Source organism: Vanellus vanellus (assembly GCF_965231255.1).
Source record: "Vanellus vanellus genome assembly, chromosome: 6".
Lineage (NCBI taxonomy): Eukaryota > Metazoa > Chordata > Aves > Charadriiformes > Charadriidae > Vanellus > Vanellus vanellus.
This window is the reverse complement of record NC_138911.1, coordinates 32531439-32661885: the sequence shown is the minus strand read 5'-3', so window position 1 is coordinate 32661885 and position 130447 is coordinate 32531439. Positions and strand designations below refer to the sequence as shown.

The window sequence follows — 130447 nt, the reverse complement described above, 5'->3', positions numbered from 1 at the left end:
TGACCCGCTTTCCTGATGGCAGCAGTAGTGACTGCGTGGCTGTAGAGTCATTTCAGCTCATTTATCTAACTGAAAGCTAAGCCACCAAGTAAAAGCAGCTAGTTTTCAATCTGCTTTTCTGGTTGATCTGACGTGGGTTAGGACTGTATGCACAGTCATTAAAGCTAGCACAACATAAGGAGGCAGGACAGGACAGGTGAAAGGGACAGCAGACTTGGCTCTTTCAGCAACAGCCCACAGTTAGGTTACCTTGTCCTAATCAGGAAGCTGAGGGGTAACAAACAGATGTACCCATGATTTTTGGAGTTCAAATAATAGATGGCTGAGATGGAAACTGAAGGATTGATGTCAATGTCCCTAGTTAAAACAGCCTCAGTTGCATGCAATACTTTTCTGTCCAATTTTATTTAGGAAAAATATTCTTTAATTCTCACAGTGGGGAGTTATCATGCTTTATGTGAATATTGTGCTTTAAAAGTTGTAATATAAAAATTTGAGTGAGACATAAGAAAACAGATGTCTCCCGCCTTTCAGCTGTTTGAAACTAATTTTGACCGCTGCTATAGAGAGCACTGATGGCTTTAAAGTAGAAAGTTATATTACCGATGGTGAAAACTGTGATAGGAGAAAAATGACTTCTGTAGAGGCTCGGGTTGCCTGCTGTAGTGACCTGCCAAGACAGAACCCTGCCATCTTGTGGAATGCCTCGTTATTGAAGTACACAGTCAGCTTTGCTTCTCAATGTCATCTTGCTTTTTTTTCCTTTCACCTTTTTTTTTTCACCGATGATGTGTTTGTTTCTACAGAGACGGCACGACTGGCTCAGGAAGCCCTGAGCAGCCAGTGCCTGAAGCTGGGAGAGTGTCCAGGGAAATGCTCTGAAAAGCCATGATAGGATTTTCCCATTCTCACAGACTTCTCTTGGCATCTTTTACCAGCCGTATCAGAGACCGGTTTCTGAATGAAAAGATTTGGCTAGATTGGGAAGGCTGTTCTTAGGATCAAGGTATGCATTACATCAATCCTTATGCATTTCATAAGACTGTGTACATTTCCATTATCATTCAGCAGATCTGAATAATAGATTCTAGACATAACAGATCCAGTTCTCAAAGTCTGTACTTGAATACTCACTCAGTGTTTCCCAAAGTTTGGATACAGATTTTGTTATAATATGTTTAAAAAGGAGAGTCTAATCTGCAAAATGCAGATGATATTCTGAATGTAGTTCAAACTTTGGACCAAGGATTTTAATTCAGGCTCATTTTTGCATCCATCTACATTAAAAAAACCCAAACCCAACAATTATAGAAGATAAAAAGGCCAGTGTCTCCCCAGCTCTTGTTTTAAGAAGCCATGGAAAGTACTCTGCTTATTCAATTCTATTATTTATATAAATTTAGGATGATCATCTCAGCTTTGGCCCCGTCTTTTCTAGATGTTTGTGCAGGCTACTAAACTAGTATAGTAATCTCTGTCAGTGGATGCCTTCCCTCTCTCTTCACTGGACTTAGCAGCTCTATAATGTTACCACTGTGACAGTCCATACTTATAAATCTACACTGGATATCAAAATGTTGGCACTCGATGCTCATAGTCTCTGTGTTCTGTGAGGGGAAAAAAAACAGAATGCTGAAAAAAAAAAAAAAAGGGGGGGAAGAGGAATGTCCATAAAGAAGAAAACATACCAGCACAGTGCTATTACACCGCAGTACTAGAAAACCCCTATACTTCCAACTATAGCTACGGTGAAAGTACATCTCTACCAGCACAGTAAGAAAGTATAAAAGATTAAGGAGATGCTCTTTGGCACATCTGCTTAGTGCATCTCACTCCTTTTACATCCCATAGTAGTTTATATTGCATCTTAAATGAATCCAATGCTAATGCTCTGATTTGGCTTTTACACATTTCAGAGGAGATCTCTCAGCTTTGTTGCATGGTTATATCTGTAGATATAACCATATACACCACTCTGGAGAAGTATCTCATGCCAGTAGACAGATTTGTTTGATCAATTGCTGATAATCTTTCCTCAGACAATGTAAACTTTACCGACAAATGGATTCTTCTGTCTTCATAAATTGCCTCTCTGCATGGCTGTAAAGCCTAACTGTGTTTTTTTCTCCACTTTAGAACAGACTGCTTTGCCAGCATCGCATTAGTGGAGGTTTGTTCTTCATGCAGGGGAGAGAGGTAAGCCACTGGCAACGGAAGCTTTATGAACTGTGCTGTGCTAGCTAGGAGGCAGGCTGCGAATCTGGGTCTTTAGCATCCGAGTCAGTAAAAGAGAGAGCTCTACTCCGCTTCATAAAATATATATGCTAATCTCCCAGATGGCTATATCTTCTTTCTCCATAGAACAGATGACCTGGAAAATAAAAGAAGACTAAAAACACTGGAAAGTGGAAATTCCGAGCCAAAATCTCAGTGCCTCCAGTAGATTTTACAGACAGATTTGGTTTTTAAATTCATTTTTAATTTGTTTTGATAATAAAAGATAGCAGTGATTACATGATTATTATTACAGATCACAGTATAGTTTCACATGTAACATGAAGCATTCATACATTTATCAGCATCCCTATAAGAAAAATAAAACAAGATTTCAAATGAGATTTCTGCCTACACTAAGAAATATACAGCTAACAGAAATAATGTTTAACTTTGGCTTTTACTAACTATCATTTGCATACTGTGCATTATCTCAATCCAAGCCACATTTATAGCTCTTGTTTAATTTGTCATCGGTTGAATTGCTGCTCCGGAATTGCTCTGGAATACCAGAACCACACTGCCATACTGGCAACATTGTGCCACAGTTTTGCAAGCCTGTGGAACAAAAATTTAATTTATTTGAATAGAGGAACTGAGATTAGTTCAATGCAAATGCTCCCACTGGAGTTTAGCAAAGACACTGCAGCAAACCTTTTGGGTTTCTGAAATCTTTGTAGGTGCTTGTGGCCTCGATCTTCCCTTTTATGTTTTGTGTGAAAAATGAAGCAGCAGCAGCACAGTACCCTTCAGTGCCACAGCCATCAATCATATGGTGCAGCACTCGCTCGGAGTGTTCTGTGCTGCCTGCGGCACCTCGGCTTCCCTTCAAGGCCTTCTGCCCAAGGAATGACCAAGTCTCCCTTGTTTGTGAGGGCAATGAAGTTTTGTTTGGAAATAACAAAAGCAAGATGGAAAGTGAGATATTAGCTAGTCCATGGTTTTGTTTAGGTGTTAAGTTTGTCAAACAAAGCCTTTGGGCCAGTTTTCAGGTCAATAAAGCCACCCTTGAATAGCTGCAGAAACACAACACAAAAATGAAGAATCCTGCATCTGAACTCAAACCATCAGGACGGATGCAAACTTTATTCCTACAACATACAGAGACATACAACATCCATTAGATGCCAGCATTCATATCCAAATCATAACTTTATACCCAAATCATAACTCTGCTAAATCTGTCATTATGAAATTATGGACATAAAATAGATAGCTTTTTCATTTGGAGTAAAATAATCCTTTTGTTGATTGAGGCTGATGTCTTTTTTCTCTAATTTGTATTTAGTAAGTTAACTTACTGTGCAGAATAATAAACCTCAATCTAAAATAATACCAACTAGGTCAGTGCAGTAGCAATTGTTTTTTTCCATGTTGTCTTGAGGGAATAGGCAACATTTGCCTGTTGTCTCCTTTTATTTGCAATCACAGCTTAAATCCTTAGCAGAATTCGTTAGAGGAGCCTCTTTCAAAAAATGCATGAGTCTCTACTGGAAAATTTTCTGTGTTGATGTTCCCATATAGTGTCTACTCTCTGCCTGGTGAATAAGCTCAAATATGACACCGTATTAATTTGATATTTCATAAGGCAACTGGAAGGGGATTTCCTTGTACTTATGTGGAAATGGGCCTAACTCTGTGTTGATCTTTTAGTTAAGTGTGGGCAGAGAGACACACGTTGTCATCGCGAAGCCACCACTCAGTACTGGCAGCACCCGATCCACAGCCAGCCAGACATCAACCCATTGAGGAGGGATTTCATGTTACCCTGTTGCAACCATCTCAAGGAGTCTGCCTTTACATTCCAGAATTAATTTGCATTATCTATTTACTTTATTTTTACCTCTAATTGGCAGTCTTATTTGTTGGGCTCTGGTCCTGCACACCATCAAGGCACTGTGCAGTTCACTGTGCAGCTGAAGCTTTTGTAGAGTGAGGGAAGGATGATTCATGGAGTGAGCCTACACAGATCAGTCCCAGACTGCAGACTGTCGAGTGTCTTTGACTCTAATTGGTACCTGAGTAGTTTTCAAAAGATAACATTAAATGTAATTAACTTCCGAAGGATACGTGCCTCCTTCTTTCTCATGGTGTGGTATTTTTCCTCCAAATTACGCTGCTGAAAGGACCTCTAAGAGGAAGATTTGTTAGTGTGTGAATAGCACGCTTTCTGCACATATGTATTGCTTAAGCGTAAAGTCTTCCTGCTCCACTGCTGGTACAATCTGAAATTCTGTATCACTGGGAAGTGGAGACTCTCAGCTTCGATCCCAAAAAGTTTCAGACAAGAGTCTACCTACAATGTTTATGGACAGACAAGTAATAACTAGGTCTTTCTTGAAGTCAGCTTTGATCCTTCTATTCAAAACAAGTAAGACACTTGGTTTTACAGGAAGAGGGGATGTGAAAAAAAGTCTCAATGAAAGCTTTTGCAGTTCTCACATATTTTTTATATCTATTTTTCTGTTTCTTGTGTTAAGCTAACAGGGAACGGGGTAGCGATGAACCAGCACTCAACAGAATGAGCTGCATAATTCCCTCACAGCTTTAATGCTCATTAAGCGTTCACCTCAAATTCAGGCCAGCAGAGCCTTTCCATTACTCCACAACAGCATCTGCTGTCCTTAGACCCCAGGGTGCTCCTATGGGAGTGTAAAAGGACAGCAGCCTGCAACACAAGCAAGCACCTCCCTGGGACCGCAGGCGGCTGGGACCTAGTGGGACCGAAACACGGAACGCAACGCAACCCACCATTTGCTGATAAGCTACAGGAAAACCTGGCATGGCTACCTGCCTGTATTATTTTGAATGCATATGTAAGATATGTGACAGTAAGACTATTCTGATAGCTACAAGAAGTTGGTGTCCCCATTTTCACTCAGTTGTCTCATCCTTTCTAGTATAGCATAGCCGCTTCCCGACCAGCAAAGGAATATGCTTCCCTTCTATCCAATTTTAGCATACAAATTGTTTTGCCTATTTAACCCTAGTAGAAGGTAGCCATCCTCAAATTGTCGACACTGTGCCAGAATGTCTTTAGGCGAGTAATGAGAAGGGAAGGTTAGCAAACCCCAGAGCCGCCTGGGGAGGAGGGTCTCTAACGAGGCGCGCCTCGTTACGGCGGTGCCGCAGAACGTCCCCCACGCTGGGGGGTGTCAGCCCTGCGCCGTCCTTCTCCCCCTCCGACCCGCTCCGGAGGCACAACCCACGACATGACGTTTACAGGAACCGCCCAGCACTGACTTTTTGCTCATTCTTACCGGTGCTGGGAGAATCCAGACCCCCTCACCAGCGGGAGCCGTAACTAATTGCCACCGATATTCTTTCTCACCGGCGCCAGTGCAGCCCCGGTGCGTGTGGGGGGAGCCCGCCGAGCCGCCAGGGGGCGCCGCAGTGCCGCCGGAGGCGGGGGGGGGGCTGGGGGAGAGGCGGCGGGCAGCGCGCGCCCCTGCCCGCCCGGCGGCGCCGCCGGTCCCCCGCCTGCTGCCGCTCCCCGGCGCTGCGGGACGCTCCTCTGTTCCCCCTCCCCCCGGTCCCGCCCCGCCAGCGCCGCCTCGTAAAAGCGGTTTTATTTTTCCATCCTGCGGTTGACAATGAAGAAATTCTCGCCCGGGCTATTTCTGGGTCCCGCCGGAGCCGCGCGCTGTTTCCTGCGGGCTCGAAAAGCTCATTGTTTGTATTCACTGACACGAAACAATTGCGGTCTGCGCAGGGCAATATTTGTTTCCCAGTTCCTCAAACCATTATTACCTTTTCCTGTTCCCCTTGAGAAAAGGGGCCTTTGATACCCTGCCAGGCCGCAGTATCGAATCCCCTGCCCGTTTCAGGGTGAAACCGTGACAAAGGCAGGCGCTTTTATTGAAGGGGAGAAAATAAATAAATAAATAAATAGAATCACAGAAAGAATGTGGAAGAAAACCTTACTCTGGAAAAAAAAAAAAGCAAGTTGCGTAATAGCGAAGGAATGAGGTAGTGTGAGTCATCTCGCCCATGAGCGGCTTCATCTGGTGGAGTTCTCACCCATCCAGGAGGGAGCTTGCCAGCCCCTGTTTACATCCCACGGCCCGTAAGCCCAGCCAGGGCTATAGTACGGAAAACAGAACTGTATATAGTCACACAATCGTCATAGCATAGTTCCGTCTCCCAGCATACACAAGAAAGGCCCTCACGCTTGCCCTCAGTAGAAGCATAAACCCCTCTTCACCTGTATTTTATTACAAATGACACCACTGCACCCAGCCTCATCTAGGTCCGCAAGGAGATCTGGAAGACTGGGGTCCACAGGCTCCCATAAACATCCAGTTCCTCCTTGGAAGACCCCTTCTCAAGGTCCGTGCTTCATACTACTCTTACCACGTTTCTCCTCCAGCTTCCTCCTCAGAACAACTCCTTTTATCGTCTGAAAGAGGGGTTGATTTCAGTTCTTTCCTGCTTGCCCTCCAGTTTACCCTTTAAAATCTTCTATGGGACTTCCATGTGCCATTACAAATCTTGAGGGTGCTGTAAGAGTGAGAATAAAAACCCCACATGCTCTTAGGATGTAATCTTGTTCCCTTTTCTTAAAAACTATGCAGTAGGGTAAGGCAGGTTAATTAATTTTCACTTAAAGTTTGAATTAGTCTTAATTCAAATGCACATCTAGGAGCACAGGCTTTTCCTCAGCTCTGCTACCGGCTGATTCAGAGAACGTGATGGTTTCCAGGTTTGTACCCACAGAGACCAACTAACTCTCAGCACACTTCTACCCTTATTCCGGATAGAGTGTTCAGAAGACAGACAGATCACAAAGACAATGGCCGTTGCTATCTTATTTGTGGGAAGAAGACGAGCTGTTAGTATAAAGGATAAACTTTTGGGAATGAAATCTCTCTTTTTCCTGTAGACTACACAAGGCCACATGTGTTGCCTGTGCAGCCACCTCCTACTGAATTTGCTTGAAGGTCACTCCAGCCAACTGAACTTGATGGATTTTCTGGAGACATCAGTCCCACTCCTACTAAGCACTTTTAGCCCGGAGCTGATGTTCTTCCGTCACTCCATTAAACTCAGCCCTTCATAATTTCTCTGTTGTATTTATGAGCAAATCTGACAATTTAAACACTGTTCTTAAACTTTATGAGATGATGAGGTTTGTAGAATTAGTAGATGCAATTAGCTAGTGAGAACAGCATCCGACAGAAGCTCCTACCAGGCTTCCCAATCACATAGAAGTCTTTTTGAGAAAGCATGTGTTGTTTAGATGTGTTGTAAGAAGTCAGGCAGAAGGGAGGCTAGTGAAAAGTTGGGTTATTATAAGCTCTGAACTGTTTACTTCAGACCCCTACCCAACAGACTTTCTGCCTTAAAAAAAAATCAAGTTGTGTGCAGTTTTCCTGATGTCAGTGGAAGCAGTAGTTCCGAATAAAGATGCTTTTCAATACATAGCTTGCAAAATTATGCCTAAAGCTTTGACTTATACTTCTTTTTAAAAAAACTAAAATGCTTTGCTTGCTTTCCATCATATGCCATTTGAAGATTTACAAGAAAGCATTTAGTTGCATTGCTACCAACATAACTGCGAAGCAGCAATGTGTACCAGAAATTCAAAATACAGTCCAAGAGTCGAAATACTTTGGCCACCTGTGCTTAATTCTGCTGTTACCACAGCGAGACTGTTTTTCATATGATTTGTGTAACACTCAGTATTGAATTAAATCTTGGAAGTACATTTTCTACTGCAAAATAGCTTTTTGTGGTTAAAATACTGTTTGCTACAAAACCTCTTTTCATGTCCTGTCACATGCTGAAACAATGGCAAAAAGATAAATTACTCCAAATCTAATTTTAACTCCTGCAAATTTTGTAGTAGGTTCACTAATTTCTATAGCGTTTAGAACACTGTATGTGAGAGCTATAGGCTCTTATGGCTTACAGATTTCTGATGCAATCTTCACTGGCATTTCTGGGTTCTATAAGCAGCATGAAGCAGAGTATAAATCTCTCCAAAAGAGTTGCTTACTCCACCCTTCCTTTGTTTCGAAGTAATTTCTGATTTTTTGCCTTTAGGGTTATTTTTAATGTTAGATCATTTCCATTGTTTATCTCCAAAAAAGTGTTTCCAGGCCATTTTGCAGTCATTGCTGTTCTGGGAAGGCCTATGAAAAGATGAAGGTTATATGTTTCTCCAGCAGATGTGGTCAGAAACACGACTGCCATCAGCATCATAAACCTATATCTAATTCCTTCACTCTCTAACAGTTTTCTCCCTATTCATTTTCATTGCTTAACACATCAAAGATTTCCCAAGGGGCTGAATATATTGTTCCATGCTGCAGACTGATAAAGAACGCACCAACAAAATAAATAGACTAATGCTATTAATGTGGACAGTGCTCTGGAGCCAAACCTGGAACCAAGAACCCAGCAGATGTACAAGGTATCCATGCAAGTGGCCTTGGGAAACACAGATGCCTCCGGATGCCTGAAGATCCCTAAGAATCTGCCATGAGGGATTTACAGGCTGCTCCATGATGGGCATAATCCCTCATTCCTGAGCAAAAGATCAGGAAGAAAGTCTGCAAAGGGTTGTTCATGGACCCACCCTCTCAGAGCATCCTCTGTGGGATTTTTCCACAGAAGAGGTGGACCAACAAGCAGCGTTTATAGAAAAACCTTTCGGCTGGCTGAGAGTTGGAACGGTTCTGCATGCAGTTCTTTGATCTGTGAACTCCACCGCTATTGTGCCATTCAGTATCTGCTCTTGATATAGAGTAGGGAACAATCTCATGTGGTAAATAAATGTAGAGGAATTAATAGCCTAAGTTTCATCCCACTGCCTTGTCTCTGAACGAAGAAAATGCTCAGCTGTCTAGTACTGACCCTGCAGAAGCTGTGACAGTTTGTACAGATGCTCTTCTTGTTAAACATCACTCTGGTTAATGGATCAGGACCTGGGCAATCTGGGTGCTGTCTTTGTCAATGCTTTATGACGTGAACCAGTGTAAACCACTTGATTTACATCAGTTTTAACACCTGTACAAAGGAATTAAGGATACCTCCTTTGCGAGTTGCTTTCATCCACAGATAAAAAAAAAACTATATCCAACACATGCATTAGTACAGCGCCATTTAACAGATAACATGGGGTTGCAAAAAGTGAATTGAATCTATTTTTAAGTCCACTTCTCTTGGCTGCACACAGCTCCCTACTCAGTATGGTGCCACCATGCCCCTGCTGTTGATGAGGATCATCAGGCCTTACCCATACAACGAGGGCAAGCAATTCTGACAACAGACCTCATGGACACAAGGATAAATGTAAAAAGTGAAACACAGTCTGATGCGAAAACAGGCTGAAGAATATCAGCTAATGCAGCTGAAAGAATATTCGCACAAAACATTATGCTGTTTCAGAACCTGTGGTGTATCTATATATGTGCATGAACACATGGGTCTATGTACATGCATGTGTGTGCTCTATGTTCCCAGGGACTGTCTCACTGGGTTATAGCAAAGACCTAGCTGAAAGTCGGGGCTGCAAGGAGAGGCCGAGTTGAATGTGTGTCTGTGTTTCTGTACAGCTATGGGTTGCCTTTACAGTAAAAGCTTCCTCCTAAATCAGCTTAACATGAAATGCTGTTTATGGAGGGTAGGTTAAAATCAGTTGCCCGTTGAATGGCTGCAACAAATCTATTCAGCCAGCAGGGGAGGAAGAAGATCTTTTTAGCCGCTGCTGTTTTCCTGACGAATAATTATGCCACCTCCAGCTGGCTGCAAAAGACCCTTTCTTTAAAAGCCATATGTCCTCTCTAATAAAGCTCTCATCACACCTCCCTCAGGCTTCCCCCATTTTGCTGTACTTATGCCTGATTTCATTTGGTTCATGCAGTGGTACGGCTGTAGGACGATGGCTTCCTTAAGCTAGTGCTTGGAGAAAACATGGCCTAGAGAAAAAGGAAAGATTGTCTGGGACAGCCTGGGCCTGTGCCTCTGTGATTCCTGGAATGTTACTCACACTGGGTAACTCATATGGGTTTTCTTTTTAAATAGCTCTTTAAAGGGTTGCTGGAATCCAAGTTACTTTAGATCTGCCATAAAGTGGCAGTGTTTCAGGGCACTCCCCCCAGATTAATCATTTTCACATTCTGAAATCTGTCAACTGTACCTTCAGGCACTGCCAATTCAAGCAAATACAAAAATAGTAGTCACAACACCTCAGGGCATGATTTCATCAGATTTTCTACACTAAGCAGGTCTGACCTGCTCAATATTTATCCGGGAGACCTCCAGAGAACAGAAAGAAGAATACAGGAAGGGGCAGATCTTGTGAGGCAGCTGAGATTTCTTGCCAGTATAAATCATACAACATCTCTGGGAATTTAAACCTTGGTTGTTTAAAAAATAGCACTGCTTCTGCTGCGACCGACTTAGATTGGTGCTGAAGCGGCATGACTAGAGATGCTACCTTCCAAAAGGGATTTAAAACTGAGATTCTGCAGTTCTTTTCTCAAATTCAGGTTGTTAACTATGGCCACATTCCATCTCAAGGCAATGAATTACATACTGTTTCCAATAGTCTTGAATGTCAAAATTATTCTTCACACCTCCTACTAAAGCACACAGTCACTGCCATATTCCACTTCAGACAAGGCTGTATTCAGCGAGGAGTCTTACATACACAGTTAGCAAAGGAGTTGAAATCAGACAGAAATACAAAGTTAGCCTTCTGTTTATTCAGGATGAAGCTGAAATCCAAGAATTATCTAGGGAAACTGCCAAGGCAGCAGGGTCTCTGTACTAATCTGCCCAAGCGGACTCTTGTATGAACTCCTGTTGCACGAAATTGTGACTTACATCCCCTACAACATCGTTGCCTTGCAGTGCCGCTCGTTATTCCACAGATTTCAGCAGTCCCTGCATACGTACATCACGCTCAGCTTCTTCCCAGGCCCTCACTGCAACGTCATAGCTTCCTCCATGGTTCCCCACAATAATTTCCCTAACCCATGTTCCCTGTCTACACATTTTTGGCCTGCTAACTGTGCAAGACGTGGTACATGCTGTAGATAATATGAAGTGACATGCCTGTTGATAAGCCAGCCAGTTTAAGACTATTCTCCAGATTCTGCCTACATTTCCCCTTTGGGGGTCCTAATGTTGGCCTCTTTTCATTACCAGGAAATTGGTAGGCATTGAATATTTGTTAAAATTCTGCCTCTGACAACGTACTTGAAACTGAAACTCTCTCCTAGACAAGGAGTGACCAATTCAAAAGGCTTAACTTGCTTAGAAAAATGGCTAAAAAGAGCCATAAGAGAAAGGAAATCCTGCAAAATGGCAAAGAGGGTCTTGGGTCATTTGCAAGCTACAGGAGCTCTCTACTTCAGAATTTTAACTGTGAACAAAGATCTTCAATAGGCGTTTATCCCATTGACATCATGAATCATTGTCTGGCAGAAGTTTCTTACAGTGAGGCACCACTGTGCTGTACTTTAAAGAATGTGGTATAAATGCTGCTAAAATACTGTCAGCTCGGTGTTTGGATATTCTAATTTTAGCCTTGTTTATTATGTTTCATCTCCATGGTGGTTTTAGGCAATTCTTGCACCAGCAATGCTAGCAAATTCCTCCTTTTCACAGAGACCTTGTGGCCACTGGGACACCGATGATGCTTCTCTGTGTGATTTCTGTACGGAGACGTTCACACAATTAGGTCCTGTAATGTGAATGTGGATGACGCCGTTGCAATTTTCTTGCAAGAAACACTAACAGAACCACCTTTAGGAGGAAAGTTCATCTTAAAACTGCCCTCTGCCTCTAGTAATGGGACCATTACGCCATCCCAATTGACTTTTCAGCCATGCTGGAGCAGCCGCAAGAGGTTAGGATAGTGAGACTGGGGCCCACATAGCTGCTAAGAATGTAGAGCAGAAAGCTCTATAGAGACAACTTCTAAACAACAAAGAAAATGAGGGGAGTTGAAGATGCTGTTGCTCTAGTGGCAAGTTACAGAAGGTTGCTATCAACAAGTTGGTAAGAATTCTTTTTTCATAGTTGTCATGGGACTTCTCTGTCTGCATGGATCTATTTTAAACGGTTTTCCCCTTTCAGCACTCTCTGATAATAAGAAACTTAAGTAAGTGCTCTTCTTCGGGGAGAGTCTCACTTTGGTCTGCTTATTTTGTCTCGAGAAAACCACAGGGCTCTGAGAGCATAAGAAAAGAGCTTACACACTCAAATGTGCAGCAGGCAGCTGAGACAAACTGCAAGGGCAGGATTAATGGGGCTGTGAGCTTCATGGTTCAGCTGTTTGCAGATCAGTAATTAGCATTCTCCACCCAGTGAATTGATCTCTCCCTAAGCAGTACCGTGAAGTACTATGGAGAGCTTTATTAGTCATAAAGATAGTTGAAAAAAAAAAAAACCCAAACTCAAACCTTTCTTCCCCTTTCTTGGTGCGTGAGGTCAAGAACTATGTTCTCCCATGCTGAGAGAGAGAGAGAGAGAGAGAGAGAGAGAGGGAGAGGGAATGGTTTGGCCTGCCTCACACGCAGGGTGTATCCCAAAAGGGCAGGTGGATCTGGGAGTGCGTTTGGTGCCGTGGCAGTGATAAAGGCAGTGATAAAGGTGGGTGTAGGTTGTATCCTGGTACACAGCTGGGGCTGCATCATGTGCTGTGAGCAGTGAACCTGCCAGCACAGCAGGGAGAGGAGGTCTCCTGCCATGTAACCTTCCTGCTGGTAAATCTGTGCCTGGTCTGTGCTGAAGCACTAGAGAATAGGCTTGTTTTTCTCATTGTCTCTAAAGGCTGCGTTCCAGTTGGGAGTAGGGGTAATAGGCGGGGCTGAATTTTATAGAGTAATTTCATAGCAATCTCTTAGTGTGCAAGGCTGAATCTGGTGTGACTTCTCTGCTAGAAAGGGAGTGTGGTCTGTGAAAGGATCTGGCTCTTGTTTAGAAGTTTGTTTAAAAAAATGTGCTAATAGCAGATAGGCTGCTGTCAGATGCTAAAGTGATGGCAACATGTTCAGTAGACTTCTGCAGTTGTCAAAAACCACTCTACTGTAATTAAAAGCAAATTCAGAACAACCACCTGACAGGTTTTATAAGAAAATCAGCTATCTTACAGTGAAACCAGGCTAACAAATGTTATTGTAGAATGGCTTTCTGCTTTCTATCACCCTTGTATATAAGCCTACTTCTTAATTCCCATGTGAGAGAATAAAACATGTTTATCACCATTTATGACGATGTTCTGTATTCAGATAAACCCTTTTTTAACTAAGTTGTAATTACAGGGAAATGGAAAAAAAAACTCAAGACTTAAAATTAGCAAAGACTCTTAATGCCCAAGTAGTGAGTATATATATTTCAACTATTGCTTCTTCAGGAAAACAAAAGGAGGGTGCACTTCCCTCCTAGGCTGATCAATTATACAGAAAATTGACTTTTTGTCTTTTTTTTTTTTTTTTTTTGGAGCCAAAGTTTTGCTGCTTGGGATACTGCGTCCAATCCACAGTAAGTGGTATGTGTCAGCAGGATCCAAAAATCAGGGCTGAAATGCTGCTGTCTAACTATAGATCCTGAGACAACGAATCAATAGGAAGAAGTAAATAAAAGCTGATAGTGAGCCACCAAGGCCTAGTTTGTCAATCTTCATCTGAAAACAAACGCTGTATCCAGTGTGGAGAAAAATTCTAACCGTCATAACCGTACAGTGAGTAAATAGGTGTTTTTCTTATTTTCTGCTGATTGTTTTATTAGCTACTTACAGCTTGGTATCATACTGTGATGATTACTGTAATGAAAAAACACAAGGAAGTCCCAGTCATAAGCTTCTTTCTGGACATAATATTTTGCTTAAATTGGGTGAAATTTATTCTTTTTAACTTTGTTTCACGTCTTGTCCTAATTATCTAAGTTATGTTCTCATAAAACTTAGGAATTCTCTTGAGAACTAATTTAAAAATGGTAATTTTGGGTATCCCACAAAAGATGCCTGGAGGGGAAGTGTGGAACTTCATACCCTTGAATGAGAAGATAAGAGAGACTAAAGTACTACTAATGGTGCAAAGCATGCTGCAGTATTATTCTTAGAAATGGCAACACATTGAAGCATTTCTGTGGCAGGTTTCAGTGTTTTGATACGGTTTTGATTAAATTCCTGTTCTTGTGATACCACGCATTAGAGAAAGTGTGCTCAAAAGGATGGCCAAGAAATTGTGATGAGTTTACCCATCTGAGATTTTTGGTATAACCTACGTTCTACTGTGTACCACATACAGTGTTGCCCTGATTCTGCAAATGCCCTTTTTTTACCCACTGAAGCATGGCATGAAGTAAAGAAAAATGTTGCTGCACATGACTACCAGATCATTCTTCCTTGGCCAAGTCCAAGTCAAACCAGCCATATCTTTAATATGATGGAATACGTAAGGGAGCTCATAATACTAATTTCCCACAGGAATTTCCTCAATAGCCTGCAGTTGTAAGGAGGGCACTTGACTGTGTACACGTATAAAGAACGTGAAGAAAAATGGAATTGAAGTACTGTTTGGCCAAAATAGCAGTTACAGTTTCGAGTTGGTTTCCTCCTGTGTAATGCTGGCTTATGTGGTAAATGACTTCTTTGCCTTAGTCTTGCATACTAAATTACAAGAGAAATGCTGGAGAAAAATAGGCTGATCTCCAGTTACTTGATTGAGTGCCCCCTCTCTTAAATATCTAATCAATTGTTCACTCTTCACTGATGTCATTCTGTTTTTCCTATAGTACACTCTTTTCCTGTACAGAGAGTAATGGCCATCCTTAAGAAGTACAGTAAGGCTGAAGTAGAGTGCAGAAGATAAGCTAGTTATTTGTTGGACTGCAGAGGTTCGATGCATAGATTGAGCCTACTGCTGTTACTTTCTATCCGGATGCGGATTGTTTGTTTGTTTCCCATAAAAGCTCATCGTTATTTTTTTTTTTTTTTTGTACTTTGTTAATGATGCCATGACACTGGGCTTGTTATCAGTTTTACCTTCAGGCATGGACCGATTCCAATAATATTATTTCCCCCATCTTGTGTCCTAGTATTTTCAGCCTGTCTGCATCTAAATAGCTAAACAAAGAAATTTAATTGTCCTTTCAAGCACGTGCTATTCTCTTGCTTATTTTACTGGATGCAGACTAGATCATCCCACGATGAAGTGCTCTTGAACAGGGCTATCTGTGCTAAACTAGGTTATGCTGTTTTGCATCAGGGTTGAGCCTGTGATAGTCATGCTTTGTTTCCTCTGATTTTTTGTTTGTGTTTTTTTTTTTTTTTGTGGTGTGTGTGGTTTTTTGTTGTTTTGTTTTTTTTTTTTTTTTTTTTTTTTTTTTTCTTTAAGCCCCCCCCCCCCCTCCAGCCTGTATTACTCCATGGCTGGTCCACTGACTTCTAGGAGCAGGGCTGGGGAAGCAGCCCTAACCTTCCACAGCATCCAACCTCTCACACAGGGGCACTGTTTAACGTGAGTCATTACTATGTGGCTGAGGCTAATCTGTCCAGATTTAATCAATGGCTTCTAAACAGAAGCATAAAGGTTTTTAAAGCATTTACTGCAGCCTCCAGACACGTTATTATTGAGTGTTATCCCTCTTGCCTCCTTCTTGCGGAGAAGGTGAACAGCATTTATATAACATTCATAAAGCAGCTGCTGGAAGAACTAACGCTTCATAATCCTGATCATTACAGTATCATAGTATATTTATGGATAACATCCTGAAAACTTCATCTTTTAACAGCTGTATTTTGTAATTTTAGTTTTTCATGGTATTTTGGCAAATTATGTAGTTGAAACAGGCTTCATAGTTTTATTTTTTTCTGAGCCTACTGTAACTGTTGAGGCTTGTCATTCTTGCCTTTATCCCAGAAGGATAAAGGGAATTCCCCCTCCCCATCCGTGATAATCCTCTGTAGGTTTTCTCTGTTGGGTTATTTTTTCCCCTTCTGCTCCCTCCCCCCCGCCCTAAATCCTTTTTTCCTTTCATATCTCAATCCTGTTTGACAGAGCGAAAAAACACTCCGTTGCAAAATATTGCTAACAGTCTTATATTAAAAACTGTGCTATTTGAAACAATAAAGTTAAAAATGATTTATTTGGTTATACTGGGGAGAGACAGCCATTATGTCTGGGGTTTTGTGTCCATCCCTTCTCCCTACTTTGCCACTGGGGAAACAAAAAATAGCTCATCTACATCTGCTTTGAGTCAGTCACTTCTGTCTCCTGGTTTTCCAAGAATAGCCAAATGCTGCCATTGGTTCGCTAACTGTCAGGAAGAAAAACACTGTGGAGACTGTGGCATTAACGCAGCCTCTTGAAAACACCAGCCCAAATGCGTGCTCATCGTGAGTCATGACTGAGCGCTGGGGTTATTTCATTCCTGCAATTCCTCTGCAGCAGAGACCCAGAAGGTGCTGTTCCCCTGTCTCATCCTGCTGGACTGGGATGTAACTTGGGTCTCAGGACAGAACCTGTGTGGGATCCTTCTACCACCGCAGCAACAGTATTGTAGCATGCCCTCAAAGCTACTTCTGCCCAGATATGATCAGGGAGCCAGGTAATTTAATGAGGGATCCTCAGCATTACTTGTTCGTATGGTTTGAAGGAAGAGACCTCCCCCTTTCCCCTGCTTGATAGCACTCTCCAAACTCCTTCCTTAATCTGTGCCTGTCTATCTCATGTGGGCCTTTTGGGATGTACTTTTGTCTAAGGGGAAAGCATGAAAAGCTGGGACTTGCCGAGAACTAGTGGCCTTCTGTGAAAATGGCTGAACGTGGCAGCTGAGACTGACACCTGTGAGACGCTCGTGGTGTACCTGCGGCCTGCTGTGTTGTGTTGTGCCTGGCAGCAGGTCTGAGCAATTCTGGCTTTCTATGTGTTGAAAGCAACAACAAAACAAGCCCAGTGGTGGGACAGGCCTGCAAGGGTTTTGGTAAAAATCCGACATTGACAGTAAACGTGAAGACCTCAAAACCGGTGAGGCTGTTATCTTGCTTTAATTTTAAAGTATTAAAGCATACGATGGGATGATGACCCCCTTGCCCTGCCACAAGAAGAGGTCAGCTTGCCTCGCCAGGAGCAAGGACCTGAGAGAGGGGAAGGAAAAGCCCCTTCTGGTGGTTGTGTCTCCCTCCATTTTCTAGGAGTATCCTGAGGAGTATCACGACCCCTGAGATTCACCCGGACCAGGCCGCAGGCGTGAACCCGCCCCGGTGAGCGGCGCACACGTTCCCCCGCCTTCCCCCCCCGGTGCTCCCGGGATAACCCCGGCATGCCGCCGCCCCGCAGGTGGGGCCTGGGCCCCCAGATGGCGATTAGGGCGAGCAGCGACAGCTTCCCCCGCTCCGCCTCGCCCCGCCCTCCTCCGGACCGCTAGGGGGCGCTAGCGGCGGCGCGGCCCGCCTCGGCGCCCGCGGAGGCCGCGCGCATGCGCATTGGCGGGAGTCCCCGCCCCCGCTGCCTTGTCCCCTCCCCGGCGACAGAGCGCGGGGCGGGCGTCCCCTGCCGCAAGGGCTGCCGGTCTGTCGGCGGCGCGGGGGCGGGCGGCCGGCCCGGGGCCCGGACATAAGATGGCGGCGGCGTTGCTGGGGAGGCGGCGGCGGCGGTTGCGGCCGTGTGGGCTGTCGCGGAGCGCGGGCGGTGCGCGGCTCTGCCCGGGCTCGCAGGGCGGATAGAGCGGGGCCGGCTCGGCGGGAGCGGGGCCGCCATGGGCTCCCAGGTGCTGCAGATCCTGCGCCAGGGCGTGTGGGCGGCGCTGAGCGGCGGCTGGTACCAGGACCCGCACCAGGGCGCTGGGGTCAACGCGCTGCACCTCTACCTGTGGCTCTTCTTGCTCGGCTTCCCCTTCACCCTCTACATGGTGAGTGAGCGCAGCCCGCCGCTGCGCCTTGGGGGGAATGGTGCCGGCCTGGGCCTCGGGGCTGGCGGGCCTTGCTGGGGGGGGGGGGGCACCCGCCTCAGCGGCGGAGGGGAGGCCCCGGGGCGGGCGGGCAGGAGCCGGGGGGCGGGAAGGGCCGTGGGGCCGGGGCCGTCGCACGCGCGCCCCCTGCCCGCGGCGCCGCCCGCGCGCTGCCGCTGCTGTGCCGCCCCGGGGCCTCCCCGCCGCCGCTTTCCTCTGCCGGCGGACCCGCGGCGGGCCCGGTAGCCGCGGTGGAGGTGGGCCCGCGAGGCCGCGGCGTTTGGGAATGCACGGACCTGTTACCGGGGAGATTTGGGTGGGCGCAGCGTGGCTTCAGTCGCTGGCGCTCTGCCTTCGTTTTGCTGCTTGTTTTCCTTCAAAACTGGGCATAACTCTACTGGCTTCCACTGCAGGTCTACCGGTAAAAAGCACAGTTTCTGTAGAAGCTCTCAGATCTAGTCAGTATTTCTGGCTGGCGGCCCTGTCGCTTTCTCTCCTGACTCTTGAGCCTGGGGGAGGAATGTGCTTCAGGGTCCATAACCTAGAAGTTTATGTTGCCATAGCGTAGTGTACTGTGTGCTGGCTGGCAGCGTATCTGGATTGTATGTTGTTGACAAGAAGTTACTTTTGCGTGTTTGCTTGTGTCCAGGTTTTAGTATGCTTGGTTTGGGAGAATTGCTGTTGAATATATCTTTGTATCTGACACTTCAGTCGAACTGTTAAAATACTAACCTTTAAACCTAGAAATTTCCTTGACATTTGGACTTGGAAATAAATATAGGAGAGGTGTGATCGGTTATGAGAAGAGGGGACAGTTTCCTGTTGGCCAGTGCTTTTCTTTCTGTGCAAGTTTTGTGTGGTTGCTGAAATACTAATATTTCACTTCAGATTTCTCAGTAGGAAAGTGTGAGCACACTACACGTGTCGTGACCAGTTTTGAGCAGACAAGGTAGAATGTAATTTGCAAGTCTGCCAGGTCCAGGTGCTGTGACAACTTAAAGTAGAAACTGCTTTGTGAAAAAATGTGTTAGTGAATGAAATCTTGAAGGAAAAACCCTGTCTGAGTGCAGTTGCAGAGATTGAGAGCTCTGGGGTCAGGCATTTGCTTTGTTAAAAAGCAATTTGTAAGACTACAGTCTGAAACACTTCATACGAAGAGATAGCTAATGTGCAAGAGGAGGCTACAGGCCTGTACGGTTAGTTTGTAATTCATATTACTGTGTCTTGGAAAAAGTAGCTTCAAGGCTTTTTGTTTGAAAACTTCAGACTGCTGGCAAGGAGACTGTAGACTGAGACAAACTGCTTTTAAAACCAAAGTTAATGTGACAACAGCTAGATAAAACTTTCAACTAAATGGATCCTTACTAAAAAAACTGTGAATCTTTGTCTATTCAGAATTCTGCTGAGTATGGGAAAAGGAGAGTCCTTTTGGTCTCAAATTTAGCTTTTTTTTTTTTTTTTAAGTGCTGGCCCTCTCCTTTGACATAATAATCTATTTAATTAGTACTGCCTTGCTGAGAAAGCTGTTCATAAAGGTGTGGTGAGCTATATTCTGCAGGAGGCTTTTGACAGTGTACTGATCTATATTGTACATAGGTCTTTTGACAACTGATAAATCTGGACCAGGATTTGAGTCTCCTGCTGCTCTGAAAGCAGCAGTTAAGCTTCTGTTGCCCATACTATGGGGTAAACTTCAGTGTTGCTTAAATTTTTTCTTTTCCTGTGCAAAGGGAAAAGATGGGCAAAAGCAAGCTGCTTCAGGTTTTGTTGAGGTCAGAGAAAATCTCTTGCTTCATAGCTCTGGACAAGTTAAAGATGCAACAACAAGTGCCAACTTCCCTGAGAATAAGTAGGGAGATTAGTCACAAGTTAAAGCAGATTGAATCATATTTGGCTGTTTTCCCTCTTTCCACCCTTTGCAGTTTAAGTGTTGTCTAGACACAAACTAAACAGGCAGAACTGTGATGGTCATCTTAGCTCTTTAGCATCTCTTAAGCTCTTTTTCAGAATAAAAAGCAGAAAATGTTGCATTGCTGTAGGACATACATAAGGAAGCAGAACTTGCTTAAAAAAATCTTAGGTAATCGTAATCTGAATTCTGAGCATGGCTCACTGGTGTGTAGGAGGGAGTTTCTAAGCTAGCTTCGAATGACTTGTTGCTGGCAGACAATCCCATGTATTTAAAAAACAAGGTATATAGAAAGACTTAGAATGCTTGTAGCTTTTATATTGCTTATAAAATTTCCTCACATAAGGAATTCCAAGATCATAGTGTTGCTTTGATGCATTGGGACAGCAATAACTGTAGTTATTCCTAAGTTGTTTTGTAGCAACAAAGGCAAAAGAATCACTTAAGAATTTCACTTGTAGCTGGCTCTCAAGGCTGAATTCATTTTACAGTAAGATAATCACTTTTTTCAAATGTTATTTAAATCCCAACAGGAATGGAACACTTAATGTCTTTTGGATATGATAATTGAGATGCACTTATTGCTTAAAGACTTGGTTTATTGCACCCAACGTTTCAAATCTTTCGTCTGTGCATTCCTTCTATTGATCCCGTATTTTCAGAATGGAATCTGGTAATTGTTGTGGCCAGCAAGTAATACCATAAATCTGTGTGTTTCTTTGCACGTGGATGCCAGTGCTGTTAGGGTTGATGGGTTTAACGCATAGTGCAAATCAACTGAAGAAATTAGCAGTAGAATTCAGCCAGCCTTTCTTCCTTGGTCCCTCATCTGCCTTCTGAGCTTAAGCATGTGAAACTGAGGTCTGTACCCTGTGTGAAGGAGAAAAGACAGATGTATAGACAAATGTATCTATATATGTATGGATATTACAGATCCAGATACTTTTCTTTTTCTCGTGTATTTAGCTTAAGGACTTAACCTGTCCTCAGGAAATGTGTCAAAAAGAAGAGTGTAGATAATGAAGGAATTGGGGTGTAGAGGAAGAGAAATGTCAGCTTGAGTGAAGCTGCTTGAGTCTGTACTCTTGGATCTGTGGCTTGGCAGGATGCATACAAAAATACTGCTTTCTAGACTAGTTAAATCTATCCTGTTTGGATATTTGTATTCAGTAACAGACTCAACTGTGCTTGTTGATCTGCATATCTGTCGTAAGAGCTGATCCCTGTTTTTACTCTAGTCCAAAACTCAAGTTGGGAGAAGAAAATATGGGGAAACTGTACAACTAGGTTGTAAAATATAGTGGTTGAATTGGAAAAAATACCGTAAATGCAGAGGCCAATGTTATGCATCAGTGTTGCAAGGGGGAGGGGAAGAGAGGAGGCTGCTAAAGCACTTCCCCTAGTCGGAATGCTGTTTCAGCCCCACCACGCGCGCAGGAGGGGGTGAAGTCTTGGCTCCAGCACTCAGGGAACTTTGCCAGTGACTGAAGAGAAGCCAGGACTGTACCTTGCTTGGGGTGATGGGCTCATATGTACCTACAGAACTTGTCTGTCAAAGTCAAGCTCGTTTAGACAACAGTTCACTTAATAGGCACTTGATTTCCTGACTTGTGTACATAGTTGTAGAAGTAGGTCATATAAATATGTCTTCATGTGAAAGTCTCTTTTCCAGTGAAGTTTCTGAAATAGGTGCTGTTTCTCAAACTAAGAGTTAAGTACCTGAAGTTGGGTGCATAATGAGAATCCCTGGTGTCCTGCATTGCTCTAAGCCACATCTAGTTTCTTGGCTACTCAAGTTTCATTTGTACACCTTGAGGTTTCAGTCCAAAACTAGATAACTTGTAACTGAACATGCTTCCTGGTAACAGCAGTTCTTAAGGGCTCTGGCTGTTCATAAACAAAAAATGGTGACAAAACTACATCTGCTGTTTCTTTGCTCTTCTCCAGAATGAATGTTTCTGTAAAATACTGGCCTCAAATGCTTGAACTTGAGAGCATTTTACAAGGCAACTGTTGCTGCTTAATAAATGTTTGATTGATATCACTTTTACGTAAGCACTTGCAATCTGATTTAGGTTGGGAGACTTTCCTATGGATGTTCTCCAACAGGTAACACCTACACATCTGTTTTTGAAAATAATCTGGAAACTTCGTTACATCTGTAGTATCTAGCTAAAGCTAAATGTGGTTAGGTAAGATCCATAAAGTCTTTGTTTCTTCATAAGTATGCAGCACAGCCTGTGATCAATGAAATTCCCTCTGATTCCTGGCATTTCAGTATTTGAAATGTTGACTCAAGATACAGTGACCTTTGTAGTTCAAATTGGAATATTTCAGTCCTGTAACTAGTGGTCTGAGGTTTCTTTTCTGTTCTAGGCTGACCACTGGATTCTAGGAGTGCTTAAAGCTTTTTCTACCTATTCTTTCACAAAAGGTGTGCTGTGACACAGCTAAGCTGACCTACCAGCCAGCAGCAGCTCCCAGAAAGGACAGTCCCACTCCTCAACTGTGCATTCCTGCATCTTACCTTTGTCCACATGTATAGTATGGATTTCATAAGTTGTCTTGAAAGGTTTAATTTTGGAAAGTAACTTCTGAGGGAAAGGTGGTAGAAAATCAGTGTCCTTCCCTTCACCCTCCATCTTTGAGAGTACTACTTAACTTCCCTTTAAGATTTAGGGAAATACTTTCAGCTATGAGTTTATCTAATGGTTGGGTTTGTTCAGCCGTTAGATGACTGAAGTTTTCAACAGAATGTAATTAAAGCACGAAGTTTTTGTGTGGTCATGCCTAGCTTTTTCTTCTCTCCTACAAGAGCTTCAGTTGTGACTACTACTGTTGAGTGTATGTTTTCTTTTGGTGCTAATGGAAATGACTAGAGATGTGCAGTAAAATGGGATGTTCTCTGAAATTCTGTTGCAGCTACAGACTTGTAGCCAGCTGGTGTCTGCTAACAAGCTCTGACCTGAGGTTTTTGTCTGTTGTGCCCAATAAAAATGCCTTTGTTCTTGTGAAAAGAACTGAAATGAGGTCTAGCTGCAAATCTGTAGGACTTGGATTTGTATGTCAATCTTGAAGATGATACTGTGTAGGATGCTCAGTTATGCTGGTGAGAGACTTGTCTCTCAATTGTGGTAAAATGTCAAGCACAGTTTAAAATACTAATCTCACTTTTACTTGCACTGGCTTGTGGATAGATGACCCCAAATGGAAGTTGAACGCTTTTAAGTTTGGCAAAGAAAAAAGAGAAAGCACCAGTAGTTTAAGTTGGGTTGCAGTAACTCTTTCTTTTGAGGCTGGAATGCAGGTGAGTTACTGGCACCAGGGGTAGCACTGCTGTACCACAGCATGAGACTTAATGTAAAGTATAATTGGACAGCAGAATATGCCAGACCTGCTAAAATTTCTCCTATTCCCAGACTATATGCCCCATCCAGAGAGGGGTAACTACTAATAATATGAAGAGTGAGAAGTAGTGCATTAATTTATCTTATTTTTAGCTTTCTGCAATCCAGTGGAAACAGGATGTGAGGAAAAAGTACCCTTTAATTTTTTGTTGGATTTGCTGCAAGTTGCATGAGGTGTTTTACTTTTTTCCCCCACTTGTTCTCAAAGCTTTCCTTTGCAGAACACGATGCATAGAATTTGAATTCCACAAGATAAACTGGATAAACTGCGTGATCTCGATGCTGATGGAGAGGAGGGGAGAAATTGAAGAGCTCGGGAGGTAGAAAAGTATAGGCTTGTCTTTTATAGGCTAATTCTAGCTTTTGTCATCTAGTGTTAAACTGGCTCTTCTGCTAATGGTTCTTGTAAAAGACAGCGAGTTGAAGTTGTGTTTGTGATTGAGTCGCAGACTGCTTAGCAGGTACAGGAAGCTCATACCTTTTTGCCAAAGTTAACGGGCTTGCCCTTGCCTGCAGGGAGCTAGCTGCCTCTGAACTTCCTGGAAGCAGAAGTACTGCATTTCTTGAGGAAACCCTAATAGCATTGCTTCGGGGGGGGGGGGGGGTTGTATGGATGTTATTAGCATCATTGTGTCCCCTGATTGCTTACTGATGCTGTTTTTAAATAGCTTTGTTTCCACTTTGTCCTCCTGAGGTGGTGCTTGGTAAGTGAATCTCCCTATCCATTTAGGGTCTTGTCCAGCTCAGCATGCAAAGTATAAGTTAGCATACCTCAGCTTAGTTTGCCTGTCCTACTTCAAATGTTATATTAGGTGTGGACTTAACTTCTTTGGGAGGAAAAGGTAGGTTAAACTTGATCTACTTAAGAAAAGAATCCTAATAAGTAACCTGCCTCCTGATTGATTCCAGACTCAATTATTTATACTCATTTGGCTTTAGAAATGTTATATTGATTATTTGTTTTTGCTTACTGCCAGAAGGTTAGCAGTCAGATCAAGGATTGCTTTTGTTCTGAAGTCAACAGTCAATACGATATTTACAAATGTTTGTTCTTTTATCCCCTTTACTAGTACAATATTTTGTATTTGGAGATCTCTTCAAACAGTGTTTTTGCTAAAGTCATAGAGTCATAGAATCACAGAATGGTTTAGGTTGGAAAGGACCTTGAAGATCATTGAGTTCCAACCCCCCTGCCATAGACAGGAACACCTCCCACTAGACCAGGTTGCCCAAGGCCACGTCCAGCCTGGCCTTGAACACCTCCAGGGATGGGGCCTCAAAAACCTCTCTGGGCAACCTCTTCCAGTGCCTTACCACCCTCAAAGTGAAAAACTTCTTCCTAATGTTCAATCTGAACCTGCCCTCTTCCAGTTTAAAGCCATTCCCCCTTGTCCTATCGCTACATGCCCTAGTAAAAAGTCCTTCCCCAGCTCTCCTGTAGGCCCCCTTTAGGTACTGGAAGGCCGCAATAAGATCTCCCTGGAGCCTTCTCTTCTCCAGGCTGAACAGTCCCAACTCTTTCAGCCTCTCCTCACAGGAGAGGAGCTCCAGCCCTCAGGTCATCCTCGTGGCTCTCCTCTGGACGTGCTCCAGCAGGTCCATGTCCTTCTTATGTTGGGGACTCCAGAGCTGGATGCAGTACTCCAGGTGGGGTCTCATGAGAGTGGAGTAGAGGGGCCAAATCACCTCCTTTGACCTGCTGGCCGCACTTCTTTTGATGCAGCCCAGGATACGGTTGGCCTTCTGGGCTGCGATTGTACACTGCTGGCTCACGTTGAGCTTCTCGTCAATCAGGACCCCCAGGTCCTTCTCCTCAGGGCTGCTCTCCAGCCATTCCCCACCGAGCCTGTATTTGTGCTTGGGATTGCCCTGACTCAGGTGCAGCACCTTGCACTTGGCCTTGTTGAACTGCATGAGGTTGGCTTGGGGCCCACCTCTCCAGCCTGTCCAGGTCTCTCTGGATGGCATCCTCTTCCTCCAGGGTGTTTATCTCACCAAAGAGCTTGGTATCATTGGCAAACTTGCTGAGGGTGCACTCGACCCCACTGTCCATGTCACCGACAAAGATGTTAAACAGTACAGGCCCCAGTACCAACCCCTGAGGAACACCACTCATCGCTGCTCTCCACTTGGACATTGAGCCGTTGACTACAACTCTTTGAGTGTGACCGTCCAGCCAGTTCTTTATCCACTGAGTGGTCCATTTGTCGAATCCATGTCTGTTCAATTTAGAGACCAGGATATCGTGTAGGACAGTGTCAAATGCTTTGCACAAGTCCAAGTAGATGACATCAGTTGCTCTTCCTTTGTCCACTGCTGCTGTAACCCCTTCGTAGAAGGCTTAAATTGTGTGACGAGCACTGTCAGTTCTCCTAGGACTAATAAGTTCTTGAACATGTAGAAATATTAATGTTGTAATCGTATTTCTTTTAAATGACTAAAACTAGCTTTATGTGCAGAATAGAAAGGGCTCTCTGTCTTATTCTGCAGTCGTGTTCCCATTCTGATTCTGCAAGATGTGTATGGGGTTTTGATCACCATAAAGATTCCTGTCTTGCAGTGGTCTGTATAGGGAGGGAGACTAGGTGTACAAGACAAGCTGGAATTCTCCTTAGGCTAGGAGGTCTAAAAAGACAGTTCACTTGTTCCTCTCATCTACTAAATTAATGTTTGTGCTGGGTAACAAATGCTTTTTAATACAGATTGTCCTAGATCTGTGTGTGTATATTTATGCCTGTTAGAATTTTATATCAACCTACATCATCACAGGGTTAAAGGAGAGGGATGCATTAAAATACTTGAGAATACAGTCTCTTCTTGCTTTTGTAAGAGGAGTGGTCTGTTTGTGCATGAAGACTAAGAGTCTATCTCATTTTGTTTAGTGACTGCCTTGGGGAAATGGCAAAATTACAAATATGAGTTAAAGGTGAATTAGAAGGGTGAAAGCCTTGAAGTGGTATCTGAAGTTTAACTAGTACTCTGAATGCTTCTTTTAAATAGCTGTTAGGCCACACTTAATATTTGTTGCTGAAGTAATTGATCTGTAAAAGCCTTATGGGCCTCAGCAAAAGTTGCATGAGAAGTCTTAACTCTGAGTGGAATTTCAAAAGTTGAGTTCAGGACTGAGGTTTTTCATGTGGCTTCTGACCACCTTTGAGACAGCTGAGAAATTTTCTTCAGAACATCTGTGTTGATTGCCTTTCCATGGGCATGTAGTGGTCTAGCACCAAGTTACTTAAGATCTTCCTTTTTTTTTTTTTATTCATAACAACTAATAAAAAATTATAGGGTGTCATACACAAAACCACGCTAGCTCTCAGTTTCCCCGTCTAGGTCGTACCTTCCAGTAGCCTGGAAAAAAAGAACAAGAGTTGCATTTGGTTTTCAAGCTCCAGTGATAGCTCTACTTAGCGTGCTGCTGTGGTGCTTTGGTATCTTGTAGTCTAACTGTTCCTTTTCTCTATGTTACTAAGCTTGTAGTAGTCTCCATATAAAATTTGGCTGTAGAGGGTGTGTGCTGAAACCTTCATTGTCAGTATGATTGATATTTTTTGGATGAAAGAGACTGTTAAACTCTAGATAGCTTTATGTATTCTTATGGACACTTGACCTTGTGTTCATTAACTCTTTCTTACTCTTTTTTGAAAGGCCCTTCCTTCTTCCATGATGATAGTAGCTGTCTACTGCCCGGTGATAGCAGCTCTCTTTATCGTTTTGAAGATGGTGAATTACCGTTTGCACAGGGCACTGGATGAGGGTGAAATTGTGGAGAGGAATGCCAGTGAGCATATGGACAGAGGTGCAAAAACAGAACAAAGCAATGTTTCAGCCAAGAGGAAAGACAGCAATGGGCCCAGGTAAGGTGTCTGCTGATGTTTGTATACTGCTTCAAATGATAAACAGTCCTGTCTTCATCAGATGTGTAACTAGCATGGTGTTTGAAATAAACACTGAGGGATATAGGTGCAGACCTCTATAGTTCTGAAAGACTGTTTAAGTCTGGTCTTTAAAAGCAGACTTATTTATGTATTAGTTTTGAAATGATGGATTCATGTTAATTTCCTGGTTCCTTCCCCAAAGGAGTTCCAGAACAATATTGAAAATGCTGGAAGCACTGAAACAATAGCATGGAAAATGTGTGCTGATTAGGTCACTAAATACTTAATGAACACAACCAGTACAAGTCATCTTATTTCAGCAATAGACTAAGTTTTAAAAATCTGTCTGTCAAAGACCACGTACTACATGCTGAGTCCTTTATGACTAAAAGGAATGTCTGATCAGGCTTCAATTTCCTTAGTTTTACAAGAGCAGGAGTCAGATACAGTGCTTGACTCCAGTCGTAGCCTTAATTCAGGAGAACACTGTCCTGTGAATTTGGAAATTCTGGAATTGCTCAGCTCAGTAGTGAAGATGATGACTTTGAAGTACTGTCAATAGGAGGTGATTCCTTTCCACAGATCTCTGCTGCCACCAGCATAAAAAAAAACAACCCAGAGGTTTTCTTCTTCTGACCAGACTTCTTGGAGAAAGAAGAGCAAAAAATGACTCATCAACAAGGCCAACCTAACCAGTCTGATCAGACTATGGATGTGTTATGAGCTCTATTATCAAAGCCTCTGCCTGGCTCCAGATAATTGAGGCCATCTTAAGAGTTAGACTGCATGAAATAAATCCACCTTGAATTGTTAGCTTTTAAAGAAGACCTTTCTCTTGTCTGAGTTTCTGGTACTAGAGCCATGAATAATTTTCAAAGTGAGGCAACTAGTATGCTGTCCTGACTCTTAAAAGGTTGTGTATGTTTTATTTAAAAAAAGACAAAAACAAACCCAACAACAAACCTGGAAAACAAAACCCTGAAACTTTTACATGGAGACATGTGCTATCAGGAAATGTAGTTGAGAGAAGCCTCTTAAGTCTCTCTATCAAGATGCTTAAAGAAGGGAAGTGTTAAAGTGATGCTCTTCAAAATGCTTAGCGTGGAAGTAAAAGGACTTCACTGTGCATATAGGGTAGCTTCTCATGAGATGTCTTAAGTTCTTCTGTATCTGCTCTCAGCTCAGGTATTGTTAGTAAAAACAGTGTCTTAGATTCCTTTAAAGTTGATATGCAGTAACTTCTATCAATCTTTTATAACCTGACCCTTTTTCCATGTTGTTTTTGGTAATCGAACCTGCTGATTTTAATTGTGACTCCATTTAGATCGCCATATACCATACTAAAACTGTATTGAGCTATTTTGGCAGAAAGCTTGCCTAAATGTATATTAATGCTTATTCTGCTTAATAAAACTCATGAAAATAAACTAGTGGTCTGGTCTGTTTTAATGCAACTTTGCTAACGCATGTTTCAGCTGTGATCTCTTTTTTTTTTTTTTTTTTTTAAAGCCATGTAGCTTTTGCTTCTGAGACAGTAGCCAACACTTGCCAAGGGACTTCTTTCTACTAGTATTGTGAATTACTTCTGAATGTTTCAGAAGTTCTGTTTTGTCTAAGGAGGTGTTGACATGGGACAAATTATTACATTATAAGCATTTGTGAGCTCAGAAGTAGAGGTTAGTTTGATGCTGTGTGTCCTGCTTGCCAACTAAAGTTTCATTAACTTTTATATGATCCTTGTTCCCACTTTCAGGTCTCTTAACTAGAACTGGGAACAAGGTCAATGCAGAAATTACGGAGTTACTTTTTGGTAAGTGGGATGTACAGTATATACTAATCTTTGCCTGGAAGCTTACGAGAACTCTGGGATAACATTCAAACCAGTAGAGTGAATGTTTAATATTCAGCTGTCACCTTCTTAGCAAGTTAAATTGGAACACTAATAAAAAAAAAGTGCCTTGGAAGAAAGTATGTATGTAGGTGTTTTGTTTGGTTGTTTGTGTTTTTTTTTTTTTTTTTTTTAAATTCTGCTCCCCTAGCATAAGGTAGATGTAGGGGAGGTCTAAGCAGGCATACTACCTTAAATATTTGCGTAATCAGGATATTAGTTTTGATAGGTTAGGCTACAGCATGTGATACTGTGTGTGTATATATATAGTATAGTATGCAAATCTGTCCTAGCGTTTTCACCCCCCCACACACCCTCCCTGGGACCACTTTGGATATGAATATTAGTATTTTTGAAGGATTAAACAATAGTCTGGCTTCTGTTCAAAAGTTATGTTCGGGATTCTGTTTAGCTTCTAAGAACTGCTGTTCCTTCTTTCTGAAGATGTTTATCTGCAAAGTGGTGTTTTCAGGTATTTGTCAAATTGTGCTGTCACGTATAGGTTTAGGTGAACTGCTCATTTATTATTGATTCGCATTTGTTTGTGAATAGGATCAAACTCTGAGGGTTTTTAATCTTTTCATAAACTTTGGTATGCTTAAGCGAAGAACAGCTTACTGTTCGGTAAGAAATGCCTTGTTTGTTTTTTCCTCATCCTCTTTATAAAGCTGAAATTCTCTAATTAATATTTTGAGAGAAGCGAGTCTTAATTTAGAAATAGGAATGTGAGTTGTTGTCTTCTGTAACTTGTAGGGCAGTTGCTGCTTTCATACTTAAGGGGTGGTATTCATAATTCCTCTGTGAGGTTTCATGAAAACAAGCGATGGGGATACAGGCTTCTAATCTCACATAAAAGATAGAAGGAACAGTGCAAGTGTAATCTTTGGGTATTGGTGGACCCACATGGATACCTTAAAACAGTTAAGTCAGTCTTGGTTTTGAAGACATGAATATGGCTTCTTTCTTGTGTCAGTGACCATATGGTGGAAAGTATCATAAAGCATTAACCTGGTGACACTGCTTTCCCTGATCTCCATTAGCATGGGGGAGCTGTAATCATGATGCTACATGAATTTCACAGGCACTTCTACAAAATAAAACTGACAGCTGGAGAATGTTGCATCTTTGAATTACATATAGTCTACATAAACAAGTATGAGCAAGAGAAGTTAAAAAAAAAAAAAAGGTAATTTCTACAACTCTTGCCCTACCTTTGCTATTTCTTCTTGCAGTCTCCTGTGGCTAGCAGGCCTGTTCTTAAGCTTGGAGCTGTTTCTCATTTTTGACACTATAATTAGTGATTCAAGCTTTAAAGAAAACTTCTCTTAATACTTGAAACTGTTGAGGTCTAGCATTTGCGGTACATGCTGTGGCTCTTTTGTATTTTGAGAACTGCCTTCTGACTAGTTAACTTCCTATTTTAGTTGGAAATTAAGGGTAGAAGAAGGTGTTCAAAAGAAAAGAATAAAATTCTTCCTCTGCTTCTCCCTGAAATCAGAATTGCTCATTCCAAATTCTCTCTGGAAGTTCTAGTTCGAATATCAGATTTTAGTCAATCAGCCAAAGTCAGGTTTTAAACTTCTGAATTCATGTAGACTTACCACCTATTCAGACTTCCAGTTAGTCTCTGACACACTAAAGTAATATAGCTGCAGAGAGTGATTTTTAGGTAGGAGTTACTAATAATTAGAAATACTAATTTTAATTTGTTCTGTGCAGTCTCTAAATGCCTCTTCCACAGCAATCTCTGTTGCAGGTAGCTGGACATAATTTATTCAGTCTTCTCAATTTGTATAGTAGCTTAACTTCAGTTTGTTTGCTTGCAAACTGAAAAGCATAGCACGTGCTCTAAGGTATGAAGCCAACAAACTGTAAGAAACCGATAGCACAACTTAATAGCAGAAAGCAATGGCCACAACACTAGCAGAAAATAGCTCCTAAAGGATTCTACGTGCTGTTGTAGTTTACATCCTTATGCATACAATGATTAATCCTAGAAATCTGTACTTCCTGCTTGTTCCTGCAGTCTTTATTTGCTGTTCATTACTAGCTTTTGTTAATCCGTTAGTTTGCATGTGCTGTCACAGAATATAACATCTGTGAGTATAGTGGTCATGTTGGGTTGTGTTTCTGCTTATGCTGATACCTGTTGTTTCACTTTTAAACAAAATCATATCCTTCTCCCACCCTGGCTGACTATCCAGTTCTATGCATGACAGCTTATTCAAATTGACTTATTTTTCTACTTCATAGGACATACTTTAATCATATGCAGTGTTTCTGAATGAATTATTCAAACAGGAAAAAAGTAATCTTTTCTGAAAAGCGTTCTTTGTTTTATCTTCAGTTGTCATCATAATATATGCTGGACTTAAACATTAAGTGAGAATTTTTCAGTTTAGTCTTTAACTTCATGTTACATCCTTATGTGTTCTTAAAATGCTTACCTAAGGAATACTTTGTTTGGCTAAAGCTGGTGGAAATTATTGAAGCTGAACTCTGTGTATTTTTCTTTTTTTGTGTGGTTCTTACCTGGTTCTGCCTTACCAAATTGATAGTAACAGGTCAGAGAGGGCTCTGCAAACAGCCATCAATAAGAGCATGCTTATGTCTCACTGCTGAGCTGTACCAAAATGTTGGCTTTTCACTTTTTTTTTCCATGTGCTGGATTTGAACCATAATTGTTCTGCTAACTCATGGCTGGTTGTCTCTTAAGTTAACTTATTTTTACTGAAGTAATATATTCCTAACTTCAAATTGTCTTTTTTTTTTTTTGTCTGCTCTTTTGTTCAGGGGCCTCTTGTATGATCTAGAATGGTTCCCAAGGTTGTACCTTTACACCTCTCTGAGATGACAATAACTTGAAATGTCATGCTGCAGAATGAATGATATTTCAGGACCTTTAGCCTCCATACAGTTTGTTTGTTATATCCTAGATTGATGTCTATGTATTACAAAAATTATTAGGTGTTGGTCTTATTGCATGAGACTTCTGTGAGACTAGCTGTCTATTAAAGTAAGCCCTGTGGTGCTTCTGCCCGTTTCTGTCTCTTTCTCCAGAAGGGCTTCATCTTTAGTTTCTTTAGTCCAGATGGAGAAGGGTTGTGCAAAATGTTGGAGTGAACTTGCTGAATCACTGATTATTGGGAGGCAGTTATTTGTCTTTGGGAAGGAGCAGAGAGTGTCAGTGTCAAAATAAGCTGCAGTTACTTCTGTTCAGAAGTCTCCTGGATCAAGATGGTTAAAGAGAACTATATTGGGAGAGGAAAAAGGGTACCTCAACTTGTCCCTCTTTGCAATTAACAAACAGTCTTAGGTTGGATCCCAGAGTTGTAGTACCCAGCTCATTTCACACCCCATTGTCCTAATGGACAGGCCCAACTTGCTTTTGTTTCATAAATATCTGCCTTTGACAAGCTGAATTATGTTTTATTACAATTTGGTGATGTTGATCTAGAAAATACTTCCAAACCAATACTTATTAATCCTGAAAGGGTGAAATCACTAGGTATATATTGTACCTCAAAATATTTCTTGTTAGGGCCTGTAAATTATCAGAAGGGAAACTATTTTCTGGTAGCAAGAAGTGGTTTGCATCCCTGGGAGAGATACAATGTCCCTGTGTGTCTCTGCCGTTCCAGTAACTGATAATGTTTGGCTTTCTTGGTTAACCCATACTTACTTTTGCTCCTAGATCCAGTTGAAGAAAAAGATCTGGAGTCCTTTCCCTGATCTTTTTAAAGAGTTCTATTTAGTATTTTTTCTGTTGATTGATTTCTGGGTATTCTAGTTGGACAGATGATCGGAAAGTTACATGTATGTATAGACAGAGAGAATTTCATATGTCAGCATTTCAAAATGCCTTGTAGCTCCCAAGTCTTCACAATTTGTGTTGGCTGATGACAGTGGACTTTACAAGACAGGCGTTTCTGTGATAGTACATAGGGTGCTCCAGCTCTGACTGAGCTTCCTGTGTCAAACGGGCAGTATTCATCTGAGGGATATACTGGGATATATTTGAGCCTCTAATATTTTAAAAAAGAAAAAAATGTTTTGAATCTGTGCTCAGCGTAGCCAGACAAACTTCTGTTTAACTAGTAGGTTAATGTTTGTGGTTTTTTTCTTTGTTTCTCTTCTATGTTTCTCTCAGTGACCCTGGTGGAGGGATTGAGATGTCAGAGTTCATACGGGAAGCAACTCCCCCTGTTGGCTGTAGTTCACGCAATTCTTATGCTGGGATAGATCCGAACAACCAGGTAAGAATTAAAGCTACTGCAGTTGTTGCTTTAGTACTGCTGGCTTTGCATTCTGTAATCTTTGCTGTTTTTTTTCTTGTTATATTATATGACCTCTTTATTAGGGCGGCATAGCACTTTCCCAGCTGCATAGCTCTTGCTCATCCCATCTTATGTTCATTTTAGGAGCGGCAAGATTTTGTATGGCAGTTTACTGTCCCATCAGAAAGAATTCCCTTTTTCTCAATTAGCTTGCTTCTGATTTAGTAAATCAAAATGGCTCAGAGCATGGTCAGATAAGTACTAAGATCTGCTGTGGTGGGCTTCCTTCTTCCTTTTTGGTATCAGTGAGCCATTATATAGCTCAAGCTGTAATTTCATCCCTGTCTTTTAACTTTGTTTTCCTCCATTACTTTTGTTTAGTCTGTCTTAATCGGTAAACTTCAGTTGTGCTGAATTTGAGGAGGCTTCTGTTAAGTCGTCTTAGAATGTATCCACTGCTGATTGTCTCTTCCAATGCTAATTGGCTTTCTGAAAGTTATTAGTCCTGACAGTTCAGACTCTGCAGTCAAAAATGTTAATTTGCTAAAGTACAAAGCAAGATAAATTGGTAGAAATGGAAAGACTAAAACTGTTTAATTTTGGATGACCTCTGCAAGATCTTCGCTATTTTGATGCTTCAACAGGGGTGGGAAGAAAGCAATAAATAGGCGCTGCTGCACACCAGATGGAAGTGCTGAAGAACTTGGCTTTATTAGATTTTAATGCAACTTCATTATGCTCCAGTTGGCTTGGAACAACTTCCCCAGTGAAATTACATTTCCTTCTGTCTGCTAGATTTATGCATTCAGCTTCCATAGTGCTGCATGTGTTGTTCCTTCTATTTGGCTTGTGATGTTTAGCCAGTCATGGCTTCTTTCTTTAACCAACTCTTCATGAAGACGAGTAGATTGACTGGCCAGACTGTAAGGTTATGTTGACAATGAGCAATGCAGCATCATATTAAAGATACAGAAGCTATTTTTGAACGAGGTGGAAAACTTCGGTGTGGTATTATGGTATTGAATCCTTCTAATTCACTCTCTGAGCAAGCAGTATATAATGTAGTGCAGTGTTATGCTAATGTTGGTGTTTTATCTGAATAATGCTCTGTTATGCAGCATAGATACTCTATGAAATTTTCCCCTTTGAAGGGAGCAGCTATTTGGTAGTGTTCAAAGGAATAGAAAGTGATGGTCTACATAGGAAGACAGAACGAGGCTGGGGATCGTGTTTCTTTGACTGGCCTTGGAAATAAAAATATTCCAAACATACTAGTAACAGTAACAGCTTGTGAAGAAGCTCTGTGGTCTTTCCTGTGTACTTTAATGCTGACACTATGAAACAGTTAAAGCGACTGTGAACGGGCGTATAGTGTTTAAAATGTGTTTATGCTGATAAAATTGGTGCTCAGTAGTCCCCTGAGATTGAATTTGCAGCATCAAAAGGGTATGTGAACAGTAAGCATCTGAGTTCTGTTCATTTTTTTTGTATGAAATAGCTTTCCCATGCTGATGTATTCACATTCAGCTACAGCATTCTGCAAGGCATGTTACTGAAGGGAAAAAGAAAAAAAGTTGAAACATGGCAAAATGATCTACTATAAGCATGCATGACAGTGTAGTAAAGAAAATGCATTAAACAAGCTCCAGCTGCTTTTCTGACTTACATGTAGTAAAGCCGTTGTTCTTCTGTAGCATGGCTGAATAAAATCTGCTCACATCTTCAGATTACCTTCAATTTGCTGTGCTTATAGAGAAGAATTAGTGGAATTATTCCCTTTTTCCTGAGTCATTCAAACTAGGGATTTTTGAAAAACAGCATCCCAGTAAGTATACAGTAAAGTAATTTTTGCCATCGTTGTTATGTATTTTGGATTCAGATTTTTGCCTTTTGAGTGCCTTTCTCCTATCTTATCTCTGAGGGGTTTAATTATTTGACACATGCATTTTTGTGTATTATTTAGAGTTCTTAGAGAGAGGTGGTACTGGAAATATTATTGAAAGAAAGACTAAGTTCTCTTTAGCACCTCTGCAAAATAAACTGCTACAGATTACAGGACGTATGTAAAAAGACAGACTGCAGACCTAAACAGCTAGCTCATTTTTGTATGAGGAGGTACATGACTGCTGGTTAGCCATTGAACATAGCTGAAAAGCAGATTCTATAAATTTGAAATGTGATTGTAACTAATGTCCGAGAATAGTCAAGGAATACTGCACCGTCTTACAGTAACCAGTTTACTTGCTTTGAGGTAACTAATCTGTGTACTCAGAAACTCTTCAAATGAAAAATCACATTTGCAGGAATGAGAGGGAGGAATAAGATACAGTAAAATGATTAGGTTAAATTAATTTAAGTTTATTGAGTTGCCAGCAGGGATCACCCTGCCATATCCCCTGTTCATGCTGCTGCCACTGTCCATGTACCAGTGCTTAGGTTCTCGTGGTTATCTGGTCATTGGATCAACTCTGACAGACCTGGAAACTAACCCTGTTAAATATTTTTATCTTTTCCAATGGGACCAGTTTCTGGATTTAGCTTGGTGTTTAATATGTTGAACAGATAAGGGGTTTTTCATTAACATGGTGTTTTATTTAAGCATTTTAGGCAACCACGATCACATCCAGCTTTACAAGGGCAGTTATTAGTGTATCACCACACTAGTAGTTTGTTTCCACATTAAGTATTTTCAAGGAAAATGCCTGGATTAGAAAGGGTCTTTAAAATCAGCATAGTAACATCTCCAAGTATATTGGCTGTAAAACAGAATAATGCAGTGATATAGATGGATACATAATTAGATGCCTTGTCATCTCTCTTTGCAGTGGAAACATTCTGAGTCAGAAAGGATTTTATAGCACTGTGCTGTTGGATGCTATTGTGTCTCTGAAAATCTGTCCTAGCTGTATAGGCAAATGCATGCATTGCAGCAATAGGAAACAACAGTTGGGTAGTTGGTTTACAGCTTTTTACGTAATTCCCTGTTTCTAGGTTGCATCTGGGTTATCTCGTCTGGGAACAGCAGCAACCATCAAAGGTGAGATTTTTGGTTACTTCTTAAAATTACTTTACAGTAGCACTACAGATCACTGTTGTTTGCTATGTTGTTTCCAAATATTTTCTACCTTGTTCATCTTCAAAACTTTCTTGTGAGCTACGTACAACATTCACTAATTGGAAGAAATCTTACTTGGAATTGCAAATTGTGTGCCTAAAACACTGGAAGAGAATATCCTGGAATCCGTGCTCTGTTTTCCATGTAACAATTGTTTCTTCTCTTGCATGTAAATGTAGAGCCAAGGGGTTGGTTTGAATGGACTTTTCTCTACTATTCTGAGTCCTGTGCAACCAGCCACCCTTCTGGTATTGTATTTCAATGACTTGATTATTTCTAGTTGCTTGGCATCTAGCCAGAACATTGTCCAGGACAGCCCTTGTGAACTCCTCTGAGATGAAAAGATAAATTATTTGTAATATGCAGAGTTGCTATAGTGTAAATTTATTAGTCCAATAATAAGACAAAAGAAAATGAGATGTGAATTTTTGTCACCTTCCTTATTCTGCCTTGTCTTTATCTTTACAAGTATTTTGTTACAATCTACACCTCATTTTTATTGGCAACCATGCAAAAAGGAATAATCAAATAGATATATCTGTAAGACAAAAACAGTCTTTATTTCCATTGGGTTCTGTGTAAGGTACTTTTCCAGTTCTTCATAGAAGATCTGTGTGGTTGAATGAAAACTTTCTTATATACAAAATAAAAGAAATAGAGTAGACAATACTTACCTCTAAACGATAATAGAAATCTTGTGTTACTTGTAATTATTGTGGGTTTTTTTTGTATTGTAATTGTAATATTGTAATTATTTACCTTCAAATGAAGAAGTAAAAGCAATAGTCTTGCATGATAGGTGAGAAATCTGTGGTGTAGGTAGATGTATGTGTTAATACTTTGAGCACTAGTACTCTTTTTTTCTTCAAATTCACAGGAGATACTGACACTGCCAAGACCTCTGATGATATCAGTTTAAGTCTTGGCCAGAGTTCTAGCCTATGTAAAGAAGGGAGTGAAGAACAAGGTAAAATTTCCTCTTCTGCATATTAAACATGGTATTTTGTTACCAAAGACCCTTTACTTAATATGCTAAATAAATTCATGCAATTTGTTGATAGACTTTAAGAAAGGTTATCTTGAAGCTTTCTGTTTCCTTTCTTAATTACTGTAAGTTCCTGGGATGCATAGCTTGAATATTTTTAACTTTATTCTTTGGCTCTGTGTTTCTTGTTCTGGTATCTTCCAGCAGGTAATAAATATTTACTGTCCCCTTAATGCTGAAAGATAGCTAGCTTATGTGTCTCTAGATTGTCTCTCTCATACTGAAAGTGGCCTGCTGTTCATGGACTTCATTGTAGACTTAATTTGTTTTGCTTTCCAGCACAGCCAAATGATTATTTTTTTTTTTTTTAACTCAAGTGTGCATGTCTGTAAAGTAAATAATCCTGTGAGGTGTTCTTTGTTTCTGGAGCTATAGACTGCTTCTAATATGCAAGCTATCAGAGTTTTGTAATTGGTTTTTCCTACTATGTAAGGAAACTGCTAGCTTGTATTCTTCCATTGTCCAATTTTGTTTCAGATCTCATTTTTCATTTAGCTTCATTGCAAGGAAAAAATCTTCTCAGACTAAAACAGAGCATAAAATTGCAGGGAAATCTTGTTTGCTGATTTTAAAGTACCTGGTAATTAGCAAGACGTTCACTCTGGGGATACCATAGTTCATTTTGACCAATTTCATTGGACTGATTCAGTCGTTACGGTGTGATTCAGTGCAGAAAGTATGTTTGAAACAGAGGATTACAGTTGACTGTGCTGTTGTAATAGACAGCAGTGTTCTACTACTTTCAGCTGACTAACCGAAGTCTCTTAAGTTACACATGTGCAAATGCACTCTACAAACATTTAGCAATTTTAGTAACTTAACTTGGCCTCTAGATCTTCTATTCTTAGTGACAGTACCAAAAATGAAAGTAGCCTGACTTTCAATGCTACCTGCAGGTGGACACTTTTCCAAGAGATCGCTTGTGATGGATAACAGAAACAGTTGTTCTGACCAAGAGCTAACAGCAAATCCTCATGATTTGCTTTAACAGCACCAGTTTCAGAGGTAGTAAAACTCAGTAACTTTGTAGGGAGTTTCATTATAGTACCAATAGACTTGTGCTGCTGCCTGTATCCTTGCTAAGTATGAGGTTACTTGGTATCTGGTATGAAAGATGATTTTTGTTGAGTTTTTTTGACTTCAAAGTTGGTGGGGTTTACTGTGTTTTCCTGAATAATTTTTAAGTTTATGTGGAAAAAGTCCACTGCATGTAGGAAATCAAACAAAAGGCAGGGTACCCTTTTATAATAAAGAAACTTTGGGGTACATAAAAACATTAAGTCTGAGACATAGGAGCAATAGAGGAGGTTGGGGACTTGTCAGAATTATGTTCGCTCTTGTTAGCTGCTAAGATTAAGTTGGTGTTGATGGTTTCTTTTTTATTTAAAAAAAAAAAGTTTGTCAAGTTTGCCCAGATGGTAGGAAATCTTTTAAATGACAATGCGATTCATAGTACTTGCAAATGGATTTGTCAGTTTATTTGCTTTATCTCATATAAACAAGCAGTTGTAAAATGGACTGTATAACTTACATGAACATTTTACATGAATATTTTTAAATATGTGCTTAAACAGATTTGGCAACTGATCGGAAGCTTTTTCGTCTGGTGTCGAATGACTCGTTTGTCTCCATCCAACCTTCATTATCCTCTGGACAGGATTTGCCAAGGGACAACAGTGACAAAGTGTGCCTCTCGAACAACCAGCTTGTGGACCAGTCTAAAACCAGTGCATGTGACACAGAAGTAGCTTCGCTCGTAACTCTGCATTCTCACTCCTATAGGAAGGATCATAGACCACGAGGTGTACCAAGGACTTCAAGCTCTGCTGTTGCTTTTCCAGATGCCTCACTAAATGACTTCCCTCTCTATCAACAAAGACGAGGACTAGATCCTGTGAGTGAGTTAGAAGCTTCCAAGCCCCCTTCTGGATCCAGAGAGTCCTTGGCTGAGAACTCTTGCATTTCAGGAGTTTTTCAATTAGATGACATTCTGAAAAGTAGCAGCCCTCAACCATTGGCTAAGAGTGGGAAGAGCAAATCCTTGAAAGCAGACAAAAGTGTGGACAGTCTGAGAAGCCTGAGTACTAGAAGCAGTGGTTCAACAGAAAGCTACTGCAGTGGGACTGATCGTGACACTAACAGTACCATCAGTAGCTATAAAAGTGAACATACTAGCTCAACACATATAGAAAGCGTGTTGTCAGAGCATGAGGAGGAGTCTCCTAGAGAAGAGAGAAAGGATGGTAAGAAAAAGGATTGTGGTGTTGACTCAGAGGATGACAGTAGTTCTACTACTGACAAAAGGACTAGTAGCGAAAGGACTGCTGTGGAAGTGAGCGCTAACAGTGGTGTTCAAGAGGTAAAGGGTTCTAGTGCATCTGATGAGATGCACAGTCAGAAAGGTCTTGGTGCCTCTGCTTCAGAAGAGGCCAATAAGAACCCACATGCCAATGAATTGACTACGCAAGCTGACAGGCCACCTGGGAAGGCTGCTGAACAAAGAGATGAGCAGAGTGAGAAACTAGCTGTGTTAGTAGATTCAAGAGCTTCTAAAGAAACAAGTGGAAAGCAAAAAGAAGGAGATGTCCGACCAAAATCTTCTAGTTTAATACATCGAACAGCCTCTACCCACAAGTCCAGCCGGAGGAGGACAGGAAAAAAGCGGGCTAGTAGTTTTGATTCAAGTCGGCACAGGGAATATGTTTCCTTCCGAGGTGTATCTGGTACTAAACCTCATAGTGCTGTGTTTTGTCATGATGAGGACTCCAGTGATCAAAGTGACTTGAGCAGGACGTCAAGTATGCAGTCAGCTCACCAGTTCAGCAGTGATAGCTCTTCCAGCACCACCTCCCATTCATGCCAGTCTCCTGAGGGAAAGTACAGTGCTCTAAAGACCAAATATGTTTCTAAAGAACGTGGGGGCACGGACCCTGAAAATGCTCACAAAACCCATGTAAGCTCTGAAGGAATTAGCAAAAAGCGATCTACACGTCGGACTTCTAGCACAAACAGTGCCAAGAATCGTGCCAGAGTATTAAGCCTGGACAGTGGTACTGTAGCTTGTTTAAATGACCCAAATAGTTTAATGGCACCAGGTAATATAAAACAGTTAACCACTTCAAAATCTGATTTGGAAGCCAAAGAAGGAGAGGTGCTAGATGAGCTATCTCTGTTGGGAAGGGCTTCACACTTAGAGTCAGTCACTCGTTCTAGGAATAGCTTACCAAGCCAGGCTACGTTTCCTGAAGGGGAAGAGCAAGAATCAGCAAGTGGAGGTAAGTAAATGACCTACCAGAAGTACCTTGCTGTCTTTTGTTAACGAGTCTGGTATCTATGACTGAGGTTACAGCTATACTTAGGCATCTTCCTTTTTCTCTGTTCTTGCCTAGTAAAACTGACAAAGCATTTCCTTCGTAGTCTCTTGGAAGAGCTACAGAAATGGGAGTTGAATTCGAACAAATGTTATGAAATCTGTAGGTAGATTTGTTATGGGTTTGTAACTGACAGTCTTTGCTAAGCAGAGTTATATCTTTAAATTATGTGTGATCAAATCAGACCTGCTCCATTGTATTACTCAAACTTCATATTATGTGTACTGTTTTAAAAGTTAACAATAAAAGAGAGACTATTTTGTTTGAAAGATTGTGCAATTTAGAAAATTGGGAACATGGAAGTGATTGTTTGAAGTTACTGCTGCTTCTTAGATGAACTCTCTGGAATGGCTTGAGGAAGTATCAAAAAAAAATCCCCAAACCCTTACCATGCTGCCTTGAATTGTTCACTCTTACGATGGTCTAGTTACTAAGCTGAATTCTCCTAGGGATTTGATTTTGCTTAGCCTTGCCATTGTTGGCTAGACAGTGTTGTTTACTTTGGGTTGGTGTGGTTTTTTTTTTCCTCGTTATGAGAACACAATAACCTTCCTGTGCTGGAGAGGAATGTAGCTTCCTCTTACTTTCTATAACTGTTGCTTTGCTTGGTGTAATGTTAGTACTAAGCTTACCTGTAGAAGCTGATATTAATATAGATTAATAGGGGCATTTAAAAAAAATGTTGGAGCTCTTAGTAGTTTTTTGTTTATCACTCTTTTATGATGTTTCAGTGTCTTTTCTTGGTTAGCCATATTGATTGCCTTAACTGGAAGTCTTTTTGTGTCATGAAAGACAAGTGGGTTTAAAATATCTTTGCAGAGCATTATGGGATTGCTAATTACCTCAGTCTGACATTTGGGATTGTTTGAGGGGAATACCTACCAGATAATCTGGTTAGCTAAGCACACAAATGCTTCATAAAATTGTGGTTTAGATCAGGACATAGATATTTTTAAGAAATTGAAGCAAACTTACTGGCCTTGTTATTTAGACTGCTTAAGCAAAGTATAGTGACTCTTCCATCTTAAAAGGAGAGACTTCCAACTCAGTGACATATGATGGGTAGTTCTTCTCTTTATTCACTCTTTTTTGTTTGTGTCGGGTTCCCCCCCCCCCCCCACTGACATAAGAGCAAACTCTAAAAATTAGTACAATTTCTTTGGGGGGGGTGGGGTGTGCGGAGAAGTGTGCTACACTGAATTTCAGCTGTGTATTGATTACTGATCAAATTTGACTGGTTTACAGTTAGCTCAGGCCTATTTAGATGCTTTCACTTAAAAAGAAAAAAAAAATCATCTGCATGTATTGGTACTTTCTGTCTTTCCGTTATTCCCAGTAACAGAGTTCTGCAGTAGCTTTAGTGAAAGAGTCCAGGTTGCTCTTTAGTACTAACTCTGCAAGTGAAACACTTAAAACATATTTTATTATGCCTTGTTAAAGTGACAGCTCTTTTTTGTCTACTGAGAGTAATTTGCCTAATAAAAGGTCTGCTTTATTTATTTACTGTTTTGATTCTATGCTGTCCTTCGCACAAGATTTAATTTCATTTTGGTTTATGTTATTACAGCTTAAAACTGTTAAGGTTTTCTCCTTCTATGCAAAGGAGGATTAATATACCTTACCTTACAGAACCTGTCAGACTTTATATGCGCTCGCTAGTTGTCAGTAGTCTGAAAGAATAAGTGCATGACTGACTGCTGTATATTGCCAAATATTTTCATTGCTGTTTTAAAGAGTGAAATGTAGGGAAGACAAACCCTACCACATTTAAAAGCAATCTTAAAGATACAAATCTGTAGCAGCTTAAAGCAGGGAAGTCTTGCTGTCTTTCTTGCTGAATTCTTTTCAGTTTCCCCTTTAAACTTTGTGTAAATAATGGACATTTTGAAGTTTTTAGTATTTTTGATAAACAGTGAGCACCCAGGTATTACTTGCCCATGGGTTTCACGCTGACTTTTAAGAAGCAGTCTAGATTCAGGTTCCCCAGATTTGTCGACATCATATGAGTAATAACAGTTGCTGTATCTTATGTTTTTTATTACCAATAGATTAGGAAATACTTCCTTTATAATTGTAAGAAATTAATGTCATTCTCCTGTTTTTGAAAGCAGAACAAAAGTCTCACTTACTTTTCTTTAGCATTACTTAAATATTTATGCAGTGATGTCTAGCATCAAGTGAGTAATTACTTTGAACTTATCTGTTCATGATCAATCTGAATAATTTCTTTGTGTTGTCCTTCATTTCTACTGTTTTTTCTTTTGTGTGTCTTGGGTTTTGGTTGTGCTCTCCCCGCCCTCCCCCCCCCCCAATTTATAGCTTATATTACAAGTTTTGCAACAGATGTATCTTTAATTGTGGCTTTCTTCTTTGGGCTTACCTGTGACTAATAGTAATCGGAGAAAATGTTTTAATTTTTTTAGAATCTCTAAATTGCTTTATATTCAGTATTTCCCACTATTGAGTTGTCTCCACCTTTTGGGAGTGTTTTTAAGACATGTGTAATATAAATAAACATCATATGTGTGTATGTATATAGAAATTATTTGAGAAAATTAAGAAGTTCTATTATTTACATGTAGCGGATGATTTGCAGCGTAAACTTGGTTCAGATTTTCATAAGATCAGAGAATATTGGTTGGGTGGGACTTTTACAAGTTGTCTGGCCCAACCTCCTGCTGAAGGGATTATTTTGTATAATGATTTTTTAATTTCAGTGACTGCTTATGATAACTTTCTGAAACAAGTAATTAACAGATGCACTCTGGATAACCAAAAGACTGATATTAATACCGCCTCCTCTTATTTAGTCACCAGCTTTATGTTCCTAGACTTCAAATATGACTTAAATCAGTAATTATAACTTCATTTTATCTTTAAGTCTTTAGGGAGTAAATTAAAAAAGTACATTCTTACTTCTTTGTGTAACTGTTAAAGTGTGTTTCATAATGGATATGGCCTTTAGTAATCTTGTACTGAGCAGGATGCTATACAAATTTGTACATCTTATACTTCAGCAGATACAGCTTAGCAGTTTCGTTTCTGTTTTATTATGCCAGGAAGTGGTGAATGACTCAGTTTTTACAAGGTAACCTGTGCATTTGAATAGAAATTGCAGTTCATTAAAATGCAGACAAACAGCATTTGAAAATTGTGTAATTAAATACCTGTGGTGGATGTATAACAAAAAAAGGAAGATGTCTTACAATAGTTGTTACCCTCATTTAACTATTCAGCCTCTAAAATTAGCTAGTGAATTGATGGGTTATGGGTTAGATGAAGTTGTTTAGATGTCTAAAAGTTTGCCTAGATGTCTAGTGGTATTTCTACAATACCACCTTGATACTCTCCTATGCGTGGTTCCTGTCAGACGTATGCTATTTCTGGATTGCTGTCTGTAAAGATTTAAAGAACCAACATAATGCCATATATGACACAGTGATGTTTTGTGAAACTTGAGCTGACCTGAAAAGTCAAGTGTTCTCCCCCAGTTCTATATTAATTGTAAAAGATGCACCCTTTAAGTTCCTACTTTCTTTTATAGCTTTCTGTAATTTAAGATTTATTTAGTTACTTTAAGTTCTTGAGTTACTCTTTTGTAAATAAAACTGCAAGTAATGTAATGTGTTTTTCCTTCTGTGCAATGCATTGTGATATTGAAGTAACAGCTCATACTGTTCTGTGTTTTGTGGTCTGCAATACATCTCTACAGGCAGGCAAAATAGAGGTTTGTGAGCTTGGATTAGAGTCTTGTATTTCATATGGCATATGGAAACCTGTTCATCTCTTCAGTGCGTATGTATTTGTACATATATGCTCAGCGTATCTGTAATCATTAGACAGTATTCTCTCCAAAGTTAAAAGTACAATTCAGTTCTCTGCTGTGCAGCCAATGGTCATGTCAGCTGCTACCAGTATATTGCTTTTGCCTACTATGCTTATGTTGCATGTGGTCTACGGTCATTACTTATTTTGGATGTATTGTAGAGCTGTTCCATGATTCTGATGGCCTTAGTTTGAGATGTTTTCTGCAGGTGGAATTAATACAGTTATAGAAGATGGGGCTTCTGGTCTGGTTTCTGTAAGTCTCTCAGTTCACATTCAAACTGCTAAACCCAACAGTTTTGCGTGAGAAATCAAACTTTGAAAGAGTTTAGAAATGGTAGAAACTGAAAAATGTGTAAAGCTCTTGTAATCTGGTTGTGTGTATGTTAGCTAACTCTGTTCATGTGTTCGGCAGGACCCCTCCTGTAACTGGATCAGATAAAGCAGATTGGCCAGTAGAAGGGCTCTCTTGTATGTGATGTTCTTTATTGGAACCAAAAGACTGTATTCCATTATTAGATTTTTAGATGTTAACTAGCAGCGTCATAACGTACACAGCATTTGGTTCAAGAACTACATAGAAATGTTGTTAGCCCTTCCCAATATCTGACTTTGAAAGCATAATGTTGTTCTGTCACAGCTTTTGTATGTAAAGGTTGAGTTTTACAGAATTACCTCTGATTTTGAATATTCTGTCATCTCAGTAGAGCTGAGGTGATGCCATTAAACACTTAAAGATGTAAACAGCATTAAGAGTGATGTGTGAGACTGAAATGGAACTCTGCAGTTTTGAAACTTAGCAATGAAATAACACTTGGCATGAATCTTGCATCTACTAATTGTTAATCGCTACCTACTAAAGCAAAATGCAGTTTTAGTATGTTGTGTGGGGACTCTGTCCTGCCTGTTTTGTCCCCTTTGTGGTATTTATAGATAATATAGGGCCTTTCATTAGATGGCTAATCACCAAAATAACTAACATCTTCCTGATACTTTGTGATTCCATAAAGGTGGTGATGGGGAACAAACAAACAAAACCCTGAGGTTTTGTCCCACTCACAGCAGTGGCTGTTGAGAGCCAGTGTGTAATTTCTTGGCAAAAGCCCTGAGTACTGCTGGTAAGAGACTTCTGTCACTTGGTAGAAACATGCTCCTTTAGTATGGCATCTACAGAGGTAGCAGATATTCTACCTAAAGTTCTGCAGGGCTGCATAAGGGAAATTCAGGATACTTAATGAAAAAGGCATGGAACAGCACTATAGCACATACCAAAAGTTAAAAATGAAGCAAAATACACTTTTTTCCCTGGAAGTGTTATTTATAAAACTTTACCCTGATTAAATTCGCTCAAGCCTCCCAAAGAATGCAGAAGTAGTAGTTCTTTTCAAATACTTTGTGTTGGTGTGAGAGTGAGTTGTTTAAATGTTTTAGATTGGTAGTATTTATGCAGCTACAAGAATGCAATAATCTCTACTTGATTTGGAAAGAATGATTCAATTTTGTTGACAAGTAGCGTGTGTTGTTCATAAATTTGCCAAGTATTCATCCCAAACAGGGGTTGAATAAGAATTTTTGATACTTGATGTAAACGAAGCTGCATCTACTAAGTTAAGTATATAAGCCACTTTTTTTGTGCTCGTTTGTGGATGTACCTGGATTTATTGTTACGTGTACAGCTGAGAACATTTCTGAGAGCTCTCTGAGCTTTAATGGAAGTGCTCATATTGCTGCCAAATGTAGCTATGAGATGTAATTCCAGGATATATTGAAGTTGGCTACTAATTACCATTTGGTATTAAGTTAATAGAAGCCCACTCAAAGCAAACGTGACTTTCTTAGTATATCACACAAATATAGAACACCGCTTAGCTGGAAAGGCTGTGTGTTCTAAAGATTTAAAGCATCCTTTCCTTAAGGTGAAGAAATCCAAATACAAAATCAGAATTAAGTTTCATAAGGATTGATGTAGGTTATGAACATTTGTCTGCTGTGTGAACATGCTACTAGCTATTGATAACCAAATCCCTGGATATAGGGACTATATTGGGCAGGGAATAAGATTAGGTCATAGCTTTAGCTCTTTGACCCTAAGGCCATCAACATTATAGTCAAGGAGTCTGTGTTACTAACAGTGTTTTTAAAAATGAAATAATTCAAGTGGAAAATACAGTGAAGTAGAATAACTGAGACTCCTAGTTTTGGTATTAACATAGAAATTTGTTTATCAAGCTGGTCTGTAAAAATGTTTGGTTGGGAATTCAAAACAGATGGTTTCATTGTCCTGGTGTTCCCTGCTTGACAGTATTTTGCTTTTCAGATTGTTGTAGTGACTGGTTTGACGTAATTGTAAATATTCCTCCAGCCTTGTCTCAAACTTTTTTTTTTTTTTCATACATTCAACCACAATACTGAAGTCTTGGGCTTTACTTCCCTTGTTTCTCTTTCAATTTTCTTTTTTAAGACAAGCTTTCCTTGTGTTGTTATCCTCTGCCCTATTTTCTAGCAAAAGTTTGTATCTCAGAGAGGTCCCTCTGTTCTTCATTGTTTCTCCTTTGCTGCCCACATCTCCATTCTTCAGAAAATGGCATTAGTGATATTTTTCATTAAATGTCCACAGTAAGTTGTAATGCTATAAGCCAATATCTTGATTTTTTCATCAGAGAAGTATAAGAAATCCATGCAATCATAGGTCTTATAATGGTGCATAATCCATGGTGATTAATAACTGTATACTGAATATACAGACTGAACAGACTCCTTTATACTTGGCTGTTTTACAAGTATGGATTTTAAAATAGTGTTAGGGCACATGAGATTAAACTGCAAATGGTGTTAACCAATAAACAGATGTGACAAGTGTGGTTTTCAACACAAATGTGATATACTTGATACAGAAGAGCAAAATTTCAGCTATTTGGTGGTGTGTTCAGTATTAGAAGACAAGATTTCATTGCTTATGTGAATGCATGAGCCATAAATTATTAATTTCAGCTCTCGCTGAGAATTTGTAGGGGTGGTCATTACAAGCAGTTGAAAATAGATCACAATTTCCATTTGATAGGAAGAGAAATGGCATGTCCAAGCATCACTCAGTTCCATGCACACATTTAACCATGCTTAACCTGACTAATGTTCAAAACCATCTAGACTTCAAGTGATGTATTTCTTTCTTTCCTGAGAAGACATTGTGTTTCCATTGTATGTGGGTGTGTTGTTTTCTTTCCAGTCAGACTGAAGTTTTCAGTTCTTACCCTGAGAACTCTGTGGTATACCACATGGAAACTTTACCTCTGTCTTACCTCAATACCATATCTTTCCAGGAATCTTCTTACTTGGGAATTGTATTTCAGAATTTATCTGAGGCACTGGGTTCAGCATCTTTGCCTAGCAAAAATGAAATGGGACTCTTCGCAATAAAACGTTGGAAATGCTGCTTCAGTTTCCATCTTCTAAGTTTGGGTTAAAAGCAGTGATACATACATGCAGGGTGATGTTCTAAATGTTTTGGTTTGTGTATGTAAATGTTCCTGTTCGGGGGGAGGGGGAGGATTGCATTTTATGTTTCTTAAAGGTAGTTGCATCGTACAGTAATTGTATAGTTGTAGTGTAAAACTTTGAGGCACTTCAGAAGTTTACATCAAAAACACTTGTGTATTATAGAAAGAGAAATTTTGGAAGGGTATAACCTGCAGGCAGGATAGTTCAACCTACGGTCAGATACTCCTAGTTGTTTTGCAAAGGCGTGTGAATTTTTTGTTGTTCCAGAATTTTCTCTACAAAAAAATTTAGTCCTTTTATTGGGAAAGTATCATTCCAAATGTGAGATGATGAAATTTATATCCTCATTACTTGCTAAGTGTGTAACTGCTAATTTGGCTTTTTTTCCCCATCAGAAGTGTAATGAAAAAAAGGATGAAGTTTAAGTATGTATTCGTATGCACATTTGTATTAACTGTTACAAAAGTCAAATTATTTCCTCTTTGAAGTTAGGTGTAGTATAGTTGGGAATAGGTGTGGGATGGTTAAGTTTGCTACAAAGTTGTCATTAGGTCTCCACCTCTTATTTTATTGATCTCTGGGATGTAGGTTCGTATTATTAACTTGTATGCTTTGAACTTCAAAACCTGATTTTTCTGTTCTTGAGAACAGATAATATTGGGGGCTCAAATTCATATGACAGCATGCAGAAGAAATTCATACTTAAGTTTACACTGAAGTATAGTGTTTTAACATGAAAGTTTAGAGTAAAGCAGAAAAGTGGAACAGACTTCAACAACAAACACTCTGTAAGTTGAAAGGTTTGTCTTCCTTTACTGATTTGTTTAAAGTAAGGAGGAACTGTAAAGGTTTAACCTATGTTATCTCTCCCTGTTACATCTAGATTTTGTACATGAGTGTAGATGTTGGATATTACCTTTCTGGAGTCTAGAGTAAGTGGTTGTAAGTAGCAGCATGGGGGAAGTATGAGTGAGCTAAAGACATGGTTTTGGTTTTGTTGGGTTGCTTGGTTTTGGGTTTGTATTTTTTTTTTTTTTTTTTAAAAAAAAAGCTGTCCTACAAGGATACTTCTGTTTGTTTCGTTTTGTTTTTAAACATCAAAACACTTACTTTGTAAATATTAAAGGAAGCTTATTTATGTTAAAACAAAATTATGATTAAACTGCTCTCAGAGCATGATAGATGATAATTTACATCCTCCTGGTGAACTCATGAGTAGCTGTACGGCTTCCCATTACAGACAAGTAGAAACATAAATAATATGTATTAATGTAAATAGCTTTACATACTGGTATATATATATTTTTTAATCCTTTGTGTTCTTTAAAATAAGGTGTTTTTAAAAACAAACAAACAAAAAAAAAAACCAGCAAAACAGCCAAAACGGAACTTTGCTCAGTTTGGCTTTCTATATTTCAAACAGTAATCCTTTCTGCTGAACTAGATTTTTTTACTTTCTTAGTCATGGTTTCACCATGCAGCTTCTTGAGTTGTTGCATAATGTTAGTAGACTGGGGGCTTGTTGAGCTGTAAAGCTCTGCAGTCTTTTTAAAGAATTTACAGACTTGCTTAGTGATCCTGAATGTCACCACCCACATTCAGGAAGAGCGTATATAGAAGACGTGTGTTGAACAAAAGTTTCAAGATAAATCAAAAATCCCTTGGCAGATTAGGAAGAAAGCTGCACCAAGATCTACTTTGATTTCTAAAGGTTAAAGTGAAATACTGAAAAGTTAGCAAATGCCAGAACTATTTGGCTGTGCAGCTTTGAATTTAATACCCAAGTACATACGAATTCTTGGTTTTTGTTGTGTGTGTGTGTTTTTTTTTTTTTTTTAAAAACTTCAAACATGTTTATCTCTTTTCCTCACAGGACACTGCCTCAGTCAGTGCTTGATGTAGACTTGTTTTAGCGATAAATTGGAGCTCTGTAGGAAGGACCTTTAGTGTTTCCATAATCTGAGCTCCAGTGCTTGCAGAAGGTGAAGTTTACTGATAAAAAGAATATGAAAAGAAAAACAGATGTTGGGAGTGTTAAGTCAGTGCTAACTATGCTGCCTTGAAGAATTGTACTTGAATGCTGCTTTTGCTGAGTGGTTGCAAATGGTAATTAAGATGTAATGCTGATGTTTACCATCTTAATGGTAATTAAGATGTTTACATTTCAGTTAAGACTAGTCACATAGTTCTTAACTATGACCTGATAAGCAGAAATGTGTAGAATTGCTTTGCACCTGAAGCCAGTGGAAGCTGTGTTGTGAATGAGTTTTTATATGCTGATGTATACACTGGAAAAATTGAGCTTTACGAATTGACAATCAAAACTAGTGGGCAGTTTTGGCCTCTTTTGTGTTAACTTAATCTACCAGAAAAAAGTCAGGATTCATGCTGTCTTGTTTAGTGTGTTTCGCTTTTCCAGTATTTCAAAGAGCTGTAAAGAAATCCTTGAAGAAATTGGGCTGTGTATTAAAACAGAACATAAAGCTGTATATTAAGCCGCAAGAGAAATGTATTGAATTCTTGCTGAAATACACTGAAAAGGAACTATTTTCTATTTATGCTTAGAATAAAAGAAGTGGCTGTGGAGGAGAAAGTGAGCAATCCTACAGTTTTCCTGTCAATATAGGAAAGGCCTGAATTAAGGATGTCCTTAATTTTTGATGTTTTGGTAATGAAATGCTTGCAACTTCAGTGTTGATCTTAAAGTAATCTCTTCATGTAGCTTCTTGGCTCTTAAAGCAAATTATACGAAACTTCAGTCTGTACAGTATTCACTTGATAACCTGTGGTTCATGGGTGGGATTAGACTGTTGTTCCATGTGGTCTTTATTGCTTGAGCTATGGCAGTAATACGCAGCAGCAGTAGGTTACTATCGGTTGCTATTCCCTGTAGACCAGTGTTAGATTCTTTGCTGCTAATTTTTGAAAGCTTAATGACAGAAATGCTGTAACTTGAAATGTACACAAGTAAAGATGGAACTACTCTGCCTGTGATCTTTCTGTCATAAAAAAGCATTGCTCCATTAGTGTTTTTTCTTTTGGCTTGATACAATCCTTGGTTTTCTCGCTCTTGTAACAGGCTTCTTGGCTACCAAGTTGTGACTTCCCCTTCAAAATTGTGATTTTCTTTTGCACTGACTTCATGTCAAATTTTGCTGTGTTTTTTTTTTTTCTCCTCCTTCCCTTCCCTGCCAAAACCTATTTTCTCTATGACCCATTAATTTGAGCTCTCTAGTGCTCTGCATTCAAATCGGTTAGTAGCTTCCTTGGTTCAGGAGGAAGACTGACATTGTAGACACACCATGAAGCAGTCCAAATCCAAAGTTGTTCAGACTGTGAAGCTTAGGGAGCACAGGTGGGATTTTGGGGGGTAATTGTGGAAAAATCTTAAGGCTGCCTTGAGTACACACAAACTGTTTTTTACAGTGTTGCTTTATAAGTGGACTAAACATGGGGTTTTTTGTGTGTTTGTTTTTTTTGGGGGGGGAGTTGAAATAACAAACCCACTGATACTTACAAATAAGTTGTTCTCTCACTTAATCTCAACCCCCTGCTCCTCCAAATCATAGCATAACTAGTCTAAAATGAGCCACATGTATCCCTTGGTGCTTATGAGGGGGAAAAATAAGCAACTCTGTTTTGTTCCCTGAGGAGGTGCGATAAGGTTAACCTCAACCCTACTAGTTTGGCAGAAGTTACAAAACTGAGAAGAGACTATTATGGTGAGGAGTGGCAGATAACCTTTCTAGGTTGTCCTTTAGGCTTCTCTTTTAACTATCTATTAAATGAGATAAAGGGTGAGATCAGTTTTGTCTCTTCCTGCCCTGTACAAAATGGAAGAGATTTGGGATATCCAACTTTTTTTTCAATCTGGCTATGTGGATCTGGGGGTAAGAAAAAAAAAGTAAGCTCTGTGTTTGAGGACAGTCACACCCCATTCCCCAAACACCCAAATTTTTACTAATAATTGTGTGTTGTAATCCTGTCTTGAGGCAGGTTGTTTGAATGGTCACTGCATAAGCTACTTTTGTTGTTGCAAGTCAAGTTCATTAACTTGGGGAGGGTCACGGGGAAGAAAGGAGTCTTAAGTTACTGTGTACGTAACTAGGATGGGTTCTTATTTGACCTAAAGTCTGTCTTGATGCAGCAGCACAAGCCAGCGAGGAGACTGTCACATTTCGTCGTGAACGCAGCACATTTAGGCGTCAGGCAGTACGACGCCGGCACAATGCAGGGAGTAACCCTACCCCTCCTACATTGCTCATCGGATCACCCCTCAGGTAGGGTATCTAAATGTTCCACCATATTTAGCATGCATGTAGCAGACCACTTCTCCCTACACCCACCAGTGTTGCCAGAAAAGCACTTTTTACTTCCTTCCCCACCATAACCTCCTTGAGCTGTCACTGCATGTCACTGTGGGCTTGTTGAATTGTGCATGTATATGTGGCACTATTTTCAAAATGGTCAGGATAGCCCGTCTCTAACATGTTGTAGCTGATTTCAGATTGATAACAAAATGAACTAACGCTAACAAACTTAGACTCAGTGTTTTTTATCGAAAACTTTAGAAACTTCTAATTTCAAGGAATGAAAAGAACCCACGAAAATATTATTTATCACTCCTTATTTTGGTTTTCTTTCTTTTAAGAAAGTAAACATTTGGTACTAGTACTGTAGACAGTGTCTGTATCTCTCACTCTCTTATCTCTCACTGTCTACAGACAGTTTTCACGTCTGTAGACAGTGAGAGATAAGCATAACAACAAAGTGGAAGAACTTTATAAAAAGCCTAATCATATGCGCAAAGATTCCAAATCTAAAATACAGGTAAACCATTGTATGAACATCCTGTAGCTTTTTCCAGCAGAAGAGAAATAATGAAGTAATAGCAATGCACAGTATTGCTCAGTATTAAATGCAATTGTGTGGCACTTCGCATGCCTTGGCAATGTTTAAAATAAACTACGTACATGTATCCCAGGAGTCCCCAGCCTTCTCTGGCCCATTTGTTAACAATCCTGAGCCTATTGATGCGTTACATACAGCAACTCTGTTGGCTCTGTCAGCTTAAACAGCAAAACCAGCAACCACAATAACTTTTTAAACTTGCTTTTTAAATCTTTCCATCACCGTGGTTGCCTGTGGTGTTGGAGAATCTGGTGAGCAGAACATTGCCTGTAGAGGAAGGAACACTCACCCATACATATCGAAGTAATTCTTCCTCCAGTTATATGGTAAATATGCAGGAATAATCGTATATGTTGTGTATTCTTAATCATATTCCTTCCTATGTGAAGCTATCTTTTAATAATAGGAGCAATCTGCTTTTGTGTTTCAGGAATATTTGTGTAATTTTTTTTTTAATTGGAAAAAGCTATAGAAACTGAGCAAATAAAAAGAAAATACTTTACAGTAGAGGATGGGGGAAGAATTGTGCCAGCTGTGTAGCACCACTGAAATAATCAAGGACTAAGTTTCTAAATTTTCCTCAAGCAGGGGGATTGCAAAAATGGTACCTAAAATCTAAGAAATAAGGGACTGACTTCTGCCATGTCAGGGATTGAACCTAGTTAGATGTGTTTTTACTGGCTAGTGCAATATGTAGCAGTAATCGCAGTTCAGGTAATTTTATATTAAGCTTCTGGTTTTGCTGAATGTAGCTTGTTCAACTATAAGTGATTTACTTCATAGTGAGGGATGCTAAAACTTTGCGTTCTCGTGGATCACTTTTGCTCTACTTTTCATTGCATTCACTTGCTTCTGATAAGGTTTTCATGTGTTTTTTTCTCTTTAAGAGGAAGGGTAGTATAGTTTTGTGTTGGTTCATAAGAGGTTGTGCAGACTAATCAGAGCTCCTTAATTGTGCATAAGCCAGAAAACAGTGAGTTTTCTTTCTATTAAACAGATAAAAAGTGGGGCAAATAAAGGACTCTGTCTTAAACTGAGGCTGACAGCTGCCTCATTTTCACATGCTAGTGCAGTCATTGAGGTTCCCATGGCATAAACTGAACTTCAGTGAGATCATGAGAAAACTGAAGTTGGTGGAAGTAACTTTTTAATCAGACAATATGTTCAAGGGTGAAAAAGTGGAACAAATATTCTAGCCTTGCATTTCCTCTCTGCACCTTCCAGTTATCTAAATTTATTCTGTGCTAAATAAAACTGAAAAGTCGCAACTCTACTCTTTCTGACATAATGATACACATTACCAAAAATACTTGTATTGTAAACGTATGTTCAGAATTGAATGCTTACTGAGGTTACTTTGCTCAAAGCATTGTTTGTGATGCTAAATGACTATCCCTTGGATTGGAGTTAAATTGCCTTACTCCAACCAAATGCCGAAGTGCTTTCAGATTCCTTTGACATAAATTCCATTTGAACTACCAACTGTGGAATGTATCTGCAAAATTGTCTTTATTACTCTTATGATTTCTGTGGTCTGAAAAATGCTCCTGTATGAGTAGTGTAATTGTAGTGTAAATTCTATGTTGCTGGAAGGAGAAACCCCCAAGAAAGATTTAAAAAAAAAAAATTGTGCATAATGAAGAAATGTGAAGAAATACAGATATTTTTAGCCAGTTACCACCAAGATCCTTTCAAAAGATCACTGTAAGTGTACTGGCATTAATTGTGTATGTTAGTGGTGAGCTGCCTCGATCTAGTTCCTGATATTGCTAATCTGTATGACTTCAGGTGTTAAACTTCTAAGAGTATTAGATTTACTAATCTTTAGTTGCCCTTATGTTTCTTCTTTCTTATTGTTCCCAGCAAAACTTTAATCTCCTAATCTTCTAACTCTTGCATAAAATTGGATGTTGTGGGGATGTTCCCTTAGAACTTGTTGTGTTCCACCTGATCTTATTTTTTTGAATTTCCTGTCCATTATTGCAATTATGTTGCACTTCCTCTGTGGAATATCTAGCAAAAGAGACAATGGCATTATATATGTATGCGTTTGGCAATGATAGGTACTTAAGTAAAACCTGATCTAGTAAACTGCTGGTTTGATGCTAAATTAGATACAAGAGTAGTTTGCCTGGTAACTTAAACAAAACAAACAAACATAAAAAAACAAGCCCCACAACAAAACAACCAACCAACCCTGCTTTTGTCCTGCCTAAATGTCAACAGTGTTTTGGGCACTTTAAACATAAGTATGCGTTGGCATCCTATGTAGTCAATGGTGTATGCATGTGTGTCTGATACAAAAACATAAGTATCTGAAGCAGAATTTAATTTTTTATAATTATTAATTAGGTAGAGAATAAGTGTACGTCTTGCATATCTGTGCAATCTGTTAATGTCCATGTTTCGGGGTTTTTTTTGTGACAGATGGATAACCACTGAAAGGTCAACTTTGTATATACCTTTTGATACATAGCTACTGTTTAAGGGAAAGCGGTATTGTTTAGCGTTGTTTTGGTGTTGCTGATAATACTTGAGGGAGACAATGAAGGCTGGCATATCTGTGAGCTTTCTTAAGGCTTTTGTTGCCATGTAGCTTACTGAAAGTCATGTCTATAGCAGCAAAACCACTGAATTTGAAGTTCAGATTCAAATATGTTAGAGTACAATAATGATGAGTTGCAATTTTTTGTCTCATGAGCTGTATGCATGAGCTTTATTTTGCATGAGCTTTTCTTAACACCTGTTCTTATACTTATATCCGTATGTTGTTTTCCAGCAGTGCTCTAAAAAAAGGACTGAAAAGTAGATGTTCTAGAAAATATTGTTATAAGCAAGTACATCAGATATAACCCCTCGATTCTTAGTAAGATCTTGCTTTTTCAGTTGCCTAACTTGCCAGCTGTAGCATCACACTGTGAACTGTGAAACATTAAAAGCAACAGTTGATAATGTTTTTCAAGTGTTTAAGACATTTTCCATAGTCTATAAAATATAAATTTTTATCTAAAAAAACTTCTTAATTTGATCACGTCCCACAGCTAACGACTGTGAGATGTAACTTCTTTAAATGCACAAAATGAAGGATAATAAAACCACGAATTCAACAAAGTAGATGTGATATGGAAGTGTAACCGCCATATATTTTGGCACTTCACTTTGTTTAATATTAAACAATATTAAAAAAAATCTAACAATGTTAACTAGCTTTATAAAATAGTTTTGTGAAGAGAAGGTTGTGAGGAGGAAAACTTAACATTTTCAAGCGTTGTCTACTCATAGGGCTGTAAACTTACAAATTTCTCTGAAGCCCAAGATGACTTTTATGACCTGTTTTTTTTTGGTGCAGGTATGTGTCTGGGTATAGAAGATGTTTTTTTTTTTTGTGGTAGTAGTACTGAGTAATAGTTTTTGCTCTACTGTCAAAGTAAGTTCAAAATAGACTTAAAGTTTTGGCAGTTAATAAGTTATAAACATTCTTGATATGTTCAAAAAATTCTGAATCCAAAGGGTTAACTACAGTTGTCTACAAGGTCTGTGGTAGCATGTGACGTAAAGACCAACGCTTAAAAGACATTTTGTAGTTAGAGCACAGATTAATAGCAAGAAAGGTGATTTTATTGTGACAAAAAAAATACCCCAAACGGCCAACTAAAAAGTTGATCAAGTCATAGTTCGATGAACAAAAAGGACCCAAACTGTCATGAGAAGACTGGAATAGTCTCTGCTCTATGTAAGTGATACCTCAGGTTAGTCTACAATTAGACTAAGTACCAGTAATTTGCTTTTGCAGCCACAAATTAAGACTTAAAAGAATATACTTGAGGGTGGCTTGGGGAGGTGTTAGAAAGCAATACTGCTTTAAAGGAGTAGGACAGGAACTGTATCTCTAGGGTACTGATGTAAGTAGTGTCCAAATATTCTGTTATATGGAACTCATGGGTTATCTTAACCCTAATAAGTAGCTTCTTAATGCTATGCTCTTTTAAGTTTTCCTCTTTCAACTAAAACGTCTTGTTTTGCTTCACTTCTAGCTCTTTTTCTCTTCTTCCTGGTAACGTGTCCCCAATCCGTGTTTTCTCGTAGCCTTCAAGATGGTCAGCAAGGCCAGCAGCCCTCCTCCCAGGTCAGAGTGCAGTCCCGCCCCCCTTCCCAGGCCGCTGTGCTGGGCGCTAGCGCCTCCTTGCTGGTGAGAAATGGGAGTGTCCACTTAGAAGCATCACATGCCACTGCATCTGCTGTAGGCGGTAGCAGTTTGCACGATGAACTTGGTATGCAGGCCTTATGTAACCTTGGTGACATGGAAGTTTTAATACGGCAGATATATCGGTAATAATGCAGTGAAAATCAGCTAACCTTAGCTTTGTTTCTGAACCTTGTAGGTGCATTTCTTGGAAGGCCGTAAATTCCTAATTCATAAATTCCTTGCTTTTCACAGTCGACTTTCCAGGCACTTTCTCTGACAAATGCACGATGGGAAATGCTCTAAGGATGCATAGATACAAGTAGCGATGGTGTGAGAGCTTTCATGACTTAAATGTAACACGTATAATGCATAAGTTTTCTTGCATTGTCACAGGCAGCTGAGCAGAGATTGAGACCAACTTTGGGGATCTTCTGGTTCCTGAAAAAAAAATACTTGTTGCGGTCCCTAGGAATTCTTGATCTTACTTTTTTAGATGAGTTTTGCTTAGGTGCTGTTTAAAAAATAAATCCTTGTGTAAATGAGAGTGCTTTACTTTTCATGTACACCTTAATTTAGGAGCTTGAGATTGGAAGAAAATCTGGACTCTTTCTTATATGAAATGTCATCATTTCACGGAGCCTTATAGTGTCTCTTAATTCTTCATGGTCCATTTTATGTAGTGTTCTTAACTATTTATTAACTTCTATGCAGCTAATAAAATTGCTAGGGAGTAGGAAGTTATGATGATCATAACAAGTGACTGATCTCCTGTGACGCAGTAATGCAGGGGCAGATTGTGGAAAAATTCCTGGCAGGGATCTCTGCAGCTATCTACACATGGCCTGAATTAATTACAACTTCAGCGTTAATATGGAATACTTCCTCGAATTATTAAAGTGGGCATCTGTAGAACTGAGAATTATTAGTGACAATATATTGAGCAGCTGTCACTGTAATACCTTAAAAGTACAGGTTAGCTCAGAACACTGACAAGATACTTGTTTCAGACCTAACTGCAACCCAGCACTAAAAGATAAATGAATTGTCATCTTACTCCACTAGTGGAGAAGACTTCAAGAGTTGCCAGGCTGTTTAAATATGAGTTTGGCTAACACGTTGCTGTTCTTCTGCACCATCTAGCTGCAGTATAAGGAAAAAAAGAATAGAAGCAAAACTGAAAACAACCCTGACATGCTCTGAGGTGTTTTATAAAATTTAACTACAGTTGCGCTAAACGCGCACAATCTACTTATGAGAACTTTCATGTTAGAGTCTGTGGCTTTACTAGTTTCTAGATAGCAAAATTGAGAGTTATATCTCAATGCTTGTATGTATCTCTGACTTATCACATGAAACTATGGATTTCTTTATTTAATTTGGACTCTTATTTCTTGTTTGAAAAAATACTGGAATATAACCCTGAAATTCAGGTATACTGGTTATATCTATCCAAGGTTAATGTTGAGATTTATTCTTAAAACTACCATTATTGTATTTGAAGGACTTTGTTCATCAATCAAGTTTTAAAGAATTCAAGGTTTTAATACACAATCTAGTTAAGGCTGACTTATTTAAGACCTTAAATTGCTATGTTGTAGTAGAAATCAAAGTGGATCATTTAAGAAACTCAATGTTGCATTCAGGCTCCCTAAAAAGCATATTTATTGTGCTTGGCATGTATTGGAGTCTTCAGAAATTCATATAGCTAAATTCTTCTGAAATTTTGTGTGTACTGTGCTTACAGTTATATGGGGCAGCACATTGCCTTTAGGAGGCACAAAACTTCCAGGATCTGCTCAGTTAAAAATCTGAGGTATAATAGTGTTTTATTCCTGATTTGAAGCTCTGAGCATCTGTTCAGAAACCTTCCATGCGTGAAAGCGGCTATTACAGGCAAGGTCTGTTTTAATTATTTTAGGAAAATCAAATTTTCTAGTTTGTGTAGCAAGCTTTGTCTGACAGGTACTATCTTTTGTTAGAGTAAAATAGGTGGCAAAATGGTGCATGCTTTCACATGTGTGATTCGTTTATCAGGCCTGTCAAGAAGGGAGAGTATCTTTCCTTATAACTGGTATATGGTTTATTTTGGGATTGGTTTTGTGTGTGTATGTTGGTGTGTGTGTTTTTTTTTTTTTTTTTTTTTAAATCCTCAGTCAGGTATGAAGTAACATTACTGCTCTGTTTTCCCTTAAGTCGAAGGCTGTTGGTTTTGCTCTGTTGTCCCAAGATACCTTACAGTGAAAGATGATCCTGTTACTTTACTTTAGATTGTATAAGGTTTGGGGGTGGGAGAGGGTAGTAGTTTGCTTTTTCTTTAACTCTTATTCTGATGCTGATCAAAGCAATGCAGGTGATATGACCAATTCTCTGTCATTGTGGAAATTGCTGTGACTGCCCAGGGCAGAAAAAAATATTGAAAATAGAGGCTGGGGAAAAGATAAGGAAACAAAACATGATTTACAGTGACTGGAAATATAAGTGGCAAATGTAGTAGATGGGGTTATATATCTCTCTACAATGCACATAAGAATTTAATTTCTTATTGAAATTGTATGAGCATACTCCAGGTCTTTTGGAAGATCAACAGGGCATGTGTTAATTTGTTAAAAGCCCCCATGTTTAGGACTCTTGCGCACCAGTGTAGTATCTGCTTCTACGTTCTTCCCATCTATGTGTTGATGTCAAGCTGCAGATCTTAACAAGACACAATTTTTATTTTTTTCCTTTGCTTTAAATATTCGTGTCTGTTAACTTGATTCTGGTGGCTTATTTTGCAAAGGATGAATGTTATTGTGTTATACCTCGCCTACATCCAGTCTGGTGACTATACAGCTGTCTATACCTGGCATTGGCCTGAGAGTAAGGCAAGAGAAGCTCTGAGGTATTATCTTCAATCTTCCAAGCTCATAGAAAGATTTTTATCAACAGTGTTGTTTTGGGAGGAGGAAGGAACTTGAAAAGACTGAAAAGGAGCTTAATGTGGAGCAGTAAACATGAAGTAACTCATAGGAGGAATGCAGGACAGAAAGGAAAGGTGGCAGACCAAATACTATTATTTATAGGTAGGATTAATATAATATGAATCCAGAAAGCACCAAAACACATACCGTGTCTTAAGTGAATGACAGTTTTCAGAGCACATTGTGGCAGTGCTGTTGCCTTTTATTCTCACTGATATCTGATTCTTGAGACATGTAGGTGATGGGTGAGATTTTTTCAGTCCTTGCAGCGAAGGCTGTAGGTGTTAAAATTCGTGAAGTAGTTTGTAACTCAGTACTTGGTTACCTAAAACAGATGCCCAGTTTCTGAAACTGCAGTGAAATAACAGCCTCTTGTCCTTAGCTGGATGATGTGTGGGCTTCTGGCTCTTTTTTGAGGAATATTACTTTTGTGATTAAAGAGAACTGGTCATCTGGATCTTTACAATAGTTACATTGCTATGTTGGACTTCTGGTTGCATCGTTTATATGCAAGTGATAATATTTCAGATTTATTGAAGTATCTCAATTTATGAAGGCAGTTGGATGGTCTTCAAGGTCAAAACTTTAAATATATACACAGTTCACTTACTTGATTAAAAACAATTTAGAATCAGTTCCTCAATACCTTTTTATAATTAAATAGACTTAATTTATTTGGGATGAATGGGGAAGTATTTTCAAAGGTGCAAGTAAAAAATAAATACTCACTTCCCATTGTTCCTATTGAAAATATCCCTGTTGTAGTCTGGAATTCAGTATAATAGGTGAGTTACTCTTTTGACAAACTACATATAGAAATTAAAAAATGAACCACTTTGAAGTGTTCGAAATGAAAACTTCTAAGTCTTTATACTGCAGCTGAAGGTAAAATTTTGACCTTTGAAAACAATAGCTCCTTGCACGCTAGAGTATTCAAATTCTGATGGCATTGTTGGTTTTGCTGACTGGGATGTAAAAGATATTGTCGAAGTAGTAGGTGAATATATCTTAATGGTCTAATGATGACATAGGCTTCAACATGCCAAAAAGTGTTAGCAATTTTCAGAACTAGTTTATGAGAGGTTTAAAACAAAGTAGTATTGGGTGGATAACTGGGAAATGTGCGGAAGATAACTTGGCTGAGGAAACCATCAGACTGTCATTTTAGTCAGATCCTCGACCATTTAAGTCTTCCAGGCTTCATCTGTGTAAGCTCATCAGCCTGTTGCTTTCGTTGATTCCCGTAACTGTGGGAACACCAGTTCGTACAGTGTGAACTGTTACGTGGTTGTCTCTGGACTTGATGATGAGATATTTTTGTCTTTTGAAACAAGGAAACTTGTTTCAAAGGAAGTGCATTCATCTTTTCCTCTCTTCGTGTCAGAACAAAGCTGTATTTTGTATTTGTGTGCCTGAGTATCAATGACTTGGTTTTGTTATTTTTGTAACTGGGTCCTAATAGAATATTGTTTGGGTGACTTTAATTTGGTAAGAACTTGCAGCTCTCCCTCTGGGGGAGGGGGGAAGTTTACAGGAGGGAAGTTTACTGTTTAGTGGACAAACAAGCAATTGACTGTATTTATTGATCTGAAAAATAAATTTTTGAGTCTGCCATTTGTGATAAAACTACAGTCCTTAGAGAAAGAAAAAAAACTTTCTTAAGCTTTTTCAGTGTGATGCTGTTAAAAATATTTCGGAGAATGCTGTGGGAGAGCTAGGAATGGGAGGGAGAGAAAATTGCTAGGGTAACTAAAAATGGTAGGTATATCCACATGTATTGAATCTTGTGAGCATTGGGATCCTTCATTAGAGTTTGAGAGTGCTGTGAGGAAGCTGCTGTTACCTCACACACTTTAAAAAGTATGTAACTGATGGGAATTTGGAGCTCAGCTGTAGAATCTCCAGTCACATCTTAGGGTTTGCGTCCTCAACAGTGCTGAATAGTCCTGGCATCTTTTCTACTTTGGATGAGTTGAGGCTTTTCTGGAGAGCCTTTTGATCTTAAATAAAAAAAAAGGGGGGGGAGGGGTAGGGTGGCAGGCATTTTTATTTTTTTAATTGAGAACCCATGCTTTTATTGAGAGTGTTAACTTTTCAATAGGAAGCCTATATAAGTAGGGGAGGTGAATTGCAAGTATGGCAGAACCTGAGTCTGTTTTGTAGTTTGTGTGTAAACAATTGGAATTAAGTGTTTTGTCTGTTTGCTACCTCTCTGTTAACCAGGTTTGTTTTATTCCACGCAGCCATGCAGTAGTTATAGCAACACAAATGCAGTAAATTTTGACAGATTCAAAGATGAGTTGGATGTGGGGGAACTGTAGATATTTTCTAATGTGAGGTGTGTTATGCTAAGTTTTTTTTTCATAATCTGAGGCCCTTTTCAGACTTTTGACATGAGTGTAACATTTCAGTAAACTTTGTTGGAAGCTAATATATCTGATACATTATTTCAGCCCAAGAGAACAGGAAGTTATATCTTGCAAGTAGTATATTCTAATTTCTATAACTAGAATTTCATTAATTTAAAAATCGGAAAGTTTAATTTCCAGACCCTCAATTCAGTAGTGCAAAACCAGGAAGAATTTAAGCCAAACTCACTTGTCTCTTTTAAGGACTGGTTGCATGGAAGATTTTTTTTCTGTAATAGGTTATGCATAATTTTGTCCTCCCTAGGACCTCATGTGTTATCAAATACCTTCGTGTTTGCTGTTGAATTTTATTTTTACAGATGTAGTTGAGAAGTAGTTCTGTGTAACTGAGGTTATTTATTAGTTGCATGGAGGAAGATTCCTAATGTCCTGTACCAGTTTAAATTTTAAATTTCAGTAACAACTGTGTACTACCCTATGCATTAAAAATCAAAGGATTCGCTGAAGTGCTTCATTAAAATCTTAACTACTGAGGGGAAAAAAAACCCTGATAAGTGAACTCTCTACTTGTATTTCCTTACAAATGCCTATAGCAGATGTAGTTAAATATTGAGAGAGAGCTGTTGCGTTACTGAGCTCTGACGCACGCTGTACGTGACTTCTGAACTATGTAGTTGACTGTCTTGTCAGAATGGTTGGTCTTAGCACGGCTGCAGTATGTGTCGTCTTGGTATGAAGTGCCCCCTCTGAGAGTAGAAAGCTTTATGAAGATATTTTCAATATACCAGTGTTTTTCCTTAGTTTCACTGGGTTTAATCATCCAGTTCAAGGTTTTTAGCCTTTTTGCTTTCAAACACTTCTATATCAAACTTAATTGCCTGTGGGCCTGAAGAGAAGTTGGAGTAGGATCATAGTGTGTTTTTGTTTAAAAAAAAAAAAAAAAAAAAAAAATCAAAACCCACTGTATCAAAGTAGGTTATGTTCTCGCAGAAAGGGGAAAGATTGGAAGCTCTGATCTTATTAGATATTTCTCCTGGGACTGCTTGTTATCCTGTTATCAACAGAAGAAGAGAGAGCTGCAAGACATGCAGCTGAGAGGAGTATACAGTTTTTGCTTCAGATGCTCCAAAGTGGGATTTTTTTGTCATGATTTTGTATAAGCAGATCTTAAAATATTGCATGCTTTACATCATGGATTAAGAGGGGTTTTGAGCTAGAAGAGATGGAGAAGTTGGCAGGACACTTCATATGAGATCACAATTTCAAAATCGGCTTCCTGCATTCAGAGCTGAAATATATTGAACCTGGCCTTCAGGGGAAATTACAATGCTTATCTCTCTGATCAGACTATTGTGGGAGAAGGGCACTGTAAAAACATCATATTGTGAGTAAGGTAATTTATCATTTGGGTTATAATCTCTGGCTACTTTTTTGTTAATTATATATTTAGGAGTAGCTTGATATTGTTTATTCAAAAAGTTTTCAATAACAACTTCAGGAAATTATGGTTAATTGAGTTCCAGTAACTCCAAATGGTTTACCTGAGAAGTTAGTTTGCAGTTTTCTGTTCGTACACTGAGGTGTTTGCTTCTGGCTTGTAGAATAAATCTCTGCCTGCCATTCACTTTATAGTTTTTCTAGAGGTAAAACTTAAGAAGCATCTCTGGCCACTTCTTTTAGCTCTTTGTTTCTATTCCGTTAGACATGTGCCTCTCAAAAGAATTTTATTCAGGGCAGTTGAGGAATCTCTGCCTTAGCTAAATACCATGGTTCTTAAATGCTGATAGTGAATGACTTACTGATTGTTCTACTGGGGGTGGGGAAGAACTGAAGCAGCTTGTCATTGCAGGTTTTTCACCTGGTTATTCTCTAAGGGGGGGGGGGGAAGCCTTACATTGTGCTTCTATTGTGTTAATGGTGACATCTTGTAAATACAAACTCTTAAAATTTAATTCAGTACAGTAGTTTACTGTATATATGTCATGTAAAATGGTATGCAAGAGGACTGAGTACTTAATGTTTTTTCTGCACTGGTGATGTGTTAATGTGTAATCACATTTTATATTCTGACACTGATATAAATTTAGATGAGAGCACCTGTTGTTTGTTTAGTGGCCAGCCCAGCCTAAACCATGACAGATTCCTAAATTGATCTCTGTAGTAAGTTAATAAATAGAAACTAGTGCCGGTGGGATGAAACATTATGAAACTTTGACCTGCTTTTGACCTTTTCTTTAATAGGTAAGTTCAGTTCTACGCTCTACGAGACAGGGGGCTGCGACATGTCACTTGTGAACTTTGAGCCAGCTGCAAGAAGAGCATCCAACATCTGGTGTGTGTGAAGGCCAGTCAAGAGTGATGATTCTTGTCTTACTGCAAAAAAAATCTTTGATTTTATTTTTAAAAGGTTATTTAGTATGGACTAAAAAAATCAATATAAAATATTATCCATATACTTATACTTTTGAAACCTAAACGATTTTTTTACTAGAAGATGACCATAACATACATAATCTTCTCCACTTAAATAAATCTCAGAAAATGAAGATTACTATTAGCTTAAACAATAAATGTCCAAACAGAGAATTTGACAAATGGATTTTTGATTGGCTTATAGCAGGTCTTTCTTAAAGGATTTAACCCAGGTTTTGGGAAAGTAGGTGGCTGTTGACCTTAATGGCTATTAACTTATTTATAAATGAACTTCCAATTGTGAAGCAAATGTAAACTGATAAATTTGTTTTCAAGGTCATAGATGGCATGAAACAATACATGGAAGTGTTAACATGCCTGAGGTTAAAATTTGACTTACAGTTGAAATAGCCAGCTATGTACTGGAAAGTTCTTCTGCTGTTGGAAAGATGCCCTGTCCCTTCAGAGAAAGAAAGGAGGCAGAAGAAAGAAAAACAACCCAAAACCTCCCATGCCACAACCCCCCCCACACACTCCACTTCACTACATAGAACTGCTCTGCAGCTATTGCGTCGTGCTGAATGCTACAAATTCCCACCATGTGCAGGTGGAGTAGCTGTTGGAATTATGGAATAATGAATCTAAAAGGTCCCATCTTCAAATCTTTCTTCTGAAAGCGTGCAAGTGCCTTTTGTAGAGTTGAACTTTGACAAAAAGTTCATATTCCTTGCACAAAGCTGCCAATGCCTGCCTCTTGTGCTTGCATGTTCCAGATGCAATGGCTTTGCTGATGGCTGCTATTATGAAGTTAAATGTGCTAATGGAAGGAACAAGCTGGCCACATCCAAATAATCAGATCTCGGCTTTAGAGAATACTTGAGTTTCAGTGAAGTGAAATTGATAACAAAGAATGTTTTTATCTTAAGGCAAGGAACTGAAGGAAAGTTGCATAGATTTGATACAAGTCTTACAGCCATGTGATTTACATGGAAAACAAACATCCAAAAGCTATCCAAAATTGGGGAAAAAAGAAATGGTTGGATATGGACTCTCATACAGTAAGAGAAATTTCTCCTCATCTCTAATGAATGGATATTGCAAAGTAATTTTTCTCTTGTTACCAGAGATTTATTTAAAGTTAAGTTTTTCAAAGACAATTTAAGATTAAATAACACAGTATACTCGTGATAAGCATGTACTATTTTTGGCAGTTTTGGGACCTTGGTAAGAACAGTATAGAATTAACAAAAACTCTGTATGCTAACATATAGCAGACTTTGCACTCCTTTAGAGATGTGATGCATGTTTACACATTGGTAGCTGACAGATTATAGGTCAACTTCATTTTTTCAGTTGAAATAATTACTATCATGACAATCCTTGTTAGACAACTTAGGGACTAGGTGTTGAGAAAACTATACCAAGGATAAGGGGAAAGAGTCTCCTGATTTACTGTGGCTACAGAATTTACCACAATATGCAAGACTAAGTGGATACTTGTATTTAAATTACATAATCAAAGGAAAAACTTACAGAAAGACTTTTAGTTAAAATTTGCAAGGAGTCAGAATTTAATTTGGGACACTAGAAAATGAGTGGTGTGTTGAAATAAAATGTAGTTTTATAATCTGAAGTCTTTCCCCTGTTCTTATAGTGACACGGACTCTCACGTATCGAGTTCTACCTCAGTTCGCTTTTATCCACATGATCTAGTAAGTTTTTCTTATTTATTTTTAAAGCATGCAAAAAATCAGAAGATTTTCCAATTTTATAGCACTGATTTATCATCTTATGTGGTAGTTCTATGTTCTTAAGAATGATTTTTGCCTGAGTTTAAATGAAGATAAAGTATGTATTTATTGTTGCAGTGTCTTCGTATATACACACAAATTCATCTTTCTGCGTAGCATTTGAACATTTAAATGTAAATGGCTTCCTCTGATCTAAAGCATATTGATTTTCTAAATCACGTGGAAATTGGATATTCTGAGATACCTTGTAAAGGTTTCCAGAGATTGACTGGACAACTTGGACACAGTTTGCCTTCTGTGTATTACTAAGGTTAGCAGGCAGCAGAAAGAATAAATTTCGTGTTCTGACCAAGAGAAACTTCAATAGTTTTCCTGAAAGGAATTTAAAAACCTGTCGTCGGAGTCCGCTGTACAAAATTTTATTCATATGCAAGGAGTGACTGGGGAAAAAAGGCAGAGGCTTACGCAGTTTCATACTGCTAATAGCTTTAGAGTTCCGTAGTTTTATGATCTCAAACCTTTTATATTGTTGTCAAGTCCAGACATATCTGTACTCTTAATTCTGAAGTCTTATATTGCTTTGTCATGAAGACAATGCAAATAGTCATGATTCTTAAGCTAGGAAACCAAAGTAAAGTATATTGAAGTACCTAATGAACTAATGAAGCGGGAAAAAGAAATATGAATTCAGCATTTGGCAGAGGAGCAAGAGATCTTGCCTGACCACGCTTTTGATCGAGACTGTGCTCTTCAAACCTGGTATCTGCCAGAGGAAGTTGCTTTGCTTTCCAGCATCCCCCTCAAAAAAGTAGCATACAAAAAAGAGGCTGCATTAAGTGTTGTGTGCTGTTGGTTTGACAGGTTTTTTTGCTGTTGGTTTGTGGAGGGAATGATTCTGTTTAAGGCAAACTTGTATTTGAAAAAGCTTAGCCCACGTGCCTAAATGGAAGTTTCCACTGAAATTTATTATTAGCGCTATGAATGTTACATTGTGGGGATTCTACCTTTTAAGAAACCAACTTTTTAAAAAGTTGTCAACAAAGCTGTTTTCTGACGCAGCTTATCTTAGATAGTATGTTTTGTATTTTTTAAATGCCTTTAGAAAGGCAGTGTTCCTGCTTGTTGTTTTTATTAGTATCCTTCTTGGAAGGAAAAGCTGGCTGAGCATGGTTACAGTACAATGATGCTTTAGGGAGCCATGAAAAAAAATTTCAACAATGAGAAATCAAATGTAAAACTTCAAGGAAATTAAAAAAAAAAACAACCCCTATAATTTTGATACTTAAAGGTAACATGAGTATTTACATTTTACTCTTTGCCTTAAGATTGTGAAGTTTTTTCATTAAATGATGTTTTAATTATGATACTGTTTAAGAATAAAGGGCAGTGCATTAAGATATGCCTGAAGGGACATGGTTTAGTGGTGGTTTTGGCATTGAGAGGTCGATGGTTGGATGATGATCTTAAAGGTCCTTTCCAACCTAGACGATTCTGACATGTTTAATGTCCTGTTAATGAAATCTATAAAGCAGGTTAGATGACACATACCTACTGTAGTAACTTTTTAACCTGACCACTCTCCTTAAATGTCCTTTATGGTTAGTATTACTGTGATTTCAAGAGAACTCTAGAGTGGCAAACTACAAAATACATGTGAAATTTAGTCTGTCATAAATAGTACTTGACTAGTTAGGGCAGAGCTTTTTGTAGTTTGTCTCTGAGTATATTCTGAATGTAGTGAGTTTGATTTTTTTTTTTTTTTTTTTTTTTTTTTTTATCACTGACGCCTACGTTGCTTTGTAAAAACATCCATTCAGCATGGATGCGCATGCACATTAGTTGACTAAAGAAATGTGTTGTAATTTATTTACATTCAGGATTGGATTATTCTTGTAGTATACGTTATCCCTGTTCACATATCAGTTTACTTGTCTTCAAATTTGAAGTTTTCAGGGTAAATGGGATAATGTGCTTGGAAGGCATGTTCATACTTCATTTGAAATAAGGCATATGCTAAAATGGCAAACAGTTGTGTTATAGTCAAACTATTATTGCTGCTTGTGCTACTCAGTTGCTATGATAAGGACCTGAACTGTAAGTAGAAGCCTGAGAACTGACAGTGTTTAACATATAACTTCTCAAAAGTGAAATTAAATAATTCTAGTGGGTTTTTTTTCCAAAGCAGTTTTCAGTACAATGCAGTGATATAATAAAAATGAATTTTTGTTAATACTGACTTTCTTTTAGCTTTCTCTTCCTCAGATCAGGTTGAACAGGCTGCTAACCATGGATACAGATCTGCTGGAGCAGCAAGATATTGACCTGAGCCCTGACCTTCAGGACCACATGCAACCTCAAGAGGAAGCAGCTCAAAAAGTCAAGCAGTACTATCGCTTTTGGATCCTGCCTAAGCTTTGGATTAGCATCAATTTTGATAGATTAACTCTTCTGGCTTTATTTGATAGGTGAGAACCTTATATGTTACTAGACTTCAGAAAGTAAAGATTAAAAAATGGTAACTAAACTGTAATATGGATAAAACTATCTGTAGAGATAAAACTATCTGTTTATTTACTGCACTCTGACAGATGAAAGAATAATACAAAATGCAGTTTTTCTAAAATAATGAAAGCTACTCTCATTTTTTCTCCAGCAATGCCAAAAAAAGGAGAAAAAAAAACCAAACAACAAAACCCACAACAAACCCCTCACTTTGCATGAGTTGGGTGATAACCTGTTTGAACAGTCAAAGAGAGAGATTTGTTGCTGATCTTTAAAGTGCAAAAACAAACTTCTCTAAAAAACTAATTGAAAGGGTCTAGAACCTGGCATACACTTACATTATTTAACAAAAAGAGAGAATTTACCTGCTGTTTCAAAGCATTTTTCCAAAGGGTCATTTAATACTGCAACCTGTTGTCCCTGCTGCATTTACCCAGTGGAATAAAATGAAAGTGACCTCAGAGTTACTGGCTTTTGGAATATGTAAAGTATTTAAATTTTAGTAACAAACTTCTTTGAGTTAAACAATACAGTAGTGATTTTGTCCAGGCAGAAATACTATCAATTCTGTTCCTAAGCACTACCAATATGTTATGGAATTCTCTTTATTCCACTTGGCGTTTCTTAGCCAAGTGAGAGTGTTTTTAGTTTCTTCATTGCAAAATCATGAATGAGGATGATCTATAATGCATATATTTTTCACAGGCTTGTAATCATCCTGTGTGGGCCTTGAATATAGATTTGTGTTACAGACCACGCTTCTGGTTGAGCATTTGAATTATTACTGAAGTTATGTGCTGAAGTTACCTTCTGCTGTTTAAAGTTCAGTTCCATAAGATACTAATTGCTTTTGGCTAGCATTGAAATCCTGGTAGCTCCTAGCTTTGCTAAAAGACAATGTGCTAGTATAGTCTATGCAAGTTCAAATCTATTAACTACTTTGCTACCAGAAGCATAACTCGTTAACTTCTGACTCTAACTGTTCCCTTGCAGCTTTTTCTAGACATAGTTAGCTTTTAATTCTATCCTTTTTTTTTTTTTTTCTCTCCCTCTAATACAGGAATCGTGAGATCCTTGAGAACGTGTTAGCTGTCATCCTAGCTATTCTAGTTGCATTTCTGGGCTCTGTACTTCTTATAGAGGGCTTTTTCAAGGATATTTGGGTCTTCCAGTTCTGCCTGGTAATAGCCAGTTGTCAGTACTCGCTGTTGAAGGTATTTTAATTTCTATCTTCACTTTCTATAAACAATAGAAATAACTTGGGTTGGGTGTTGCAGGTTAGTTAGAGCTTTAAGGAAAAAACTGCATGTTTATCATTTAAAAAGAAATGAGTAAACTTCAGCTTCATGGAAAGTTTGGTGGATGGTCATACAAGGTCACTTCACTAGAATGGTCCCAGTGAATGTTTGTTAAACAACCCTTTATTTGTTGTTCTCACGCACTTTTTGTTTTCCCAACCAGGAGCACATTCTTACTGGTTGAAAACAGCCTACAACCTAAACTTGAAGTTTTATTGTTTTGGGTTTTTTTAGTGGATACATCTCAATGCATTAATTTTAAGCAATTATGTCTCTAAGCATGTTTTTAATCAGAATCTTAGTTCTATTAGAAAATTGTTCATGGTATTTTTGTAATTTAAGAATGATTGTTTATTTCCTTATTATTAGACTACTAGGGTAGAAAGTAGATTTAAAATTAAAGTGCATAACACATTTTGTGTTTAAAAAAATGTAAGAGTTTAAACATTTTTGTTTTGTTTTTTAAACTTTGTCTATAGACATAGCCTTATGATTTAATACATTGTGCTATTTAAAAGCTGTAGAGTGGCTTGACAATTGTAAAACTAATTGTAGACATTATTAAAAGAACTTTAATCAGGAAAGTGCAGGCAGGTAAATGCACTTATCTGTAGTTTGGGTAACTTCCCTCTTTCCGTTTTGGTTTCAGAGCGTTCAGCCAGATTCTTCTTCCCCTCGACATGTAAGTCATGGGCATGTGCCACTGTACTAACCCTGCAGATGTAGAACTTCCATATAGAATTGATCTCTTTGCTTTGATCTTTTTTCTTAGGTGCCTTCTGATAAGGCACAAGAGGCTTATATTGTCTTAGTGTGTGAGAAGGGAACTGATATTGATACTATTCCCCCCCCCCTTTGTATTTAGCAAATCATGTCCTCCCTGGTTTAACCCTATAGCTTTTGCTATAGAGCCATATCATGAAAGGTTTTTTGATGAATCTTTAGTATTCAAGTGATTATAGTGAAAAGTATTTTTAACATTGTAATTTACTATGCTGGTATGAACTGACACAGCTTTGATATTCTATTCTGGTCCTGTAGATCATTCGGTTGCCCCAGAGTGCACACAGCCTTATTTTTTCACTCTGTTAAGCTGAGTATGCAATGCTCTAGTGAACATTAACATTTGAGCATGGAAATGTTAATGTGCTAAATATGTTTATATTCTATTGTGCATCTGCTAGATTGCCAAGACAAGATATTTTTATGTCCTAAATATGATATGAAAAAGCATTATTCCTCTGCAGCAAGTCATTCATATTATTTTAGGTAATAAGCTGTGTGTATTAATGAACATACAAATGCAGATTCCCTTCCCCCCGCAGGAGCAGTATTTGAGTAATAAACATTAATTGCTTTTTCTTCAAAACTAATATATTTTCTCTTGCTTATGTAGCCTAGTCAGACTTTCTCTGGCATTTAGTATTGAAAGAAACATTTTAAAACTTAGCAGAGAATAAGGGTGAATATAGTTTAGTCTAACTTATTCTAACTGTTGTGTCCTCATTATATCAAAGCCATAAGAAAAGGACTCATATCACTGCAAAGCAATGCATTGAAGACTTAATGAACAAAACTTAAGGATGTGCTGAGATGACAGTAAATCAATTGAGGAACAACGATTAATTTTGGTTCTGAAACAACCTCTAACAGAAAACTAACAATTGCTTTTTCTGCTAATAATGAAACAAATTTTCTTTTTTTTTTTTTTAATTTTTTTTTAAACAGGGTCATAATCGTATCATAGCCTATAGTAGGCCTGTATATTTCTGTTTATGTTGTGGTCTTATTTGGCTGTTGGATTATGGCAGCAGAAACATATCTACAACAAGATTCAGGTTGTATGGAATGGCTTTCACCAACCCCTTGCTGCTGCTGTCAGCCAGGGACTTAGTTATAGGTGAGTGGCTTTTTCATGGATTTGAATTGTTTGCGTTCCCACAGTAGAAATTTTTTTTTCCACTCTGCGTCTTGTAATGACACCTTCTATATGCAGTTCATGGAGATTCCTTTGGAAAGAGTAGTTTTAGCTCTGCTGAAGTTTATGGGAAGATTCCCCCCTTCTATAACTTTGCTGTAACAAACTGCAGATGTCAACTAATATGGTGTCGTAGGAAAAAAAAATTAATTGGTTTTTTAATTATGTAGTATCTTAGTCCTCATTCCTGAACCTTCTGTTCTTTCTTCTTAACTTGGACTTGGATATGCTCAGTAGTTAAACATTTTGGTTTGGCCTCTCTTGTATTCTTTAGAGGGGCTTCTGGCAAATGAGTAGGACTTCTCTTAAATTAGGTTATTTGTGTTTAGCAATCAAGTAGAACAGTAGAGACATACTGTTAAAAAACATTATAGAATCACAGAATCACAGAATTATCAGAGTTGGAAGGGACCTCTAGAGATCATCTAGTCCAACTCCCCTGCTAAAGCAGGATTGCCTAGAGCACATTACTCAGGACTGCATCCAGGCGGGTCTTGAAAATCTCCAGGGAAGGGGACTCCACAACCTCCCTGGGCAGCCTGTTCCAGTGCTCTGTCACCCTCACCGTAAAGAACTGTTTCCGTGTGTTTGAACGGAACTTCCTGTGTTCTAACTTGTGCCCATTGCCCCTCGTCCTGTCACTTGGAACCAATGAAAAGAGCCTGGCTCCATCCTCCTTCAACCCACCCTTTAGATACTTGTATGCCATAATAAGGTCTCCCCTCAGCCTTCTCTTCTCCAGGCTAAAGAGTCCCAGCTCTCTCAGCCTTTCGTCATAAGGGAGGTGCTCCAAGCCCTTAATCATCTTAGTTGCCCTTTGCTGGACTCGCTCCAGCAGTTCCCTGTCCCTCTTGAACTGGGGAGCCCAAAACTGGACACAGTATTCCAGTTGTGGCCTCACCAGTGCCGAGTAGAAGGGGAGAATGACCTCCCTCGACCTACTGGCCACACTCTTCCCTATGCAGCCCAGGATTCCATTGGCCTTTTTGGCGACAAGGGCACATTGCTGGGCCATGGATAATTTACTGTCTACCACAACCCCCAGATCCTTCTCCTCCAAGCTATCTCCCAGCAGGTCAGCCCCTAACCTGTACTGGTGCCTAGCATTCTTCCTCCCCAGGTGCAGGACCTTGCACTTGGTTTTGTTGAACCTCATTAGGTTCTTCTCTGCCCAGCTCTCCAGCCTGTCCAGGTCACGCTGGATGGCAGCACAGCCCTCTGGGGTGTCAGCCACCCCACCCAGTTTGGTATCATCAGCAAACTTGCTGAGGATACACTCTGTCCCCTCATTATAGACAGATTAAATCTCTTTTAATGTGTATCTTCTCAGAACAGGCCTATCAGCAATACCAAAAATATAATTTTGGTCTGTATGAGGTACTTTAATTGTATTCTGAGCAGCACAGTGCATTCACAATACTGCTGGTATTTAACACCCCCACCCTCAAAAAAATCCAGCTCAAAAAACGAATACCAACACCCCCCCCACCCCCAAAGCCAACAAACCTTTTCCCTTTTTACATAGAAAATTTATTGAAAATAGTAACTATGTAATCTCGGGCAGAGCCCGTAGAAAGCAGAAAGAGAACGTAAACGTTTGAAGACCATCTTATTATGGAAATTTTGTGCAGATTCTGTAATGGAGCAAATTTATTTGGGTGATCCTCTCTGGATCACCTCTTTGGAGGGGGAAGGAAACCTGTAAGAATTGATCTACATTGAACACACTTGGCCTTCAGTTGTACCAAAATACCTGGGCATGAAAGACAGAGCAGTTAAATGTTATGACTGCATGCCTCCAGCACTTGGACAGTCTTCTGTCCAAGAAAAATTAAAGCTTGGTCTTGGTTTTTATTCTTTTTTCTTTTTTATAATTTTATTTCAGACTTTTAATTGATTAATAAGAATTATTGACTCGGCATTTGGAGAGTTAGTTTTTATTACTTGATTTTAGGAACATATTCCTGAATTTCATACCTCATTCTGTTTCCCCTTTCAACTTTCTGGTACTAAATCTTTATTTAAATTTAAACGTCCAAAGTGAAAACATCTAAGCCACTTATCTATGAACAGAGTGTTGTCCAGACCTTCCCAAAGGTGCTTTTCTACAGATTCTGTGGTTCTATTAATGTGCTGGCATACTGAAGTTAAGACAGCAGATACTTTTGACTCATTCAAGATGGAAACCTTGCTTCATTTCCCCTTCTTTATGCTCTGTCAATTTCGGAAGTCTTTTCTTCCCTTTCCTGTCACCTTGAGTCATTTCCATAACATATATCCATATTCCCAAAGATAATACATAAATGTATATGTAGGTGGTGTGTTGTATTGTGAAAGTGACCTACTTTGTTAAAGTATGTATGAGTCTTTTCCAGTTTTAAAAAGACATGCTGGCATCTTCACTAGCTTTTAAAACTTCCTAGTTTAGGAGTTCTGAATGCTTTTTGATCCTTATGTTTTACCGTTCTTGGGTATCTTGCGCCAGCTTATATAGTTCTACCAATAAAAAAAAAAACAAACCAAACAGTTTGCCAGAACACCTCTGTCTTCTTAAAAAACCAAACCAATATAAAAACCTGCCCCCTCTCCCTGCCCCCCCTTGCCCTTCCAGCAATTCTTAATGTTGCTGAAACAGTGTTTCAAAAAGCTTTGTGTGTGTGGCAAAGCAAGCTGGTTGCTGGCAAACATACTTTGTTAGCACAAACTAAAAATCTCAGCTGCCTTTTTTCCCATTCCCAGGCACAGCTACTAGAACAACGCAGGTGCAGGGCAAGGCAAACTTTGTGTTTAGATAGTGTAATTGCTGTGTCCTTGCCAACAGACAAGTGAGGACTGGTATAAATTTTTCATTTTTTTTTTTTTTTTTTTTGTCCCACATATTGGACTTGTGGAGCAGATTTCGATCAATTGATCATTTATAACAATTGTTTTCTCTTCTGACTAGGTGAACCTCATTAGAGAACAATTCTGTTTAAAAGCCATCAGAAATGTTGGCTTCTTGCTAGACTACTCTTTATAAACATTGTATTCCCAGATCTGTTTTGTAATTTTGTTTTCAGTGGACATGAGAGAGTTCAACTTACAGGTCTTCGTAAAACAACTTTTTACCTGTTAGTGAGGGAGCACTTTTTCTATTTGCCTCCTGTGTAGGCTTCCTTGAGTAATGATTTGAGATAAAGGTTTGACTTGAGAATTCTGAAAAATATTTTCTTCAGGTCTGGAGTAGCTGGTCCTTAGTCTTAGATTTCCTAATTTATATCTGTAAAAGGATGCAGAACTCAATGCTTTTTTTTCCCAAGCCCTGAACTTACATGTCTTTAAACAACATTTAGTTATTTAACTTTACTAAGGAGTAAGTAGGGGAAAAAAAAAAATAAATCATGTTCTCAGTACCTATCCTCACCATAGATATTCCTAATGTGATATCTTTTAGTATCCAACTATTCTGTGGATATAAAGTTAGAAACTTCAAATTGAGACTGGTGATTCTTTACAGGATAATTTAAAATTGGTTTCTTATATTGGTCACTGAAGCTACAAGTCAGTAAGGTTATAGAAAATCTTCCCTAAACTGTCAGATTTTGTCTGCTAGGGTTATTTTCATGGGTTGATCCTTCTGTCCCTTGGAACCTAGAGTTTATCATATGCTGCTGCTTGTGAATTATATCTGAAATACTTTACGGTTGTGTAAAAGATTGTTGTTTCTGCATCTTTTATTCCTTAAGATGGAAAGTAAATGATATATGGTTTGGGACATAACATTCCCTGTATTAAGTGGCATTCGTTTATCTTTGCATTCTGAAGTCCTGTCATTTGCAGAGGTTTTAACAGCTTATACAGTTACCCATTTTCATTAAAAGAAAAATCATTTAGGATCAGAACTTTTCAGAAGTAATGTGGGAAAATGGGTGAAATTGTCAGACATTATTAGTGGCAGAAACCTCAGAGGTGAAATGCTCGGCCTCTCTTACATCAGTGTGGCTGGTGTTAGCTTGCTCCTGTAACCCCGGACAGGAAGTTAAGCTTGGATAAGCCTTATTTACAATGAGTGAAAATTTACAAATCTTCTAATCTGAAAACACTCTTGTCTGATCTTTGCTAAATAAAAATGGAAAGTCTGAACTGGCCTGTGTCCATTTCTACAGCAATTAAAACAGAATTACAAGAAATCTTCTGACGATTTGTCTATGTAACCTCTATATTCAGTTTTGAGTCATTGAAGTAGAGATTTACGTAACGGATGTTTTCCTTGGAAATAATAGAAGTGCTTCAGTAATGTTGAGTTAAATAGTGTGTGTGATACCCTAGAACTTAAACTGTGAAGAGTACTTTTTTTTGTATTCACCACTTGTTTCAACTATCTTTTTCCTCCGTAGTGTTTACACTATGTTTCCCTATAGTATTCTTCATTGGTCTTCTGCCTCAGGTGAATACATTTGTGATGTATCTTTGTGAACAGCTGGATATTCATGTCTTTGGTGGCAATGGTGAGTGTTGGTGTGTTTTTGTCAGTGGCAAAAGCATTAGATTAGGAGCAGCCATCAGATTAGTAGGCTAGTTAAAAAATTTAGTGGTTGCACTATTAGTATTCCTACCCTCTAAACATAGAATACTAATTGTATTTGTAAAAAGGTTGAAGGTCTTATGATGGATTATTGAGAAATAGAATTACTGTCGTAGTAAGTCTGTCAAAAAATATACTTTCTTCCTCGACTGATTTCTGTTGCAGTTGTTAACTATTCCCATGGTAATGCTGTTGAATAAATGAAGGAGGTAAATAAAGCCACATAAATTGCTCTTTAAAAAATCATTTGTAGGGGGAAATACAAGTAGTTGCTGTGGGTTGGATTTTCTTTTTATATCAGAGGGGTGTTGTGACTGGGGGGCTGATACCTTTCTTGTACAATCTGAAGTATTTTGTATTCTAACCTAATTACGTAACACTGCTTAATTTTTCTTTCTTTTTCTATGATATTCAGCTACCACAAGCCTGCTTGCAGCACTTTACAGTTTTATCTGTAGTATTGTGGCAGTAGCCTTGTTGTATGGACTGTGCTATGGTGCCCTGAAGGTGAGCGTACAGCATACATCCGTGGTTTGGGTTTTGTTCTCTGCTTCCTTGTATCTTAGATACTTAAACATGCAGAAAGTGAATTAGAAATAATAGTTTGATTTGGTAGGGGTTTATACTTGCTCAGCTGTGATATCAATAAAGGAGATGCAATGCAGGCACAAAGCAGTTTGTTTTGCTTTTAAAAGGTGTATGATTTGTGCCTGCACTAACAGGCTATTTTGCTGGCTGAAAACACATGACACGGTCAATTCCATTCTGTGTTGATTCTTCAAAAAAAAATCACATAAGTGGCTGTTTTCTAGCACAGTCTTCATGTACTGGTTTGTTAACCTCTCAAAATGGCTCACATGAGTATTTTTTCAGTGCTGCAAACCAGAAAGTCTCTTCAAATTAATTTTTACTTGAAAAGAAACCAGAAAGCAGTCTGTAGTGTCGAAGTGAAGATGTGTGCTTGTCTAAAAGGTGGAGTTAGCTGGCAAAGGGGGCAAAAAAGCCCACCCAAACCCAACAGCTTTTCCTTGCTTGAAATGCCATTCTGTTTGAAAACACTGTGGTGTTGGTTCTGTTTGGTTTCAGGTGTGTGTTGATAATAAGATGCTCTTAGTTGACGGTTAATTGTAGCATGAGTGCCTTCCAACTCAGAGCTGACGGGCTTTTTGCCACTCTGCCACAGAGAGTAAAAAGTTGCTGGAGGAAATACTCGCATGATGCTATCACCCACAGAACATCATTAGCTTTCTGTGAATTTGTACATTTGTCTGCTAGCCTTTTGTAAACACATCTGTTGAAGATAAACAAGCTTTAGCAAAGAATCAGTGTCTCATCTTTTCAGATCCAGAGAGATCATGAAAACAAAAATAAAGCCACTGGTTTGATCTGAATTCAGCACATTAGAAAAAAAAAATCTGAGTAAAAACACATGTAACTTTCAAAATTAAGATGTGAATAAATGCAACTCTAAAAACCTGTGGTCTCAAGGAATGCAGGAAATTCTTCATAAGGGTTATGAAAACAGAGGACTGTTTAATGATGGTGTGGGTTTAAGGGATGTACACTATGTTAGAATTTCTGATCTACAGTGAAACATAGGTAAATATTGAACAATATTTTTGTACTAAAAGTCTTTAGTTAGTGTTTCCATTCTCTTACTATGATATATGTGATTCTTGTATGTCAGATAAATGTTATATAAACTTTGTCTCCTTTCTGTTTCCAGGATTCTTGGGATGGGCAGCATATACCAGTTCTCTTCTCCATATTTTGTGGTTTGTTAGTGGCAATATCGTATCATCTCAGCAGACAGAGTAGTGACCCTTCTGTACTTTTGTAAGTGACTCAATTTGTGTCCCTTCCCTAAGGAAGAAGCAAATGGCAAGGGAACATTATTTATAATTTTAGATATTAGTACTGTTTTAACTGGTAGTCACCATCATTATCAAATATAGTATGATATTCATTCAGTAGTTAGAGAGAAATTCTCAGATTTTGCACCTAGTTCTTCCTCTAATGACAACTTTTTGTTGTGACTTCTGGCAAATCACTCACATGCCAAAACTTGATTTAACTGCCTGCTGATATTCTCCTACCAGTTGGTGTCATCTTTCTGCTGATGTGTTTGTGCTGAACAACTTGTACCTGTTCTGTTTTTAAAGAGGTACTCAAAGCACTTATTTAAGCTGAAGCCCACGTGTGGATTTCTGTACCATTTCTCTTACTTAATTTGTTCCTGCGTTCTTATCTTGAATGTGTGCTCAAAGCACTTGTCCAAATGATTTCATCTCGGCTGCAGAACAATAAGGATCTGTTTGTTGTGATGAGCATGGGGAAACGTATTCATGTTGCTATTCTGAGTTGGAGTATTGATCTAATGATGAGAGTATTTCTGAATCGGTTAATAATTATATGTATAAAACAAAATAGTTCCAGTAGGAGAAACACCTCCCACAGAATAGCCAATAGAGGCTCAATCACAAACCTGGGTTAGGCAGAGCTTGAACTTGGATTTAAATTTAGCCATAATGTTGGATGAATTTGATAAGCAGTAGTCTGGGGTAGATAGTGAGGGGCCTCTTCTGTGAACAAGGCGATTAATGATTCGTGAGTGATCACACAGAAGAAAAATTCTTATCTCTGGGTTAGCAACTAAACCTTGTCCTGTTACGCTTAGTTCACATGACTTTGCTCAGTTGGTATGAGGTCCTTGTCCCTAGATACCTGTTCTTTTGTTCTTTCCAAGTACTATAGCCTGGAAGCTTATGTTTGACCTGCAGGTTCACCTGTTTAGCCAGAAGTGGCACAGTAAAGCATTGCAATACATTGCAATATGTAATTGTCTTTGATCTAGGGCTCATTGCATAGTGAGCTTCCTGTCCATAAAATGAAATAATACATATTTCTGTAGTACAAGGGGTATTGTAAGAAAAATCCCATTAGGGGGTTGTGAGATGCTTAGGTATAGCTAGCAGTGCTGCATACGGTCTTCTGAAAGTTTAGGTATGAGTTGTTTGGGCTTTAGGACCAGCAAGGTCTGCTAAGAATTTAGTAGTTTGTTCGGCATGGCTAATTCATGAATTAATCAGGGTAGTATAGGTCTTTTTTTTTTTGTTGCTTTTGAAGTTTGCATTAAACCAAGGAATTCTTGGTTTTCTAATTGGTATTGACAAATAGACCACTTCTAAGCTTTGCACCAAGTTACATTTCTGTTCAGTTATTTATGAACTAAAGTTTTGTTTTGTGGGTACTAAGAACTCCACTTAAAATTCAGTATTTGTTCAGTTACTCCTGTTGGTGCTAGAGAAACTGCTCTTTGAACAACACCTGGCAACTCATCTTGAATGGTGGTCGTTGTGTGCAACCAGGGGACTAATTCTTTTATAAAGTTGAGATCTCATCTTCGTAAATTGGTTCAGCCATGTGAAAGCACTAATAAGCCAGGATTATTTTTTCTTGTAATCAACTTGTAATATAACTTCTGACTTTGTTGTTATTCTAAAACTACATAGAACAAACAATACATGCTTTTCAGTGGGTTCTTTTTTGTCTTTCTTTAAGCTCTTTAGTGCAATCAAAATTTTTTCCTAATTCTGAAGACAAAAACCCCGAGGATCCTCTGTCTGAAGTAAAAGATCCTTTACCTGAAAAGCTTAGAAATTCTGTGGTAAGTAGGCTTTTTAATTTTTTTTTTAATTCAGTCTAATGCTTTATGTTGATTTGTGTAGCATCAATCTGGATCTTACTTGGCTCACAATACTTGTTAATTACCATGGTGTTCAGGTGTTGATTACAATGGATATCGGAGTGTTTCCTTTAAATCTGCAGATGAACTGCTGTACTACATTAAGAGTATAATGCTCATATTGCGATTTAAGTTATAAGGAGGAACGTGAGAGAACTGGTATTCCCTAGTGTGAATTCAGTGAAGTATCATTGAGGGTTTTTTCTAGCTTATATTGATGATAGTAAATGATACTTGCTTTTGTGCAGAACTTAATGGGAAAGAGTTAACGGTGGCAAAACTATATTAACTCAGTATTTGTAGTAATTGTGAGCAAGAGCTTTGTGCATGCTGTTCCAGAAGCAGTAAATAAAAATGATGGAAAGTGTTGTAGGTTTTTTTGTGGGTGGGTTGGTTGTTTGTTTGGAGGAGCAGGTGTAACCTGTTCCATTTACTTTAGCACATACTTAGAATTATTTGTACAAATTCACTCTAAATATTTATGAAAATAGTAATATTTAAACGTTATTCTTTTTTGCACAGTGGAGCAGTAAGAGACTTAAAAAGCTTAGTATGTTTAACTTGTACAAAAGAAGGTTGAACTTTCATTTAACGTTGTGTAGGGCTTGGCTGTAGGAGAATAACAGCATAGATATGTTTCTGCTGGTGCAGCAGGCATGAGCATGACAAGGTGCAGTGTGTGGAAACTGCAAGTAAATATTTAGAGCAGAGAAACTGTAGTTCTTTTAACGCTTAGAAGAGAATGACTATAGGAGGTGCAAGCTCCTCTTTAGCTCTCAAACTGTGTTGTTAGTCACCAAGGGGCAGGGGAGCTGAGGATGATAAATTCTTTCTTTTAGTGTTTTTTAAATCAGGACTTGCAGATCTAAAAATAAATAAATAAATTGTATCCCAGGAAGTTAAGACAGCAATAATTGCTGTGTGTAATTACTTGGCCGATTTTGGAGTAGTTAATTCTTGAATGATTTTCTGGGCTGAAAATACTAATACTATATTTACAGAGTGGGAACAGGTCTGAACTTGAAAACCCTGAGTAGAGGCCCTAAGTATGTATTGCCCCCTTGTGACTGAGTCTGGCATTACTCGTTTTGTTATTTTTTGCTTGTTACCAACAGCTTGTCTTCATTTTTTAGAGCTAATGGAAAATTCAAACTCATTCCTCAAAGCTATCCTTTACCCTTCTGCAAAGGAGGGGGGAAAAGGGTTAAAGGGGCTGGTGGTTTCACCTGGTCCTTGGCTCTGTCTAGGCAGCTGTCTTCCAGAGCTTGTAATTGCCCCATAAATGGCGAATTTGGTTAGCCCTTCCAGCTGTTTCGTCAGTGCTGTAGTGGCGTCCTTATTCCCCTCGCAGTCCACAATGAGAGAGAGAGAATATATTGGGTATATTAGCTTCTCCTGCCCCACTTTGGGTATGCATCTCTCCACTTAACTCATTTGAATTAATGCTTTTGGTGGTAAGATTTATATTATGAAATTTCTGATAACTTCAATGGAAGTAATTAACATTAGCATAATTTGAAGTTCTTTAATCAGTTACTGTATTACTGCTGATGTCAGTAAGAATCTGAAGAGGACAACCAAAACTGGTGTTTTCTAAAATTACTTTGTTTTGACTCCCCAGAGTGAACGATTGCAATCTGACCTGATTGTGTGTATAGTCATTGGTGTACTCTATTTTGCAATTCACGTCAGTACAGTATTTACAGTTTTACAGGTAAGGTGTTCCATCATGTATGCCATTTTCTTTTATATGCAAATACTCTAATGTGATATAATACTTATTCTGGTAGTGTACCGGGTCTCCTGACGGTCTTTAAATATATAGTGTGACAAGTACATGACTGAAGATCTTCACGTTCCAGTTTATGTGCTCAAAAACACTTCTTCCTCTGCTCTTTCTTATTTTTTTTCTTACAGTTTGGATTTTTATTTTAGTCTCTGACAGAAAATGCCTTCTTTTGCTTCATCTGTCTCAGTTAAATAGTCAGGAACATTTTGGAGTAAGAAAAAATTAAACTTTTTCTAAACAAAAAAGTTTAAAAAGGTTTGATTCTTAAAGATTGAGGGTCTGAACCTTGACTCAGCAATTGCATGCTAGTGTGGCTGTTTGTAGACTATAGCATAGGGGAGTTCCCCTTTACTGGAATGCTTGTTTACAGGACTTCAAAGAGCCTTTGAGTTTCAAGTTTTTTACTTATCGATCTATCTAATATTACTGCTTCAGATACTTTTAATGTGTATGTATGATTCACACTTGATGATGATGACGTGAGACCAGATCCTGTGCTTGAATTCGTTTAAGTAAAGGTGTTTGCCTAAAGAGTTGCAGTTAATGAATTTTTTATTTTGGTATTTCTGTAATGAACCATTGGTTAGCTTATGAACAGCCTTATGTCAGGTAAGTGAAGGTTTCTTGCCTGTATTTTAGAAGGATTTTACCTTCCTGCTGCTGCCTACAGTTAAAGGGAGAAACTAACTTTAAAAAGTATGTGTGTTTAGGTAGCTTCAGGTTTTCAGGTGAAGTGTCCTACTTAAGTGGTTATATTAGCTTTTTCTAAGCAAAGTATCTGTTCAAATGTGTGGCTGGACTTCAGTACTCCTCCCAAATGTTACTTTCTCCCATGTTTGCGAAACTTGTCTGTACGCTCTTTACCAGATGTATAGTTCAATATGCTTAGGCTTCACAGAATTTCTGAATCAGCTTATAACAAGGTAATGCAATCCTAATTTTGCTATGACATATCTAGAAACTTTGAAGAAAATTTTAGTGTGTAGACAGCGTTGCTGTGAAATCCAGTCTTCATACCATGTTAATATAGTAGTATTTTGTGACTTCTGTGAAAGAGTTTGGTCTTGGTGGGAGGCTTCTCATTCACCTTCTTCTCAAGAGAATGTAAGATTTGTGAGTTGTTTTTCCTTATGCTTATACCTCCTTTTATCCAGCAGATTAAAATGTAAATTGGGTTCAGCCTTTAGAGGATAATGGCTTTATCATTTACAAAATGAAGTGTAGATGGGTCAGAAGCAATGGACTATGAAGGAAGATTGGTGTACTATTTTTACTTTAAAAATACTTCTCAGCTTAGTGAAAATCTGTTAGAAATAGATGGTTTATTCTCTCATAAGCATTTCTCGTTTGATCTTTAAGTTGGTAGCACAGCTTCTCATTAAGAAATACATTCCCAACTTACTGTTACAGGAGCACCTGCCCAGGTGTTGGAAAAGGTATTGCATTGTTAGTGTATCATTTTGTTTATAAACCACCAACCTTAACTTCTTCAATTCTTCTTTTTAGCCTATTTTAAGTTATGTTCTCTATGCATTGGTGGGTACGGTAGGCTTTGTGACCCATTATGTTCTGCCTCAACTCCGAAAGCAACTTCCTTGGCATTGCTTTTCTCACCCGCTGCTGAAAACCAAGGAATACTATCAGTTTGAAGTCCGAAGTAAGTATCATTCATGACACCTTTTTTGAACTTAACTATAGTTGCTGACCAACTTGTGTTACCTATTGATACACTTTATCTCTTGTCTTTATTATTCTCACCACTGGAGTATTTAATGATGTCTAACGTAGAAATGTCTAACTTCCTCAGTTCCTCATGCTTTGATTCCGTGACCTTTTCTGTGTCTCTTAACTGATGATGATAAAATACTACATGTGCTAACATTATCTCAGAGCTGTTTCATTAAAGCGCAGTCTTCAAAATCTTAAGTTGCAAAGTTTGTGCTAATGATTGCCTTAATTTTTTTTTTTTTGTAAATATGGAGTGTGTTTAGCTAGGTATTTCTCGAAGGTAGTAAGTTTTCAAATGTTTTGGAGGATTAGGTATGGTGAACGCTGTCAGAGATTTCATCTTGGCACAGATTTGATTCTTAATGGTATTGTTGGCAAGTTTTAACAACAGAAAGTAGTGCAAGTGGCCTACTAATGGAAAAACACACTAAGGGACCAGTCTTGCTAGTTGATCTGCATAGACATGCACTTGCACCTTGTGTTAAAGTCTACATTTCCATGAAATTTTTCCCTGAAAGCTGCAGAAAATATGAAGTTAGTTATACTGCTGATCAGGTTTCCATTATGGGTAAATGTGGCAGTAGATCGTGGGGTCACACTGTTGGTACATTTTTACTGTTAACAGCAGACTTAAGAAATTTGTATAAAAATGGCTTAGAAACAAATCGAAGCTATTTCGTTTTTTCTGTTCAGTTAGTTTTCAAGGTAAGACAGTAACAAAAAGAAAGCGACCATTTTGCTGCTTTCAGGAGCAGAGCATTACCAGGATTGATTCACAAACCTACCTTTGTAGCAGCTATGCAGTGTGGTCTTTTCACTGATGTCAAAATTGTGGGCTTTTTTTCAGTGATGGGTTGTAAAGATGGATAAATATGAATAGTAATTGTAATATGATGCCAAACTCTATTTGGAGGAAGAAGTGAACAGTGCAGTTGTGTGCCTTAGATTTTTAATCTACGAAACTAGAGAAGCTACAGTTGATGCCCCTTTGCTGATACCTGACTTCAGTATTTCCATATGTAGTGGTGTTTTTGGGAAAGATGAAAGTCATATCCAGTAATGTTAAATGTAAGTTTGTAGCATCTCCCAGTTTGGTCCCTGTAACTTAAAGAGAAGTCATGCCGTGTCAGTGACTGACTGTCCTTATGGCTTCCGTTGTAGAAAAAGAACTTAAATTTTTGCTGGGGCTCATCTAGACACATGCAGTCATTCATAGCAATGAAGGCCTTTTTCTAGCCTCTTTCAAGTATGCCTTTAACCCTTTATGTTGCAGCCATGTTTAACATAATTTTTGCCATTAGGTCTTCCAGCCTATATTTGTACTGCTATGTAAAACAAATTTTCTCATTATGTTCATTTGCATTAATTTTTAAAAATAGCAATCCTGTTATATTTTGCAATTATTGTAGAAGTTTAAAAGAAGTTCTTAAGTCTGACAGTTGTGTTGGTAGGTTACATATGCTCTTCTATATTGTAGAGTCATAAACCAGAAATCTTTTGGTTCAGATATGGTTGGAAAACATCCTTTTGCATGAGGTAAAATGCGTAATGTCAAACAGCTTCATCAATATCAATGTTGGAATTACTGAAGAGGTGGCAGCCCAGTTTGTTTCCTGCCATGTGCAGTAAGCAAGTAGCTTGCAAACTCTTATACTGTAACACATTTTCTATAGATGTGTAACAGTGCAAAAACTCTACTGGGGCTACTGACAGCAGTTTAGAAGGAGCTTCTCTTTATTTTGGTTAGATAAGACTTATGAAAATCCATGTCATGGTTTAACCCCAACTGGCAACTAGGACCCATACAGCTGCTCCCTTATCCCCCCCGCCCCCTCCAGTGGGATGAGGGAGAGAATCGGAAGAGTCAAAGTGAGAAAACTGGTGGGTTGAGATAAAGACAGTTTAAGTAAAGCAAAAGCCACGCATGTGAGCACAGCAAAAAAGGGAATTTGTTCACTGCTTCCCGTCGGCAGGCAGGGGTTTAAGCCATCTCCAGGAAAGCAGGGCTACATCACAGGTAATGGTTACTTGGGAAGACAAACCACCATAATTACGAATGTCATCATCCCCCCCTTCCTTATTTCCCCAGCTGTATGTGCTGAGCATGATATCTTATGGTATGGAATATCCCTTTGGTCACTTGGGGTCAGCTGTCCTGGCTGTGCCCTCCCCCCCCTCCCCCCCCCCCCCCCCCCCCCCAGCTTGATGAGGGCCTCTTGCCTTCTTGTTGGCAGGCCAGTATGAGAAGTTGAAAAGTCCTTGACTGCTTAGCAACAACTAAAACATAAGTGAGTTATCAACATTATTCTCATCCTAAATCCAGTTTACAGCACTATACCAGCTGCAAGTAAGAAAACTAACTCTATCCAGCTGAAACGTGGACAGTGCAGTGTAAGAATACAGTTAATGTTTGGCTCTGTAATTACTTGGATCAAGAATCTTTATTCTGTTAGCTGAGTTTGATTTGATAGCGTGATCTGATTTCTTCTTTTTAATATATCTTGATAGATGCTGCACATGTTATGTGGTTTGAGAAACTTCACATTTGGCTCCTTTTTGTAGAGAAGAATGTTATCTATCCACTGATAGTCCTCAATGAGCTTAGTAGCAGCGCTAAGAATATTGCTAGTCCAAAGAAACTGGATACTGAGTAAGTAGAAAAGGTTATCAAATAATCTGGGTATGTCTACTGTGGTGCGAAATTAAATAGTGAATTCTGGCCTCAATGGAAAGACAGTTAATGCTATTGTCTTAAAACTAAGGCAAGAAATAAATTGTTTTTCTTTATTTGAAAGCTTTTATACAAGCGAGTCACCTTGTTGACTTAAACTGAATGGAGTATTGTTACAGTGTTAAACTAGGAACCCTCCCCAAAGATAAATCATTCAATCCATAACATATACTGTAAAGATTGCAGGCTGCAGAATTATCTAGTAGCATGATATCAGAATCTCCTTGTTGATCTTCAGAGTCTAAAATATGATTATCTGGACTGCAAGTTCAAGATAGTGACAATATGTTCTGGTATTTAGTCACTTGTAAACTTAAGACTTGTGTAATGTTCCCTGAGTTGAAGTGACAGCTTGCAGCCCCTATATAGCTTTCTGCTCTCATCAAGGAATTCCCCAGGCCTTCCAGCCCCTAAGTGTAATCTCTATCCAGATGGAATTGCACACTGCCTCTTAAATTGAGCCGTTATTGTAATTCCTTGAGCAGTGTAGAGAGCAGAGTGTTGTAGAGAAAATAACTCTTGAAACAAAATGAAACATGTATTTGGGGGTGATGGTGGGGGTGGCGTTGGATTTTTTGGGGGTGTGGGTTTGTTTTTTTAAAAAGTTTAATAATCCCTGGATCTACTAAGTTCTTGCTTTGGGTTCATTACTCTTGTTACTACAAGACCTTTGTGAGGCATATTGCCACTACATTACCTGAATGTTATTTTTATAACCCTTTGATCTGTCAGTTACTACCTCTGAATATATCACTGTAAGATTAAGTTGTGGTTCCCCCAATATAAGCTGGAGCGCTATAGTCATGCAGAAAATAATGATAATCCAGTGTTCATTAACATTCTTTTGCTGACTAATCTAGAGCACTTGTAGCATTTCTGCATCTCAATATTCATAACCTAAATAAAGACCACGTTTCTTTTCAGAGTACAAGGATATTTCGCCTCCTTTTTTCTTTTTTTTGTGAGACTCTTACAAATAATGCTAATCCTTGAATACAGATTGGTTTGAGAATACTAGTAGAAAGACTTGGACTATAGTAGCCTTTAAAAAACAATTTAAAAATCTCAATAAAAAAAACAAGAAACGAACATTTCCCCCCTGCCCACCTCCAAAAGCAAACCCAAATCTAAACCTTGAGTTTGAAGAGATTATAATTGTATGACAGCAACAATTTAGGTGGTCTTTAAACCCCTTTCGGACAGCAGATAAATAATGGTTTTGTGTGAATTTCTTACACAGGTTGGGTGCTTTAATGATCACAATAGCTGGCTTGAAGTTACTGCGTTCATCATTCAGTAGCCCAACGTGCCAGTATGTCACTGTTATTTTCACAGTGCTCTTCTTTACTTTTGATTACAAAAGTTTTACTGAGACCATGCTGCTAGATCTCTTCTTCATGTCCATACTCTTCAGCAAGGTAACTTTAACTGTCTATTTCTAGGTGTTTCAGGTCATCCAAAAGGGAAAACAGGTAGTCCTAACAGATAGGTACTCCTCCAGATCATCAGTCCTATTGGTACTGTAATCAATATGCTATAAGATAGTTAAGGCTTCTCCTTCCCAAAGCACTTACGTTTGCTTGAGAAAGCATATGTAACTTTCTAAACAACTCATGAGTTTCTGTTAGTACAACAATGAAGTGTGTGTAATGTTACTTGCTTCAGTATTACGTCCTTTTTGTAAGTCTCAAGGCTTCTGGTAGATCAGTAAGAACTCTAGTGTGACCAGTAAATTCTTCATGATATTTGTGTACTGCAAAGCATGTTGATTCTCAGCCCAATCACTAAATTTTTCTTCTCTTTTTTTTTTTTTTTTTTTTTTTCCCCCTGTAGCTTTGGGAACTCTTTTATAAATTGAGATTTGTGTATACCTACATTGCTCCCTGGCAGATCACATGGGGATCTGCCTTCCATGCTTTTGCCCAGCCCTTTGCTGTGCCACGTATCCTTTGAAAATGTGAACTTTTTCCTGAGGTCATGTGTTTATAACGTCTGAGTGTTGCATTGTAATGGATTATGTATTATGGGCTAAATCTACTGAATGAACAGGTTTGGTTTGTCTAGTGAGTATTTATGAAAAACTACACACTTCCTGCCTTGCTATGAATTATACAGTAGTAGATAGAGTAGGAATATAAAAGAAACATGGAGCAGGAGTTATTTCATTCTGAAAATGACACAGCTTTTCATATGACAGTCATTCCCTTTCTCAACTAACTATGGTTTTAGTTCTTAAGCTCTGCATTTTAAGCTTCTGTAGACTGGTTTGAATGGAGTGTTGAGTTAGTATTCTGTGTAGAATTTTAAGAAAGAAAATGATCACTATGTTTAGTGCCGTATTTTCACCTATTTCTTTAAAAACAAAAATAAACCCCTTATTGCTGGAGATCCTGTAAAGATACTTAGCTGCATAAAAATTCTTAGAGGTCTTATTTTAATCTTAATTGGTGTTGCTGTCTATTTCAGGTACTATTACAGATGCTTGAAAAAAAAGTAGTTGTTGCTTTGCTTTCCTTAATTCTGTTATCCTACAGATTCTGCAATGTTGTTTGTCCAAGCAGCTGTGTCAGCTTTCTTTTCTACTCCACTGAATCCTTTTCTGGGAAGTGCAATATTCATCACTTCATACGCCAGGCCTGTCAAATTCTGGGAAAGAGACTACAAGTAGGTGAAATAAGACCTTTAAAGTTTGCGTCCTTGTTTTTTCATAATGTTACTGTGGCTAAATGTGATGTTTTGGGGGTTTTTTTGTTTGGGTTTTTTTTTTTGTGTGTTTTTTTTTTTTTTTCCCCCTCCCAAGTGCCACTATTCTTCCAGAGGAAATCAGTTTATAGCACTGAAATTTTCAATGAACTTGTTTCTGAAATAGTGTAGCAGCTGTTTTTATACTAGCAACATTTGCTTTAGCTTAAGTAATTTCTACTTAGAGGTATGCCATTCCGGTAAATTTTTTTAAACATATAAATGATAGTATTGTAAAGTACAGTTTTAATCAGAAAGTGAATTTATGTCCAAAAAGGTTTGGAGGGGCAGTTCATAACTGTATTTCACCTGTGTTCATTATTGTCGTTTTCATAGCTAAAACTGGCTAACCTCAATATAAAAATCTTAAAAAGTAAATCTTGTTTGGTCAAGGTGGGATCAGTTTTAAAAGATTCTGTGTCAGATTATATCTCCCTGTGTTTTATTTCTCCAAGGTCCACTGTTGTTGATGGAATATCAGTCCAATGAAATGTTAGGTAAACAGCGTAGGGCAAGATGAGCAGATAGTTCTGGTATTTATGGAGAATTAATTTTTCATTTCACTGCTTTATTGCTTTTTTCCCTTCTAACACTAGAACAGCTTAAATACAATGTTCCAAATCTTATGTTAAAGAGTTAAGCTTGTGACTTCAGCCAATGAAATAACTTTCTGGAAATCACCCTTTCAGTAAAGTCTACTGGAATGTTAGCTGTTTTTTGTTAATTTTTAAGTTTGCCACATCTAAAGTTTTATGATCTAAGAAAATATATATACTTATATCTAAAGCTAAAAATTGTTCTATGGCTACCTACGGTGGACAAACTTTATTAGGTATTGGATCATAATGCTATTATAGGCAGAAAATACTTCTACATGACAAGAGCAGCAAATTGGAACATAAAATTATTTTAAAATAACTTTTTGAAACTGTTTCAGTGGGAGTATTTTTTTTAACCATTTTTATTCTGTTAGTGGTTTCTTCCCTTAAATTTTCTTACAGAAATAAATTTTGTTAAGTATGCTTTATTATATTTGCAGCACAAAGCGTGTGGATCATTCAAATACAAGACTGGCTTCCCAGCTTGATCGAAATCCAGGTAGCTTTTAGTCTGGCTTTTTTTTTGGTGGTGGCGTGGGGTTTTTTGGGGTTTGGGTTTTGTTGGGGGTTTTTTTGGGTGGGGTTTCGTTGTGAGGTTTTTTGGAGGGTTTGGGGGTTTTTTTTGAATAGTGGTGTGTTTTTTTTAAATGTAAATGGCTCTTAGTTTTTTTTTTTTATAGGACTAAAGATCAGCTTGCCCTCTGATCTTCTCCAACCCTGCCTAGCCATTCTGTCTACTGTTATTTTCTCTTCCATCACCTCCCTCTTGCTTTATGCTTTAGACTGTACTGTAGGTTTTCCTTGTTTTCCCCCTTACCTTTATGTGTCTGCTTTACTTCTGTTTTTATAATCATAATATGTGTTATGCTGTTTTGCTTTTTATTCTTCCTAAGTGGTTAAAAAAAGCCAAACTTTATTTGAGGGACTCTGTCATGGTGATGAGACCAGTACAACAGGCATTACTGAGGTTCTTCTGTGCTCATCTGCTTTTGCACTTTATTATGTGGAATAGATTGATGGGAGATGCATGAGTGGAACCGAAGGAATAATTTGGAAGGTGGGGGACTAAGAAGGGAAGAAACTTGGTCAAAAATACTAAATGTCACTCATTTTGAGTAGTTGTCCCTTAAAAAAGGGGGTCTGAGGTGTAGAGAATGACCTTGAAACAACATTGCTGTTAAGAAAATTGTGGGATTCCATGTGAAGTGATAATTGACATTCAAGCTTGATGTTTTTCTTCAGTTTCAGATAATGACCCAAATCCAATCTTCTTGCAGGTTCAGATGATAATAACCTGAATTCAATCTTCTATGAACATTTAACCCGTTCCCTTCAGCACAGCCTATGTGGAGACTTGTTGTTGGGCCGCTGGGGAAACTATAGTACTGGGGACTGCTTCATCCTAGCCTCTGACTACCTCAATGCACTAGTACACCTTATAGAGATAGGAAATGGCTTGGTCACTTTCCAGCTGAGGGGGCTTGAATTCAGAGGTGAGTGTGTTACACTTCCTTAACTGTCTATACTGAAAAGTGGACTTCTGCTTTGGAAACATGAGTTATCTTCAGTTCGAACCTGTAAATTAATTGCTTTGAAAATGGGCTGCAGGGCCTCTTTATGCCCCTGTCACTTATAAGGAAAACTAGCTTGCTGTCACAGAGTTGATGCTAAGTCTCTCTTTCCATTTTGGTGCAACTTGGCCACCATAATTGATTCTGACACCTAACTAAAATGGTATCCTAGAGTGATAAATTAAGCTAACAAAATCTTTCCTGTTCATTAGCAGATAGTTTAGTTGGTGTTACAGAAACATAATCAAAGAGGGATTGGATTCTAAACACTTTTAAACACAAGTCAACATTAAAGCAATCATATAAAGCGTTCAAGTCCTTCTTTTCTCTATTTTCTCCTAAGGAACTTACTGCCAGCAACGAGAAGTAGAGGCCATCACTGAAGGCGTAGAGGAAGATGAAGGTTTTTGTTGCTGTGAACCAGGCCACCTTCCTCACATGCTTTCTTTTAATGCTGCCTTTGGGCAGCGCTGGCTGGCTTGGGAAGTGCTTGTGACAAAGTATGTTCTGGAGGGTTATAGCATCACTGACAACAGTGCAGCTTCCATGCTTCAAGTCTTTGATCTCCGGAAAATTCTCACTACTTACTATGTGAAGGTATGATTCCAATTACCTCCCCCCAAGGGATGCACTATGCTGGATTACATCTAGGAACTGCTTAATGTCCTGAACTTTCATATGAATATCATAGAATGTGATACGAGTTATAGATATATGAACACCTTCATCAAACAAGGACAGAGTTTGCCAAACTGATGGTTACTCTGGTGCATGAGCAGGACCATGACCCTGTAGTCTAGAACAGAGAGAGGACACTTTCTAGCTGAAGTAGAAATTTGAAAGCTGTTACCCGAATCTAATACCAGTGTTGAAAATAAGTTAAATAGTGTGTTTCTCTTGGAGAAAGCCAAGCTGCTTCGGTCTTTAAATGCTGTTGAACCGTTCCTGTCGGTGTTGTAAGAGGACTCCAGGTCTCAGATCCCTTCAGAGAATCGGTTTAGTAATTGAAATCTTTCATAAGCTATCCTCTTTCAGAAAGCTGAAAATTTTCAGCTTTCAATATTTCCAAGATGCTTATTCATACACGCATCAGTTGTGGGCCTCTTCCCCCCCAAAAAAACCCAAGGGTGTTAAACTGTCTTGTCTTCTATTTAACATCTGAATTCTTTAGGAATTCAGTATCTAAACCTCCATGTTAACTAGGTAAAAATTCCTATGTATTTGTTTTTCTGCAAAATTACAGTAAAATTCCTGTCCCATCCTTTTTCCTTTTCCTTATTCCTTCAGTGCGTGCTTCAGAAATCTTGACAGTCTTTGAAAAATATGCCTGTATATAAACCTGTATTATGTTTTCTGTGCCAATTTTTTGCATCTCTGAGCCAAATAAATGCTATTGTGTATCAGTTTTGTTCATTACCAGGAAAATAATGCAAACAAATTGAAACAATTGAGATTGCTGACTTTTATTGCAATACTGACTCATATTTTTGACTACTACTGTTTCAGGGAATCATCTATTATGTCACAACATCCCCCAAGCTAGAGGAATGGTTAGCTAATGAGACAATGCAGGAAGGACTGCGGTTGTGCACAGACCGCAATTATGTTGATGTAGACCCAACATTTAACCCAAATATTGATGAGGATTATGACCACCGTCTAGCAGGGATCTCAAGAGAGAGTTTCTGTATGATATATTTGAACTGGATAGAATATTGCTGCTCTCGAAGAGAAAAGGTAAGTATGAACATGTGAGGAGAGCCATTCACTATTCTAGCATGGTTGCATTTTTTCCCTGTTGGTTTGATTTACAGGCTGGTTTAATATTGTTCTTTAAAATAAAGATTTATAATTGAAATATTAATTTATTTTTGATTATTTTGATCTTCTGCTTTTGACACGTGAATTTAAATAAATTCTGTAAGTAGCGTATGATTTAACCTGTTCATTAATGAATTTTCATTTACCAGTTCAAATGAATCAGTTGAATCTTAAGCATTTATCTGCATGCGAAAGGATGTGTTTATAGAATCGATGTTTTGTGCTTAGATGTCAGTGGTTACAAACAAATGAACCCTAACTGAAACAAAAACACACAAAACAAAAGCCCCCCAAAAAACAAATACCTTGTGACAGCTTATAAAACTGACTAATTTTTTCTTGGTGGTCATAGTATACCATTTCTCCACCACTGGAATTGTTGGCTTGTGAAAATTATCATCCCATATTCAACCCTTTTCCCCCCTCTGCAAATCCTTTCACCTTTTAAATAGAAACATTAGTATGTTTGGAGAGGAATGCCTTGACTTACTGTTTACAAAAAAAAAAAATGTGATCTAGTCAAAGTAGTGTTGCCTTTGAGAATAAGCAGAAATTGAGTGAGATTAAAGGGACAGGAATATAGTTGGAAATTACGTGTTTAATGAAGGATCTGAGACTTCAGAGTTCAGTTTTACTTTGGAGGTAAAAGATTAATTAGAAGCCCATTATAACAAGTGGAAGATTTAAAGCATTCTGCGGTCAGGTGGCAAACAGCTGAAGAAAAGTGTTTCCGTCCAAGTCAGTCTTGTGAAATATTTTGTGTGGGTATTGAATATCAGGTTTAATCTCTTAAATGAACAATACTATTATCTAGGGCATTATATACCCTATACAGCTACTACTGGCTTTGAGCTGAGGGTGAATTTCCCCAAATAAAGCTGTAGTCCAGGGACATTTTCAGTTAACTCAGAATTATATACTCCTAAGCAGTAAGTAAGAATCCACGTTATTCACTAAAAATATTTTTGTCTTATCCCCATAATTTTGCTAATCAGCAGTTTGCATACAAGATACATGGTATCCATGAAGAATGTTACACGCATCTGTTCAGCTTACAATGTGTCTTATTTCAAATATAGTGTGTGTGTATCTGCCTTTACAAGTATTCTACATACTTGCAAAACTTTCAATAAACAATTCTTATTGAAAGTCTAAGCAAAAGTAACTGGTGTGGTAGGTACTTGAGTTTGTGTGCTGTTGTATGTGTTTGGGTCTTTTTACTGTGTCTGGCAGAAGGCTTTTTCTGTGGTGATTTCTTTATTCCATTCACCTGAATATTCTTTTTTTTTTTCTCTTTCGTTATTACAAGCCACTGGATTCAAGTAAAGACTCACCCCTGGTGACATTGTGTTATGGACTGTGTGTTCTGGGGCGGAGAGCATTGGGAACAGCTTCACATCATATGTCTAGGTAATAAAATATTGTTGTAAGCTTCCTTTCCTCAAAATCCCTCTGGGTTGATAGGTTAGGTATTAGATGAATACCTCTTCATAAAAGAAACAGATATTTAATGCCATCTTTCTGTGAAGTGGGCAGATATGCTATGTAACCTGTGTTCGTTATAACAGCCAGGGAAATGTAACCAAAGAACAGCAAACGAGGGAGAACTTGAATTTTAGCATTTTGTTTCATTAAACTAATGCAAGGTGAGTTCTAGTGTCGGTAAGGACCAGTTATAATTGCTGAAAAAAACAAGAACTGATTGAGTTCTAAAATGAATCTCCATTTCCTGTTCCAAATATGTGCCCTATATGGAAATAGGGGGAGGAAGAGGACAGCTTCTTAAAATGAAGAACATGTGTATCTTGATGGAAGTTTAGATCAGACCATTATGATAAATTTCTCAGTTTAGCTGGCGAGCAGTTGTTTTGTGCACATCTCCTTCAGCTTAACTGTGTCATCATATGGCAGCCTCTTGCAGACCGACAGCCCCAACTTACTTTAGAAAGCCAATGTAAGAGAGAGTTGTATGTTTCAGGAAAACACGAGGTGATGGTTTAAAAAGAAAATAGAAGAAGCATAATTGGATGTGGAAGCTATTGGTCAGCTGGGTGCCAACTGTAAAACCTGTTCACTTTACTTAATTCTTCTAAGTACCAGCCAATTGCCCCCTGAAGGTCTTGCAGATAGGCAGTCGCAAGAGTGATCAGGACATGTTTGATTTTTCACTCTTAAGTTAGCTTAGTAAAAGGAAATGATGCCTTTAAGCATGAGGATGTTGTCAACATTTTTATTTTGTACTAAAATATGCACAACCGAAGCTACATATCCTCCTTAACCAGTCCCTTGTGGTGTTATATTCCCTGAAAAGTTTTCTCTTTAAAAATTTTTAGAATAATTTCAGGCATTCCTCACAGTGTTCCTGTTTACTTCAGTCCGTGTAAATAGTCTGTTGCATGTATGGTTTATGCATTACCTGTTCAGTGCACATGGACATTTAGCGTTCAAGCTTTGCTTAGACACACATCCTTACTTGTATGTTCTCTTCTTCCTGTCTTATCCTGTAAGTTATCTTCATAGAGAAGAATTGTGTGCCTTTCTGTACAGTTCAGTATTTTCTGCTCTTGTCATTGATGATAATTGTGGATACATTTGTATTTCTGTTAATATTTGGGCTATTTCCTTCATTTCTTTTTCTTCCTCAACAGTAACCTGGAATCCTTCTTGTATGGCCTGCATGCCCTGTTTAAGGGTGACTTCCGTATATCTTCAATTAGAGATGAATGGATCTTTGCTGACATGGAATTACTGAGGAAAGTAGTTGTTCCTGGTATACGGATGTCACTTAAGTTACATCAGGTGAGGGGTTACACAGGGAGATGTCTCCAGTTCTTTTTGTGTGTTTGTTCTTTAAAAAATAAGCAGCTGGGAGAGAAAGAGGGAAAGACTAAAAGGGCATGTGATAGAGATAGACAACTGAAAATGAGGGAATATATTGTCTTGTCCTTTTTTTTAATTATAGCTCATGTGGAAGCTGATACAGACAAAAAGGAAATATAGTTTATGCTCAGAGCTTGAAAATTACATCAAATGTTGATCAGAGAACATGTCAAGCCCTGTTTCATATTCATCTAGAGAATTCCCTTATGAACAGCCTCTCTATTTTTCCTCCCTGTTCCCCTCCCCACATATATAAGTGGCTTAAAAGTTATGCTGTTCAAAGCTGCACAGCCCTTTCCTCCAATGGAAGTTATTTTTCTTGTTCTTTTTTCTGTGAAGCGTTGTAATAAGACACTTGGGCATTACTCATTGGTCCTGTCAGTAAGGTTTCAGGTGAGAATTAGAAGATTGCTTTTCAATAAGCTGAAATTGTGGTTAGTCTTCAGAGTGAAGTGAGGGTGAAGATGAACAATCTCAAATTCTGTCCAGTGCATCTATTAACTAAGCTCAGCAAGTACAAGAAAGCATGTGCTGAGTGATAAGTGCTCTGTGAGGATGAGAAAAGTTGTTGGTACTCTAGAAGAACAGATTGCTTGAAAATCATAGTAATTAGGCAAATCTTAGTTGCACTTTTTAAATAATTGGTTTCTTTTTTTGCCTTCATTCCAGTATAGAAATCCTCCAAAGCTTGCAGTGACTGAGTAAACTCCTTCATGTAACGCAGACTCCCTGAATTTAGCAGAATGTGTATGTTAGGACTGCATATAGCGAAGTAGAATAATTTTTAAGTCGTTGTTGAAACCAGCAGAAGTACCACTCTGAAGTCTTCTCAGTATATTTGGGTTACCCTGCAGAATGGGCTTGAATTAAATCAGAGAACGAAAAGTGAGAATAAACCAAACAAGTCTAACAATAAAAAAGGTTTTTCTGAATATTATTGTATTAATCTATAAAGGGTGATTTTTATTTACTTGCAGTGCAATAGCATATCGAGGCTTCAACCAGTGTTGGAAATTTAGGTATTAACCACTATCCTTTTTTAACTGGAAAGTAGTGTGACCTAATACTGAATTGAACTTGTAAATTTTGTGTTTCTACTTGAACTGTCAGTAATGTAAGTTGTGTGGTAGTATCTGATGCTGAAATAGTCTGTCATCAAGTATTAATGTGAACTTTTAACAGAGAATACAGATAAACCTTATTGGTTTTCTTCCTATTGCTATTTTCATATAATCCCGTCTCAGTGAATAATCAATGCTTTACTAAAATGTGTTTTACAGTTGGAGAGTTGTGAATAAGCAAAGAAGCTAAAACTAAAATGCTTCTTCAGGCAATATAAGTAGATATAAATCTAGTGTAAAATTCAACTAGAAAATTACTTCAATCGATAATAGACAGATCCTTCCAATCATTTTGTTCAAGTTAAAAAAAGAAGCAAACAGAACTAATCTGTTGGAAAAGAGGTAGTCTTTAACAATGATCTCTTATAGGTATCTAATATTTTTTATGTCTAACTTTGTGTAATGCACTGAGCCTTTCAAGAGTTTGAGGTGTGAAATGTTTGATTTTTATATGTAGTTACACCTGTTAATTGTATCTTACTGAGCATGTGTTCTTGGAAACAGGATCACTTCACTTCTCCAGATGAATATGATGATCCTTCTGTCCTTTATGAAGCCATAACAACCCATGAAGAAAATCTAGTTATAGCACATGAAGGGGACCCTGCCTGGCGGAGTGCAGTCCTTTCCAATTCTCCCTCCCTCCTTGCTCTGCGTCACGTGATGGATGATGGCACCAATGAATATAAAATCATTATGCTGAATAAGCGGTATCTCAGTTTCAGGGTCATAAAAGTAAGCTTTGTACACATTCCACAACATAGACAGTATGTTATGGTATGTTATAACTGTACCAAACCGCTGTTTCAACTCAAATAGTTACTTTTTTGTCACTGATCTGTCATTGCTAGGGCTGCTTCTTCTCATATAGTAGAAGTATTTAATCAGAAAATCGCTTCCCGGTTTAAAATATCTTATTTTTCATCCCATTCTTAGATTTGCTTTATTCTTGCTGTTGCAGCTTGTGTCCATAAGTTCAGCCTTTTAAAGTGAATATGAATGTTTGCAGTTCTGCAGTGCAATATTGCATACTCTTGTGAAGGCCTAAGTATAGCAGGGCAGTTGCACACACTTTGTTTCACTTTCTGACACAGCTTTTCTACTTGGCTTTTGCAGGTGAATAAGGAGTGTGTGCGTGGCCTGTGGGCAGGACAACAGCAGGAGCTTGTCTTCCTGCGTAATCGTAATCCAGAAAGAGGAAGTATCCAAAACGCTAAACAAGCTCTGAGGAACATGATCAACTCCTCTTGTGACCAGCCAATTGGATACCCAATCTACGTCTCACCTTTGACTACTTCCTATTCAGATAGTCATGAACAGCTAAAGGAGATTCTCGGGGGAGCTATCAGCTTAGGAAACATCAGAAACTTCATAGTGTCTACATGGCACAGGTGAGCCAAGGAAATGAGTTCTCATTAGCATGTGTCCCTGCTCTCATATTCTGTTAACTAGTCTCGTACATACCAATACAGCAAAACTTATCATATTCAGCCACGTAAAAATAAATAAGCCTTGACTTTTATTTCGAGCACATCTGTAGCATATGGCCTATGCTTTGGTACAGTGTCCTGGTTTGAGGTGAAATCATCAAGGCATATGAGTAATATGCCACAAACTATGTAAATGAGAGCTCAGAAAAAAACAGGACAGAAAGTCTAGATGCAAGAACTACAACTTCAGTTCTAACATCAGGTTTGATAGTGAGACACAATGCAACTTCTGTATTCTGTTTTTCAGTACCACCACTTTGCAGTTTATAATACCATCTTTACAGAATCGGGACTATTTGGTAGGGTTCCTGTCTGACAAATGTTTCGCGTGCAAGTGCCAATATTAATGTTGTTTGGGTATGCTTATGCATAGTAACACAAGCTTTAGCTGTTGTCCAGAATTTCTTGAGTGCTTATAAATACCTGTATGTCGGAGCCAGAACACGTAACTGGAGTGATGATAATATCCTCCTTCCACATGACCCCTCGGTAACCCAGGACAAGCTCTTGCTGTGCTGTTTTATATAGGCCATGAGAACTTCTACTGCACTTCTGGCCCCCTGTGACTGTGTCTGCAAAAGTAACAGTGGCAGCTGCGTGTAGCATTCAGAAATGTGCATCCCAGTTCTTACCAGTTGCAGTAGCTGGTGCCATAGTTAGAAGAGTCCTGTAACTGTTCTAACGGTCATATTTACACTTAGATGTCTAGAGCACATCAAAACGGAATGTGCTGCTTCACCCCAGAATATGCCATGCTTATGGCAGTCTGTGGCGTTTGTCTTCTGTCACCATCTGCTTGTCGGACACGTGGATAGAATAACAGGTGGAAGTATGATACAGAACAGTATTTGCATCCAAGCTGTGTGTGCTTCAGGGGCTCTGGATCCCAGGGGCAAATAAAATTGGAAAGGCGTGCTCACTGTATTTGAGTGTGACAGAAATAAAAGAATAATAAAAAGTAGGAACTGAAGGGAGGAGGAATGTGCAGTGTTTTTTGTCTATCTGAAGCTTATTAATGCAAAGAATGTGGTGAAAAATTCTGTTTGGTTATGTACACTGGAAAATGTTGGCTAACCTACTGTCTGAATGTTCAAAATTCATATGAGAACTTGCGATTCAAATAATTGCAATATGTGCTTCAAACACCTGAGTACGTTACCTAAGGTAACAAGAAACCAAATACATTAAAAAAAAAAAAAATAATTTTCTTGCTCAGCTGAATAGACAAAGATTTTGCAGTGTAATACACATATGACTGGTGTGTTAAGGAGCATAAATTTTACTAAACCAGGATGTTCTACCAGCATTTGATATTTAGGATTTTATGACTTATTGCACTTCAGAGGAGGCTTGATTTTTCAAAAGTTATTTTATATGAGCCATTTGGCTTGTCATAAATAACTGTTACTTGAATAGCTGTCATGAAGAAAATTGCAATCTCTTAGAAAGCAGCATTTATATTTGCAAAGCATATTCTGAGAAAATAAAGTCAAATTTTATTTGATTGTAAGGAATGCTGTGGATTGTGCTGAGTAAAGCCTTTAGCTTGTCATCACAAGGCATTTCTTAGAATCCCAATGATTAGGAGGCCTGACTTAATGTGTCAATTGCATTGTTTTCAGACTAAGGAAAGGCTGTGGAGCTGGCTGCAATAGCGGTGGTAATATTGAAGATTCAGATGCTGGAGGTGGAGCTTCTTGCACAAGTAACAATGCAACTATCAATGAATCGCAGAGCAGCATGTCACAAGGAGGAGGGAATGCAACTACAGGGCAGGGACCTGGAGCAGTACAGCATCCTCCTGTTGCAGCTCATTCCACATCTCTTCCTGCAGCTCATCCACCAACTCATCCCTCCACTCTGGGTAAAGTTAAAATAAAACAAGCAACAATTTCATACAAATACAATCCTATTGCTGGAACTGGCCTTTTCAGCTCTCTGGATTAGGCCTAAGTTAAAAGAAAAAACAAACAAAAGAGACTTGATGTAGTGTTAACACCTGCTGGATTCATCTCTAACTACAGTGCTGTTTTCTGCAATGCAAGGTTCCCAAACAGAGATTTGAGCAATAGGGGTTGTGCTGCCAACATAGATTAAATAACTTTTTATAGCATGTCTTTACAGATCGGATCTTTTCAATTCTGTGGTATTGTCTGAAAAGGCTAAACTTGTCATTTTTTGTGAATTTCTTTTATATTTCTTATTTATACAGTGGAATGGATTCTCTAGTATTTTAGCTGAATCCTATCCAGGAGTCCATAGGGATCTGTAGCTAGGGAGGTGATAAACAGTAAAGCTGAGAAAAACCTTGCCAGACGCTGCCTTTACTCACAAAGCATATAAAAGTGTATGTAGCTGAATGAACTTTTGTTTTTTTATACAACGTAATTAGGGCTATCAGCTGTGGAGAGGTATCTACAATTATGGGAAAAGCAATGTCACCAATGCTCATAAACTGCAATTCCTCTTTTTCACTTTAAGTGTATTAAATTTTTCTGAACTTGTTTAAAAACAGCTTTTGTGCTAACAATTTTTTTTTATTCCATCTTTGAACATCCAGTCAAAGCATATTAAGAAAGAATATATAGTATGTTGGAACATGGACATCTCTGTCTTAATGCCTTAAGTATGGGAAACTTAAGTGTTAATATTAAGAAACAAATTGTTAATGCGGGAAGAGCAAGGCTGAAGCATTTGTCAAGCTACTTGTCTTGTAGGGATTGTGAATTGAACAGAATATGAAATTCCAAGATAAGCCAAAGGAAATTTATTCAAATGCTCTGCTGTATGAAATGCAACGGAGATCTTCTGCAGTATGGCTATTTCAGATGTTGTTGATTAGACCCATCAGTTTTGTATCTAAGTGCTGAAACATTTGTGTGTTGGCAATCTAATGTGTGTGGGAGGCTTTATCAAACTCCTGATTCTGTATCTTTTACTTTTAGGCACCAGTCACAGCTCTCACTCTGTGCAGTCGAGCCTTGTCAGACATTCCCCTGCCCGTGCCTCAGTAGCTAGCCATTCATCTTATTGCTACGGCAGTCGTCATTCATCTCTTCGCACATCCACAACAGGCTTTGTGCCTTGTCGGCGCTCTTCCACCAGTCAGATATCCCTTCGTAACCTCCCATCATCCATCCAGTCCCGCCTATCTATGGTGAACCAAATGGAACCTACTGGCCAGACTGGGGTCAGCGCGCAGCATGGACTGCCCTCTTCTAGCAGCTCCAGCCAAAGCATCCCAGCCTGTAAACAGCATGCCCTTGTGGGCTTTCTAGGGACAGAAGGAGGGAGTAATGCAACTGAAACTCAGTCAGGTGGTAATGCAAGCCCTGCAAATCAAATGCAAGCCAAAAAGGATGACGTTATTTACAGAATTCAGGTGAATAGTCCAGAAGAACAAGTTAACCTGTGCTTCCACATGCTTTTGTTAGTGTTACCTTGTATGTTGTTGAAATCACTACTTTTAAATACACAGTCTGGAATGTCTCAGTATACAACTGTTGGGCAGTATTTGGAGAACTAATGTGAGGAAAAGGTTTTCTGGACAACCAGCCTTCCTGCATGCTTAGACATCCCTGTTTACCTTACTTACATGTTTTGCTGTAGTGCAGCTTTTGAGAATGTCGGCTGAACTCAGTTCCACTTCAGATTTGGTTTGCCTTTAGCTTTACATGTTGTAATGAATAAATAGCTTCGTTTGCAGGGCAGAATGCAACTAGCTTTTTTCTTTTAAACAAGTAGATTTTCCACAAATGTAAGTGTAAAAATACTCACTTTCGTTTTCATATGTATTTATTCATTTTCATATGTATTTATTCTTTGGTTATTGCCTCAATTCTGGGCTTACTGAGCAGCGAACAGTACACCATTGACGAAGTTAATCATGACAGCCTTACTTGTTTTGTGAAAACCCAGAAATTTGTATTCTTGCTCTTCTAGCTTTTATTAGCCCCACATACGTGTCTTTAGCAGTATATTAATGGGAAACAACAAGAAGTGTATTTAATAGGATCGATTGTAACAAATGCGATTTCATTGCTGATATCACCTCATTTTAGAGCAATCCTTAGTAAACTTAGACTGCATTATAGTGGGCAAAGTTTAAAAATTAATTTTGCAGGTCTGTGCTTAGTAGCTTTCCTTTGCACGCAAGGGTCCTTTTATGAAACTGCTTAATTCCTCTGTGTGAGGAGGATACAGGCAACGTTGACACATGCCCATGGATAGTGGGCATCATGCGGTTCTCTCTGCCCTTAAACAGTGAAGAAGTTTTCAGGAGTTTTCTCCTGCTGCCCCTGTAGAAAGGCCAGTTTACTTCAAGACACGGGGTGGGTCTCTAACCATGCTAATAGATAAATAGTTCTTCCGTTTAACAGTAAATTCTCTAAGACCGCGTTTCTTAAGATATTCTGTAAGAAGTGATGAGCCAGTTTTAACAGCTCCTCGTCACCACTTAACTCTTCCCCGCTACTGGACCATGTGCTGCCAATGCTATGTTGTGCCAGCTCCTCACACCCTGCCATGAGCCTGTGTAACTGAAAGAAGGGGTGGGAAGGGGAACCAGAGCTGCTGCTTCAGACAACAATGAACTGCTTTATTGTCAGCTGTGCCTGAAACCACAGCCTCATTTCCAAATTCTGTGCTGCTCAGGCTTCTTCCTAGCCTGGAGCTTGCGTTTCCAACATTGAAATTTGGTCAGAAAGCGATTTCTATGGGTTAAAGTCAGTTCTCTGGAAGTATGCAAAAGGTTACAGTTTATCTGTTTCTTTTAAATTTTGGCTGAACTAACAGTCAAAACTCAATTCCTACTTATAGTTAATGGATCCCAGTCAAGTACTGGAAGGGATCAACGTGTCAAAAAGGAAAGAGCTGCAGTGGCCAGATGAGGTGATACGGCTAAAAGCTGGAAGAAACAGCTGGAAAGACTGGAGTCCTCAGGAAGGCATGGAAGGCCATGTAAGTTTTACTTAGAAGTTGACAAGCTAATTTTGAAAAAGGCCTGATTCCATGGCAGTCTGCCTAGATGTCAAGGCCAAAGATACATGCAGTAGTAAGTTGGATCAGCAGCTGTCCCCCAAGTCACTGTTGCTGGAAGACCAGGTCTAGCATCTTAATTTGAAGCAGAGGGATATTTCCGCAACTGTAGCGAAAAGATGGAGAATCATGATTTAAATGTTGTCAACCACCTCTCCTTCCTTGCCTTCTTCCAGCTCTTGTCATGAACTCTCAGGCATTGCACTCATTCATCCAACCTTCATTTTCCTTTCCTCAAACTGTCAATCCTTGAGAAAATACAGGAGGTCGATTTACCGAGTCTTTAATTGAATGGTTAACAGTATTTGGTTTTAAATTATTTAGATGAAAATAGAGCCAAGTAAGGTTGTCTTTAGATATCTTTTTATTATATAATAGTTATGTGATAGGTGTTTACTTTCCTTTGAGAAGGAAATCTGCTGTAACTAAAACTTGCAAAAGCCTATGACTTGAAACTCCATCTCCCTTTTCCCTAGGGATGTTATATCTGCATTTTATAAAAATTCACTGCATTAGTTAAACTTATCTCCCAATTTAGGCTCACTTTAGGAGGAAAAAAAAAAACCCAACTCTGTTTGAGGCCTTTTGGTTTTTACTGAGGCATGCATTTTTTTGAGACTTTTGTGTCTATAAAGATGCTCCAAATGGGTATTCTGTCAGTGATAAATAGTAAAAGGGAAGAGTCAATGACATTGTGTCTCCATTGGTTCATCAATACAACTGTATTTTCGTTTGGAATATGTCTGTTCTGATACTTCATAAAAGTTGCTTTGATTGACTGTTTACCTCAAGGAGTTACCTGGAGGCATTATTTATAAATTGGATTCAGGGGCTGGATTTTGCTGTCTGAAAGTCCACATCACTGTGGATGTTTGTGCAAACTTCAGGTAAGAAATGGCAACATGCTGATAACAAAGTGTATGCCAAATCTATCTCTGTAAAGGAAGGGCCCTGGAAATAAACGCTTTCCACAAATAATTGTATCATAGCTGATGGTCCACTTTTAAGATAGTAGAGTTATCTTGTAGGTAACACCTAGGAGTAGAATGCTGTTGTAAACGTTTGTAGTTACGTTTGGTTTAGGTGTTATGCTTTTGGAATTTCCTTGTTAGCTATTGCAGGTCAAGAATGTTGTAAAGATGGTGAATGGGTTATATTGAAACACGACCTGTTGCCTGGTATCATGGGACAGGTTGTTTTTGTTTTTTTCAGGAGTTTGTGAGTGTCTTGCAAATTGCAGCATGCTGACATGTACAGTGATTGATTTTACAGAAAGATTAAAACAAGAGGATTTGAAGGTCAGAGTAAGCTACTGTTCTGAATGCTTCTCGTCTATTTTTAGTGCAGCATACTGGCAGGGTTTTTTAGAAGAGCATCTTTTAACCTAAGAAGAAAGGGGGAAAGCACCAGATTATCCTTTGTGTGATTAGGAGGAGAGGATTTAACTTGATGACATAGTTTCCACTGCCTGCTTCAGCTGCCTGCGGTTAAACATACTAGTGTCAGTAAAGCCATTAGCTCCTAGGACAGTCTTCCCTTTCTGATCCTGCAGCTGCGGTTCTTTCTGGAAACAGGCAGAAATTATTCTTACCTGCTGAAATGCTGCACATCGGGCAGTTTACCAGCCAAAGCCTTATGTCAGTGCTCCTGGTATAAAGTTCAGCACTCGGTTGTTTAAAACCTTTCTACTACATAGAAAAAAGTAGTTTTCCTTGCCTTGCTTTTTATTTTGCTGAGTATACAGTACGGTCTATATAATACACAAAGACATTATTGGGCTTCTTCAAGGGAGTGAAATGTAGCAATTCTCTTTGTATTGTGGCTACAACTTTGAGATTAAGGTATACTCTGCATTATCTTTCTATGATACCAGACACTGGCATGCAGAAGAACCTTCCCCCCCCCCAAGAGATTATTATCACCTCTTGACTATCTAGTGACATTATTTTGCATGTTATGAGTCACTTATGGGGATCAAATATATGCCAATCATGATAGAAGAGATGGTAAAACTGAGTATGGGGGGCATGGTTGCTGGGAGTTATAATCTGTGTACAACTTTTGCATAGACACACTTTTAAGGAGCCATGATATTGATGCCTTTGGAGTCAGCCCTTAGCTATCTTAAAGGCACCAGTTTTAAGTTGGACACCAAGGATGTAGTACTCAGGCTTTATTGGGAAATGTTTTATGTGTCTGGGGATAGAATGTTCTTGGCCTCACTCCATACAGCAGCATTAAAAGTTTATTTGGACAGATTTTTATGAAGTCAGACTTGAAGAGACCACTTAAATACCATGCTGTTCATTGAACAAAGGGGAACTAAAGATGTGATGCTTCCTTGGCTGAAACACTCTCCCTGTGGATGCGGTGTAGATCTCATGCAGTGGACAAAGCTGAATCTCCTTCACCCAGTGTTAAAGAAATTGGCAGCTGTCAGCTGGGTATAGTGAGGATTAAGGGGGGGTCTCTTGGATTTGATCTTGGAAGATGTAGGTTACTTGTGGTCTTCTGTCCTCTTTTCCCCACCTGTATCTTTAGAACTCTTGAAAACTGTACTGTCCTGGATTTTGTAAAAGTTTATTTGATTTACCTTACCTCGTCTTGAATTTAGGGTTCTTTTCCCACAGCTGGCAAATCTGAGATAATTCTGTTTCTGTGGAGCTGGCAATACTTAAAACCATGTTACTGGAGCATCATTGTGGTTCCTTTGGGGCACCCAGAAGTTAAGGGTGTATTTTTATGGAGGCAGCTGAGCAAAGGCATACAAGGTCATACAAGGGCCTGTACAGAAAAGGGACCTTCTGATGGTCAATATTGGGTGGAATCCTTGGAAGCAGCAGATCCAAGGACTTGAATTCTATAGACACAAGGGAGTATGGAACACTAGTTTGCGGCAGTGTTTCTGGAAACCCTTCCTTTTGTAATATTTTTCAATTTAAAATTATCTTTGAATAATTTAATTTAAAAGATTGACCTGAAATTCACAGTGAGTAGGGAATAAAATTAGGGCAAGGGATTTGACTTAGAGGGCACAGTAGTTTACGCCTAACTCCTGATAAACTACAGTTCTTTGCTGTTGTGTGCTGTGTGACACTGAGGTATTTTAAGACTACTACAGCTAGAGCATCACAATATCCCAAATCTGTAAGTGTAAACTTTTTTTCAATTGTTACTCACTTTGTATGAGCTGTTTGGTTCTGATTTGGGTCAAGTTGTTTGTTCCTGCTGAAATTCAAATCAAAGGCTGGCTGTTCTCAGGTAAGCTGCAGATCTCCAGCAAGGCTTTATCGAAGTCTAGCACTTAGATTACTGCACCTTTTGCACTGTAACGGTCTTGAATTATCAGCCACAACTTTGCTATGGCAGCTCTTCTTGTGGAACTTGTGTTTTATTATATGTTTTGTTTTTTTTCCCCCCTCCCCTCCAGGTGATTCACCGCTGGGTGCCTTGCAGCAGAGATCCAAGTAGTCGGTCCCATATAGATAAAACCATCCTGCTGGTTCAAATCGAAGATAAATATGTTGCTGTTGTTGAAACTGGAGTCCTTGAACTTGGGGCTGAAGTGTAAATCTGTTTGAGACTGAAACTTCCCCTTCTCCAACGGTTCAAAAGAGAGAAGGGTCCGGAAGAAGCAGCTCCTGGAACACGAAACTTTGGTCCAGTTTTAGGAAAGGACTTGAAACACAGATTTGTCTAAGTCCCTTTCCCCAAATAAACAAGTGTAAGAATTTTTTTTAATTTGTTAGCTGCTGAAGAAACATTTGCATGAAGGATAGATTTGTTGAGACATATCTTTTTGTTTATAAATTTTGTTTCTGCATTGCGTAATGCTTTAAATCAACAAACTTTTCAGTTCTAAGATCAGAGCACCTCATATTTTTCTAATTGTTTTGCCAAAAATTGCCATGTCTTGTCACAGAATGCGTGGAATTCATCCACCTTATTTTAAAGAAATTGACTACAAACCTTCAGTTTGGTGAAACAGTGTAAGGGTTTCAGGTGTGGCAAGAAGAGACTGAACAGATGTATAGATTCTTATTCCTTATGAGCTAAACATTAATGAGAACTGCACTAATTTTTTACAGCAATGCACTAAAAACAACCCTGAGATTGCTGAGAACATTTATTTATATATATAAATATAAGTATATAAAATACCATTATTTAAATTGCCTTTGGGATTAATCCCCTCCCTCTCCATATACATGTTGATGGTAAGGGCTGTGCCATGGGTTTGGTTCTACGTTCTGTATTTCATACAAGTGCATTTGCTGCATCCTCTTCACAATAAATGGTAAAATAACAAATACATAGAAAAGCACCTGAGTATCCCTGTACTACATCAGACTCTATTGTGGTGGCAGTGGTACCTCAAATCTGTACAACACGTCTAGCTTTAAGGTGGACCCTAATATGCTACCTTTTGTCTGTCCTCCCTGCGCTAGCCGTGGCTACTTTGCTTCTCTACGCCCTGAGCTGGCTATGCCGCTTCATTGGCTCTTCTCTGGCAGAGACAGTTGTTTGAGTTTTGTAGGGGGAGGTGCGGGTCCATGATTACTTCGTGGATGCTTGAAGGTTTTTTGATTCCATCCATTTTAAAAAGACAGCAACAACCACCCCCCCAAAAAACAAAGCAAAACAAACCAAGAAAAACTTGACTTCGACTTTTAAAGAGCTTTTATAGAAGGCACAGCCCTAAACTTGTATCACTTTTACCACCTTGCCTTTTCTTTCCCTTTAGTCTTCATTCTTTTCTAGGACTTGAATTTTATTTTCTGTGATTATATATTCTATGTAAGTGTAATTTGAGTATTTATAACTGTGAAGTTGAATTATTCATGTGTTACATATCCTAGGTTTTATTGTATTTTTTTTAAAAGTGTGTATTCAGGGAAACAAGTAACTCAGAACTATCATGGGAGTGTGAGAGGGAAACTGTTTTGTTCTTGACTTTCAGTTCCTATGACTCACTTCTCTTAATCCGTAAGAAAAAAATGTACCTGTTGTGATTGTTTCCTGTTTCTGACCTGTAATTATGTAGGACTCTGTGGGGAAACTGCACACAGTCCTAGCTTTTGGGAGCAGCCATCTTCTTCCCAGTCACCTCCGCTTCTTTATATGTAACGTAACCAGAAGAGACTTCTGATATACCACAGAGGTTATTGTAATCGTTTCTCTGACATCAGAGAAACCTTGTCCATTATGTACCTAATGCGAGAGTAAAATTACATGGGATGAGAGAAAAACAAAGGAAGAAACAGCTACCTAAGAAATACTGGTATTCCGACTCAAGTCACTGTATGCCATCTAGCCACGGAAGGGTAAGTCTGTGCGCCTGGTAGCTAGTCAATTCTTGATACCTGTCCCAAGTGAATTATACTGGGACCTTGGTTATATCATATACTATGCAAACTTGTACTCGAAGTACTGTGCATCCAACAGTTGCATATTACTATTTGGTTTATGCATGTGCAGTCCAACTTAATCCTGGTATAAATGCGCAGTTCTGGATCTGCCACCACTGAAATAATTTTGCTGTTCCACGTAGTTTATCATATTTGCACATTCTGGTGTGGTTGAATTCATCTCCTGCATATCTGAAAAGGTAGTACAGTCTATGAACCTTCTTCAGCAGTCTCGTAATGTTGCTGTCAGGAGCGAAGAAAATGTGCAAGTTTTGAATTGAAGGTGTTTTAGTTAAGGTTTTGTTCTGCATCCTTCCCTTCAGGTAGTTACAGGCTTTCCTGTATCACTAGGAATATTGCTTCATTTTAGAAAGAGGAATTTGTTTGAAAATAGGCCCTTAATTGATACTAGTTGCACAAGGGTTTTTTCCTGTATTGAAGCCTTGAGGTAAACAAGACTGAAAACCAAAAGACACAGTTGTGTGTTTTTCTTTTTCTAATCTAAAACTTGACTAAAGCAAGTTTCAGTATGTTAACCCTGGCTCTGAACAATCTCTTTCACTCTCTTCAGGGCAAGGTAACGACAATGTCCATTGCTGGTAATAGGCATGATAGGAATTAATGGCTTGTTAACGTAAAAATTCTAGAGAATACGTAACTGCTTGGAATTGCAAACAGCAGATGGGGAACAGGAAAGGCTTTTTTTTTTTTTTAAGGGACAAAGAATTGGTGGATCTTTTTGTGTGGTTTTTTTTTTTTTTATCTCAAGGTTTTTGGCATGTTACCTTCAGGAGATGGACTTTAATGTGGCCAGTGAACAGGTTAATACCTTCTTTCAGATATTCAACAGACACCTGTTGTGAAGCCATTCACTCTAGTGCTTGTACCTATTCCAGATCTGCTCAACAGAAGCCACCTAGTTGAAATTTCACTCTTCTGTAAGGCTTTGGAAAATTAACTTTTTTAAAAAAACTTTTTCTGCATTCAGGACTCTTAAGATTCATAAATGATTTTATGTTGGTTTATGCAAAGTTTGTAATGGTTTCTGCTGTGCATGTGACAAAACTGTGTGTTTTCTTCTGAATCCCCACGGGATAGATCTGTCCATGGAGACCTCTGTTCCAGATGGAGATAATCTCATCTTTTCTTTTCCCTGACCTTTGTCTTGATGCATAATTTTCTCCTGTTGTGCGTATGGAAAAGATGGGTATTTTCAAATTACTCCTGTCAGTCCAGATTGGGCTCAGCATAGAGCAGATTTTTTTTTTTTTTTTTTTAGATCTTTTTAAGCTTTTGTGAAAACCCATTATAGATGAGTGCTTTAACTCTGTCCACTTGCGTTGTGTGATATTCTCTGGCCATAACAACATTCCAGTTAAGTCCCTTTGTTTTAGCTTCCAGGTAGATCCCAATCTGTTTTGTTTCTCTCAGATTTCTTTAAAGGTGGTATCTATGTGTACATACATAAAGACTTACTGTTCCCTGAAACAAATACTCAATTACAGAAATGTGCTTGAAAACCCCACTAATCAGATTATGTTCATTGGTAAAAATGGCTGCTACCTATTTTTTTTTTAAACCTCTTCCCATTTCCCCTCCCTGTGAAATCTTTTAAAATGTTCTGATTAGAACAAACAAAATTCTAAAAGGTGTATGTGACACCACTGATGAGACCTAGACTTCTGCGCCACTTGCACTGTATGATACTTGTGATGAATTCTGGGGCACTCTCTCGTGATTCATCATTTTTTAAATGATTTCAGAGTTGGGGGGAGAGCAAGGGGGAGATGATTTTTTTTTTTTTTTTTTTTTAAGGTAATTCTTTGTAGGTTGGATGGTTGTACAGCCATTTTGCCTGGGACATTTGGTATCTTTCTGAGTGGTGATCTCAGTTTTTCAGTTGGCTGTGTAGGTTATCACCAGGCATTACTTACCCGCATATACAACCTGTTTGGAAACTGAAGAACTCCTACGAGAAGCCTAGATGACTGGTGAGGTGAAAGATGAAGACCTGTGGCACAGGTCCAGGCCCTTGGCTGTTTGGCAAGTGGCCATAAAACTTTGTCTAGACTTGGGTGAGGGGGAGGAAGAGATGCCTTACAACTGGGTTCAACTTCAGATGGTTTCTCTGATAATGCACGTACCACCGTACAACCTAGGAGTGTAGATAGAAACACTGCTTTAAAGATCTTTCTCAGTTGCAGAACTCTCCATTCCCTAAATGGAGCAGGACAGATTGCATTTCCATTAACAATATTATTCAAGTATTATTCAACTTATATTGGATTTGGGGTTATACCACCACAGGTTTTATGTACTTAATTTTATTAAGGAATTTTATACCTATTATATAGGCATCTATTCTTTTCTTGTCTGGCTTGCTATTTGATAATCTAATGCAGTACATTCAGTGGCGCTGGACTCTTTCAGAAATTATACTGGTAATTACTGGTGCCTTAGTAAAAATGTGGGTACATAACACCTTGGTGGAAAATTAAAGCATGTGGCTTGTTTCACCCCAGCATGATAGGCTTATTTCCAAAAAGGTGATTAAGATGGCTGCTCCAAAAGACTTTGGGAGTATACATACATCACTGGGTCACAAACATCTGAATATGAGCAATTTTTATGACTTCTGGTATGTACAGTTTGAATAGATAATCCCCGTACACCTAGTGCACAGCTCTGAAGGCTGGTGATCAAATAGCTGGATATGTTAACTTGTCACCCAGACACCCCCAAAAGGCTTGACCATAAGCTGCTGGTTAGGAAATGGAGGGAGAGGAGGGGAGGTGAGCGGAAAGAAACGAGAGGATGGCTTTGGTTTTTAACGGACAATGAAAATACATATTGCCTCTACCAGCAAACGGATACCTTGCCAGGGATAGGGATACATGTACCTGCGTGTCTGTGAGTGTGTATGTGTCTGCGTGTGTTACTGGAAACAGCCTGTAAATATTGTAGCTGTTCAAAATGGAAAAGGCAGAGAGTTTTTTGCAACGCGTTGCAGCAAAAGGACAGTATTGACAGTGGAGAAACACTGAGAAATAAAAAGAACCTTTTTTTCACTTGTTGTCATTTATTGCAGTATTACGTTCTCTTAAGATGTTGTTCTCACAAATTCCCTCTAATTACTATTTTAAGTTCACTCAAATCACCCTTTAATGAAGGATTCTCTTATTTTAAAATTTTCTCTTATGTAGCTGTAGTAGTAGAAAGGAGAACCTTAGCTATTCCTGTTTTACTGCCAGCATCTATACTGCCTGCCATGTGCCCCCTCTTCTACAGTTAAAATGTCTTTGTTGAAGTATTTTGTGTATCGCAGATTTCCCTTCTCTGAATCTTTTTCTAAAGCCCAGAACACTATTGTACTGTCTTTATGCGCAGTAATTTTCCATTCTTCGTACTTGCCAGGGAAATATTTTACCCAGTGTGGTTTAATCAGTGATTTCTAACTTTCTGCTGTCCTTGATCTGATAGCCAAATGCAGCATTGTGTAAAGTCCTGATGAATGCTACACTTACATGAAGCACTTGTCAATACAGGGACACTCATTTTAAAATACTCAGCTGCCGTCTGTACACTGTCTCAAATTCCTTCACGCTAGTACAGAGAATTGCAACATCATCTTGTCCCTCTGAGTTAGAAGTGAATTTTTCAAAGGTAAAAATGATGGTGATTTAGTCATTAGACAGCTCTGGGTGTTTCAAACTAAATGGTTCCTTTTTTTTTTTTTTTTAAATCAAAACAAAACATTTGTCTCCTGGAACTTGTTTCTGTTTGCCTGTGCTAGACAAGGCAGCTGCCTGAGGCCTTAATTTATGAATGAAAGAGGAGAGTACAAACATAACAAGTGTTCTTAAGAAAAAGAAGTCCTTTTTAATACAAGCTAGTGAGTCTCATTGAAAAGATGGTCTGTAACTGGTGTGCTTACAAAAAGCAGCTGAGGTTCCAGTTGTATTTTTTAACAATGACTATCAAAAAAAACCCCACCAAACACCAAGACAAAGGATATGTGCAGCACTTCCAGCATGATTTAGAGGTGGCAAAGGAGAAGATGGATTCATGCTGTAGTTTCTTGCTGTTGGTGTCAGTCTAAGGACTGCAAAGGGTAAAAATTGGGGGACTGGAGCCCCAGTGGGAGCGGGGCTGCAGTTAGTGGTTGGGGTCTATTTCCCAGTGGTTGGGGTCTATTTCCCAGTTTAGTTTTGCCTGAGAGGAATCAAATTCATGTGCTCCAAGACTGTGAATCTGTCGGAGCCAGTGTCTGGGAACAGGACCTTTGCTTCAAAAAACATACGCCCAGTCTGTACAAGTGTAATGCCTCTCATGTGGCTTTGTTGTAATGCCAGTGATCGTCCTGTGTCCTGTTTTTAATCAGCCTTCATCTGAAAAATAATTCTTCTGTAGAAAGACAATAATTGGGTTTCAGCAGAACATTGCCATGCTTGCTTGTGAGCATCTCTTAAGACTTATTTTCTTTTTGTTTGGATCAGCTTAAATGGATTTTGTTCTGGCTTACCAGAAAGTGGTTTGGTTTGTGGGTTGTTTTTTTTTTTTTTTTTTTTTTTTATTTATTGGTTGGTTCCCCCCCTCCTGGATACCAATGCAGAACACCTTGTCATATCGCAGCGCTAACCTATAGTGCTGATGTTGTGGGGTACTGAAGTGCTTTTGGTGGAGACTCAAGTTGCCCGAAAAATGAGCACTCTCAGTTAAACTCTGTGTGTAAGAGATCTGTTTTAACTTTTTCCTGGCAGTTCAGCCTTCTGGCCTTTGCTATATGAACAGAGCAACAAGTGATGCTATGGCTGTAAACAATGGAAAACTTTGTCTCGGCAGCTGTTTTGGCTGAGCTTTTTGGTTCCTTTACAGCTCCCATTTCTGCCTTTATACAGGTTATTTTGGGCCGCCTTTGGCCTGTCAAAAAGTGTTAAGAGATTAGCTGTGTCCGGAACAAGTCTGGAAAAGGTAAAGTTGCAGAGCGGTTAGTTTTTAGGTTTATGATGTTGAGCAATACCTCACGTCGTAGGATTGTGAAGCTCTAAGAAGATATTGGGGCGGGGGGGGGAATAATTTAATGACTAAAAATGAATCGCTCGGGCGATGCCCCGGTGGCCGGCAGGTGGCGGCAGGAGCTCGCCGAGCGCCCGGGGCTGCCCGACGGCCTCTGCCCGGCGCCGGGGGCTGGGGCTCCGCCGCCAGCGGGTGAAGAAAGCCCCTCTCCGGCTCTGGCCCCGGTGCTTTTAAGCGGGGGCGGGAGGGTGGTCTGCACGGGGAGGATGGGGACAAGCCGGGGGCTGGGGGCAGCCTTCTCCGTGCCCGCCAGCCCCGGCGCTCGCTAAACCTCCGCTGGAGAGGAGGGGGCGAAACACAATGCCTGTGATTGCAGGGAGAGGGTTCTTAAGTCCCCACCTGGCTTTCTGCTTGCTCATCTGTTCTAGCGAGCCTGTGGGCTTGGCTTTTGGGTTGGTTTTTTTTTCGTTGTTTTGGGGTTGTTTTTTGTGTTTGGGTTTTTTTTGTTGTTTTGTTTTTTTTTTTTTTTCAGTGATGCCATTTTAATCTCCACTCCCTACCAAAGCATCCAGATGTTCTCGCTAAGCTAAGCGGCAAAGCTGACAGCAGCCTTCACACGCGATAGGTTAGTGCTGAGCTGCCCCGTTAATCCTGTGTGGAGAGGAGAGGATGCTGCAGTCCTTCCCGGCAGGGCTGGGGGAACTCTGACGAGCGCTGGTGGCAGAAAGCCCCTGCTAGTTTGTACCCTTGTGCTGGGGCTGCCGCCTCTCCCTTATGCTGTCAGAGAACTGACCCTGTTTTAAAAATATAAGACTTTCCTCCCTACCTCCAGGTGGGAATGCAACCTCGACCCCAGCAGCCCTGCAGTGGGAAGGTGCCAAGGGACAGGGCAGGAGTGGTCAGAGCATCAATCCCTCCAGGGGGTGCGGAGGCTGAACCCTTCATTTAGGGATCCCACAGCCTGAAATAAGGTACCTGGGACCTTCCTGGGCCACCGCTACTTAATATCGGTGAGCTTCCCACACCTGTCAATGAAAACTGCTGAGAAATACTTCACGTGGCAAGGGAGCAGAGTAGCCCATATCCCCAGGGCAGTGCAGGCAGCGTTGCCCACCCGTTACGGCATGGTGCGTCGCTGCCCTCTATCCCGCACCCCTGAGACGCTGCTGTACCGATGTGGCTGGGGTCGGCTCCGGACCTGCGTGGGTCAGGCACACCGAGAGAGACGGCAGTGTGTGCCCCAACACTGCCGCAGCCTCGGCGTGAGCTCAGGGTGGTTTTCTAGGAGCCCTTCACCCCCATCAGCTCTGCTGCTGGCTGGCGTTGCTGGGGTCTGTCTCCTTCCCTCTGTGGGCAGGGATGGATGAGTTTGACTGTTTTGGTTTGGGTTTTTTTTTTTTCTTTTGCATCCTTTCAGATGTCAGAAAGAAAGGAAGATACCCACCCAGCCAATAATTTTCTTTGCCTGTCAGCAGTCCGTGGCCAGAGAACAAAGTAGAAGAGAGAAGCAAACAGCAAGAAACAAGAAGTCAAAGATATTGGGGAAAGGGCACGTGAGAAAAGAACAAGACTACCTTCATCTTTCTGGAAGCTGCAAGGAATGAAGTGGGCAGCTTCAACGTCATTTCTCAGCCTCTTTCCAGTAATTCCCCCGTGTTTAAGTGAACCAGAGGTCAATTCCTCAAAAGTGCAAACTAATCTGAATACAATTTTGATTTAGCAAATGCCAGCCTTGGAAACTACTAGAAAGGTTATAATAGGGCAGTCTCTCCGCCGTGAAGTTTTGTATGTATAATGATGTATCATTCTCAGGCAAAGTTGCAGATTAAACCTTGGCTTAAGAGCACAGTGTCCCTGCTCCTCGGCCATGCTGGGAAGGAAATGGCTGTTTCCACATGCGGTTCCCGGAAAGGCACGCAAACTCCTGCAACCCAAACTCGTGCCTGTGCTGCAGTTGCTCGGAATGCAGGCTGACGAGGATCCGAGTGGCCCCTGCTGCTTGTTCAGACCCCCGCATCCCTCCCCCCTGGCGTGGCAGGGCTCTCAGGATGGCTGGCAGAGGCGTACTCCCTTGGGACCTGCGCCCTCCTGAATCTCTCCTGCAATCTTACCTGCTCCATCTGATGCAGGTGCCCGAAAAACGCAGGCAGGAGACTGTCACTGGTAAGTCGACACTGTCTTTTTGGGAAACAATTTCCTCCTTTGTTGGTGGAGTGTGTTTTACACATCCTGGCAGCGGCTGCTGGGGATGCAGAGGCCGTAGCAGCATTCCCCAGCAACAGGGACCATTCCAGCCCTCCTCCATTTTCACTGTGGGGGGAACACGAGGGGTTGGAGCACACCGGCTCCTCCTCCCCTGCACTGTCACCACTGCAGTACAGCCACTTTTGCCTTTCTTGTGCGCTTTGTATTTACCAGTGCTTTGTAGCCATCGTCCATCCCTGTTCCCTGACGCCCATTGAGAGAAGAAGCCAACGCCGTTCACAACTCCTCTCCTCGCTGGTGCAATCGCGAGCACCATCACTCAGATGTGCGGAGAGCAAAATCGGTAGCGGCTCATCCCTCTGCAGGTTTCAAGCCGGCAGCGCTCTCCGGGAAGAACGAGTGCTCTGATACAGCAGGAGCAATCACAAACTACAGCTTCCCCTCTTCTTGTCATTCTTGTTCACTGTCAGTGGAGCGATTTGTTCCATCGACGTATATTGTGTATGTCTAAAGCGGGACTGGGGCTGCTTCCTCCCCTGGAGCTGAAAAGAATTTAGCCCGGTGGGGCTGGCGATAACCAGTTGCCCAACCCCTCCGGGCGTCTCTTGCCCGGCCACGGCACAGCCCAGCAGTTTCCATTTCTTGCCTGCTCAGGGTCTCTTCTACGAGCAGCAAAGAAACCTGCTTGCTGTGCCCTGGGTTTGATGCTCCTGGCTCACCTCTGCGTCAAAGCTTGGAAACCTCTGGGCTGTACCTTCCTGCAGCCGCCTTGTCTTTTGTCACTGAATCTGTCAAAATGATCCCTGAAAACGGCTCCTGGCTGTGACCTGCACGATGTTTTATGGGTGCCTTATCTGAGTTTGTTTCGGATTTTTTTTTAAAATTACATTTGAAAAGTGCCTCTACTTCAAGGTAGGTTATCTTGTTGCTGTTGAGGCAGTGCCCAGGTAAGGGCCCTGGACACATGTCCCTGGGGGGGCCAGGGCTGCTCGCTGCCATCCCTGGAGCCTGGACATGCCCCTGGAGCCGCAGCCGTGCTCCCCCCAGCTCTGCCAGCGCATCCCGTCAGCACTATCACCTCTGTGGCAAACGGCACCAGCCCATTGCTGCCGCAGGGCCGGCTCGGCGGAGAGAGGGTGGCCCAAACCGCAGTAAGGGCAGCAGCACCGATGCATTCACCAGCTGCAGCTGCACTGAGCCTTCCCCCCGTCCCACCCCACAGCTGCATATGTCGCATCCAACTCTGCCGCTGACCCCTCTGCTTGTGCTGCCCGCCACTGGATCCCACCAGCACGCCTGCCAGCCCGTTTGCCTCCTGTCAGCTCGCACGGAGCCACGGCTGAAGGCTGAGAGCCAATTTGCCTTTTTTTTTTTTTTTTTTTTTTTTTTCCTCCTGTTCAGCATCATGCAGAGTGCGTTAGGTCCAAGGAAGCCAGCACCCATGAGACGAGATGGCCCTGACATCCTATGGAAGTGCTACTGCTTGGGATCTCCGAGTCAAATGGGCACCCTGCTCACGGGGAGGAGGTCTTTCATCCGCTGTGCAAACCCTCCAGCCCAGGTAAGGGTGAGCTGCTGCCTGGGAGCCTGTGCCTGGATAAGAAGTGTGCTGGATGGGTGCCTGCGTGGCGTAGCATCACAGGATGGTTTGGCCTGGAAGGGACCTTCAAAGAACATCTAGCTCCAGCCGCCCTGCCACGGGCAGGGACACCTTCCACTAGACCAGGTTGCTCAAAGCCCCATCCAGCCTGGCCTTGAACACCTCCAGGGATGGGGCATCCACAACTTCTCTGGGAAACCTGTTCCAGTGCCTCACCACCCTCACAGTAAAGAATTTCTTCCTAATACATAATCTAAATCTACCCTCTTTCAGTTTAAAACTGTTGGCCCCTGTCCTGTCACTACAGGTCCTGGTAAAATGTCTCTCTCCATCTTTCTTATAAGCCCCCATTATATACTGAAAGGTGAGGTACCTGCTGGGTATGAGGAGTTGGGAGCTCCAGGCAGCACAAACAGCATTACCTGCTGTGAAGCTGATAAACAGCTGAGGCTGAGGTTAAAGGACCGAGCGGGACCAACCCAAGGGGCCATCAGATGAAAGCAGATGCGTTTCTGCCTGGGCCTCACTGGTGCCCCGGCTTCTTTGTTGGGGCAGAGGTGGGAGCCTTTGGAGCCCTGCGTGTGTCCCAGGGCATTGCCGTGAGCATCCCGCCGCTCCCCTCCCTCCCCCCGTGCTGGGATACCCTTCCTTCTGTACAGTCATGAGTGGAAGTGACCTGTGTTACGAGTAATTGGCCAGGAGCGCGGTGCTGGCCGGGATTACAAGTTGATCTGGAGACGATGTTACGCTGCATGGCGCTCTGACTATTTTCGACACAATCGGTTTCTGTTATGGAAACTGCATTCCCTGAAGGAGAAGGGTAGCACTGCTGGCAGAGCTGGGCTTCGTCTCGGGCACGAAATGCACCACGTAAACACAAATAAACACCACAGTGAGCCTGGGGGAAGCGGTGCTTTTTCCTCTCCTGTGCCAAGCCTGAAAACGTGTCCTCACCCTTCCCCATGGCCAAGGAGCTGCCAGCACCGGGGGGAGAAAGGGATGGAGGGGAGCACCCCCTCGCCTCTCTTGCCACCACCTGGCTGGGGAGGGAGCAGATGTGTCCCGTCCCCCCCGAGCTCCCCATCACCCCTCGCCACCCGTGGTCCCCCCAGCGCCGGTAGGGGTGAACACTGCAGAGCTGCCCCCAGGAGACCTTGGCATGGGCACCGCTGGAAAAACTGTCCAGGGGCCATCCTCCAGCTGCCAGCTCAGGGTTTAGAGGCATGCCACGGCTTATTGTGAAGTTATTCTCTGTTTCATTGAATATTTAGCAGCGACTGTTCTAGAGATTAGTGGTGAATGATCAGGAGAGAAAAAAACAAAAACAAAACAAAAAAAAAACAAACAAACAAAAAAACCCCACACAACAAAAAACCCAAGCAGCACAGATGACTTTTACAGTCAGGTTTGGTGTACCAGTACTCCTACGCCCGCGTTTCTCTCCCGACAGGAGCCAAATTGCACAGCTTTATGTAACCGGCTATATAAAGAGTGCCTTGAAGGAAGGTGAAAACACCGCCTACCCCCAGCACCCCCTGCCCTCCCCCGGGCATGTGGGCTCCTCATGGCCCGGCCACCTCCCCCCCCCCCCCCCCCAAGGCACCATCAGCCCCAGTGCTGTTGCTTAAAGATGCCCAAGTGCCACTGAAAGATGCCCCAGCGCCGGCTACGTGCCCACAGAAGGTGTTCGGGCAGGATGAGCAATGATTTGGCCTTGTGGCTTCAGAGCAGTGCAGGAGCAGGACCTGCTGTGCTGAAGAGATCCCAGGACGTGTTATTCTATGTGTGTGTGTGTATATATTTTATATATATAGTCTTCTGAAATGAAGGCTGCCTTACAGAGCCGTGTCCTGGGATAGCTGCAGCAAAGCAGGCATCACATGCAGATTTAAGCAGAAAGTGCGTGGGGGGGGGGGGTCGCGTGAGCGGCAATCTGGGAGAAAACTGTGGCTGTGGCTCAGCGTTCCTGCCTGAGCCCAGCTTGGGGATTTGCTACGGGGTGCTCGCATCTGCGGCCGCGGCTGTGTTCTCATTTTCAGCCTGCAAATGATTTGTAAACAACGCCTGGGGACAAGCATGGCTTTTCCGGCTTTCTCTCATTCATAACCATGCGGATGCTCACCTTTCTTAACTCTTCTCTAGATGTTTCCCTCCCCGGTTTTAAATGATGCCTGGGAGGATGCGAAGGGTGGCAGTGAAGAGAACCGTGCCTCCATTGTGCACATAATTACAAAACAGTCATGTAAAATACATAATTGCTTGAGTGAGAACTGCTTAAAATATGAATTCTGACTCAGCTGGCAGCTGCTGCACCAGGGGCCGAGGATGCCGTGGGAGAAGGTGTCTCTCACCTCTGTGCAGAGGTTAAAGCTGAGCGGCAAGACATGGGGGCCTGGACCGTAGTCAAAACTCTGCTGCTATGGCGACTATTGGATCATTTTAATTCTTTCCACCTTCCTTTTCATACCTTCTCATAGGTGAAAACAGTTTTATCTACCTCATAGGAGAGAAGTGTTGTGGGAAGCAATTTATATATATATATGCCATGCTATAAAGGTTTTTGTAATACTGATGTAGACATGAGCTTCGCATTTTCTCTCTTTTTTTTTGCGGGGGGGGGGGGGGGGGGGAGGGGAGAAGGCAGGGTTTCTGAGTCAACTCCCTTGACGCACAGCTAGAAGCCAGCCGAGAAATCAGTGCAGCTCCCTGAGCGCTGCCGTGCTCAGGGGTGTTGGAAATCCAAACTCACAGCCTCGAATTTTGCAGTTGCAACCCCTTCCCCTGCAACAGCCGGAGCCACGGCTCGGCAGGGGTGTTCTCTGCAGCCAGCGCACTTCATGGGGCTCAGGAGAAAGGCCTTTGGAGTGATATAAACACGCGATTCACCAGCGTGAGGCCAATTGCCCATGACAGGGCTGGAGGCTGGAAAAAGTTTTTTCTGGGAGAAATGCTTGCCCAGGGGAAGGGGCTCTGCTTAGGCTGGTTTCAGCATGGGAATAGTGCGGCTGGGGAACTCTTTGCTCTGGATCTCCTTCTCCATATCACTGCTTCTCATTTTTTCCCTTCATCTCCCTTACTGTAACTTCCCATAAGCGAGATTCGGTGCACAGATCTGGTCTTTTATGTTTGTACATCTCCTTAGACAGTATGGCCTTTGAGCGCTTACCATAACACGATTATTTTAGGGCATCGGCAGCTGTTCAGATTTCCTGGGCACGGTTATAATATTGTCTAGATTTTTTTTTTTTTTTTTTTTCCCAAATGTGAAAGTATCAGTAATGCAGGCTGTGCTGGTGAAGCAGACTAAAGCCACTTTATTTCAATATGTATGAGATTTCTTCCTATGCAACATGGGAACCTTCCTGAAGTCAAATGCAGAATGAGTCATTACTGCCTTATAAACCCATCGCACACAGTCCCCTCTGCCGACATTAGCTCAGTGCCATCTCCTCGTTATGCCACTTGCAGAGAAATGGCTCTGTGTGTCTGTCTGTGTCTTTCTCCCAGCCCCAGCTTTCCACGGTAATTGCTGTTCTTCTCCATTCCCACAAGTACAGGGAGGTCTACAGGAAATTATATTGCTAATTAAGCTATGGAAGAGAGTACAAAAGCTCTAAACTATAAATACTCCATCTGTGTTAAAAACCAGTGACATGTATCATCACTGCCGGGTGGAAGCCAGCGCAGCCAAGGGGGCAGACAGGAACTTTGGGGCGCAGGCAGCGCGCTCTCGGAGGGTCCGTGACCACTGCCCCCAGGCTCAAGTCGCAGCATCGCTGCAGCAAGAAATCAGGATCACATGCAAACCCCGATTCCTCATTTATCCGGCTTTTCTAAACACAAACCGCATAAAATTACAGGTGATGTCCGTAAGATTTTTATATAGCATCACGCTTAAAGTAGCTTTTTAGCAGCAGCGATGGTGGCAGTGTGGTGATGGGACAGAGCCGAAATGCTGCTCACGGCTGCCACAGCAGCATCCCCGGCGCAGGCGCGCAGTGCTGCGGTAGCTCACCCTCTGCTCCCCCGCCGTACCCCGCTTTCAGCACCAACGTGGGGCCAAACCTCTGGCCAGCGAGTGCCCATAGCAGCTTTTTGGTGCCCACCTCATCCGCACCCGACCCCTGCGGGGCTGCGGAGGCCTTTCGGAAGGACGGGTGTGGGTGTGGGACAGGTGCGTTGCTGGGTCCCATTCATGTCGCCGGACCACTCGCTGGCCGACCGTTCCCCTGAACACCCCCCTTCTGCCTGACGCTCTCACGCCACAACGTGCCTGCACGAAGCTCTACTTCATGTCGTCATCCGAGTTCCTGCCCGTAAAATCCTGGATTGCATCCAGTGGGTTTAACAGCGTTAGCTTTGCGCAGTGGCAGTATCATAGCCAATGAGGTTAATCCGAGGAGCGATTATTGCTAATTGAAAACAGCGCTAAGCCCACTTTTTGTTATTTTGTACTGAGGCAGGTGGCTGAGGAGGGAGAGCGGGCGCCGGGAACGCCGCCTGCAGCTGAGCAGCCCTGCTGAGGTTTGCCTTCTGCTGCTGCATCCACAGACTGCGCCCGGGCCATGGAAAGTTTTTCTTTCCAACCAGAATAATCAAAACTTTTTTTTTTTCTTCCTTTTTGATGGAATTTAAGATTTTCACGTTCTTCACAGGCAAGAGACTTGAAGAAAAAAATACCAGAGAGAGGCGCAATAAATACTGAGACTCAGCAATGCTGTGTATGCAGAAAAAATATCATTTCTAGGTCATGGAAATAGGCTAATTCAGCACTTACAGGAGCTGAAATCTGGTCTGCAAAAGTACTTAGAAAATGCTACTGGCCACTGCAGGTGCTTCTGTTCAAAGTTTCAGTCCTCAAGACCTGTGCTGAGGTGCCAAACATGAAGAAGTTCCGGCCCATTATCCAGAGCTACAGAAAATGCTGGCAGCGCTCCTTCCCCCTAAAATGGTCCGAGCAGGGCGGGATGGATTAGCCAAGAGACCTGACTGTTTCTTACAACAGAGGGGGCTGCAGAGACGCGCTCTCAAATAAGCTCGTGCACAACTGGGCATTGCTGCGGTTTGGTACCGGAGTATCACTCTGTTGGACAGTTTCTTCGTCATTAAACAAATACCAAGTCTTATGCTAAAAGCTACATGTAAAAGGACACATTTCCTGAATGGAACCACTTGGAATTAAGGCATTTACAGAAATAAAGTTGTGCTTTTCTCCTTAACTTTGTCTTTCGGTGCCTTTTTGTTACAATGCTGCTTCGTTACTTGATTATATGTCTCTTTGGCATATGTTTCTTGCCTCTCATGCGGGATGTTGTGCAGGGAATGCATCGGAGCATTGGACAGCCCATCCTGCCTGGTGAAATGAGGCGGGTGTCCTGCAGAAAGTAGTGCCGTAATCAGCTTCTGCTGTTATTCGTGTGTGCCAAGAAGCCAGATCAAGGTGTCTCAAGCAGATTTCATCTGACCTCTGTTTACCGCCAAAGGAGAATTCGCACTTTGCAGCTGATCTGATCTAACAGCTCCCAGGCAAAGGGTCCTCCCCAGGGACTCGGGGAGGTTGCCTCTGCCAGCTCAGGGAGCAGAGCCCCTGGTGTCAATGCAGAGAGGGAGAAGTGGGGCTTTTCCTTTCCTTGGCAGCAAGCTGTTAGGTCAGCTCAAGCCATAAATAATACCAACCGCCCTCTCTGAGGAAGGCCTTTATCCAACAAGCACATTGCCCCAGGAAAACTACTCTCAGTTCCTAATTAGCTGCCCAAGCTACAACACACAAACCGTCTTCTGTACAAAATAAAGTCGCTGCAAAGTGAACTTCCCAGCTTACCACATCCCATCCTGCATGAGAGCACTGTTTGCCCGCAGGGTTTCTGTGCGCAGCTCTGGTGCAGCAGGATAAACACACGCCAGACCCTGATGAAGAGCGGACAGACCTGCTCACCGGGGGGTTGTTCCCCACTGGACACCTCTCCAGGGAAGGGACAGCTACAGAAGGCTTTCAAAACCCAAACCTTTGGAGGAAAGCCTGTGACTGTGCTGGATACTGCAGGCTCTGCCTCTTCCCCTGGTCGTATGAGGGGGACACACCATCCCACCTCCTCCTGCGCACCGTGGGTACCAAACACCTTTTTTCCGGTGTTTGGTTATCTGGTCACCCAGCAAGGCTCAGAGCTGAGCAGGAGCCGCTAGATTGCTGCAGCGAGCAGTGACCTGCAGTCCTGCAGGATCCCTCTGCAGTCAGCGGAGGAAGATGAGCAGAACGGAGTCATCCCCTTTACCTTCCCACAGGTGCAGGTCAGATGGATCTGCGCCTGCTGAACCCCGTGTGCTTCGCTGCCACCAGCCTTTGGCACTTCTGGAATATGCCCAATATCGCCTTAGCGTAGTGCTGTAACATACTTTTTACTTGATGGGTCGTAAATAAGCTGTAGCAAAGCTGGATATCAGAGGCTGGCTGCTCAGTCTCATAGCAGGCTCTGCGCCCAGTGCCTTCACTTTTGGTACAAACGTTCCTTGTGATTTTTCTCTCTGAGGAGCTCCCAGCTGTGCTGTGGAGGGATGAACAAGCCCTCACCCGCCCCACGCATTTCTACCTCGGTAGACTGAGCTTGTTAACTATTTCCCCTCTTTGCATAATGCAGAAGAATGATGGCCTCCTGTAAAACCAATACGCAAATGTGCTTTTCTGAGGTTGTTTCCCTACAAACATCCTCCTAAAGCAAACGCTGCACACGCTGGCAGGGAAAACCAGGGGCTTCCTAATGCAATCGGTAAAGCTTTCTCCTCTCTCTGGAGCAGCAAAGCACCGGTAACTCGAATCTCAACCCACGATGAGCGCAACGCTGCACAGAAAGCGTGTCAAGATGAGCAACTTCCTCGGTGGGAGCCCTGTTCAGCACTCCCCTGCGAGCCAACTCGAGGGACCCGCCTGCATCCTGACAGCCATCAGCATCGGCAGGCAGGGGTGAGGCTGGTTCCCACGACCACCCTCCAACAGCCCCTTCTCTCGGAGAAAACCGCTTTGCCTTGCTGGGTACCGCAGCTACTCTCACAAGGCACGAGGTGCTAGTCCAGGATGAAGAGCTGACAGGACCGGATTCAACATCTTGTGCGTGCGCTGAGACGTCACCTTTTTAATAACACTATTAGAGACTTTTTTTTTTTTTTGACCATTAGATCTCTGTTTCATTAAGAGTCCACACGATGCACATTAGGAGAGAGCGTTATAGCAACACAGAAAACCATCAATTAGCGGTCAATTTTCAGATGTGTGCACCCTCTGCTAACTAACCTGTATCAGCTATGCTGTAACATGGTGCAGTTGCATATACGTGTTGCCTCAGGTGCGTATATTGCAAGGCGAAGTTTGGAAAAAGCGTTCTTATGTTTGACAGCACTCGTATCATTCTACTAATGGAGAAAGTGATTTTGCCCGAGTTGGGACGTGGAGTTGTATCAGGATTTGTAAAAAATGTATGTGCCTTTTGTGAACGATTTGAACTAAAAACTGTGTCTAATACTTTATAGTTGGAGGTATTAGGATTTGTAAGGCTAACTCGAATATGATGTAAGCATAATGCAAGCTGTACAACAAAAGAATAAGGACTCCTGTTCCCTCAAACTGGGCTATAAATGGGACTTAGGCGAGCACGCATTTGTTTCACCTGATGGGAAGATTTAAGCCTATTCAAATGGCTTTGGTCCGGTCACGAGGGGAAGAGTAGATCTTTTATGCTTGTTGTTGTGCTTTGTAATAAGCCAAAATATGAATGAGTAAGAAAAACAGAGGCCGTTTGACCACGTCAGGCATCAGTACCTTTAACGAGTAAGTCTGTATGCCTGTTGGTCTGGGTGCGAGAGCCTTTCCTTTCCCCTGCTCCAAGGTGACAGCCAGCTGGGATAGCTGGGCTAGTGTCTTCCATGCGGATAAATGCTGAAGGTGGCGTTTCACAGCTGTTTTCTCCCGAGAGCTGAGGTCGGAAAGGGATGATTTATTTCCACCTGTGAAATCCCTGGGTTTGCTACCTGAGATTGTGCTTTTCCTCACCGGTACCTGAAGTAGTTATGCCACTTGTGGGTGAGGAAATGATGAAACCTTACGGACCTGTGGGTTTTATATCTAGAATCATACAAAAATCCTTTCGAATCCCCAAAAGAATAACTTGTCAGGCTGAATATTCAGCCCGGGTCTCTTAGAGAGGCACTGCTGCGAAGGGCAGGATGGCAACGGTGCGCTTGAGGTTGGATGGAATTCGGTTGCCACTTTCTGAGAAAGGGCTGTTTGTAGCCCGTTGACACTAAGAGAAAAGGAAAGCTTTTGGCAAGAAATCTTTTTGGAAAGGACATGGCATGGCTAGAGGGGGAAGGGTGGTAACAGGCTGGCATAATTTATGCCACCAAGTGCGGGGAGAAGTGCAAAACCTACGGATTCGTTGCTCCCCGTGGCAAAGCTGCCGGAGCTGCAGAGAAGAGCTGGAGCTGCGTCGGCACAGCCTGGGACGGGGCACCCGGAGAGCTGCGGGGCAGCCGGTGACAGCAGCCGCGCACAGCCGCCCTGCTGCAGGGCCAGCTGCGCCCCGTGCCTTGTTTTGGACGGGAACGGCAGAAAAATGCTCTGTTCTCCCCGCAAAGAGCAAGGCTTTTCTTGTTGAGGGTAAGGTCTAACGAGTTTTTATCGTTAAGTTTGTCATCGGGCCTCCCAGCCAGTTTAAGGTTCTCCCTTAGGATGACAAATTTGTGAACGGAAGGGGGATGCTAGCCTGAGTTTTCCAAAGCAATTGCTTAACTTTGGAAAGCGTTTGTCCTCTGGCCAGGAGGACATTATTAAAACGCGTTGACCTTCACGAAAATCTTGCTGATTAACAGAAACGGGCAGAAAGCAGGCAGAAGCGCAGCATTCCCAGTGTTGCCGGCCAGTTTTTGTGTCAGATAGACTTCCTTTATTGCTCTCAAGTGGTGCAAAGAAATTGATTTTCTTAACGCTTTAGATATCCATCCATCACCCGAGTTTTTCTTGGTATCATTGCACTGCTCGGGGGGGGGGGGGCATCTGGCATCTGGTTTACTCATGTGCTGAGCGCTTGCCTGAACGAACTGCTGACGGAAGCATTCGGCATTTCGCTGCTCATCAGAGCTGTTTTATTTGTTTAATCAGCAGCTCTTTGCTCGGGGTTGTCTGTACCCTGTTTAGGCAGGGCCTGCGCCTCCGCGTCAGTATTAGCTGAGGATTACATCGCAATTCAGCTTGATCTTCCCATTCAGCGCACAGCTATGCTCGCTTTTCCGTTTGCATTCGGCCAGACCATCACATTGCGCCTGAGCTACGTCAGTTTGTGCCCGCGCTGGCGCGGGGCCCTGCAAAATGCAGCGTTCTTCAAAGGGCTGCGAAAAGCAGGCACTGAGAGATTAATTGCCCACAGCCCTCGCAGTGATCAAAGCAATCACTCTCAGGTGAGGCCGTGAAGAGAAATAGGGGGGGAAGCCATGATGGTCACCCCACTGCTCGAAGGAATAATGTGTGTGTGCGCCTCTCCCTTTGCCTCACTGAACTCTTTGGGGTAAGCACTCATCCCCGGAGACTTATTTTTGTAATGGCAGAAAGTTGGATAAGAGGTGTGAGAAAAATTCCTGTCTGCCCCCCTCCCCCCCCCCGTTGCCTGCTTGTATTTTTCAGAAGTCGTAGCAGGAGATGGTGAGGAAGAGGAGTATTAAGAAAGGATGAAGCGAGAGATCTGTTAGTGTCAGTGAGGGTGTAGTTTTTAATGGGTCTTGTAGCAGGCATATTAAAATACATATTAAAAAAAAAAGAGAGAGAGAGAGTAGCTGCTGTTTTCTCATTGTAGAAGGGACACGAAGGAAATTACTTTCAAGAGGCACTTAAATGCAGTTTGTAAAGGTCCAGAGAGGACATTTCAGACATGACTGGTGGTGCCACGTAACCAAAACAGACACACCCTTCTAGGCAAAAATAAATTCTTTGTGCTCTGTTATCGAGTCTCGCATAGATGTCTGATCATTTGTGCTGATATCTTACTAATTCTTTTTGCTCCTAATTCAGGCTCGCTATTATTCTAGAGGAAGGCTGGGGGACACGGCATGACTAACAGACTGATCCACTGGGTTTTCTGTATTCATGAGGCTTCGCTTCCATAAAGAGGAACTGGAAATCCTTTTCACTGGGGAAGAATGTACAAGGCTCAGAGTGGATGAAGTTTGTGCGCTCTTTTTAATAAGCGCTGCTTTTCTTTCTATAGACACTCAAGCTCCCTGAATTAGAGCGCTGCCTGAAGGGACAGGTATTATGAAAAGAGCCGCCAAAGCCTTTGTGTGGCGGTGGGAAGCCCCTGATTATCACAAGAGGATCTAAACGGAAAGGTGACATTCAAAAGACCATTAAGATAAAAGCCAGGATGAATTTCTTTCCAACCTCACTTAATAGAAACTTTTGTTTAAAATCACCTTTCCTGAGAGAAGGAAGAAAAGTCTGACCTATGTGATTTGATAGACACAGCTTACTCCTTAATTGGGGACAGTCAGCAGCTTAAGAAAGCAATAGCTCAGCCAGGAGAGGTGATAAGAATGTCAAGATATGTGACAAATATGTATTTCTAATCTTTCACCCATGAAAGCCCAATGGAGAATGTAGTACCGACTACTTCCAGATAGTCTTCCTGGACAACAGGCACAGACATGGTATAGACAAAGTTGCCTCTACCAGGAAAGCCAGTTTTCCCTGTGCCTGGCTCTGTGGAGCTTTCGCAGATTAAAATGGGGTTCAATTTCCAGGTCAGGAAACAAAAGCCAGGCTGGATGGGGCTTTGAATAACCTGGTCCAGTGGGAGGTGTTCCTGCCCAGGGCAGGGGGGTTGGAACTCGATGATCTTTAAGGTCCCTTCCAACCTAAACCATTCTATCATTCTGCGGGAGGGTGGTTTATGGCTAATTTTTTAGCTTCTCTTTGCTTGCTCTCTGGACTCCCTGCAACGTCATTGCCTACAGCATGGTCCCCAGTGTTTTGAATGAAGTATGAGACTGGGCTGTGTCCCCTCTGCCTGAAAACTGTCCCACAGTTTAACAGTTCTCCCTGCTTGGCCGGGGCTCGTAGCCGAGAAATGTTTTGGTTTTGTTCCATTTTTTTTCTTGCTATAACTTTGTGCCTTTTCCCAGAAAAATGCATAAGGGGGGTTGTGTGTGTGTGTGCGCGCGCGCACGTGCGTGCAACTGTTTTTCCCTTGTGAGTGTTAACCAGACTGTAACGTGAGCCTGAGACTTGAAAGGGTGGATTGAGGCAAAAGTGGTCACAAGCACTGTTAAAAGTGACATTTGCCAAGCACAAAATATATTAGGCCTGATTTCCACCTGGCCAGTCCTTTCCCTGGACAGCCTCCCGGGTCCTCGGGAGCTGCTGCCGGTCCAAGTTACCCTGCAGCTTCTGCATGTCTCTGGCCGAGATCTCAAGACCCAGACTGAGCATCTTAACAATGCTCCTCTCCGCTGTGATAGCAGACATTGGCAGCAGCGTAAATTTCGCCGTGTCTTTTCTCTCCCCTCATATACTGTCCGTGTGCAAGTCTCGGTAGTAGCAGAAACAGGCGGTAAAGGGATTGCTTAATTTGCTAAAGTCAGATCTATAGGTATCCACTTGGC

At 40.3% G+C, this 130447-nt stretch overlaps 1 protein-coding gene across 2 annotated transcripts; it reads left to right on the top strand.

Annotated features, from left to right (window-relative positions):
* Positions 1 to 17988: 17988 nt before the first annotated feature.
* On the top strand, positions 17989 to 110119 carry PCNX1 (pecanex 1; the record flags this gene model as incomplete). 2 transcript variants are annotated; one of them, XM_082484796.1, is made up of 36 exons in its annotated part: positions 17989 to 18141; positions 27145 to 27353; positions 33413 to 33518; positions 36531 to 36576; positions 37532 to 37621; positions 39274 to 40974; positions 52541 to 52673; positions 57391 to 57575; positions 65061 to 65151; positions 66886 to 66943; positions 69230 to 69447; positions 70545 to 70698; positions 71432 to 71464; positions 72511 to 72682; positions 77137 to 77247; positions 77740 to 77831; positions 79051 to 79160; positions 80886 to 80991; positions 82691 to 82783; positions 84365 to 84515; positions 87095 to 87236; positions 88558 to 88735; positions 89151 to 89259; positions 89852 to 89981; positions 91099 to 91157; positions 91936 to 92151; positions 92573 to 92826; positions 93736 to 93966; positions 95360 to 95460; positions 96699 to 96849; positions 98556 to 98786; positions 99168 to 99442; positions 101164 to 101405; positions 102487 to 102923; positions 104360 to 104500; positions 108009 to 110119. In XM_082484796.1, 36 exons carry the CDS (start codon positions 17989 to 17991, stop codon positions 108147 to 108149), a joined length of 7050 nt encoding a protein of 2349 aa, XP_082340922.1. In that variant the 3' UTR covers positions 108150 to 110119. The 2 variants fall into 2 exon arrangements, with proteins under 2 accessions (XP_082340922.1, XP_082340923.1); XM_082484797.1 differs by lacking the exons at positions 52541 to 52673; positions 57391 to 57575 and having other exon boundaries at positions 69245 to 69447.
* Between the last annotated feature and the right edge of the window lie 20328 nt (positions 110120 to 130447).